Raw genomic sequence first — 135,506 nt, forward strand, 5'->3', positions numbered from 1 at the left:
ATTGCCTTTCAGTGCAATCCAAGGCGCAGGACTCCTTGGAAAGGAGGCTGGGCTCGGTTGTCTCCCCACTTCAGAGGTCTAGAGCAGAGCACTGAGACGTCTGTCAGACGGAAGGGAAGCGCTGTTGTGCCCATGGTGAAGATGTTGCTTGGCCGCACTGTGGAAGCAACGCCCAGAGAGAAACAGGCACCGTGGGCCTCCAGGCAGGGGCTGCGGGATCACAGCCAGAATGCCCCTGCGTCTCCGCTGAGAAGCGACCTCCCAGTTGGAGGCTCCATGCCGCCCTCCAGAGGAGCAAAGACGTGTGGAGTGTGTCTGGCCTTTCCTTGGGAGTGTGGTGCCCTTCCCTCTTCCCCAGGCACAGGAGCAACTGCCCCTGAGCAAAGACCTCTCCAAGGGCTTTTCCCTCAGGCTGAAGCTGATTTCGCAGGAAGCGGGCCTAGAGAGCTTCCTTCGTGGATGCAGAGGCAGCAGAGCGGCCTGCGTGTGCAAAGCTGCATTTGGCAGAGAGGAGCTCGCTTTGGCACTGGGAGGCTCTGAGACCTGCTCCAAGCACCGGGATTGCTGGGTTGGGGCCTGCATCTCGCTGCCACTTGCTGAGCTTCCAAAGACTTTCCTAGCTCACAGCCTCGCTAGCCATGAAGGAGCAGGCTGAGGGAGTGTGTCAGACATGACTCAGCACTTTCCTGGGCTTGCCTGTGGTTTCGCCTTTCCACTCCAACTGGGCCCCGGGACTCCTTGCAGAGGAGGAGGAGCCCGGTTGTCTCCAAACTTCCTAGGGCTAGAGTAGAGCAGGGAGAACTCTGTCAGCTGGAAGGGAAGAGCAGAAGGGTAGATGGGGCAGAGGTTGCCTGGCCGCTCTGGTGAAGCAACGCCCAGGGAGAAACAGGCACCATGGGCCTCCAGGCAGGGGATGCGAGATCCCAGCCAGCGTGCTTCTGCGTCTCAGCCGAGAAGCTTCCTGAGAGTTTGAGGTTGCCTGCAGCTCTCCAGTGGAGCAAAGACATGTGGGGTGTGTTTGGCCTTTCCCTGGGCGGGTGGTGCCCTTGCGGCAGCCCCAGGCCCAGGAGCAACGGCCCCAGAGGAAAGACCGTTCCCACTGAGATTCGCTGAGGCTGAGAAGCAGATTTCGCAGGAAGCGGCAGGAGAGAGCTTCCTTCGCCAATGCAGAGGCAGCCTAGCGGCCTGCATCTGCAAAGCTGGATTTGGCAGAGAGGCGTTCGCTTTGCCCCTGGGAGACGCTGAGTTTGGCTCCAAGCACCGAGATTTCCGGGTGCGCGGCCTGCATCTCTCTTGCACTCTCCGAGCTTGAGAAGGCTTTCCTAGCTCCCAGCGTTGCTTCCCTGAAAGGAGCAGGCTGAGGAAGTGTGTCCGTCATGACTCAGCCCCTTCCTAGGCTTCCCCGTGCTATTGCCTTTCAGTGCAATCCAAGGCGCAGGACTCCCTGGAAAGGAGGCTGGGCTCGGTTGTCTCCCCACTTCAGAGGTCTAGAGCAGAGCACTGAGACGTCTGTCAGACGGAAGGGAAGCGCTGTTGTGCCCATGGTGAAGATGTTGCTTGGCCGCACTGTGGAAGCAACGCCCAGAGAGAAACAGGCACCGTGGGCCTCCAGGCAGGGGCTGCGGGATCACAGCCAGAATGCCCCTGCGTCTCCGCTGAGAAGCGACCTCCCAGTTGGAGGCTCCAAGCCGCCCTCCAGAGGAGCAAAGACGTGTGGAGTGTGTCTGGCCTTTCCTTGGGAGTGTGGTGCCCTTCCCTCTTCCCCAGGCACAGGAGCAACTGCCCCTGAGCAAAGACCTCTCCAAGGGCTTTTCCCTCAGGCTGAAGCAGATTTCGCAGAAAGCGGGCCTACAGAGCTTCCTTCGTGGATGCAGAGGCAGCAGAGCGGCCTGCGTGTGCAAAGCTGCATTTGGCAGAGAGGAGCTCGCTTTGGCACTGGGAGGCTGTGAGACCTGCTCCAAGCACCGGGATTGCTGGGTTGGGGCCTGCATCTCGCTGCCACTTGCTGAGCTTCCAAAGACTTTCCTAGCTCACAGCCTCGCTAGCCATGAAGGAGCAGGCTGAGGGAGTGTGTCAGACATGACTCAGCACTTTCCTGGGCTTGCCTGTGGTTTCGCCTTTCCACTCCAACTGGGCCCCGGGACTCCTTGCAGAGGAGGAGGAGCCCGGTTGTCTCCAAACTTCCTAGGGCTAGAGTAGAGCAGGGAGAACTCTGTCAGCTGGAAGGGAAGAGCAGAAGGGTAGATGGGGCAGAGGTTGCCTGGCCGCTCTGGTGAAGCAACGCCCAGGGAGAAACAGGCACCATGGGCCTCCAGGCAGGGGATGCGAGATCCCAGCCAGCGTGCTTCTGCGTCTCAGCCGAGAAGCTTCCTGAGAGTTTGAGGTTGCCTGCAGCTCTCCAGACGAGCAAAGACATGTGGGGTGTGTTTGGCCTTTCCCTGGGAGGGTGGTGCCCTTGCGGCAGCCCCAGGCCCAGGAGCAACGGCCCCAGAGGAAAGTCCGTTCCCACTGAGATTCGCTGAGTCTGAGAAGCAGATTTCGCAGGAAGCGGGAGGAGAGAGCCTCCTTCGCCAATGCAGAGGCAGCCTAGCGGCCTGCGTCTGCAAAGCTGGATTTGGCAGAGAGGCGTTCGCTTTGCCCCTGGGAGACGCTGAGATTGGCTCCAAGCACCGAGATTTCCGGGTGCGCGGCCTGCATATCTCTTGCACTCTCCGAGCTTGAGAAGGCTTTCCTAGCTCCCAGCGTTGCTTCCCTGAAAGGAGCAGGCTGAGGAAGTGTGTCCGACATGACTCAGCCCCTTCCTAGGCTTCCCCGTGCTATTGCCTTTCAGTGCAATCCAAGGCGCAGGACTCCTTGGAAAGGAGGCTGGGCTCGGTTGTCTCCCCACTTCAGAGGTCTAGAGCAGAGCACTGAGACGTCTGTCAGACGGAAGGGAAGCGCTGTTGTGCCCATGGTGAAGATGTTGCTTGGCCGCACTGTGGAAGCAACGCCCAGAGAGAAACAGGCACCGTGGGCCTCCAGGCAGGGGCTGCGGGATCACAGCCAGAATGCCCCTGCGTCTCCGCTGAGAAGCGACCTCCCAGTTGGAGGCTCCATGCCGCCCTCCAGAGGAGCAAAGACGTGTGGAGTGTGTCTGGCCTTTCCTTGGGAGTGTGGTGCCCTTCCCTCTTCCCCAGGCACAGGAGCAACTGCCCCTGAGCAAAGACCTCTCCAAGGGCTTTTCCCTCAGGCTGAAGTTGATTTCGCAGGAAGCGGGCCTAGAGAGCTTCCTTCGTGGATGCAGAGGCAGCAGAGCGGCCTGCGTGTGCAAAGCTGCATTTGGCAGAGAGGAGCTCGCTTTGGCACTGGGAGGCTGTGAGACCTGCTCCAAGCACCGGGATTGCTGGGTTGGGGCCTGCATCTCGCTGCCACTTGCTGAGCTTCCAAAGACTTTCCTAGCTCACAGCCTCGCTAGCCATGAAGGAGCAGGCTGAGGGAGTGTGTCAGACATGACTCAGCACTTTCCTGGGCTTGCCTGTGGTTTCGCATTTCCACTCCAACTGGGCCCCGGGACTCCTTGCAGAGGAGGAGGAGCCCGGTTGTCTCCAAACTTCCTAGGGCTAGAGTAGAGCAGGGAGAACTCTGTCAGCTGGAAGGGAAGAGCAGAAGGGTAGATGGGGCAGAGGTTGCCTGGCCGCTCTGGTGAAGCAACGCCCAGGGAGAAACAGGCACCATGGGCCTCCAGGCAGGGGATGCGAGATCCCAGCCAGCGTGCTTCTGCGTCTCAGCCGAGAAGCTTCCTGAGAGTTTGAGGTTGCCTGCAGCTCTCCAGTGGAGCAAAGACATGTGGGGTGTGTTTGGCCTTTCCCTGGGCGGGTGGTGCCCTTGCGGCAGCCCCAGGCCCAGGAGCAACGGCCCCAGAGGAAAGACCGTTCCCACTGAGATTCGCTGAGGCTGAGAAGCAGATTTCGCAGGAAGCGGCAGGAGAGAGCTTCCTTCGCCAATGCAGAGGCAGCCTAGCGGCCTGCATCTGCAAAGCTGGATTTGGCAGAGAGGCGTTCGCTTTGCCCCTGGGAGACGCTGAGTTTGGCTCCAAGCACCGAGATTTCCGGGTGCGCGGCCTGCATCTCTCTTGCACTCTCCGAGCTTGAGAAGGCTTTCCTAGCTCCCAGCGTTGCTTCCCTGAAAGGAGCAGGCTGAGGAAGTGTGTCCGTCATGACTCAGCCCCTTCCTAGGCTTCCCCGTGCTATTGCCTTTCAGTGCAATCCAAGGCGCAGGACTCCCTGGAAAGGAGGCTGGGCTCGGTTGTCTCCCCACTTCAGAGGTCTAGAGCAGAGCACTGAGACGTCTGTCAGACGGAAGGGAAGCGCTGTTGTGCCCATGGTGAAGATGTTGCTTGGCCGCACTGTGGAAGCAACGCCCAGAGAGAAACAGGCACCGTGGGCCTCCAGGCAGGGGCTGCGGGATCACAGCCAGAATGCCCCTGCGTCTCCGCTGAGAAGCGACCTCCCAGTTGGAGGCTCCAAGCCGCCCTCCAGAGGAGCAAAGACGTGTGGAGTGTGTCTGGCCTTTCCTTGGGAGTGTGGTGCCCTTCCCTCTTCCCCAGGCACAGGAGCAACTGCCCCTGAGCAAAGACCTCTCCAAGGGCTTTTCCCTCAGGCTGAAGGAGATTTCGCAGAAAGCGGGCCTACAGAGCTTCCTTCGTGGATGCAGAGGCAGCAGAGCGGCCTGCGTGTGCAAAGCTGCATTTGGCAGAGAGGAGCTCGCTTTGGCACTGGGAGGCTGTGAGACCTGCTCCAAGCACCGGGATTGCTGGGTTGGGGCCTGCATCTCGCTGCCACTTGCTGAGCTTCCAAAGACTTTCCTAGCTCACAGCCTCGCTAGCCATGAAGGAGCAGGCTGAGGGAGTGTGTCAGACAAGACTCAGCACTTTCCTGGGCTTGCCTGTGGTTTCGCCTTTCCACTCCAACTGGGCCCCGGGACTCCTTGCAGAGGAGGAGGAGCCCGGTTGTCTCCAAACTTCCTAGGGCTAGAGTAGAGCAGGGAGAACTCTGTCAGCTGGAAGGGAAGAGCAGAAGGGTAGATGGGGCAGAGGTTGCCTGGCCAATCTGGTGAAGCAACGCCCAGGGAGAAACAGGCACCATGGGCCTCCAGGCAGGGGATGCGAGATCCCAGCCAGCGTGCTTCTGCGTCTCAGCCGAGAAGCTTCCTGAGAGTTTGAGGTTGCCTGCAGTTCTCCAGAGGAGCAAAGACATGTGGGGTGTGTTTGGCCTTTCCCTGGGAGGGTGGTGCCCTTGCGGCAGCCCCAGGCCCAGGAGCAACGGCCCCAGAGGAAAGACCGTTCCCACTGAGATTCGCTGAGGCTGAGAAGCAGATTTCGCAGGAAGCGGGAGGAGAGAGCTTCCTTCGCCAATGCAGAGGCAGCCTAGCGGCCTGCGTCTGCAAAGCTGGATTTGGCAGAGAGGCGTTCGCTTTGCCCCTGGGAGACGCTGAGATTGGCTCCAAGCACTGAGATTTCCGGGTGCGCGGCCTGCATCTCTCTTGCACTCTCCGAGCTTGAGAAGGCTTTCCTAGCTCCCAGCGTTGCTTCCTGAAAGGAGCAGGCTGAGGAAGTGTGTCCGTCATGACTCAGCCCCTTCCTAGGCTTCCCCGTGCTATTGCCTTTCAGTGCAATACAAGGCGCAGGACTCCTTGGAAAGGAGGCTGGGCTCCGTTGTCTCCCCACTTCAGAGGTCTAGAGCAGAGCACTGAGACGTCTGTCAGACGGAAGGGAAGCGCTGTTGTGCCCATGGTGAAGATGTTGCTTGGCCGCACTGTGGAAGCAACGCCCAGAGAGAAACAGGCACCGTGGGCCTCCAGGCAGGGGCTGCGGGATCACAGCCAGAATGCCCCTGCGTCTCCGCTGAGAAGCGACCTCCCAGTTGGAGGCTCCATGCCGCCCTCCAGAGGAGCAAAGACGTGTGGAGTGTGTCTGGCCTTTCCTTGGGAGTGTGGTGCCCTTCCCTCTTCCCCAGGCACAGGAGCAACTGTCCCTGAGCAAAGACCTCTCCAAGGGCTTTTCCCTCAGGCTGAAGCAGATTTCGCAGGAAGCGGGCCTAGAGAGCTTCCTTCGTGGATGCAGAGGCAGCAGAGCGGCCTGCGTGTGCAAAGCTGCATTTGGCAGAGAGGAGCTCGCTTTGGCACTGGGAGGCTGTGAGACCTGCTCCAAGCACCGGGATTGCTGGGTTGGGGCCTGCATCTCGCTGCCACTTGCTGAGCTTCCAAAGACTTTCCTAGCTCACAGCCTCGCTAGCCATGAAGGAGCAGGCTGAGGGAGTGTGTCAGACATGACTCAGCACTTTCCTGGGCTTGCCTGTGGTTTCGCCTTTCAACTCCAACTGGGCCCCGGGACTCCTTGCAGAGGAGGAGGAGCCCGGTTGTCTCCAAACTTCCTAGGGCTAGAGTAGAGCAGGGAGAACTCTGTCAGCTGGAAGGGAAGAGCAGAAGGGTAGATGGGGCAGAGGTTGCCTGGCCGCTCTGGTGAAGCAACGCCCAGGGAGAAACAGGCACCATGGGCCTCCAGGCAGGGGATGCGAGATCCCAGCCAGCGTGCTTCTGCGTCTCAGCCGAGAAGCTTCCTGAGAGTTTGAGGTTGCCTGCAGCTCTCCAGACGAGCAAAGACATGTGGGGTGTGTTTGGCCTTTCCCTGGGAGGGTGGTGCCCTTGCGGCAGCCCCAGGCCCAGGAGCAACGGCCCCAGAGGAAAGACCGTTCCCACTGAGATTCGCTGAGGCTGAGAAGCAGATTTCGCAGGAAGCGGGAGGAGAGAGCTTCCTTCGCCAATGCAGAGGCAGCCTAGCGGCCTGCGTCTGCAAAGCTGGATTTGGCAGAGAGGCGTTCGCTTTGCCCCTGGGAGACGCTGAGTTTGGCTCCAAGCACTGAGATTTCCGGGTGCGCGGCCTGCATCTCTCTTGCACTCTCCGAGCTTGAGAAGGCTTTCCTAGCTCCCAGCGTTGCTTCCCTGAAAGGAGCAGGCTGAGGAAATGTGTCCGTCATGACTCAGCCCCTTCCTAGGCTTCCCCGTGCTATTGCCTTTCAGTGCAATCCAAGGCGCAGGACTCCTTGGAAAGGAGGCTGGGCTCGGTTGTCTCCCCACTTCAGAGGTCTAGAGCAGAGCACTGAGACGTCTGTCAGACGGAAGGGAAGCGCTGTTGTGCCCATGGTGAAGATGTTGCTTGGCCGCACTGTGGAAGCAACGCCCAGAGAGAAACAGGCACCGTGGGCCTCCAGGCAGGGGCTGCGGGATCACAGCCAGAATGGCCCTGCGTCTCCGCTGAGAAGCGACCTCCCAGTTGGAGGCTCCATGCCGCCCTCCAGAGGAGCAAAGACGTGTGGAGTGTGTCTGGCCTTTCCTTGGGAGTGTGGTGCCCTTCCCTCTTCCCCAGGCACAGGAGCAACTGCCCCTGAGCAAAGACCTCTCCAAGGGCTTTTCCCTCAGGCTGAAGCAGATTTCGCAGGAAGCGGGCCTAGAGAGCTTCCTTCGTGGATGCAGAGGCAGCAGAGCGGCCTGCGTGTGCAAAGCTGCATTTGGCAGAGAGGAGCTCGCTTTGGCACTGGGAGGCTATGAGACCTGCTCCAAGCACCGGGATTGCTGGGTTGGGGCCTGCATCTCGCTGCCACTTGCTGAGCTTCCAAAGACTTTCCTAGCTCACAGCCTCGCTAGCCATGAAGGAGCAGGCTGAGGGAGTGTGTCAGACATGACTCAGCACTTTCCTGGGCTTGCCTGTGGTTTCGCCTTTCCACTCCAACTGGGCCCCGGGACTCCTTGCAGAGGAGGAGGAGCCCGGTTGTCTCCAAACTTCCTAGGGCTAGAGTAGAGCAGGGAGAACTCTGTCAGCTGGAAGGGAAGAGCAGAAGGGTAGATGGGGCAGAGGTTGCCTGGCCGCTCTGGTGAAGCAACGCCCAGGGAGAAACAGGCACCATGGGCCTCCAGGCAGGGGATGCGAGATCCCAGCCAGCGTGCTTCTGCGTCTCAGCTGGGAAGCTTCCTGAGAGTTTGAGGTTGCCTGCAGCTCTCCAGAGGAGCAAAGACATGTGGGGTGTGTTTGGCCTTTCCCTGGGAGGGTGGTGCCCTTGCGGCAGCCCCAGGCCCAGGAGCAACGGCCCCAGAGGAAAGCCCGTTCCCACTGAGATTCGCTGAGGCTGAGAAGCAGATTTCGCAGGAAGCGGGAGGAGAGAGCTTCCTTCGCCAATGCAGAGGCAGCCTAGCGGCCTGCGTCTGTAAAGCTGGATTTGGCAGAGAGGCGTTCGCTTTGCACCTGGGAGACGCTGAGATTGGCTCCAAGCACCGAGATTTCCGGGTGCGCGGCCTGCATCTCTCTTGCACTCTCCGAGCTTGAGAAGGCTTTCCTAGCTCCCAGCGTTGCTTCCCTGAAAGGAGCAGGCTGAGGAAGTGTGTCCGACATGACTCAGCCCCTTCCTAGGCTTCCCCGTGCTATTGCCTTTCAGTGCAATCCAAGGCGCAGGACTCCTTGGAAAGGAGGCTGGGCTCGGTTGTCTCCCCACTTCAGAGGTCTAGAGCAGAGCACTGAGACGTCTGTCAGACGGAAGGGAAGCGCTGTTGTGCCCATGGTGAAGATGTTGCTTGGCCGCACTGTGGAAGCAACGCCCAGAGAGAAACAGGCACCGTGGGCCTCCAGGCAGGGGCTGCGGGATCACAGCCAGAATGCCCCTGCGTCTCCGCTGAGAAGCGACCTCCCAGTTGGAGGCTCCATGCCGCCCTCCAGAGGAGCAAAGACGTGTGGAGTGTGTCTGGCCTTTCCTTGGGAGTGTGGTGCCCTTCCCTCTTCCCCAGGCACAGGAGCAACTGCCCCTGAGCAAAGACCTCTCCAAGGGCTTTTCCCTCAGGCTGAAGCAGATTTCGCAGGAAGCGGGCCTAGAGAGCTTCCTTCGTGGATGCAGAGGCAGCAGAGCGGCCTGCGTGTGCAAAGCTGCATTTGGCAGAGAGGAGCTCGCTTTGGCACTGGGAGGCTGTGAGACCTGCTCCAAGCACCGGGATTGCTGGGTTGGGGCCTGCATCTCGCTGCCACTTGCTGAGCTTCCAAAGACTTTCTTAGCTCACAGCCTCGCTAGCCATGAAGGAGCAGGCTGAGGGAGTGTGTCAGACATGACTCAGCACTTTCCTGGGCTTGCCTGTGGTTTCGCCTTTCCACTCCAACTGGGCCCCGGGACTCCTTGCAGAGGAGGAGGAGCCCGGTTGTCTCCAAACTTCCTAGGGCTAGAGTAGAGCAGGGAGAACTCTGTCAGCTGGAAGGGAAGAGCAGAAGGGTAGATGGGGCAGAGGTTGCCTGGCCGCTCTGGTGAAGCAACGCCCAGGGAGAAACAGGCACCATGGGCTCCAGGCAGGGGATGCGAGATCCCAGCCAGCGTGCTTCTGCGTCTCAGCCGAGAAGCTTCCTGAGAGTTTGAGGTTGCCTGCAGCTCTCCAGACGAGCAAAGACATGTGGGGTGTGTTTGGCCTTTCCCTGGGAGGGTGGTGCCCTTGCGGCAGCCCCAGGCCCAGGAGCAACGGCCCCAGAGGAAAGTCCGTTCCCACTGAGATTCGCTGAGTCTGAGAAGCAGATTTCGCAGGAAGCGGGAGGAGAGAGCCTCCTTCGCCAATGCAGAGGCAGCCTAGCGGCCTGCGTCTGCAAAGCTGGATTTGGCAGAGAGGCGTTCGCTTTGCCCCTGGGAGACGCTGAGATTGGCTCCAAGCACCGAGATTTCCGGGTGCGCGGCCTGCATATCTCTTGCACTCTCCGAGCTTGAGAAGGCTTTCCTAGCTCCCAGCGTTGCTTCCCTGAAAGGAGCAGGCTGAGGAAGTGTGTCCGACATGACTCAGCCCCTTCCTAGGCTTCCCCGTGCTATTGCCTTTCAGTGCAATCCAAGGCGCAGGACTCCTTGGAAAGGAGGCTGGGCTCGGTTGTCTCCCCACTTCAGAGGTCTAGAGCAGAGCACTGAGACGTCTGTCAGACGGAAGGGAAGCGCTGTTGTGCCCATGGTGAAGATGTTGCTTGGCCGCACTGTGGAAGCAACGCCCAGAGAGAAACAGGCACCGTGGGCCTCCAGGCAGGGGCTGCGGGATCACAGCCAGAATGCCCCTGCGTCTCCGCTGAGAAGCGACCTCCCAGTTGGAGGCTCCATGCCGCCCTCCAGAGGAGCAAAGACGTGTGGAGTGTGTCTGGCCTTTCCTTGGGAGTGTGGTGCCCTTCCCTCTTCCCCAGGCACAGGAGCAACTGCCCCTGAGCAAAGACCTCTCCAAGGGCTTTTCCCTCAGGCTGAAGCTGATTTCGCAGGAAGCGGGCCTAGAGAGCTTCCTTCGTGGATGCAGAGGCAGCAGAGCGGCCTGCGTGTGCAAAGCTGCATTTGGCAGAGAGGAGCTCGCTTTGGCACTGGGAGGCTGTGAGACCTGCTCCAAGCACCGGGATTGCTGGGTTGGGGCCTGCATCTCGCTGCCACTTGCTGAGCTTCCAAAGACTTTCCTAGCTCACAGCCTCGCTAGCCATGAAGGAGCAGGCTGAGGGAGTGTGTCAGACATGACTCAGCACTTTCCTGGGCTTGCCTGTGGTTTCGCATTTCCACTCCAACTGGGCCCCGGGACTCCTTGCAGAGGAGGAGGAGCCCGGTTGTCTCCAAACTTCCTAGGGCTAGAGTAGAGCAGGGAGAACTCTGTCAGCTGGAAGGGAAGAGCAGAAGGGTAGATGGGGCAGAGGTTGCCTGGCCGCTCTGGTGAAGCAACGCCCAGGGAGAAACAGGCACCATGGGCCTCCAGGCAGGGGATGCGAGATCCCAGCCAGCGTGCTTCTGCGTCTCAGCCGAGAAGCTTCCTGAGAGTTTGAGGTTGCCTGCAGCTCTCCAGTGGAGCAAAGACATGTGGGGTGTGTTTGGCCTTTCCCTGGGCGGGTGGTGCCCTTGCGGCAGCCCCAGGCCCAGGAGCAACGGCCCCAGAGGAAAGACCGTTCCCACTGAGATTCGCTGAGGCTGAGAAGCAGATTTCGCAGGAAGCGGCAGGAGAGAGCTTCCTTCGCCAATGCAGAGGCAGCCTAGCGGCCTGCATCTGCAAAGCTGGATTTGGCAGAGAGGCGTTCGCTTTGCCCCTGGGAGACGCTGAGTTTGGCTCCAAGCACCGAGATTTCCGGGTGCGCGGCCTGCATCTCTCTTGCACTCTCCGAGCTTGAGAAGGCTTTCCTAGCTCCCAGCGTTGCTTCCCTGAAAGGAGCAGGCTGAGGAAGTGTGTCCGTCATGACTCAGCCCCTTCCTAGGCTTCCCCGTGCTATTGCCTTTCAGTGCAATCCAAGGCGCAGGACTCCCTGGAAAGGAGGCTGGGCTCGGTTGTCTCCCCACTTCAGAGGTCTAGAGCAGAGCACTGAGACGTCTGTCAGACGGAAGGGAAGCGCTGTTGTGCCCATGGTGAAGATGTTGCTTGGCCGCACTGTGGAAGCAACGCCCAGAGAGAAACAGGCACCGTGGGCCTCCAGGCAGGGGCTGCGGGATCACAGCCAGAATGCCCCTGCGTCTCCGCTGAGAAGCGACCTCCCAGTTGGAGGCTCCAAGCCGCCCTCCAGAGGAGCAAAGACGTGTGGAGTGTGTCTGGCCTTTCCTTGGGAGTGTGGTGCCCTTCCCTCTTCCCCAGGCACAGGAGCAACTGCCCCTGAGCAAAGACCTCTCCAAGGGCTTTTCCCTCAGGCTGAAGGAGATTTCGCAGAAAGCGGGCCTACAGAGCTTCCTTCGTGGATGCAGAGGCAGCAGAGCGGCCTGCGTGTGCAAAGCTGCATTTGGCAGAGAGGAGCTCGCTTTGGCACTGGGAGGCTGTGAGACCTGCTCCAAGCACCGGGATTGCTGGGTTGGGGCCTGCATCTCGCTGCCACTTGCTGAGCTTCCAAAGACTTTCCTAGCTCACAGCCTCGCTAGCCATGAAGGAGCAGGCTGAGGGAGTGTGTCAGACAAGACTCAGCACTTTCCTGGGCTTGCCTGTGGTTTCGCCTTTCCACTCCAACTGGGCCCCGGGACTCCTTGCAGAGGAGGAGGAGCCCGGTTGTCTCCAAACTTCCTAGGGCTAGAGTAGAGCAGGGAGAACTCTGTCAGCTGGAAGGGAAGAGCAGAAGGGTAGATGGGGCAGAGGTTGCCTGGCCGCTCTGGTGAAGCAACGCCCAGGGAGAAACAGGCACCATGGGCCTCCAGGCAGGGGATGCGAGATCCCAGCCAGCGTGCTTCTGCGTCTCAGCCGAGAAGCTTCCTGAGAGTTTGAGGTTGCCTGCAGCTCTCCAGAGGAGCAAAGACATGTGGGGTGTGTTTGGCCTTTCCCTGGGAGGGTGGTGCCCTTGCGGCAGCCCCAGGCCCAGGAGCAACGGCCCCAGAGGAAAGTCCGTTCCCACTGAGATTCGCTGAGTCTGAGAAGCAGATTTCGCAGGAAGCGGGAGGAGAGAGCCTCCTTCGCCAATGCAGAGGCAGCCTAGCGGCCTGCGTCTGCAAAGCTGGATTTGGCAGAGAGGCGTTCGCTTTGCCCCTGGGAGACGCTGAGATTGGCTCCAAGCACCGAGATTTCCGGGTGCGCGGCCTGCATCTCTCTTGCACTCTCCGAGCTTGAGAAGGCTTTCCTAGCTCCCAGCGTTGCTTCCCTGAAAGGAGCAGGCTGAGGAAGTGTGTCCGACATGACTCAGCCCCTTCCTAGGCTTCCCCGTGCTATTGCCTTTCAGTGCAATCCAAGGCGCAGGACTCCTTGGAAAGGAGGCTGGGCTCGGTTGTCTCCCCACTTCAGAGGTCTAGAGCAGAGCACTGAGACGTCTGTCAGACGGAAGGGAAGCGCTGTTGTGCCCATGGTGAAGATGTTGCTTGGCCGCACTGTGGAAGCAACGCCCAGAGAGAAACAGGCACCGTGGGCCTCCAGGCAGGGGCTGCGGGATCACAGCCAGAATGCCCCTGCGTCTCCGCTGAGAAGCGACCTCCCAGTTGGAGGCTCCATGCCGCCCTCCAGAGGAGCAAAGACGTGTGGAGTGTGTCTGGCCTTTCCTTGGGAGTGTGGTGCCCTTCCCTCTTCCCCAGGCACAGGAGCAACTGCCCCTGAGCAAAGACCTCTCCAAGGGCTTTTCCCTCAGGCTGAAGCAGATTTCGCAGGAAGCGGGCCTAGAGAGCTTCCTTCGTGGATGCAGAGGCAGCAGAGCGGCCTGCGTGTGCAAAGCTGCATTTGGCAGAGAGGAGCTCGCTTTGGCACTGGGAGGCTGTGAGACCTGCTCCAAGCACCGGGATTGCTGGGTTGGGGCCTGCATCTCGCTGCCACTTGCTGAGCTTCCAAAGACTTTCCTAGCTCACAGCCTCGCTAGCCATGAAGGAGCAGGCTGAGGGAGTGTGTCAGACATGACTCAGCACTTTCCTGGGCTTGCCTGTGGTTTCGCCTTTCCACTCCAACTGGGCCCCGGGACTCCTTGCAGAGGAGAAGGAGCCCGGTTGTCTCCAAACTTCCTAGGGCTAGAGTAGAGCAGGGAGAACTCTGTCAGCTGGAAGGGAAGAGCAGAAGGGTAGATGGGGCAGAGGTTGCCTGGCCGCTCTGGTGAAGCAACGCCCAGGGAGAAACAGGCACCATGGGCCTCCAGGCAGGGGATGCGAGATCACAGCCAGCGTGCTTCTGCGTCTCAGCCGAGAAGCTTCCTGAGAGTTTGAGGTTGCCTGCAGCTCTCCAGACGAGCAAAGACATGTGGGGTGTGTTTGGCCTGTCCCTGGGAGGGTGGTGCCCTTGCGGCAGTCCCAGGCCCAGGAGCAACGGCCCCAGAGGAAAGACCGTTCCCACTGAGATTCGCTGAGGCTGAGAAGGAGATTTCGCAGGAAGCGGGAGGAGAGAGCCTCCTTCGCCAATGCAGAGGCAGCCTAGCGGCCTGCGTCTGCAAAGCTGGATTTGGCAGAGAGGCGTTCGCTTTGCCCCTGGGAGACGCTGAGATTGGCTCCAAGCACCGAGATTTCCGGGTGCGCGGCCTGCATCTCTCTTGCACTCTCCGAGCTTGAGAAGGCTTTCCTAGCTCCCAGCGTTGCTTCCCTGAAAGGAGCAGGCTGAGGAAGTGTGTCCGACATGACTCAGCCCCTTCCTAGGCTTCCCCGTGCTATTGCCTTTCAGTGCAATCCAAGGCGCAGGAGTCCTTGGAGAGGAGGCTGGGCTCCGTTGTCTCCCCACTTCAGAGGTCTAGAGCAGAGCACTGAGACGTCTGTCAGACGGAAGGGAAGCGCTGTTGTGCCCATGGTGAAGATGTTGCTTGGCCGCACTGTGGAAGCAACGCCCAGAGAGAAACAGGCACCGTGGGCCTCCAGGCAGGGGCTGCGGGATCACAGCCAGAATGCCCCTGCGTCTCCGCTGAGAAGCGACCTCCCAGTTGGAGGCTCCATGCCGCCCTCCAGAGGAGCAAAGACGTGTGGAGTGTGTCTGGCCTTTCCTTGGGAGTGTGGTGCCCTTCCCTCTTCCCCAGGCACAGGAGCAACTGCCCCTGAGCAAAGACCTCTCCAAGGGCTTTTCCCTCAGGCTGAAGCAGATTTCGCAGGAAGCGGGCCTAGAGAGCTTCCTTCGTGGATGCAGAGGCAGCAGAGCGGCCTGCGTGTGCAAAGCTGCATTTGGCAGAGAGGAGCTCGCTTTGACACTGGGAGGCTGTGAGACCTGCTCCAAGCACCGGGATTGCTGGGTTGGGGCCTGCATCTCGCTGCCACTTTCTGAGCTTCCAAAGACTTTCCTAGCTCACAGCCTCGCTAGCCATGAAGGAGCAGGCTGAGGGAGTGTGTCAGACATGACTCAGCACTTTCCTGGGCTTGCCTGTGGTTTCGCCTTTCCACTCCAACTGGGCCCCGGGACTCCTTGCAGAGGAGGAGGAGCCCGGTTGTCTCCAAACTTCCTAGGGCTAGAGTAGAGCAGGGAGAACTCTGTCAGCTGGAAGGGAAGAACAGAAGGGTAGATGGGGCAGAGGTTGCCTGGCCGCTCTGGTGAAGCAACGCCCAGGGAGAAACAGGCACCATGGGCCTCCAGGCAGGGGATGCGAGATCCCAGCCAGCGTGCTTCTGCGTCTCAGCCGAGAAGCTTCCTGAGAGTTTGAGGTTGCCTGCAGCTCTCCAGACGAGCAAAGACATGTGGGGTGTGTTTGGCCTTTCCCTGGGAGGGTGGTGCCCTTGCGGCAGCCCCAGGCCCAGGAGCAACGGCCCCAGAGGAAAGTCCGTTCCCACTGAGATTCGCTGAGTCTGAGAAGCAGATTTCGCAGGAAGCGGGAGGAGAGAGCCTCCTTCGCCAATGCAGAGGCAGCCTAGCGGCCTGCGTCTGCAAAGCTGGATTTGGCAGAGAGGCGTTCGCTTTGCCCCTGGGAGACGCTGAGATTGGCTCCAAGCACCGAGATTTCCGGGTGCGCGGCCTGCATCTCTCTTGCACTCTCCGAGCTTGAGAAGGCTTTCCTAGCTCCCAGCGTTGCTTCCCTGAAAGGAGCAGGCTGAGGAAGTGTGTCCGACATGACTCAGCCCCTTCCTAGGCTTCCCCGTGCTATTGCCTTTCAGTGCAATCCAAGGCGCAGGACTCCTTGGAAAGGAGGCTGGGCTCCGTTGTCTCCCCACTTCAGAGGTCTAGAGCAGAGCACTGAGACGTCTGTCAGACGGAAGGGAAGCGCTGTTGTGCCCATGGTGAAGATGTTGCTTGGCCGCACTGTGGAAGCAACGCCCAGAGAGAAACAGGCACCGTGGGCCTCCAGGCAGGGGCTGCGGGATCACAGCCAGAATGCCCCTGCGTCTCCGCTGAGAAGCGACCTCCCAGTTGGAGGCTCCATGCCGCCCTCCAGAGGAGCAAAGACGTGTGGAGTGTGTCTGGCCTTTCCTTGGGAGTGTGGTGCCCTTCCCTCTTCCCCAGGCACAGGAGCAACTGCCCCTGAGCAAAGACCTCTCCAAGGGCTTTTCCCTCAGGCTGAAGCTGATTTCGCAGGAAGCGGGCCTAGAGAGCTTCCTTCGTGGATGCAGAGGCAGCAGAGCGGCCTGCGTGTGCAAAGCTGCATTTGGCAGAGAGGAGCTCGCTTTGGCACTGGGAGGCTGTGAGACCTGCTCCAAGCACCGGGATTGCTGGGTTGGGGCCTGCATCTCGCTGCCACTTGCTGAGCTTCCAAAGACTTTCCTAGCTCACAGCCTCGCTAGCCATGAAGGAGCAGGCTGAGGGAGTGTGTCAGACATGACTCAGCACTTTCCTGGGCTTGCCTGTGGTTTCGCCTTTCCACTCCAACTGGGCCCCGGGACTCCTTGCAGAGGAGGAGGAGCCCGGTTGTCTCCAAACTTCCTAGGGCTAGAGTAGAGCAGGGAGAACTCTGTCAGCTGGAAGGGAAGAGCAGAAGGGTAGATGGGGCAGAGGTTGCCTGGCCGCTCTGGTGAAGCAACGCCCAGGGAGAAACAGGCACCATGGGCCTCCAGGCAGGGAATCGAGATCCCAGCCAGCGTGCTTCTGCGTCTCAGCCGAGAAGCTTCCTGAGAGTTTGAGGTTGCCTGCAGCTCTCCAGTGGAGCAAAGACATGTGGGGTGTGTTTGGCCTTTCCCTGGGCGGGTGGTGCCCTTGCGGCAGCCCCAGGCCCAGGAGCAACGGCCCCAGAGGAAAGACCGTTCCCACTGAGATTCGCTGAAGCTGAGAAGCAGATTTCGCAGGAAGCGGCAGGAGAGAGCTTCCTTCGCCAATGCAGAGGCAGCCTAGCGGCCTGCATCTGCAAAGCTGGATTTGGCAGAGAGGCGTTCGCTTTGCCCCTGGGAGACGCTGAGTTTGGCTCCAAGCACCGAGATTTCCGGGTGCGCGGCCTGCATCTCTCTTGCACTCTCCGAGCTTGAGAAGGTTTCCTAGCTCCCAGCGTTGCTTCCCTGAAAGGAGCAGGCTGAGGAAGTGTGTCCGTCATGACTCAGCCCCTTCCTAGGCTTCCCCGTGCTATTGCCTTTCAGTGCAATCCAAGGCGCAGGACTCCCTGGAAAGGAGGCTGGGCTCGGTTGTCTCCCCACTTCAGAGGTCTAGAGCAGAGCACTGGGACGTCTGTCAGACGGAAGGGAAGCGCTGTTGTGCCCATGGTGAAGATGTTGCTTGGCCGCACTGTGGAAGCAACGCCCAGACAGAAACAGGCACCGTGGGCCTCCAGGCAGGGGCTGCGGGATCACAGCCAGAATGCCCCTGCGTCTCCGCTGAGAAGCGACCTCCCAGTTGGAGGCTCCAAGCCGCCCTCCAGAGGAGCAAAGACGTGTGGAGTGTGTCTGGCCTTTCCTTGGGAGTGTGGTGCCCTTCCCTCTTCCCCAGGCACAGGAGCAACTGCCCCTGAGCAAAGACCTCTCCAAGGGCTTTTCCCTCAGGCTGAAGCTGATTTCGCAGGAAGCGGGCCTAGAGAGCTTCCTTCGTGGATGCAGAGGCAGCAGAGCGGCCTGCGTGTGCAAAGCTGCATTTGGCAGAGAGGAGCTCGCTTTGGCACTGGGAGGCTGTGAGACCTGCTCCAAGCACCGGGATTGCTGGGTTGGGGCCTGCATCTCGCTGCCACTTGCTGAGCTTCCAAAGACTTTCCTAGCTCACAGCCTCGCTAGCCATGAAGGAGCAGGCTGAGGGAGTGTGTCAGACAAGACTCAGCACTTTCCTGGGCTTGCCTGTGGTTTCGCCTTTCCACTCCAACTGGGCCCCGGGACTCCTTGCAGAGGAGGAGGAGCCCGGTTGTCTCCAAACTTCCTAGGGCTAGAGTAGAGCAGGGAGAACTCTGTCAGCTGGAAGGGAAGAGCAGAAGGTTAGATGGGGCAGAGGTTGCCTGGCCGCACTGGTGAAGCAACGCCCAGGGAGAAACAGGCACCATGGGCCTCCAGGCAGGGGATGCGAGATCCCAGCCAGCGTGCTTCTGGGTCTCAGCCGAGAAGCTTCCTGAGAGTTTGAGGTTGCCTGCAGCTCTCCAGAGGAGCAAAGACATGTGGGGTGTGTTTGGCCTTTCCCTGGGAGGGTGGTGCCCTTGCGGCAGCCCCAGGCCCAGGAGCAACGGCCCCAGAGGAAAGACCGTTCCCACTGAGATTCGCTGAGGCTGAGAAGCAGATTTCGCAGGAAGCGGGAGGAGAGAGCTTCCTTCGCCAATGCAGAGGCAGCCTAGCGGCCTGCGTCTGCAAAGCTGGATTTGGCAGAGAGGCGTTCGCTTTGCCCCTGGGAGACGCTGAGATTGGCTCCAAGCACCGAGATTTCCGGGTGCGCGGCCTGCATCTCTCTTGCACTCTCCGAGCATGAGAAGGCTTTCCTAGCTCCCAGCGTTGCTTCCCTGAAAGGAGCAGGCTGAGGAAGTGTGTCCGACATGACTCAGCCCCTTCCTAGGCTTCCCCGTGCTATTGCCTTTCAGTGCAATCCAAGGCGCAGGACTCCTTGGAAAGGAGGCTGGGCTCGGTTGTCTCCCCACTTCAGAGGTCTAGAGCAGAGCACTGAGACGTCTGTCAGACGGAAGGGAAGCGCTGTTGTGCCCATGGTGAAGATGTTGCTTGGCCGCACTGTGGAAGCAACGCCCAGAGAGAAACAGGCACCGTGGGCCTCCAGGCAGGGGCTGCGGGATCACAGCCAGAATGCCCCTGCGTCTCCGCTGAGAAGCGACCTCCCAGTTGGAGGCTCCATGCCGCCCTCCAGAGGAGCAAAGACGTGTGGAGTGTGTCTGGCCTTTCCTTGGGAGTGTGGTGCCCTTCCCTCTTCCCCAGGCACAGGAGCAACTGCCCCTGAGCAAAGACCTCTCCAAGGGCTTTTCCCTCAGGCTGAAGCAGATTTCGCAGGAAGCGGGCCTAGAGAGCTTCCTTCGTGGATGCAGAGGCAGCAGAGCGGCCTGCGTGTGCAAAGCTGCATTTGGCAGAGAGGAGCTCGCTTTGGCACTGGGAGGCTGTGAGACCTGCTCCAAGCACCGGGATTGCTGGGTTGGGGCCTGCATCTCGCTGCCACTTGCTGAGCTTCCAAAGACTTTCCTAGCTCACAGCCTCGCTAGCCATGAAGGAGCAGGCTGAGGGAGTGTGTCAGACATGACTCAGCACTTTCCTGGGCTTGCCTGTGGTTTCGCCTTTCCACTCCAACTGGGCCCCGGGACTCCTTGCAGAGGAGGAGGAGCCCGGTTGTCTCCAAACTTCCTAGGGCTAGAGTAGAGCAGGGAGAACTCTGTCAGCTGGAAGGGAAGAGCAGAAGGGTAGATGGGGCAGAGGTTGCCTGGCCGCTCTGGTGAAGCAACGCCCAGGGAGAAACAGGCACCATGGGTCTCCAGGCAGGGGATGCGAGATCCCAGCCAGCGTGCTTCTGCGTCTCAGCCGAGAAGCTTCCTGAGAGTTTGAGGTTGCCTGCAGCTCTCCAGACGAGCAAAGACATGTGGGGTGTGTTTGGCCTTTCCCTGGGAGGGTGGTGCCCTTGCGGCAGCCCCAGGCCCAGGAGCAACGGCCCCAGAGGAAAGACCGTTCCCACTGAGATTCGCTGAGGCTGAGAAGCAGATTTCGCAGGAAGCGGGAGGAGAGAGCTTCCTTCGCCAATGCAGAGGCAGCCTAGCGGCCTGCGTCTGCAAAGCTGGATTTGGCAGAGAGGCGTTCGCTTTGCCCCTGGGAGACGCTGAGATTGGCTCCAAGCACCGAGATTTCCGGGTGCGCGGCCTGCATCTCTCTTGCACTCTCCGAGCTTGAGAAGGCTTTCCTAGCTCCCAGCGTTGCTTCCCTGAAAGGAGCAGGCTGAGGAAGTGTGTCCGACATGACTCAGCCCCTTCCTAGGCTTCCCCGTGCTATTGCCTTTCAGTGCAATCCAAGGCGCAGGACTCCTTGGAAAGGAGGCTGGGCTCCGTTGTCTCCCCACTTCAGAGGTCTAGAGCAGAGCACTGAGACGTCTGTCAGACGGAAGGGAAGCGCTGTTGTGCCCATGGTGAAGATGTTGCTTGGCCGCACTGTGGAAGCAACGCCCAGAGAGAAACAGGCACCGTGGGCCTCCAGGCAGGGGCTGCGGGATCATAGCCAGAATGGCCCTGCGTCTCCGCTGAGAAGCGACCTCCCAGTTGGAGGCTCCATGCCGCCCTCCAGAGGAGCAAAGACGTGTGGAGTGTGTCTGGCCTTTCCTTGGGAGTGTGGTGCCCTTCCCTCTTCCCCAGGCACAGGAGCAACTGCCCCTGAGCAAAGACCTCTCCAAGGGCTTTTCCCTCAGGCTGAAGCAGATTTCGCAGGAAGCGGGCCTAGAGAGCTTCCTTCGTGGATGCAGAGGCAGCAGAGCGGCCTGCGTGTGCAAAGCTGCATTTGGCAGAGAGGAGCTCGCTTTGGCACTGGGAGGCTGTGAGACCTGCTCCAAGCACCGGCATTGCTGGGTTGGGGCCTGCATCTCGCTGCCACTTGCTGAGCTTCCAAAGACTTTCCTAGCTCACAGCCTCGCTAGCCATGAAGGAGCAGGCTGAGGGAGTGTGTCAGACATGACTCAGCACTTTCCTGGGCTTGCCTGTGGTTTCGCCTTTCCACTCCAACTGGGCCCCGGGACTCCTTGCAGAGGAGGAGGAGCCCGGTTGTCTCCAAACTTCCTAGGGCTAGAGTAGAGCAGGGAGAACTCTGTCAGCTGGAAGGGAAGAGCAGAAGGGTAGATGGGGCAGAGGTTGCCTGGCCGCTCTGGTGAAGCAACGCCCAGGGAGAAACAGGCACCATGGGCCTCCAGGCAGGGGATGCGAGATCCCAGCCAGCGTGCTTCTGCGTCTCAGCCGAGAAGCTTCCTGAGAGTTTGAGGTTGCCTGCAGCTCTCCAGACGAGCAAAGACATGTGGGGTGTGTTTGGCCTTTCCCTGGGCGGGTGGTGCCCTTGCGGCAGCCCCAGGCCCAGGAGCAACGGCCCCAGAGGAAAGACCGTTCCCACTGAGATTCGCTGAGGCTGAGAAGCAGATTTCGCAGGAAGCGGCAGGAGAGAGCTTCCTTCGCCAATGCAGAGGCAGCCTAGCGGCCTGCATCTGCAAAGCTGGATTTGGCAGAGAGGCGTTCGCTTTGCCCCTGGGAGACGCTGAGATTGGCTCCAAGCACCGAGATTTCCGGGTGCGCGGCCTGCATCTCTCTTGCACTCTCCGAGCTTGAGAAGGCTTTCCTAGCTCCCAGCGTTGCTTCCCTGAAAGGAGCAGGCTGAGGAAGTGTGTCCGACATGACTCAGCCCCTTCCTAGGCTTCCCCGTGCTATTGCCTTTCAGTGCAATCCAAGGCGCAGGAGTCCTTGGAGAGGAGGCTGGGCTCCGTTGTCTCCCCACTTCAGAGGTCTAGAGCAGAGCACTGAGACGTCTGTCAGACGGAAGGGAAGCGCTGTTGTGCCCATGGTGAAGATGTTGCTTGGCCGCACTGTGGAAGCAACGCCCAGAGAGAAACAGGCACCGTGGGCCTCCAGGCAGGGGCTGCGGGATCACAGCCAGAATGCCCCTGCGTCTCCGCTGAGAAGCGACCTCCCAGTTGGAGGCTCCATGCCGCCCTCCAGAGGAGCAAAGACGTGTGGAGTGTGTCTGGCCTTTCCTTGGGAGTGTGGTGCCCTTCCCTCTTCCCCAGGCACAGGAGCAACTGCCCCTGAGCAAAGACCTCTCCAAGGGCTTTTCCCTCAGGCTGAAGCAGATTTCGCAGGAAGCGGGCCTAGAGAGCTTCCTTCGTGGATGCAGAGGCAGCAGAGCGGCCTGCGTGTGCAAAGCTGCATTTGGCAGAGAGGAGCTCGCTTTGGCACTGGGAGGCTGTGAGACCTGCTCCAAGCACCGGGATTGCTGGGTTGGGGCCTGCATCTCGCTGCCACTTTCTGAGCTTCCAAAGAATTTCCTAGCTCACAGCCTCGCTAGCCATGAAGGAGCTGGCTGAGGGAGTGTGTCAGACATGACTCAGCACTTTCCTGGGCTTGCCTGTGGTTTCGCCTTTCCACTCCAACTGGGCCCCGGGACTCCTTGCAGAGGAGGAGGAGCCCGGTTTTCTCCAAACTTCCTAGGGCTAGAGTAGAGCAGGGAGAACTCTGTCAGCTGGAAGGGAAGAGCAGAAGGGAAGATGGGGCAGAGGTTGCCTGGCCGCTCTGGTGAAGCAACGCCCAGGGAGAAACAGGCACCATGGGCCTCCAGGCAGGGGATGCGAGATCCCAGCCAGCGTGCTTCTGCGTCTCAGCCGAGAAGCTTCCTGAGAGTTTGAGGTTGCCTGCAGCTCTCCAGACGAGCAAAGACATGTGGGGTGTGTTTGGCCTTTCCCTGGGAGGGTGGTGCCCTTGCGGCAGTCCCAGGCCCAGGAGCAACGGCCCCAGAGGAAAGACCGTTCCCACTGAGATTCGCTGAGGCTGAGAAGCAGATTTCGCAGGAAGCGGGAGGAGAGAGCCTCCTTCGCCAATGCAGAGGCAGCCTAGCGGCCTGCGTCTGCAAAGCTGGATTTGGCAGAGAGGCGTTCGCTTTGCCCCTGGGAGACGCTGAGATTGGCTCCAAGCACCGAGATTTCCAGGTGCGCGGCCTGCATCTCTCTTGCACTCTCCGAGCTTGAGAAGGCTTTCCTAGCTCCCAGCGTTGCTTCCCTGAAAGGAGCAGGCTGAGGAAGTGTGTCCGACATGACTCAGCCCCTTCCTAGGCTTCCCCGTGCTATTGCCTTTCAGTGCAATCCAAGGCGCAGGAGTCCTTGGAGAGGAGGCTGGGCTCCGTTGTCTCCCCACTTCAGAGGTCTAGAGCAGAGCACTGAGACGTCTGTCAGACGGAAGGGAAGCGCTGTTGTGCCCATGGTGAAGATGTTGCTTGGCCGCACTGTGGAAGCAACGCCCAGAGAGAAACAGGCACCGTGGGCCTCCAGGCAGGGGCTGCGGGATCACAGCCAGAATGCCCCTGCGTCTCCGCTGAGAAGCGACCTCCCAGTTGGAGGCTCCATGCCGCCCTCCAGAGGAGCAAAGACGTGTGGAGTGTGTCTGGCCTTTCCTTGGGAGTGTGGTGCCCTTCCCTCTTCCCCAGGCACAGGAGCAACTGCCCCTGAGCAAAGACCTCTCCAAGGGCTTTTCCCTCAGGCTGAAGCAGATTTCGCAGGAAGCGGGCCTAGAGAGCTTCCTTCGTGGATGCAGAGGCAGCAGAGCGGCCTGCGTGTGCAAAGCTGCATTTGGCAGAGAGGAGCTCGCTTTGGCACTGGGAGGCTGTGAGACCTGCTCCAAGCACCGGGATTGCTGGGTTGGGGCCTGCATCTCGCTGCCACTTTCTGAGCTTCCAAAGAATTTCCTAGCTCACAGCCTCGCTAGCCATGAAGGAGCAGGCTGAGGGAGTGTGTCAGACATGACTCAGCACTTTCCTGGGCTTGCCTGTGGTTTCCCCTTTCCACTCCAACTGGGCCCCGGGACTCCTTGCAGAGGAGGAGGAGCCCGGTTGTCTCCAAACTTCCTAGGGCTAGAGTAGAGCAGGGAGAACTCTGTCAGCTGGAAGGGAAGAGCAGAAGGGAAGATGGGGCAGAGGTTGCCTGGCCGCTCTGGTGAAGCAACGCCCAGGGAGAAACAGGCACCATGGGCCTCCAGGCAGGGGATGCGAGATCCCAGCCAGCGTGCTTCTGCGTCTCAGCCGAGAAGCTTCCTGAGAGTTTGAGGTTGCCTGCAGCTCTCCAGACGAGCAAAGACATGTGGGGTGTGTTTGGCCTTTCCCTGGGAGGGTGGTGCCCTTGCGGCAGTCCCAGGCCCAGGAGCAACGGCCCCAGAGGAAAGACCGTTCCCACTGAGATTCGCTGAGGCTGAGAAGCAGATTTCGCAGGAAGCGGGAGGAGAGAGCCTCCTTCGCCAATGCAGAGGCAGCCTAGCGGCCTGCGTCTGCAAAGCTGGATTTGGCAGAGAGGCGTTCGCTTTGCCCCTGGGAGACGCTGAGATTGGCTCCAAGTACCGAGATTTCCAGGTGCGCGGCCTGCATCTCTCTTGCACTCTCCGAGCTTGAGAAGGCTTTCCTAGCTCCCAGCGTTGCTTCCCTGAAAGGAGCAGGCTGAGGAAGTGTGTCCGACATGACTCAGCCCCTTCCTAGGCTTCCCCGTGCTATTGCCTTTCAGTGCAATCCAAGGCGCAGGAGTCCTTGGAGAGGAGGCTGGGCTCCGTTGTCTCCCCACTTCAGAGGTCTAGAGCAGAGCACTGAGACGTCTGTCAGACGGAAGGGAAGCGCTGTTGTGCCCATGGTGAAGATGTTGCTTGGCCGCACTGTGGAAGCAACGCCCAGAGAGAAACAGGCACCGTGGGCCTCCAGGCAGGGGCTGCGTGATCACATCCAGAATGCCCCTGCGTCTCCGCTGAGAAGCCACCTCCCAGTTGGAGGCTCCATGCCGCCCTCCAGAGGAGCAAAGACGTGTGGAGTGTGTCTGGCCCTTCCTTGGGAGTGTGGTGCCCTTCCCTCTTCCCCAGGCACAGGAGCAACTGCCCCTGAGCAAAGACCTCTCCAAGGGCTTTTCCCTCAGGCTGAAGCAGATTTCGCAGGAAGCGGGCCTAGAGAGCTTCCTTCGTGGATGCAGAGGCAGCAGAGCGGCCTGCGTGTGCAAAGCTGCATTTGGCAGAGAGGAGCTCGCTTTGGCACTGGGAGGCTGTGAGACCTGCTCCAAGCACCGGGATTGCTGGGTTGGGGCCTGCATCTCGCTGCCACTTGCTGAGCTTCCAAAGACTTTCCTAGCTCACAGCCTCGCTAGCCATGAAGGAGCAGGCTGAGGCAGTGCGTCAGACATGACTCAGCACTTTCCTGGGCTTGCCTGTGGTTTCGCCTTTCCACTCCAACTGGGCCCCGGGACTCCTTGCAGAGGAGGAGGAGCCCGGTTGTCTCCAAACTTCCTAGGGCTAGAGTAGAGCAGGGAGAACTCTGTCAGCTGGAAGGGAAGAGCAGAAGGGTAGATGGGGCAGAGGTTGCCTGGCCGCTCTGGTGAAGCAACGCCCAGGGAGAAACAGGCACCATGGGCCTCCAGGCAGGGGATGCGAGATCCCAGCCAGCGTGCTTCTGGGTCTCAGCCGAGAAGCTTCCTGAGAGTTTGAGGTTGCCTGCAGCTCTCCAGACGAGCAAAGACATGTGGGGTGTGTTTGGCCTTTCCCTGGGAGGGTGGTGCCCTTGCGGCAGCCCCAGGCCCAGGAGCAACGGCCCCAGAGGAAAGACCGTTCCCACTGAGATTCGCTGAGGCTGAGAAGCAGATTTCGCAGGAAGCGGGAGGAGAGAGCTTCCTTCGCCAATGCAGAGGCAGCCTAGCGGCCTGCGTCTGCAAAGCTGGATTTGGCAGAGAGGCGTTCGCTTTGCCCCTGGGAGACGCTGAGATTGGCTCCAAGCACCGAGATTTCCAGGTGCGCGGCCTGCATCTCTCTTGCACTCTCCGAGCTTGAGAAGGCTTTCCTAGCTCCCAGCGTTGCTTCCCTGAAAGGAGCAGGCTGAGGAAGTGTGTCCGACATGACTCAGCCCCTTCCTAGTCTTCCCCGTGCTATTGCCTTTCAGTGCAATCCAAGGCGCAGGAGTCCTTGGAAAGGAGGCTGGGCTCGGTTGTCTCCCCACTTCAGAGGTCTAGAGCAGAGCACTGAGACGTCTGTCAGACGGAAGGGAAGCGCTGTTGTGCCCATGGTGAAGATGTTGCTTGGCCGCACTGTGGAAGCAACGCCCAGAGAGAAACAGGCACCGTGGGCCTCCAGGCAGGGGCTGTGGGATCACAGCCAGAATGCCCCTGCGTCTCCGCTGAGAAGCGACTTCCCAGTTGGAGGCTCCATGCCGCCCTCCAGAGGAGCAAAGACGTGTGGAGTGTGTCTGGCCTTTCCTTGGGAGTGTGGTGCCCTTCCCTCTTCCCCAGGCACAGGAGCAACTGCCCCTGAGCAAAGACCTCTCCAAGGGCTTTTCCCTCAGGCTGAAGCAGATTTCGCAGGAAGCGGGCCTAGAGAGCTTCCTTCGTGGATGCAGAGGCAGCAGAGCGGCCTGCGTGTGCAAAGCTGCATTTGGCAGAGAGGAGCTCGCTTTGGCACTGGGAGGCTGTGAGACCTGTTCCAAGCACCGGGATTGCTGGGTTGGGGCCTGCATCTCGCTGCCACTTGCTGAGCTTCCAAAGACTTTCCTAGCTCACAGCCTCGCTGGCCATGAAGGAGCAGGCTGAGGGAGTGTGTCAGACATGACTCAGCACTTTCCTGGGCTTGCCTGTGGTTTCGCCTTTCCACTCCAACTGGGCCCCGGGACTCCTTGCAGAGGAGGAGGAGCCCGGTTGTCTCCAAACTTCCTAGGGCTAGAGTAGAGCAGGGAGAACTCTGTCAGCTGGAAGGGAAGAGCAGAAGGGTAGATGGGGCAGAGGTTGCCTGGCCGCTCTGGTGAAGCAACGCCCAGGGAGAAACAGGCACCATGGCCCTCCAGGCAGGGGATGCGAGATCCCAGCCAGCGTGCTTCTGCGTCTCAGCCGAGAAGCTTCCTGAGAGTTTGAGGTTGCCTGCAGCTCTCCAGACGAGCAAAGACATGTGGGGTGTGTTTGGCCTTTCCCTGGGAGGGTGGTGCCCTTGCGGCAGCCCCAGGCCCAGGAGCAACGGCCCCAGAGGAAAGACCGTTCCCACTGAGATTCGCTGAGGCTGAGAAGCAGATTTCGCAGGAAGCGGGAGGAGAGAGCTTCCTTCGCCAATGCAGAGGCAGCCTAGCGGCCTGCGTCTGCAAAGCTGGATTTGGCAGAGAGGCGTTCGCTTTGCCCCTGGGAGACGCTGAGATTGGCTCCAAGCACCGAGATTTCCGGGTGCGCGGCCTGCATCTCTCTTGCACTCTCCGAGCTTGAGAAGGCTTTCCTAGCTCCCAGCGTTGCTTCCCTGAAAGGAGCAGGCTGAGGAAGTGTGTCCGACATGACTCAGCCCCTTCCTAGGCTTCCCCGTGCTATTGCCTTTCAGTGCAATCCAAGGCGCAGGACTCCTTGGAAAGGAGGCTGGGCTCGGTTGTCTCCCCACTTCAGAGGTCTAGAGCAGAGCACTGAGACGTCTGTCAGACGGAAGGGAAGCGCTGTTGTGCCCATGGTGAAGATGTTGCTTGGCCGCACTGTGGAAGCAACGCCCAGAGAGAAACAGGCACCGTGGGCCTCCAGGCAGGGGCTGCGGGATCACAGCCAGAATGCCCCTGCGTCTCCGCTGAGAAGCGACCTCCCAGTTGGAGGCTCCATGCCGCCCTCCAGAGGAGCAAAGACGTGTGGAGTGTGTCTGGCCTTTCCTTGGGAGTGTGGTGCCCTTCCCTCTTCCCCAGGCACAGGAGCAACTGCCCCTGAGCAAAGACCTCTCCAAGGGCTTTTCCCTCAGGCTGAAGCAGATTTCGCAGGAAGCGGGCCTAGAGAGCTTCCTTCGTGGATGCAGAGGCAGCAGAGCGGCCTGCGTGTGCAAAGCTGCATTTGGCAGAGAGGAGCTCGCTTTGGCACTGGGAGGCTGTGAGACCTGCTCCAAGCACCGGGATTGCTGGGTTGGGGCCTGCATCTCGCTGCCACTTGCTGAGCTTCCAAAGACTTTCCTAGCTCACAGCCTCGCTAGCCATGAAGGAGCAGGCTGAGGGAGTGTGTCAGACATGACTCAGCACTTTCCTGGGCTTCCTGTGGTTTCGCCTTTCCACTCCAACTGGGCCCCGGGACTCCTTGCAGAGGAAGAGGAGCCCGGTTGTCTCCAAACTTCCTAGGGCTAGAGTAGAGCAGGGAGAACTCTGTCAGCTGGAAGGGAAGAGCAGAAGGGTAGATTGGGCAGAGGTTGCCTGGCCGCTCTGGTGAAGCAACGCCCAGGGAGAAACAGGCACCATGGGCCTCCAGGCAGGGGATGCGAGATCCCAGCCAGCGTGCTTCTGCGTCTCAGCCGAGAAGCTTCCTGAGAGTTTGAGGTTGCCTGCAGCTCTCCAGACGAGCAAAGACATGTGGGGTGTGTTTGGCCTTTCCCTGGGAGGGTGGTGCCCTTGCGGCAGTCCCAGGCCCAGGAGCAACGGCCCCAGAGGAAAGACCGTTCCCACTGAGATTCGCTGAGGCTGAGAAGCAGATTTCGCAGGAAGCGGGAGGAGAGAGCTTCCTTCGCCAATGCAGAGGCAGCCTAGCGGCCTGCGTCTGCAAAGCTGGATTTGGCAGAGAGGCGTTCGCTTTGCCCCTGGGAGACGCTGAGATTGGCTCCAAGCACCGAGATTTCCGGGTGCGCGGCCTGCATCTCTCTTGCACTCTCCGAGCTTGAGAAGGCTTTCCTAGCTCCCAGCGTTGCTTCCCTGAAAGGAGCAGGCTGAGGAAGTGTGTCCGACATGACTCAGCCCCTTCCTAGGCTTCCCCGTGCTATTGCCTTTCAGTGCAATCCAAGGCGCAGGAGTCCTTGGAGAGGAGGCTGGGCTCCGTTGTCTCCCCACTTCAGAGGTCTAGAGCAGAGCACTGAGACGTCTGTCAGACGGAAGGGAAGCGCTGTTGTGCCCATGGTGAAGATGTTGCTTGGCCGCACTGTGGAAGCAACGCCCAGAGAGAAACAGGCACCGTGGGCCTCCAGGCAGGGGCTGCGGGATCACAGCCAGAATGCCCCTGCGTCTCCGCTGAGAAGCGACCTCCCAGTTGGAGGCTCCATGCCGCCCTCCAGAGGAGCAAAGACGTGTGGAGTGTGTCTGGCCTTTCCTTGGGAGTGTGGTGCCCTTCCCTCTTCCCCAGGCACAGGAGCAACTGCCCCTGAGCAAAGACCTCTCCAAGGGCTTTTCCCTCAGGCTGAAGCAGATTTCGCAGGAAGCGGGCCTAGAGAGCTTCCTTCGTGGATGCAGAGGCAGCAGAGCGGCCTGCGTCTGCAAAGCTGCATTTGGCAGAGAGGAGCTCGCTTTGGCACTGGGAGGCTGTGAGACCTGCTCCAAGCACCGGATTGCTGGGTTGGGGCCTGCATCTCGCTGCCACTTGCTGAGCTTCCAAAGACTTTCCTAGCTCACAGCCTCGCTAGCCATGAAGGAGCAGGCTGAGGGAGTGTGTCAGACATGACTCAGCACTTTCCTGGGCTTGCCTGTGGTTTCGCCTTTCCACTCCAACTGGGCCCCGGGACTCCTTGCAGAGGAGGAGGAGCCCGGTTTTCTCCAAACTTCCTAGGGCTAGAGTAGAGCAGGGAGAACTCTGTCAGCTGGAAGGGAAGAGCAGAAGGGTAGATGGGGCAGAGGTTGCCTGGCCGCTCTGGTGAAGCAACGCCCAGGGAGAAACAGGCACCATGGGCCTCCAGGCAGGGGATGCGAGATCCCAGCCAGCGTGCTTCTGCGTCTCAGCCGAGAAGCTTCCTGAGAGTTTGAGGTTGCCTGCAGCTCTCCAGACGAGCAAAGACATGTGGGGTGTGTTTGGCCTTTCCCTGGGAGGGTGGTGCCCTTGCGGCAGCCCCAGGCCCAGGAGCAACGGCCCCAGAGGAAAGACCGTTCCCACTGAGATTCGCTGAGGCTGAGAAGCAGATTTCGCAGGAAGCGGGAGGAGAGAGCTTCCTTCGCCAATGCAGAGGCAGCCTAGCGGCCTGCGTCTGCAAAGCTGGATTTGGCAGAGAGGCGTTCGCTTTGCCCCTGGGAGACGCTGAGATTGGCTCCAAGCACCGAGATTTCCGGGTGCGCGGCCTGCATCTCTCTTGCACTCTCCGAGCTTGAGAAGGCTTTCCTAGCTCCCAGCGTTGCTTCCCTGAAAGGAGCAGGCTGAGGAAGTGTGTCCGACATGACTCAGCCCCTTCCTAGGCTTCCCCGTGCTATTGCCTTTCAGTGCAATCCAAGGCGCAGGACTCCTTGGAAAGGAGGCTGGGCTCGGTTGTCTCCCCACTTCAGAGGTCTAGAGAAGAGCACTGAGACGTCTGTCAGACGGAAGGGAAGCGCTGTTGTGCCCATGGTGAAGATGTTGCTTGGCCGCACTGTGGAAGCAACGCCCAGAGAGAAACAGGCACCGTGGGCCTCCAGGCAGGGGCTGCGGGATCACAGCCAGAATGGCCCTGCGTCTCCGCTGAGAAGCGACCTCCCAGTTGGAGGCTCCATGCCGCCCTCCAGAGGAGCAAAGACGTGTGGAGTGTGTCTGGCCTTTCCTTGGGAGTGTGGTGCCCTTCCCTCTTCCCCAGGCACAGGAGCAACTGCCCCTGAGCAAAGACCTCTCCAAGGGCTTTTCCCTCAGGCTGAAGCAGATTTCGCAGGAAGCGGGCCTAGAGAGCTTCCTTCGTGGATGCAGAGGCAGCAGAGCGGCCTGCGTGTGCAAAGCTGCATTTGGCAGAGAGGAGCTCGCTTTGGCACTGGGAGGCTGTGAGACCTGCTCCAAGCACCGGGATTGCTGGGTTGGGGCCTGCATCTCGCTGCCACTTGCTGAGCTTCCAAAGACTTTCCTAGCTCACAGCCTCGCTAGCCATGAAGGAGCAGGCTGAGGGAGTGTGTCAGACATGACTCAGCACTTTCCTGGGCTTGCCTGTGGTTTCGCCTTTCCACTCCAACTGGGCCCCGGGACTCCTTGCAGAGGAGGAGGAGCCCGGTTGTCTCCAAACTTCCTAGGGCTAGAGTAGAGCAGGGAGAACTCTGTCAGCTGGAAGGGAAGAGCAGAAGGGTAGATGGGGCAGAGGTTGCCTGGCCGCTCTGGTGAAGCAACGCCCAGGGAGAAACAGGCACCATGGGCCTCCAGGCAGGGGATGCGAGATCCCAGCCAGCGTGCTTCTGCGTCTCAGCCGAGAAGCTTCCTGAGAGTTTGAGGTTGCCTGCAGCTCTCCAGACGAGCAAAGACATGTGGGGTGTGTTTGGCCTTTCCCTGGGAGGGTGGTGCCCTTGCGGCAGCCCCAGGCCCAGGAGCAACGGCCCCAGAGGAAAGACCGTTCCCACTGAGATTCGCTGAGGCTGAGAAGCAGATTTCGCAGGAAGCGGGAGGAGAGAGCTTCCTTCGCCAATGCAGAGGCAGCCTAGCGGCCTGCGTCTGCAAAGCTGGATTTGGCAGAGAGGCGTTCGCTTTGCCCCTGGGAGACGCTGAGATTGGCTCCAAGCACCGAGATTTCCGGGTGCGCGGCCTGCATCTCTCTTGCACTCTCCGAGCTTGAGAAGGCTTTCCTAGCTCCCAGCGTTGCTTCCCTGAAAGGAGCAGGCTGAGGAAGTGTGTCCGACATGACTCAGCCCCTTCCTAGGCTTCCCCGTGCTATTGCCTTTCAGTGCAATCCAAGGCGCAGGACTCCTTGGAAAGGAGGCTGGGCTCGGTTGTCTCCCCACTTCAGAGGTCTAGAGCAGAGCACTGAGACGTCTGTCAGACGGAAGGGAAGCGCTGTTGTGCCCATGGTGAAGATGTTGCTTGGCCGCACTGTGGAAGCAACGCCCAGAGAGAAACAGGCACCGTGGGCCTCCAGGCAGGGGCTGCGGGATCACAGCCAGAATGGCCCTGCGTCTCCGCTGAGAAGCGACCTCCCAGTTGGAGGCTCCATGCCGCCCTCCAGAGGAGCAAAGACGTGTGGAGTGTGTCTGGCCTTTCCTTGGGAGTGTGGTGCCCTTCCCTCTTCCCCAGGCACAGGAGCAACTGCCCCTGAGCAAAGACCTCTCCAAGGGCTTTTCCCTCAGGCTGAAGCAGATTTCGCAGGAAGCGGGCCTAGAGAGCTTCCTTCGTGGATGCAGAGGCAGCAGAGCGGCCTGCGTGTGCAAAGCTGCATTTGGCAGAGAGGAGCTCGCTTTGGCACTGGGAGGCTGTGAGACCTGCTCCAAGCACCGGGATTGCTGGGTTGGGGCCTGCATCTCGCTGCCACTTGCTGAGCTTCCAAAGACTTTCCTAGCTCACAGCCTCGCTAGCCATGAAGGAGCAGGCTGAGGGAGTGTGTCAGACATGACTCAGCACTTTCCTGGGCTTGCCTGTGGTTTCGCCTTTCCACTCCAACTGGGCCCCGGGACTCCTTGCAGAGGAGGAGGAGCCCGGTTGTCTCCAAACTTCCTAGGGCTAGAGTAGAGCAGGGAGAATTCTGTCAGCTGGAAGGGAAGAGCAGAAGGGTAGATGGGGCAGAGGTTGCCTGGCCGCTCTGGTGAAGCAACGCCCAGGGAGAAACAGGCACCATGGGCCTCCAGGCAGGGGATGCGAGATCCCAGCCAGCGTTCTTCTGGGTCTCAGCCGAGAAGCTTCCTGAGAGTTTGAGGTTGCCTGCAGCTCTCCAGAGGAGCAAAGACATGTGGGGTGTGTTTGGCCTTTCCCTGGGAGGGTGGTGCCCTTGCGGCAGCCCCAGGCCCAGGAGCAACGGCCCCAGAGGAAAGACCGTTCCCACTGAGATTCGCTGAGGCTGAGAAGCAGATTTCGCAGGAAGCGGGAGGAGAGAGCCTCCTTCGCCAATGCAGAGGCAGCCTAGCGGCCTGCGTCTGCAAAGCTGGATTTGGCAGAGAGGCGTTCGCTTTGCCCCTGGGAGACGCTGAGATTGGCTCCAAGCACCGAGATTTCCGGGTGCGCGGCCTGCATCTCTCTTGCACTCTCCGAGCTTGAGAAGGCTTTCCTAGCTCCCAGCGTTGCTTCCCTGAAAGGAGCAGGCTGAGGAAGTGTGTCCGACATGACTCAGCCCCTTCCTAGGCTTCCCCGTGCTATTGCCTTTCAGTGCAATCCAAGGCGCAGGAGTCCTTGGAAAGGAGGCTGGGCTCGGTTGTCTCCCCACTTCAGAGGTCAGGAGCAGAGCACTGAGACGTCTGTCAGACGGAAGGGAAGCGCTGTTGTGCCCATGGTGAAGATGTTGCTTGGCCGCACTGTGGAAGCAACGCCCAGAGAGAAACAGGCACCGTGGGCCTCCAGGCAGGGGCTGCGGGATCACAGCCAGAATGCCCCTGCGTCTCCGCTGAGAAGCGACCTCCCAGTTGGAGGCTCCATGCCGCCCTCCAGAGGAGCAAAGACGTGTGGAGTGTGTCTGGCCTTTCCTTGGGAGTGTGGTGCCCTTCCCTCTTCCCCAGGCACAGGAGCAACTGCCCCTGAGCAAAGACCTCTCCAAGGGCTTTTCCCTCAGGCTGAAGCAGATTTCGCAGGAAGCGGGCCTAGAGAGCTTCCTTCGTGGATGCAGAGGCAGCAGAGCGGCCTGCGTGTGCAAAGCTGCATTTGGCAGAGAGGAGCTCGCTTTGGCACTGGGAGGCTGTGAGACCTGCTCCAAGCACCGGGATTGCTGGGTTGGGGCCTGCATCTCGCTGCCACTTGCTGAGCTTCCAAAGACTTTCCTAGCTCACAGCCTCGCTAGCCATGAAGGAGCAGGCTGAGGGAGTGTGTCAGACATGACTCAGCACTTTCCTGGGCTTGCCTGTGGTTTCGCCTTTCCACTCCAACTGGGCCCCGGGACTCCTTGCAGAGGAGGAGGAGCCTGGTTGTCTCCAAACTTCCTAGGGCTAGAGTAGAGCAAGGAGAACTCTGTCAGCTGGAAGGGAAGAGCAGAAGGGTAGATGGGGCAGAGGTTGCCTGGCCGCTCTGGTGAAGCAACGCCCAGGGAGAAACAGGCACCATGGGCCTCCAGGCAGGGGATGCGAGATCCCAGCCAGCGTGCTTCTGCGTCTCAGCCGAGAAGCTTCCTGAGAGTTTGAGGTTGCCTGCAGCTCTCCAGACGAGCAAAGACATGTGGGGTGTGTTTGGCCTTTCCCTGGGAGGGTGGTGCCCTTGCGGCAGCCCCAGGCCCAGGAGCAACGGCCCCAGAGGAAAGACCGTTCCCACTGAGATTCGCTGAGGCTGAGAAGCAGATTTCGCAAGAAGCGGGAGGAGAGAGCTTCCTTCGCCAATGCAGAGGCAGCCTAGCGGCCTGCGTCTGCAAAGCTGGATTTGGCAGAGAGGCGTTCGCTTTGCCCCTGGGAGACGCTGAGATTGGCTCCAAGCACCGAGATTTCCGGGTGCGCGGCCTGCATCTCTCTTGCACTCTCCGAGCTTGAGAAGGCTTTCCTAGCTCCCAGCGTTGCTTCCCTGAAAGGAGCAGGCTGATCAAGTGTGTCCGACATGACTCAGCCCCTTCCTAGGCTTCCCCGTGCTATTGCCTTTCAGTGCAATCCAAGGCGCAGGACTCCTTGGAAAGGAGGCTGGGCTCGGTTGTCTCCCCACTTCAGAGGTCTAGAGCAGAGCACTGAGAGGTCTGTCAGACGGAAGGGAAGCGCTGTTGTGCCCATGGTGAAGATGTTGCTTGGCCGCACTGTGGAAGCAACGCCCAGAGAGAAACAGGCACCGTGGGCCTCCAGGCAGGGGCTGCGGGATCACAGCCAGAATGCCCCTGCGTCTCCGCTGAGAAGCGACCTCCCAGTTGGAGGCTCCATGCCGCCCTCCAGAGGAGCAAAGACGTGTGGAGTGTGTCTGGCCTTTCCTTGGGAGTGTGGTGCCCTTCCCTCTTCCCCAGGCACAGGAGCAACTGCCCCTGAGCAAAGACCTCTCCAAGGGCTTTTCCCTCAGGCTGAAGCAGATTTCGCAGGAAGCGGGCCTAGAGAGCTTCCTTCGTGGATGCAGAGGCAGCAGAGCGGCCTGCGTGTGCAAAGCTGCATTTGGCAGAGAGGAGCTCGCTTTGGCACTGGGAGGCTGTGAGACCTGCTCCAAGCACCGGGATTGCTGGGTTGGGGCCTGCATCTCGCTGCCACTTGCTGAGCTTCCAAAGACTTTCCTAGCTCACAGCCTCGCTAGCCATGAAGGAGCAGGCTGAGGGAGTGTGTCAGACATGACTCAGCACTTTCCTGGGCTTGCCTGTGGTTTCGCCTTTCCACTCCAACTGGGCCCCAGGACTCCTTGCAGAGGAGGAGGAGCCTGGTTGTCTCCAAACTTCCTAGGGCTAGAGTAGAGCAGGGAGAACTCTGTCAGCTGGAAGGGAAGAGCAGAAGGGTAGATGGGGCAGAGGTTGCCTGGCCGCTCTGGTGAAGCAACGCCCAGGGAGAAACAGGCACCATGGCCCTCCAGGCAGGGGATGCGAGATCCCAGCCAGCGTGCTTCTGCGTCTCAGCCGAGAAGCTTCCTGAGAGTTTGAGGTTGCCTGCAGCTCTCCAGACGAGCAAAGACATGTGGGGTGTGTTTGGCCTTTCCCTGGGAGGGTGGTGCCCTTGCGGCAGCCCCAGGCCCAGGAGCAACGGCCCCAGAGGAAAGACCGTTCCCACTGAGATTCGCTGAGGCTGAGAAGCAGATTTCGCAGGAAGCGGGAGGAGAGAGCTTCCTTCGCCAATGCAGAGGCAGCCGAGCGGCCTGCGTCTGCAAAGCTGGATTTGGCAGAGAGGCGTTCGCTTTGCCCCTGGGAGACGCTGAGATTGGCTCCAAGCACCGAGATTTCCGGGTGCGCGGCCTGCATCTCTCTTGCACTCTCCGAGCTTGAGAAGGCTTTCCTAGCTCCCAGCGTTGCTTCCCTGAAAGGAGCAGGCTGAGGAAGTGTGTCCGACATGACTCAGCCCCTTCCTAGGCTTCCCCGTGCTATTGCCTTTCAGTGCAATCCAAGGCGCAGGACTCCTTGGAAAGGAGGCTGGGCTCGGTTGTCTCCCCACTTCAGAGGTCTAGAGCAGAGCACTGAGACGTCTGTCAGACGGAAGGGAAGCGCTGTTGTGCCCATGGTGAAGATGTTGCTTGGCCGCACTGTGGAAGCAACGCCCAGAGAGAAACAGGCACCGTGGGCCTCCAGGCAGGGGCTGCGGGATCACAGCCAGAATGCCCCTGCGTCTCCGCTGAGAAGCGACCTCCCAGTTGGAGGCTCCATGCCGCCCTCCAGAGGAGCAAAGACGTGTGGAGTGTGTCTGGCCTTTCCTTGGGAGTGTGGTGCCCTTCCCTCTTCCCCAGGCACAGGAGCAACTGCCCCTGAGCCAAGACCTCTCCAAGGGCTTTTCCCTCAGGCTGAAGCAGATTTCGCAGGAAGCGGGCCTAGAGAGCTTCCTTCGTGGATGCAGAGGCAGCAGAGCGGCCTGCGTGTGCAAAGCTGCATTTGGCAGAGAGGAGCTCGCTTTGGCACTGGGAGGCTGTGAGACCTGCTCCAAGCACCGGGATTGCTGGGTTGGGGCCTGCACCTCGCTGCCACTTGCTGAGCTTCCAAAGACTTTCCTAGCTCACAGCCTCGCTAGCCATGAAGGAGCAGGCTGAGGGAGTGTGTCAGACATGACTCAGCACTTTCCTGGGCTTGCCTGTGGTTTCGCCTTTCCACTCCAACTGGGCCCCGGGACTCCTTGCAGAGGAGGAGGAGCCTGGTTGTCTCCAAACTTAGTAGGGCTAGAGTAGAGCAGGGAGAACTCTGTCAGCTGGAAGGGAAGAGCAGAAGGGTAGATGGGGCAGAGGTTGCCTGGCCGCTCTGATGAAGCAACGCCCAGGGAGAAACAGGCACCATGGCCCTCCAGGCAGGGGATGCGAGATCCCAGCCAGCGTGCTTCTGCGTCTCAGCCGAGAAGCTTCCTGAGAGTTTGAGGTTGCCTGCAGCTCTCCAGACGAGCAAAGACATGTGGGGTGTGTTTGGCCTTTCCCTGGGAGGGTGGTGCCCTTGCGGCAGCCCCAGGCCCAGGAGCAACGGCCCCAGAGGAAAGACCGTTCCCACTGAGATTCGCTGAGGCTGAGAAGCAGATTTCGCAGGAAGCGGGAGGAGAGAGCTTCCTTCGCCAATGCAGAGGCAGCCTAGCGGCCTGCGTCTGCAAAGCTGGATTTGGCAGAGAGGCGTTCGCTTTGCCCCTGGGAGACGCTGAGATTGGCTCCAAGCACCGAGATTTCCGGGTGCGCGGCCTGCATCTCTCTTGCACTCTCCGAGCTTGAGAAGGCTTTCCTAGCTCCCAGCGTTGCTTCCCTAAAGGAGCAGGCTGAGGAAGTGTGTCCAACATGACTCAGCCCCTTCCTAGGCTTCCCCGTGCTATTGCCTTTCAGTGCAATCCAAGGCGCAGGAGTCCTTGGAAAGGAGGCTGGGCTCGGTTGTCTCCCCACTTCAGAGGTCTAGAGCAGAGCACTGAGACGTCTGTCAGACGGAAGGGAAGCGCTGTTGTGCCCATGGTGAAGATGTTGCTTGGCCGCACTGTGGAAGCAACGCCCAGAGAGAAACAGGCACCGTGGGCCTCCAGGCAGGGGCTGCGGGATCACAGCCAGAATGCCCCTGCGTCTCCGCTGAGAAGCGACCTCCCAGTTGGAGGCTCCATGCCGCCCTCAAGAGGAGCAAAGACGTGTGGAGTGTGTCTGGCCTTTCCTTGGGAGTGTGGTGCCCTTCCCTCTTCCCCAGGCACAGGAGCAACTGCCCCTGAGCAAAGACCTCTCCAAGGGCTTTTCCCTCAGGCTGAAGCAGATTTCGCAGGAAGCGGGCCTAGAGAGCTTCCTTCGTGGATGCAGAGGCAGCAGAGCGGCCTGCGTGTGCAAAGCTGCATTTGGCAGAGAGGAGCTCGCTTTGGCACTGGGAGGCTGTGAGACCTCCTCCAAGCACCGGGATTGCTGGGTTGGGGCCTGCACCTCGCTGCCACTTGCTGAGCTTCCAAAGACTTTCCTAGCTCACAGCCTCGCTAGCCATGAAGGAGCAGGCTGAGGGAGTGTGTCAGACATGACTCAGCACTTTCCTGGGCTTGCCTGTGGTTTCGCCTTTCCACTCCAACTGGGCCCCGGGACTCCTTGCAGAGGAGGAGGAGCCTGGTTGTCTCCAAACTTCCTAGGGCTAGAGTAGAGCAGGGAGAACTCTGTCAGCTGGAAGGGAAGAGCAGAAGGGTAGATGGGGCAGAGGTTGCCTGGCCGCTCTGGTGAAGCAACGCCCAGGGAGAAACAGGCACCATGGCCCTCCAGGCAGGGGATGCGAGATCCCAGCCAGCGTGCTTCTGCGTCTCAGCCGAGAAGCTTCCTGAGAGTTTGAGGTTGCCTGCAGCTCTCCAGACGAGCAAAGACATGTGGGGTGTGTTTGGCCTTTCCCTGGGAGGGTGGTGCCCTTGCGGCAGCCCCAGGCCCAGGAGCAACGGCCCCAGAGGAAAGACCGTTCCCACTGAGATTCGCTGAGGCTGAGAAGCAGATTTCGCAGGAAGCGGGAGGAGAGAGCTTCCTTCGCCAATGCAGAGGCAGCCTAGCGGCCTGCGTCTGCAAAGCTGGATTTGGCAGAGAGGCGTTCGCTTTGCCCCTGGGAGACGCTGAGATTGGCTCCAAGCACCGAGATTTCCGGGTGCGCGGCCTGCATCTCTCTTGCACTCTCCGAGCTTGAGAAGGCTTTCCTAGCTCCCAGCGTTGCTTCCCTAAAGGAGCAGGCTGAGGAAGTGTGTCCAACCTGACTCAGCCCCTTCCTAGGCTTCCCCGTGCTATTGCCTTTCAGTGCAATCCAAGGCGCAGGAGTCCTTGGAAAGGAGGCTGGGCTCGGTTGTCTCCCCACTTCAGAGGTCTAGAGCAGAGCACTGAGACGTCTGTCAGACGGAAGGGAAGCGCTGTTGTGCCCATGGTGAAGATGTTGCTTGGCCGCACTGTGGAAGCAACGCCCAGAGAGAAACAGGCACCGTGGGCCTCCAGGCAGGGGCTGCGGGATCACATCCAGAATGCCCCTGCGTCTCCGCTGAGAAGCGACCTCCCAGTTGGAGGCTCCATGCCGCCCTCCAGAGGAGCAAAGACGTGTGGAGTGTGTCTGGCCTTTCCTTGGGAGTGTGGTGCCCTTCCCTCTTCCCCAGGCACAGGAGCAACTGCCCCTGAGCAAAGACCTCTCCAAGGGCTTTTCCCTCAGGCTGAAGCAGATTTCGCAGGAAGCGGGCCTAGAGAGCTTCCTTCGTGGATGCAGAGGCAGCAGAGCGGCCTGCGTCTGCAAAGCTGCATTTGGCAGAGAGGAGCTCGCTTTGGCACTGGGAGGCTGTGAGACCTGCTCCAAGCACCGGGATTGCTGGGTTGGGGCCTGCATCTCGCTGCCACTTGCTGAGCTTCCAAAGACTTTCCTAGCTCACAGCCTCGCTAGCCATGAAGGAGCAGGCTGAGGGAGTGTGTCAGACATGACTCAGCACTTTCCTGGGCTTGCCTGTGGTTTCGCCTTTCCACTCCAACTGGGCCCCGGGACTCCTTGCAGAGGAGGAGGAGCCCGGTTGTCTCCAAACTTCCTAGGGCTAGAGTAGAGCAGGGAGAACTCTGTCAGCTGGAAGGGAAGAGCAGAAGGGTAGATGGGGCAGAGGTTGCCTGGCCGCTCTGGTGAAGCAACGCCCAGGGAGAAACAGGCACCATGGGCCTCCAGGCAGGGGATGCGAGATCCCAGCCAGCGTGCTTCTGCGTCTCAGCCGAGAAGCTTCCTGAGAGTTTGAGGTTGCCTGCAGCTCTCCAGACGAGCAAAGACATGTGGGGTGTGTTTGGCCTTTCCCTGGGAGGGTGGTGCCCTTGCGGCAGCCCCAGGCCCAGGAGCAACGGCCCCAGAGGAAAGACCGTTCCCACTGAGATTCGCTGAGGCTGAGAAGCAGATTTCGCAGGAAGCGGGAGGAGAGAGCTTCCTTCGCCAATGCAGAGGCAGCCTAGCGGCCTGCGTCTGCAAAGCTGGATTTGGCAGAGAGGCGTTCGCTTTGCCCCTGGGAGACGCTGAGATTGGCTCCAAGCACCGAGATTTCCGGGTGCGCGGCCTGCATCTCTCTTGCACTCTCCGAGCTTGAGAAGGCTTTCCTAGCTCCCAGCGTTGCTTCCCTAAAGGAGCAGGCTGAGGAAGTGTGTCCAACATGACTCAGCCCCTTCCTAGGCTTCCCCGTGCTATTGCCTTTCAGTGCAATCCAAGGCGCAGGAGTCCTTGGAAAGGAGGCTGGGCTCGGTTGTCTCCCCACTTCAGAGGTCTAGAGCAGAGCACTGAGACATCTGTCAGACGGAAGGGAAGCGCTGTTGTGCCCATGGTGAAGATGTTGCTTGGCCGCACTGTGGAAGCAACGCCCAGAGAGAAACAGGCACCGTGGGCCTCCAGGCAGGGGCTGCGGGATCGCATCCAGAATGCCCCTGCGTCTCCGCTGAGAAGCGACCTCCCAGTTGGAGGCTCCATGCCGCCCTCCAGAGGAGCAAAGACGTGTGGAGTGTGTCTGGCCTTTCCTTGGGAGTGTGGTGCCCTTCCCTCTTCCCCAGGCACAGGAGCAACTGCCCCTGAGCAAAGACCTCTCCAAGGGCTTTTCCCTCAGGCTGAAGCAGATTTCGCAGGAAGCGGGCCTACAGAGCTTCCTTCGTGGATGCAGAGGCAGCAGAGCGGCCTGCGTGTGCAAAGCTGCATTTGGCAGAGAGGAGCTCGCTTTGGCACTGGGAGGCTGTGAGACCTGCTCCAAGCACCGGGATTGCTGGGTTGGGGCCTGCATCTCGCTGCCACTTGCTGAGCTTCCAAAGACTTTCCTAGCTCACAGCCTCGCTAGCCATGAAGGAGCAGGCTGAGGGAGTGTGTCAGACATGACTCAGCACTTTCCTGGGCTTGCCTGTGGTTTCGCCTTTCCACTCCAACTGGGCCCCGGGACTCCTTGCAGAGGAGGAGGAGCCCGGTTGTCTCCAAACTTCCTAGGGCTAGAGTAGAGCAGGGAGAACTCTGTCAGCTGGAAGGGAAGAGCAGAAGGGTAGATGGGGCAGAGGTTGCCTGGCCGCTCTGGTGAAGCAACGCCCAGGGAGAAACAGGCACCATGGGCCTCCAGGCAGGGGATGCGAGATCCCAGCCAGCGTGCTTCTGCGTCTCAGCCGAGAAGCTTCCTGAGAGTTTGAGGTTGCCTGCAGCTCTCCAGACGAGCAAAGACATGTGGGGTGTGTTTGGCCTTTCCCTGGGAGGGTGGTGCCCTTGCGGCAGCCCCAGGCCCAGGAGCAACGGCCCCAGAGGAAAGACCGTTCCCACTGAGATTCGCTGAGGCTGAGAAGCAGATTTCGCAGGAAGCGGGAGGAGAGAGCTTCCTTCGCCAATGCAGAGGCAGCCTAGCGGCCTGCGTCTGCAAAGCTGGATTTGGCAGAGAGGCGTTCGCTTTGCCCCTGGGAGACGCTGAGATTGGCTCCAAGCACCGAGATTTCCGGGTGCGCGGCCTGCATCTCTCTTGCACTCTCCGAGCTTGAGAAGGCTTTCCTAGCTCCCAGCGTTGCTTCCCTAAAGGAGCAGGCTGAGGAAGTGTGTCCAACATGACTCAGCCCCTTCCTAGGCTTCCCCGTGCTATTGCCTTTCAGTGCAATCCAAGGCGCAGGAGTCCTTGGAAAGGAGGCTGGGCTCGGTTGTCTCCCCACTTCAGAGGTCTAGAGCAGAGCACTGAGACGTCTGTCAGACGGAAGGGAAGCGCTGTTGTGCCCATGGTGAAGATGTTGCTTGGCCGCACTGTGGAAGCAACGCCCAGAGAGAAACAGGCACCGTGGGCCTCCAGGCAGGGGCTGCGGGATCACAGCCAGAATGCCCCTGCGTCTCCGCTGAGAAGCGACCTCCCAGTTGGAGGCTCCATGCCGCCCTCCAGAGGAGCAAAGACGTGTGGAGTGTGTCTGGCCTTTCCTTGGGAGTGTGGTGCCCTTCCCTCTTCCCCAGGCACAGGAGCAACTGCCCCTGAGCAAAGACCTCTCCAAGGGCTTTTCCCTCAGGCTGAAGCAGATTTCGCAGGAAGCGGGCCTAGAGAGCTTCCTTCGTGGATGCAGAGGCAGCAGAGCGGCCTGCGTGTGCAAAGCTGCATTTGGCAGAGAGGAGCTCGCTTTGGCACTGGGAGGCTGTGAGACCTGCTCCAAGCACCGGGATTGCTGGGTTGGGGCCTGCATCTCGCTGCCACTTGCTGAGCTTCCAAAGACTTTCCTAGCTCACAGCCTCGCTAGCCATGAAGGAGCAGGCTGAGGGAGTGTGTCAGACATGACTCAGCACTTTCCTGGGCTTGCCTGTGGTTTCGCCTTTCCACTCCAACTGGGCCCCGGGACTCCTTGCAGAGGAGGAGGAGCCCGGTTGTCTCCAAACTTCCTAGGGCTAGAGTAGAGCAGGGAGAACTCTGTCAGCTGGAAGGGAAGAGCAGAAGGGTAGATGGGGCAGAGGTTGCCTGGCCGCTCTGGTGAAGCAACGCCCAGGGAGAAACAGGCACCATGAGCCTCCAGGCAGGGGATGCGAGATCCCAGCCAGCGTGCTTCTGCGTCTCAGCCGAGAAGCTTCCTGAGAGTTTGAGGTTGCCTGCAGCTCTCCAGACGAGCAAAGACATGTGGGGTGTGTTTGGCCTTTCCCTGGGAGGGTGGTGCCCTTGCGGCAGCCCCAGGCCCAGGAGCAACGGCCCCAGAGGAAAGACCGTTCCCACTGAGATTCGCTGAGGCTGAGAAGCAGATTTCGCAGGAAGCGGGAGGAGAGAGCTTCCTTCGCCAATGCAGAGGCCGCCTAGCGGCCTGCGTCTGCAAAGCTGGATTTGGCAGAGAGGCGTTCGCTTTGCCCCTGGGAGACGCTGAGATTGGCTCCAAGCACCGAGATTTCCGGGTGCGCGGCCTGCATCTCTCTTGCACTCTCCGAGCTTGAGAAGGCTTTCCTAGCTCCCAGCGTTGCTTCCCTGAAAGGAGCAGGCTGAGGAAGTGTGTCCGACATGACTCAGCCCCTTCCTAGGCTTCCCCGTGCTATTGCCTTTCAGTGCAATCCAAGGCGCAGGACTCCTTGGAAAGGAGGCTGGGCTCGGTTGTCTCCCCACTTCAGAGGTCTAGAGCAGAGCACTGAGACGTCTGTCAGACGGAAGGGAAGCGCTGTTGTGCCCATGGTGAAGATGTTGCTTGGCCGCACTGTGGAAGCAACGCCCAGAGAGAAACAGGCACCGTGGGCCTCCAGGCAGGGGCTGCGGGATCACAGCCAGAATGCCCCTGCGTCTCCGCTGAGAAGCGATCTCCCAGTTGGAGGCTCCATGCCGCCCTCCAGAGGAGCAAAGACGTGTGGAGTGTGTCTGGCCCTTCCTTGGGAGTGTGGTGCCCTTCCCTCTTCCCCAGGCACAGGAGCAACTGCCCCTGAGCAAAGACCTCTCCAAGGGCTTTTCCCTCAGGCTGAAGCAGATTTCGCAGGAAGCGGGCCTAGAGAGCTTCCTTCGTGGATGCAGAGGCAGCAGAGCGGCCTGCGTGTGCAAAGCTGCATTTGGCAGAGAGGAGCTCGCTTTGGCACTGGGAGGCTGTGAGACCTGCTCCAAGCACCGGGATTGCTGGGTTGGGGCCTGCATCTCGCTGCCACTTGCTGAGCTTCCAAAGACTTTCCTAGCTCACAGCCTCGCTAGCCATGAAGGAGCAGGCTGAGGGAGTGTGTCAGACATGACTCAGCACTTTCCTGGGCTTGCCTGTGGTTTCGCCTTTCCACTCCAACTGGGCCCCGGGACTCCTTGCAGAGGAGGAGGAGCCCGGTTGTCTCCAAACTTCCTAGGGCTAGAGTAGAGCAGGGAGAACTCTGTCAGCTGGAAGGGAAGAGCAGAAGGGTAGATGGGGCAGAGGTTGCCTGGCCGCTCTGGTGAAGCAACGCCCAGGGAGAAACAGGCACCATGGGCCTCCAGGCAGGGGATGCGAGATCCCAGCCAGCGTGCTTCTGCGTCTCAGCCGAGAAGCTTCCTGAGAGTTTGAGGTTGCCTGCAGCTCTCCAGACGAGCAAAGACATGTGGGGTGTGTTTGGCCTTTCCCTGGGAGGGTGGTGCCCTTGCGGCAGTCCCAGGCCCAGGAGCATCGGCCCCAGAGGAAGACCGTTCCCACTGAGATTCGCTGAGGCTGAGAAGCAGATTTCGCAGGAAGCGGGAGGAGAGAGCCTCCTTCGCCAATGCAGAGGAAGCCTAGCGGCCAGCGTCTGCAAAGCTGGATTTGGCAGAGAGGCGTTCGCTTTGCCCCTGGGAGACGCTGAGATTGGCTCCAAGCACCGAGATTTCCGGGTGCGCGGCCTGCATCTCTCTTGCACTCTCCGAGCTTGAGAATTCTTTCCTAGCTCCCAGCGTTGCTTCCCTGAAAGGAGCAGGCTGAGGAAGTGTGTCCGACATGACTCAGCCCCTTCCTAGGCTTCCCCGTGCTATTGCCTTTCAGTGCAATCCAAGGCGCAGGACTCCTTGGAAAGGAGGCTGGGCTCGGTTGTCTCCCCACTTCAGAGGTCTAGAGCAGAGCACTGAGACGTCTGTCAGACGGAAGGGAAGCGCTGTTGTGCCCATGGTGAAGATGTTGCTTGGCCGCACTGTGGAAGCAACGCCCAGAGAGAAACAGGCACCGTGGGCCTCCAGGCAGGGGCTGCGGGATCACAGCCAGAATGCCCCTGCGTCTCCGCTGAGAAGCGACCTCCCAGTTGGAGGCTCCATGCCGCCCTCCAGAGGAGCAAAGACGTGTGGAGTGTGTCTGGCCTTTCCTTGGGAGTGTGGTGCCCTTCCCTCTTCCCCAGGCACAGGAGCAACTGCCCCTGAGCAAAGACCTCTCCAAGGGCTTTTCCCTCAGGCTGAAGCAGATTTCGCAGGAAGCGGGCCTAGAGAGCTTCCTTCGTGGATGCAGAGGCAGCAGAGTGGCCTGCGTGTGCAAAGCTGCATTTGGCAGAGAGGAGCTCGCTTTGGCACTGGGAGGCTGTGAGACCTGCTCCAAGCACCGGGATTGCTGGGTTGGGGCCTGCATCTCGCTGCCACTTGCTGAGCTTCCAAAGACTTTCCTAGCTCACAGCCTCGCTAGCCATGAAGGAGCAGGCTGAGGGAGTGGGTCAGACATGACTCAGCACTTTCCTGGGCTTGCCTGTGGTTTCGCCTTTCCACTCCAACTGGGCCCCGGGACTCCTTGCAGAGGAGGAGGAGCCCGGTTGTCTCCAAACTTCCTAGGGCTAGAGTAGAGCAGGGAGAACTCTGTCAGCTGGAAGGGAAGAGCAGAAGGGTAGATGGGGCAGAGGTTGCCTGGCCGCTCTGGTGAAGCAACGCCCAGGGAGAAACAGGCACCATGGGCCTCCAGGCAGGGGATGCGAGATCCCAGCCAGCGTGCTTCTGCGTCTCAGCCGAGAAGCTTCCTGAGAGTTTGAGGTTGCCTGCAGCTCTCCAGACGAGCAAAGACATGTGGGGTGTGTTTGGCCTTTCCCTGGGAGGGTGGTGCCCTTGCGGCAGCCCCAGGCCCAGGAGCAACGGCCCCAGAGGAAAGACCGTTCCCACTGAGATTCGCTGAGGCTGAGAAGCAGATTTCGCAGGAAGCGGGAGGAGAGAGCTTCCTTCGCCAATGCAGAGGCAGCCTAGCGGCCTGCGTCTGCAAAGCTGGATTTGGCAGAGAGGCGTTCGCTTTGCCCCTGGGAGACGCTGAGATTGGCTCCAAGCACCGAGATTTCCGGGTGCGCGGCCTGCATCTCTCTTGCACTCTCCGAGCTTGAGAAGGCTTTCCTAGCTCCCAGCGTTGCTTCCCTGAAAGGAGCAGGCTGAGGAAGTGTGTCCGACATGACTCAGCCCCTTCCTAGGCTTCCCCGTGCTATTGCCTTTCAGTGCAATCCAAGGCGCAGGACTCCTTGGAGAGGAGGCTGGGCTCGGTTGTCTCCCCACTTCAGAGGTCTAGAGCAGAGCACTGAGACGTCTGTCAGACGGAAGGGAAGCGCTGTTGTGCCCATGGTGAAGATGTTGCTTGGCCGCACTGTGGAAGCAACGCCCAGAGAGAAACAGGCACCGTGGGCCTCCAGGCAGGGGCTGCGGGATCACAGCCAGAATGCCCCTGAGTCTCCGCTGAGAAGCGACCTCCCAGTTGGAGGCTCCATGCCGCCCTCCAGAGGAGCAAAGACGTGTGGAGTGTGTCTGGCCCTTCCTTGGGAGTGTGGTGCCCTTCCCTCTTCCCCAGGCACAGGAGCAACTGCCCCTGAGCAAAGACCTCTCCAAGGGCTTTTCCCTCAGGCTGAAGCAGATTTCGCAGGAAGCGGGCCTAGAGAGCTTCCTTCGTGGATGCAGAGGCAGCAGAGCGGCCTGCGTGTGCAAAGCTGCATTTGGCAGAGAGGAGCTCGCTTTGGCACTGGGAGGCTGTGAGACCTGCTCCAAGCACCGGGATTGCTGGGTTGGGGCCTGCATCTCGCTGCCACTTGCTGAGCTTCCAAAGACTTTCCTAGCTCACAGCGTCGCTAGCCATGAAGGAGCAGGCTGAGGGAGTGTGTCAGACATGACTCAGCACTTTCCTGGGCTTGCCTGTGGTTTCGCCTTTCCACTCCAACTGGGCCCCGGGACTCCTTGCAGAGGAGGAGGAGCCCGGTTGTCTCCAAACTTCCTAGGGCTAGAGTAGAGCAGGGAGAACTCTGTCAGCTGGAAGGGAAGAGCAGAAGGGTAGATGGGGCAGAGGTTGCCTGGCCGCTCTGGTGAAGCAACGCCCAGGGAGAAACAGGCACCATGGCCCTCCAGGCAGGGGATGCGAGATCCCAGCCAGCGTGCTTCTGCGTCTCAGCCGAGAAGCTTCCTGAGAGTTTGAGGTTGCCTGCAGCTCTCCAGACGAGCAAAGACATGTGGGGTGTGTTTGGCCTTTCCCTGGGAGGGTGGTGCCCTTGCGGCAGCCCCAGGCCCAGGAGCAACGGCCCCAGAGGAAAGACCGTTCCCACTGAGATTCGCTGAGGCTGAGAAGCAGATTTCGCAGGAAGCGGGAGGAGAGAGCTTCCTTCGCCAATGCAGAGGCAGCCTAGCGGCCTGCGTCTGCAAAGCTGGATTTGGCAGAGAGGCGTTCGCTTTGCCCCTGGGAGACGCTGAGATTGGCTCCAAGCACCGAGATTTCCGGGTGCGCGGCCTGCATCTCTCTTGCACTCTCCGAGCTTGAGAAGGCTTTCCTAGCTCCCAGCGTTGCTTCCCTGAAAGGAGCAGGCTGAGGAAGTGTGTCCGACATGACTCAGCCCCTTCCTAGGCTTCCCCGTGCTATTGCCTTTCAGTGCAATCCAAGGCGCAGGACTCCTTGGAAAGGAGGCTGGGCTCGGTTGTCTCCCCACTTCAGAGGTCTAGAGCAGAGCACTGAGACGTCTGTCAGACGGAAGGGAAGCGCTGTTGTGCCCATGGTGAAGATGTTGCTTGGCCGCACTGTGGAAGCAACGCCCAGAGAGAAACAGGCACCGTGGGCCTCCAGGCAGGGGCTGCGGGATCACAGCCAGAATGCCCCTGCGTCTCCGCTGAGAAGCGACCTCCCAGTTGGAGGCTCCATGCCGCCCTCCAGAGGAGCAAAGACGTGTGGAGTGTGTCTGGCCTTTCCTTGGGAGTGTGGTGCCCTTCCCTCTTCCCCAGGCACAGGAGCAACTGCCCCTGAGCAAAGACCTCTCCAAGGGCTTTTCCCTCAGGCTGAAACAGATTTCGCAGGAAGCGGGCCTACAGAGCTTCCTTCGTGGATGCAGAGGCAGCAGAGCGGCCTGCGTGTGCAAAGCTGCATTTGGCAGAGAGGAGCTCGCTTTGGCACTGGGAGGCTGTGAGACCTGCTCCAAGCACCGGGATTGCTGGGTTGGGGCCTGCATCTCGCTGCCACTTGCTGAGCTTCCAAAGACTTTCCTAGCTCACAGCCTCGCTAGCCATGAAGGAGCAGGCTGAGGCAGTGTGTCAGACATGACTCAGCACTTTCCTGGGCTTGCCTGTGGTTTCGCCTTTCCACTCCAACTGGGCCCCGGGACTCCTTGCAGAGGAGGAGGAGCCCGGTTGTCTCCAAACTTCCTAGGGCTAGAGTAGAGCAGGGAGAACTCTGTCAGCTGGAAGGGAAGAGCAGAAGGGTAGATGGGGCAGAGGTTGCCTGGCCGCTCTGGTGAAGCAACGCCCAGGGAGAAACAGGCACCATGGGCCTCCAGGCAGGGGATGCGAGATCCCAGCCAGCGTGCTTCTGCGTCTCAGCCGAGAAGCTTCCTGAGAGTTTGAGGTTGCCTGCAGCTCTCCAGACGAGCAAAGACATGTGGGGTGTGTTTGGCCTTTCCCTGGGAGGGTGGTGCCCTTGCGGCAGCCCCAGGCCCAGGAGCAACGGCCCCAGAGGAAAGTCCGTTCCCACTGAGATTCGCTGAGTCTGAGAAGCAGATTTCGCAGGAAGCGGGAGGAGAGAGCCTCCTTCGCCAATGCAGAGGCAGCCTAGCGGCCTGCGTCTGCAAAGCTGGATTTGGCAGAGAGGCGTTCGCTTTGCCCCTGGGAGACGCTGAGATTGGCTCCAAGCACCGAGATTTCCGGGTGCGCGGCCTGCATCTCTCTTGCACTCTCCGAGCTTGAGAAGGCTTTCCTAGCTCCCAGCGTTGCTTCCCTGAAAGGAGCAGGCTGAGGAAGTGTGTCCGACATGACTCAGCCCCTTCCTAGGCTTCCCCGTGCTATTGCCTTTCAGTGCAATCCAAGGCGCAGGAGTCCTTGGAGAGGAGGCTGGGCTCCGTTGTCTCCCCACTTCAGAGGTCTAGAGCAGAGCACTGAGACGTCTGTCAGACGGAAGGGAAGCGCTGTTGTGCCCATGGTGAAGATGTTGCTTGGCCGCACTGTGGAAACAACGCCCAGAGAGAAACAGGCACCGTGGGCCTCCAGGCAGGGGCTGCGGGATCACAGCCAGAATGCCCCTGCGTCTCCGCTGAGAAGCGATCTCCCAGTTGGAGGCTCCATGCCGCCCTCCAGAGGAGCAAAGACGTGTGGAGTGTGTCTGGCCCTTCCTTGGGAGTGTGGTGCCCTTCCCTCTTCCCCAGGCACAGGAGCAACTGCCCCTGAGCAAAGACCTCTCCAAGGGCTTTTCCCTCAGGCTGAAGCAGATTTCGCAGGAAGCGGGCCTAGAGAGCTTCCTTCGTGGATGCAGAGGCAGCAGAGCGGCCTGCGTGTGCAAAGCTGCATTTGGCAGAGAGGAGCTCGCTTTGGCACTGGGAGGCTGTGAGACCTGCTCCAAGCACCGGGATTGCTGGGTTGGGGCCTGCATCTCGCTGCCACTTGCTGAGCTTCCAAAGACTTTCCTAGCTCACAGCCTCGCTAGCCATGAAGGAGCAGGCTGAGGGAGTGTGTCAGACATGACTCAGCACTTTCCTGGGCTTGCCTGTGGTTTCGCCTTTCCACTCCAACTGGGCCCCGGGACTCCTTGCAGAGGAGGAGGAGCCCGGTTGTCTCCAAACTTCCTAGGGCTAGAGTAGAGCAGGGAGAACTCTGTCAGCTGGAAGGGAAGAGCAGAAGGGTAGATGGGGCAGAGGTTGCCTGGCCGCTCTGGTGAAGCAACGCCCAGGGAGAAACAGGCACCATGGGCCTCCAGGCAGGGGATGCGAGATCCCAGCCAGCGTGCTTCTGCGTCTCAGCCGAGAAGCTTCCTGAGAGTTTGAGGTTGCCTGCAGCTCTCCAGACGAGCAAAGACATGTGGGGTGTGTTTGGCCTTTCCCTGGGAGGGTGGTGCCCTTGCGGCAGTCCCAGGCCCAGGAGCATCGGCCCCAGAGGAAGACCGTTCCCACTGAGATTCGCTGAGGCTGAGAAGCAGATTTCGCAGGAAGCGGGAGGAGAGAGCCTCCTTCGCCAATGCAGAGGAAGCCTAGCGGCCAGCGTCTGCAAAGCTGGATTTGGCAGAGAGGCGTTCGCTTTGCCCCTGGGAGACGCTGAGATTGGCTCCAAGCACCGAGATTTCCGGGTGCGCGGCCTGCATCTCTCTTGCACTCTCCGAGCTTGAGAATTCTTTCCTAGCTCCCAGCGTTGCTTCCCTGAAAGGAGCAGGCTGAGGAAGTGTGTCCGACATGACTCAGCCCCTTCCTAGGCTTCCCCGTGCTATTGCCTTTCAGTGCAATCCAAGGCGCAGGACTCCTTGGAAAGGAGGCTGGGCTCGGTTGTCTCCCCACTTCAGAGGTCTAGAGCAGAGCACTGAGACGTCTGTCAGACGGAAGGGAAGCGCTGTTGTGCCCATGGTGAAGATGTTGCTTGGCCGCACTGTGGAAGCAACGCCCAGAGAGAAACAGGCACCGTGGGCCTCCAGGCAGGGGCTGCGGGATCACAGCCAGAATGCCCCTGCGTCTCCGCTGAGAAGCGACCTCCCAGTTGGAGGCTCCATGCCGCCCTCCAGAGGAGCAAAGACGTGTGGAGTGTGTCTGGCCTTTCCTTGGGAGTGTGGTGCCCTTCCCTCTTCCCCAGGCACAGGAGCAACTGCCCCTGAGCAAAGACCTCTCCAAGGGCTTTTCCCTCAGGCTGAAGCAGATTTCGCAGGAAGCGGGCCTAGAGAGCTTCCTTCGTGGATGCAGAGGCAGCAGAGTGGCCTGCGTGTGCAAAGCTGCATTTGGCAGAGAGGAGCTCGCTTTGGCACTGGGAGGCTGTGAGACCTGCTCCAAGCACCGGGATTGCTGGGTTGGGGCCTGCATCTCGCTGCCACTTGCTGAGCTTCCAAAGACTTTCCTAGCTCACAGCCTCGCTAGCCATGAAGGAGCAGGCTGAGGGAGTGGGTCAGACATGACTCAGCACTTTCCTGGGCTTGCCTGTGGTTTCGCCTTTCCACTCCAACTGGGCCCCGGGACTCCTTGCAGAGGAGGAGGAGCCCGGTTGTCTCCAAACTTCCTAGGGCTAGAGTAGAGCAGGGAGAACTCTGTCAGCTGGAAGGGAAGAGCAGAAGGGTAGATGGGGCAGAGGTTGCCTGGCCGCTCTGGTGAAGCAACGCCCAGGGAGAAACAGGCACCATGGGCCTCCAGGCAGGGGATGCGAGATCCCAGCCAGCGTGCTTCTGCGTCTCAGCCGAGAAGCTTCCTGAGAGTTTGAGGTTGCCTGCAGCTCTCCAGACGAGCAAAGACATGTGGGGTGTGTTTGGCCTTTCCCTGGGAGGGTGGTGCCCTTGCGGCAGCCCCAGGCCCAGGAGCAACGGCCCCAGAGGAAAGACCGTTCCCACTGAGATTCGCTGAGGCTGAGAAGCAGATTTCGCAGGAAGCGGGAGGAGAGAGCTTCCTTCGCCAATGCAGAGGCAGCCTAGCGGCCTGCGTCTGCAAAGCTGGATTTGGCAGAGAGGCGTTCGCTTTGCCCCTGGGAGACGCTGAGATTGGCTCCAAGCACCGAGATTTCCGGGTGCGCGGCCTGCATCTCTCTTGCACTCTCCGAGCTTGAGAAGGCTTTCCTAGCTCCCAGCGTTGCTTCCCTGAAAGGAGCAGGCTGAGGAAGTGTGTCCGACATGACTCAGCCCCTTCCTAGGCTTCCCCGTGCTATTGCCTTTCAGTGCAATCCAAGGCGCAGGACTCCTTGGAGAGGAGGCTGGGCTCGGTTGTCTCCCCACTTCAGAGGTCTAGAGCAGAGCACTGAGACGTCTGTCAGACGGAAGGGAAGCGCTGTTGTGCCCATGGTGAAGATGTTGCTTGGCCGCACTGTGGAAGCAACGCCCAGAGAGAAACAGGCACCGTGGGCCTCCAGGCAGGGGCTGCGGGATCACAGCCAGAATGCCCCTGAGTCTCCGCTGAGAAGCGACCTCCAAGTTGGAGGCTCCATGCCGCCCTCCAGAGGAGCAAAGACGTGTGGAGTGTGTCTGGCCCTTCCTTGGGAGTGTGGTGCCCTTCCCTCTTCCCCAGGCACAGGAGCAACTGCCCCTGAGCAAAGACCTCTCCAAGGGCTTTTCCCTCAGGCTGAAGCAGATTTCGCAGGAAGCGGGCCTAGAGAGCTTCCTTCGTGGATGCAGAGGCAGCAGAGCGGCCTGCGTGTGCAAAGCTGCATTTGGCAGAGAGGAGCTCGCTTTGGCACTGGGAGGCTGTGAGACCTGCTCCAAGCACCGGGATTGCTGGGTTGGGGCCTGCATCTCGCTGCCACTTGCTGAGCTTCCAAAGACTTTCCTAGCTCACAGCGTCGCTAGCCATGAAGGAGCAGGCTGAGGGAGTGTGTCAGACATGACTCAGCACTTTCCTGGGCTTGCCTGTGGTTTCGCCTTTCCACTCCAACTGGGCCCCGGGACTCCTTGCAGAGGAGGAGGAGCCCGGTTGTCTCCAAACTTCCTAGGGCTAGAGTAGAGCAGGGAGAACTCTGTCAGCTGGAAGGGAAGAGCAGAAGGGTAGATGGGGCAGAGGTTGCCTGGCCGCTCTGGTGAAGCAACGCCCAGGGAGAAACAGGCACCATGGCCCTCCAGGCAGGGGATGCGAGATCCCAGCCAGCGTGCTTCTGCGTCTCAGCCGAGAAGCTTCCTGAGAGTTTGAGGTTGCCTGCAGCTCTCCAGACGAGCAAAGACATGTGGGGTGTGTTTGGCCTTTCCCTGGGAGGGTGGTGCCCTTGCGGCAGCCCCAGGCCCAGGAGCAACGGCCCCAGAGGAAAGACCGTTCCCACTGAGATTCGCTGAGGCTGAGAAGCAGATTTCGCAGGAAGCGGGAGGAGAGAGCTTCCTTCGCCAATGCAGAGGCAGCCTAGCGGCCTGCGTCTGCAAAGCTGGATTTGGCAGAGAGGCGTTCGCTTTGCCCCTGGGAGACGCTGAGATTGGCTCCAAGCACCGAGATTTCCGGGTGCGCGGCCTGCATCTCTCTTGCACTCTCCGAGCTTGAGAAGGCTTTCCTAGCTCCCAGCGTTGCTTCCCTGAAAGGAGCAGGCTGAGGAAGTGTGTCCGACATGACTCAGCCCCTTCCTAGGCTTCCCCGTGCTATTGCCTTTCAGTGCAATCCAAGGCGCAGGACTCCTTGGAAAGGAGGCTGGGCTCGGTTGTCTCCCCACTTCAGAGGTCTAGAGCAGAGCACTGAGACGTCTGTCAGACGGAAGGGAAGCGCTGTTGTGCCCATGGTGAAGATGTTGCTTGGCCGCACTGTGGAAGCAACGCCCAGAGAGAAACAGGCACCGTGGGCCTCCAGGCAGGGGCTGCGGGATCACAGCCAGAATGCCCCTGCGTCTCCGCTGAGAAGCGACCTCCCAGTTGGAGGCTCCATGCCGCCCTCCAGAGGAGCAAAGACGTGTGGAGTGTGTCTGGCCTTTCCTTGGGAGTGTGGTGCCCTTCCCTCTTCCCCAGGCACAGGAGCAACTGCCCCTGAGCAAAGACCTCTCCAAGGGCTTTTCCCTCAGGCTGAAACAGATTTCGCAGGAAGCGGGCCTACAGAGCTTCCTTCGTGGATGCAGAGGCAGCAGAGCGGCCTGCGTGTGCAAAGCTGCATTTGGCAGAGAGGAGCTCGCTTTGGCACTGGGAGGCTGTGAGACCTGCTCCAAGCACCGGGATTGCTGGGTTGGGGCCTGCATCTCGCTGCCACTTGCTGAGCTTCCAAAGACTTTCCTAGCTCACAGCCTCGCTAGCCATGAAGGAGCAGGCTGAGGCAGTGTGTCAGACATGACTCAGCACTTTCCTGGGCTTGCCTGTGGTTTCGCCTTTCCACTCCAACTGGGCCCCGGGACTCCTTGCAGAGGAGGAGGAGCCCGGTTGTCTCCAAACTTCCTAGGGCTAGAGTAGAGCAGGGAGAACTCTGTCAGCTGGAAGGGAAGAGCAGAAGGGTAGATGGGGCAGAGGTTGCCTGGCCGCTCTGGTGAAGCAACGCCCAGGGAGAAACAGGCACCATGGGCCTCCAGGCAGGGGATGCGAGATCCCAGCCAGCGTGCTTCTGCGTCTCAGCCGAGAAGCTTCCTGAGAGTTTGAGGTTGCCTGCAGCTCTCCAGACGAGCAAAGACATGTGGGGTGTGTTTGGCCTTTCCCTGGGAGGGTGGTGCCCTTGCGGCAGCCCCAGGCCCAGGAGCAACGGCCCCAGAGGAAAGTCCGTTCCCACTGAGATTCGCTGAGTCTGAGAAGCAGATTTCGCAGGAAGCGGGAGGAGAGAGCCTCCTTCGCCAATGCAGAGGCAGCCTAGCGGCCTGCGTCTGCAAAGCTGGATTTGGCAGAGAGGCGTTCGCTTTGCCCCTGGGAGACGCTGAGATTGGCTCCAAGCACCGAGATTTCCGGGTGCGCGGCCTGCATCTCTCTTGCACTCTCCGAGCTTGAGAAGGCTTTCCTAGCTCCCAGCGTTGCTTCCCTGAAAGGAGCAGGCTGAGGAAGTGTGTCCGACATGACTCAGCCCCTTCCTAGGCTTCCCCGTGCTATTGCCTTTCAGTGCAATCCAAGGCGCAGGAGTCCTTGGAGAGGAGGCTGGGCTCCGTTGTCTCCCCACTTCAGAGGTCTAGAGCAGAGCACTGAGACGTCTGTCAGACGGAAGGGAAGCGCTGTTGTGCCCATGGTGAAGATGTTGCTTGGCCGCACTGTGGAAGCAACGCCCAGAGAGAAACAGGCACCGTGGGCCTCCAGGCAGGGGCTGCGGGATCACAGCCAGAATGCCCCTGCGTCTCCGCTGAGAAGCGACCTCCCAGTTGGAGGCTCCATGCCGCCCTCCAGAGGAGCAAAGACGTGTGGAGTGTGTCTGGCCTTTCCTTGGGAGTGTGGTGCCCTTCCCTCTTCCCCAGGCACAGGAGCAACTGCCCCTGAGCAAAGACCTCTCCAAGGGCTTTTCCCTCAGGCTGAAGCAGATTTCGCAGGAAGCGGGCCTACAGAGCTTCCTTCGTGGATGCAGAGGCAGCAGAGCGGCCTGCGTGTGCAAAGCTGCATTTGGCAGAGAGGAGCTCGCTTTGGCACTGGGAGGCTGTGAGACCTGCTCCAAGCACCGGGATTGCTGGGTTGGGGCCTGCATCTCGCTGCCACTTGCTGAGATTCCAAAGACTTTCCTTAGCTCACAGCCTCGCTAGCCATGAAGGAGCAGGCTGAGGGAGTGTGTCAGACATGACTCAGCACTTTCCTGGGCTTGCCTGTGGTTTCGCCTTTCCACTCCAACTGGGCCCCGGGACTCCTTGCAGAGGAGGAGGAGCCCGGTTGTCTCCAAACTTCCTAGGGCTAGAGTAGAGCAGGGAGAACTCTGTCAGCTGGAAGGGAAGAGCAGAAGGGTAGATGGGGCAGAGGTTGCCTGGCCGCTCTGGTGAAGCAACGCCCAGGGAGAAACAGGCACCATGGGCCTCCAGGCAGGGGATGCGAGATCCCAGCCAGCGTGCTTCTGCATCTCAGCCGAGAAGCTTCCTGAGAGTTTGAGGTTGCCTGCAGCTCTCCAGACGAGCAAAGACATGTGGGGTGTGTTTGGCCTTTCCCTGGGAGGGTGGTGCCCTTGCGGCAGCCCCAGGCCCAGGAGCAACGGCCCCAGAGGAAAGTCCGTTCCCACTGAGATTCGCTGAGTCTGAGAAGCAGATTTCGCAGGAAGCGGGAGGAGAGAGCCTCCTTCGCCAATGCAGAGGCAGCCTAGCGGCCTGCGTCTGCAAAGCTGGATTTGGCAGAGAGGCGTTCGCTTTGCCCCTGGGAGACGCTGAGATTGGCTCCAAGCACCGAGATTTCCGGGTGCGCGGCCTGCATCTCTCTTGCACTCTCCGAGCTTGAGAAGGCTTTCCTAGCTCCCAGCGTTGCTTCGCTGAAAGGAGCAGGCTGAGGAAGTGTGTCCGACATGACTCAGCCCCTTCCTAGGCTTCCCCGTGCTATTGCCTTTCAGTGCAATCCAAGGCGCAGGAGTCCTTGGAGAGGAGGCTGGGCTCGGTTGTCTCCCCACTTCAGAGGTCTAGAGCAGAGCACTGAGACGTCTGTCAGACGGAAGGGAAGCGCTGTTGTGCCCATGGTGAAGATGTTGCTTGGCCGCACTGTGGAAGCAACGCCCAGAGAGAAACAGGCACCGTGGGCCTCCAGGCAGGGGCTGCGGGATCACAGCCAGAATGACCCTGCGTCTCCGCTGAGAAGCGACCTCCCAGTTGGAGGCTCCATGCCGCCCTCCAGAGGAGCAAAGACGTGTGGAGTGTGTCTGGCCTTTCCTTGGGAGTGTGGTGCCCTTCCCTCTTCCCCAGGCACAGGAGCAACTGCCCCTGAGCAAAGACCTCTCCAAGGGCTTTTCCCTCAGGCTGAAGCAGATTTCGCAGGAAGCGGGCCTACAGAGCTTCCTTCGTGGATGCAGAGGCAGCAGAGCGGCCTGCGTGTGCAAAGCTGCATTTGGCAGAGAGGAGCTCGCTTTGGCACTGGGAGGCTGTGAGACCTGCTCCAAGCACCGGGATTGCTGGGTTGGGGCCTGCATCTCGCTGCCACTTGCTGAGCTTCCAAAGACTTTCCTAGCTCACAGCCTCGCTAGCCATGAAGGAGCAGGCTGAGGGAGTGTGTCAGACATGACTCAGCACTTTCCTGGGCTTGCCTGTGGTTTCGCCTTTCCACTCCAACTGGGCCCCGGGACTCCTTGCAGAGGAGGAGGAGCCCGGTTGTCTCCAAACTTCCTAGGGCTAGAGTAGAGCAGGGAGAACTCTGTCAGCTGGAAGGGAAGAGCAGAAGGGTAGATGGGGCAGAGGTTGCCTGGCCGCTCTGGTGAAGCAACGCCCAGGGAGAAACAGGCACCATGGGCCTCCAGGCAGGGGATGCGAGATCCCAGCCAGCGTGCTTCTGCGTCTCAGCCGAGAAGCTTCCTGAGAGTTTGAGGTTGCCTGCAGCTCTCCAGACGAGCAAAGACATGTGGGGTGTGTTTGGCCTTTCCCTGGGAGGGTGGTGCCCTTGCGGCAGCCCCAGGCCCAGGAGCAACGGCCCCAGAGGAAAGACCGTTCCCACTGAGATTCGCTGAGGCTGAGAAGCAGATTTCGCAGGAAGCGGGAGGAGAGAGCTTCCTTCGCCAATGCAGAGGCAGCCTAGCGGCCTGCGTCTGCAAAGCTGGATTTGGCAGAGAGGCGTTCGCTTTGCCCCTGGGAGACGCTGAGATTGGCTCCAAGCACCGAGATTTCCGGGTGCGCGGCCTGCATCTCTCTTGCACTCTCCGAGCTTGAGAAGGCTTTCCTAGCTCCCAGCGTTGCTTCCCTGAAAGGAGCAGGCTGAGGAAGTGTGTCCGACATGACTCAGCCCCTTCCTAGGCTTCCCCGTGCTATTGCCTTTCAGTGCAATCCAAGGCGCAGGACTCCTTGGAAAGGAGGCTGGGCTCCGTTGTCTCCCCACTTCAGAGGTCTAGAGCAGAGCACTGAGACGTCTGTCAGACGGAAGGGAAGCGCTGTTGTGCCCATGGTGAAGATGTTGCTTGTCCGCACTGTGGAAGCAACGCCCAGAGAGAAACAGGCACCGTGGGCCTCCAGGCAGGGGCTGCGGGATCACAGCCAGAATGCCCCTGCGTCTCCGCTGAGAAGCGACCTCCCAGTTGGAGGCTCCATGCCGCCCTCCAGAGGAGCAAAGACGTGTGGAGTGTGTCTGGCCTTTCCTTGGGAGTGTGGTGCCCTTCCCTCTTCCCCAGGCACAGGAGCAACTGCCCCTGAGCAAAGACCTCTCCAAGGGCTTTTCCCTCAGGCTGAAGCAGATTTCGCAGGAAGCGGGCCTAGAGAGCTTCCTTCGTGGATGCAGAGGCAGCAGAGCGGCCTGCGTGTGCAAAGCTGCATTTGGCAGAGAGGAGCTCGCTTTGGCACTGGGAGGCTGTGAGACCTGCTCCAAGCACCGGGATTGCTGGGTTGGGGCCTGCATCTCGCTGCCACTTGCTGAGCTTCCAAAGACTTTCCTAGCTCACAGCCTCGCTAGCCATGAAGGAGCAGGCTGAGGCAGTGTGTCAGACATGACTCAGCACTTTCCTGGGCTTGCCTGTGGTTTCGCCTTTCCACTCCAAATGGGCCCCGGGACTCCTTGCAGAGGAGGAGGAGCCCGGTTGTCTCCAAACTTCCTAGGGCTAGAGTAGAGCAGGGAGAACTCTGTCAGCTGGAAGGGAAGAGCAGAAGGGTAGATGGGGCAGAGGTTGCCTGGCCGCTCTGGTGAAGCAACGCCCAGGGAGAAACAGGCACCATGGCCCTCCAGGCAGGGGATGCGAGATCCCAGCCAGCGTGCTTCTGCGTCTCAGCCGAGAAGCTTCCTGAGAGTTTGAGGTTGCCTGCAGCTCTCCAGACGAGCAAAGACATGTGGGGTGTGTTTGGCCTTTCCCTGGGAGGGTGGTGCCCTTGTGGCAGCCCCAGGCCCAGGAGCAACGGCCCCAGAGGAAAGACCGTTCCCACTGAGATTCGCTGAGGCTGAGAAGCAGATTTTGCAGGAAGCGGGAGGAGAGAGCTTCCTTCGCCAATGCAGAGGCAGCCTAGCGGCCTGCGTCTGCAAAGCTGGATTTGGCAGAGAGGCGTTCGCTTTGCCCCTGGGAGACGCTGAGATTGGCTCCAAGCACCGAGATTTCCGGGTGCGCGGCCTGCATCTCTCTTGCACTCTCCGAGCTTGAGAAGGCTTTCCTAGCTCCCAGCGTTGCTTCCCTAAAGGAGCAGGCTGAGGAAGTGTGTCCGACATGACTCAGCCCCTTCCTAGGCTTCCCCGTGCTATTGCCTTTCAGTGCAATCCAAGGCGCAGGACTCCTTGGAAAGGAGGCTGGGCTCCGTTGTCTCCCCACTTCAGAGGTCTAGAGCAGAGCACTGAGACGTCTGTCAGACGGAAGGGAAGCGCTGTTGTGCCCATGGTGAAGATGTTGCTTGGCCGCACTGTGGAAGCAACGCCCAGAGAGAAACAGGCACCGTGGGCCTCCAGGCAGGGGCTGCGGGATCACAGCCAGAATGCCCCTGCGTCTCCGCTGAGAAGCGACCTCCCAGTTGGAGGCTCCATGCCGCCCTCCAGAGGAGCAAAGACGTGTGGAGTGTGTCTGGCCTTTCCTTGGGAGTGTGGTGCCCTTCCCTCTTCCCCAGGCACAGGAGCAACTGCCCCTGAGCAAAGACCTCTCCAAGGGCTTTTCCCTCAGGCTGAAGCAGATTTCGCAGGAAGCGGGCCTAGAGAGCTTCCTTCGTGGATGCAGAGGCAGCAGAGCGGCCTGCGTGTGCAAAGCTGCATTTGGCAGAGAGGAGCTCGCTTTGGCACTGGGAGGCTGTGAGACCTGCTCCAAGCACCGGGATTGCTGGGTTGGGGCCTGCATCTCGCTGCCACTTGCTGAGCTTCCAAAGACTTTCCTAGCTCACAGCGTCGCTAGCCATGAAGGAGCAGGCTGAGGGAGTGTGTCAGACATGACTCAGCACTTTCCTGGGCTTGCCTGTGGTTTCGCCTTTCCACTCCAACTGGGCCCCGGGACTCCTTGCAGAGGAGGAGGAGCCCGGTTGTCTCCAAACTTCCTAGGGCTAGAGTAGAGCAGGGAGAACTCTGTCAGCTGGAAGGGAAGAGCAGAAGGGTAGATGGGGCAGAGGTTGCCTGGCCGCTCTGGTGAAGCAACGCCCAGGGAGAAACAGGCACCATGGGCCTCCAGGCAGGGGATGCGAGATCCCAGCCAGCGTGCTTCTGCGTCTCAGCCGAGAAGCTTCCTGAGAGTTTGAGGTTGCCTGCAGCTCTCCAGACGAGCAAAGACATGTGGGGTGTGTTTGGCCTTTCCCTGGGAGGGTGGTGCCCTTGCGGCAGCCCCAGGCCCAGGAGCAACGGCCCCAGAGGAAAGACCGTTCCCACTGAGATTCGCTGAGGCTGAGAAGCAGATTTCGCAGGAAGCGGGAGGAGAGAGCTTCCTTCGCCAATGCAGAGGCAGCCTAGCGGCCTGCGTCTGCAAAGCTGGATTTGGCAGAGAGGCGTTCGCTTTGCCCCTGGGAGACGCTGAGATTGGCTCCAAGCACCGAGATTTCCGGGTGCGCGGCCTGCATCTCTCTTGCACTCTCCGAGCTTGAGAAGGCTTTCCTAGCTCCCAGCGTTGCTTCCCTGAAAGGAGCAGGCTGAGGAAGTGTGTCCGACATGACTCAGCCCCTTCCTAGGCTTCCCCGTGCTATTGCCTTTCAGTGCAATCCAAGGCGCAGGACTCCTTGGAAAGGAGGCTGGGCTCGGTTGTCTCCCCACTTCAGAGGTCTAGAGCAGAGCACTGAGACGTCTGTCAGACGGAAGGGAAGCGCTGTTGTGCCCATGGTGAAGATGTTGCTTGGCCGCACTGTGGAAGCAACGCCCAGAGAGAAACAGGCACCGTGGGCCTCCAGGCAGGGGCTGCGGGATCACAGCCAGAATGCCCCTGCGTCTCCGCTGAGAAGCGACCTCCCAGTTGGAGGCTCCATGCCGCCCTCCAGAGGAGCAAAGACGTGTGGAGTGTGTCTGGCCTTTCCTTGGGAGTGTGGTGCCCTTCCCTCTTCCCCAGGCACAGGAGCAACTGCCCCTGAGCAAAGACCTCTCCAAGGGCTTTTCCCTCAGGCTGAAACAGATTTCGCAGGAAGCGGGCCTACAGAACTTCCTTCGTGGATGCAGAGGCAGCAGAGCGGCCTGCGTGTGCAAAGCTGCATTTGGCAGAGAGGAGCTCGCTTTGGCACTGGGAGGCTGTGAGACCTGCTCCAAGCACCGGGATTGCTGGGTTGGGGCCTGCATCTCACTGCCACTTGCTGAGCTTCCAAAGACTTTCCTAGCTCACAGCCTCGCTAGCCATGAAGGAGCAGGCTGAGGCAGTGTGTCAGACATGACTCAGCACTTTCCTGGGCTTGCCTGTGGTTTCGCCTTTCCACTCCAACTGGGCCCCGGGACTCCTTGCAGAGGAGGAGGAGCCCGGTTGTCTCCAAACTTCCTAGGGCTAGAGTAGAGCAGGGAGAACTCTGTCAGCTGGAAGGGAAGAGCAGAAGGGTAGATGGGGCAGAGGTTGCCTGGCCGCTCTGGTGAAGCAACGCCCAGGGAGAAACAGGCACCATGGGCCTCCAGGCAGGGGATGCGAGATCCCAGCCAGCGTGCTTCTGCGTCTCAGCCGAGAAGCTTCCTGAGAGTTTGAGGTTGCCTGCAGCTCTCCAGACGAGCAAAGACATGTGGGGTGTGTTTGGCCTTTCCCTGGGAGGGTGGTGCCCTTGCGGCAGCCCCAGGCCCAGGAGCAACGGCCCCAGAGGAAAGTCCGTTCCCACTGAGATTCGCTGAGTCTGAGAAGCAGATTTCGCAGGAAGCGGGAGGAGAGAGCCTCCTTCGCCAATGCAGAGGCAGCCTAGCGGCCTGCGTCTGCAAAGCTGGATTTGGCAGAGAGGCGTTCGCTTTGCCCCTGGGAGACGCTGAGATTGGCTCCAAGCACCGAGATTTCCGGGTGCGCGGCCTGCATCTCTCTTGCACTCTCCGAGCTTGAGAAGGCTTTCCTAGCTCCCAGCGTTGCTTCCCTGAAAGGAGCAGGCTGAGGAAGTGTGTCCGACATGACTCAGCCCCTTCCTAGGCTTCCCCGTGCTATTGCCTTTCAGTGCAATCCAAGGCGAAGGAGTCCTTGGAGAGGAGGCTGGGCTCCGTTGTCTCCCCACTTCAGAGGTCTAGAGCAGAGCACTGAGACGTCTGTCAGACGGAAGGGAAGCGCTGTTGTGCCCATGGTGAAGATGTTGCTTGGCCGCACTGTGGAAGCAACGCCCAGAGAGAAACAGGCACCGTGGGCCTCCAGGCAGGGGCTGCGGGATCACAGCCAGAATGCCCCTGCGTCTCCGCTGAGAAGCGACCTCCCAGTTGGAGGCTCCATGCCGCCCTCCAGAGGAGCAAAGACGTGTGGAGTGTGTCTGGCCTTTCCTTGGGAGTGTGGTGCCCTTCCCTCTTCCCCAGGCACAGGAGCAACTGCCCCTGAGCAAAGACCTCTCCAAGGGCTTTTCCCTCAGGCTGAAGCAGATTTCGCAGGAAGCGGGCCTAGAGAGCTTCCTTCGTGGATGCAGAGGCAGCAGAGCGGCCTGCGTGTGCAAAGCTGCATTTGGCAGAGAGGAGCTCGCTTTGGCACTGGGAGGCTGTGAGACCTGCTCCAAGCACCGGGATTGCTGGGTTGGGGCCTGCATCTCGCTGCCACTTGCTGAGCTTCCAAAGACTTTCCTTAGCTCACAGCCTCGCTAGCCATGAAGGAGCAGGCTGAGGGAGTGTGTCAGACATGACTCAGCACTTTCCTGGGCTTGCCTGTGGTTTCGCCTTTCCACTCCAACTGGGCCCCGGGACTCCTTGCAGAGGAGGAGGAGCCCGGTTGTCTCCAAACTTCCTAGGGCTAGAGTAGAGCAGGGAGAACTCTGTCAGCTGGAAGGGAAGAGCAGAAGGGTAGATGGGGCAGAGGTTGCCTGGCCGCTCTGGTGAAGCAACGCCCAGGGAGAAACAGGCACCATGGGCCTCCAGGCAGGGGATGCGAGATCCCAGCCAGCGTGCTTCTGGGTCTCAGCCGAGAAGCTTCCTGAGAGTTTGAGGTTGCCTGCAGCTCTCCAGAGGAGCAAAGACATGTGGGGTGTGTTTGGCCTTTCCCTGGGAGGGTGGTGCCCTTGCGGCAGCCCCAGGCCCAGGAGCAACGGCCCCAGAGGAAAGACCGTTCCCACTGAGATTCGCTGAGGCTGAGAAGCAGATTTCGCAGGAAGCGGGAGGAGAGAGCCTCCTTCGCCAATGCAGAGGCAGCCTAGCGGCCTGCGTCTGCAAAGCTGGATTTGGCAGAGAGGCGTTCGCTTTGCCCCTGGGAGACGCTGAGATTGGCTCCAAGCACCGAGATTTCCGGGTGCGCGGCCTGCATCTCTCTTGCACTCTCCGAGCTTGAGAAGGCTTTCCTAGCTCCCAGCGTTGCTTCCCTGAAAGGAGCAGGCTGAGGAAGTGTGTCCGACATGACTCAGCCCCTTCCTAGGCTTCCCCGTGCTATTGCCTTTCAGTGCAATCCAAGACGCAGGAGTCCTTGGAGAGGAGGCTGGGCTCCGTTGTCTCCCCACTTCAGAGGTCTAGAGCAGAGCACTGAGACGTCTGTCAGACGGAAGGGAAGCGCTGTTGTGCCCATGGTGAAGATGTTGCTTGGCCGCACTGTGGAAGCAACGCCCAGAGAGAAACAGGCACCGTGGGCCTCCAGGCAGGGGCTGCGGGATCACAGCCAGAATGCCCCTGCGTCTCCGCTGAGAAGCGACCTCCCAGTTGGAGGCTCCATGCCGCCCTCCAGAGGAGGAAAGACGTGTGGAGTGTGTCTGGCCTTTCCTTGGGAGTGTGGTGCCCTTCCCTCTTCCCCAGGCACAGGAGCAACTGCCCCTGAGCAAAGACCTCTCCAAGGGCTTTTCCCTCAGGCTGAAGCAGATTTCGCAGGAAGCGGGCCTACAGAGCTTCCTTCGTGGATGCAGAGGCAGCAGAGCGGCCTGCGTGTGCAAAGCTGCATTTGGCAGAGAGGAGCTCGCTTTGGCACTGGGAGGCTGTGAGACCTGCTCCAAGCACCGGGATTGCTGGGTTGGGGCCTGCATCTCGCTGCCACTTGCTGAGCTTCCAAAGACTTTCCTTAGCTCACAGCCTCGCTAGCCATGAAGGAGCAGGCTGAGGGAGTGTGTCAGACATGACTCAGCACTTTCCTGGGCTTGCCTGTGGTTTCGCCTTTCCACTCCAACTGGGCCCCGGGACTCCTTGCAGAGGAGGAGGAGCCCGGTTGTCTCCAAACTTCCTAGGGCTAGAGTAGAGCAGGGAGAACTCTGTCAGCTGGAAGGGAAGAGCAGAAGGGTAGATGGGGCAGAGGTTGCCTGGCCGCTCTGGTGAAGCAACGCCCAGGGAGAAACAGGCACCATGGGCCTCCAGGCAGGGGATGCGAGATCCCAGCCAGCGTGCTTCTGCGTCTCAGCCGAGAAGCTTCCTGAGAGTTTGAGGTTTCCTGCAGCTCTCCAGACGAGCAAAGACATGTGGGGTGTGTTTGGCCTTTCCCTGGGAGGGTGGTGCCCTTGCGGCAGCCCCAGGCCCAGGAGCAACGGCCCCAGAGGAAAGACCGTTCCCACTGAGATTCGCTCAGGCTGAGAAGCAGATTTCGCAGGAAGCGGGAGGAGAGAGCTTCCTTCGCCAATGCAGAGGCAGCCTAGCGGCCTGCGTCTGCAAAGCTGGATTTGGCAAAGAGGCGTTCGCTTTGCCCCTGGGAGACGCTGAGATTGGCTCCAAGCACCGAGATTTCCGGGTGCGCGGCCTGCATCTCTCTTGCACTCTCCGAGCTTGAGAAGGCTTTCCTAGCTCCCAGCGTTGCTTCCCTGAAAGGAGCAGGCTGAGGAAGTGTGTCCGACATGACTCAGCCCCTTCCTAGGCTTCCCCGTGCTATTGCCTTTCAGTGCAATCCAAGGCGCAGGAGTCCTTGGAAAGGAGGCTGGGCTCGGTTGTCTCCCCACTTCAGAGGTCTAGAGCAGAGCACTGAGACGTCTGTCAGACGGAAGGGAAGCGCTGTTGTGCCCATGGTGAAGATGTTGCTTGGCCGCACTGTGGAAGCAACGCCCAGAGAGAAACAGGCACCGTGGGCCTCCAGGCAGGGGCTGCGGGATCACAGCCAGAATGCCCCTGCGTCTCCGCTGAGAAGCGACCTCCCAGTTGGAGGCTCCATGCCGCCCTCCAGAGGAGCAAAGACGTGTGGAGTGTGTCTGGCCTTTCCTTGGGAGTGTGGTGCCCTTCCCTCTTCCCCAGGCACAGGAGCAACTGCCCCTGAGCCAAGACCTCTCCAAGGGCTTTTCCCTCAGGCTGAAGCAGATTTCGCAGGAAGCGGGCCTAGAGAGCTTCCTTCGTGGATGCAGAGGCAGCAGAGCGGCCTGCGTGTGCAAAGCTGCATTTGGCAGAGAGGAGCTCGCTTTGGCACTGGGAGGCTGTGAGACCTGCTCCAAGCACCGGGATTGCTGGGTTGGGGCCTGCATCTCGCTGCCACTTGCTGAGCTTCCACAGACTTTCCTAGCTCACAGCCTCGCTAGCCATGAAGGAGCAGGCTGAGGGAGTGTGTCAGACATGACTCAGCACTTTCCTGGGCTTGCCTGTGGTTTCGCCTTTCCACTCCCACTGGGCCCCGGGACTCCTTGCAGAGGAGGAGGAGCCCGGTTGTCTCCAAACTTCCTAGGGCTAGAGTAGAGCAGGGAGAACTCTGTCAGCTGGAAGGGAAGAGCAGAAGGGTAGATGGGGCAGAGGTTGCCTGGCCGCTCTGGTGAAGCAACGCCCAGGGAGAAACAGGCACCATGGGCCTCCAGGCAGGGGATGCGAGATCCCAGCCAGCGTGCTTCTGGGTCTCAGCCGAGAAGCTTCCTGAGAGTTTGAGGTTGCCTGCAGCTCTCCAGAGGAGCAAAGACATGTGGGGTGTGTTTGGCCTTTCCCTGGGAGGGTGGTGCCCTTGCGGCAGCCCCAGGCCCAGGAGCAACGGCCCCAGAGGAAAGACCGTTCCCACTGAGATTCGCTGAGGCTGAGAAGCAGATTTCGCAGGAAGCGGGAGGAGAGAGCTTCCTTCGCCAATGCAGAGGCAGCCTAGCGGCCTGCGTCTGCAAAGCTGGATTTGGCAGAGAGGCGTTCGCTTTGCCCCTGGGAGACGCTGAGATTGGCTCCAAGCACCGAGATTTCCGGGTGCGCGGCCTGCATCTCTCTTGCACTCTCCGAGCTTGAGAAGGCTTTCCTAGCTCCCAGCGTTGCTTCCCTGAAAGGAGCAGGCTGAGGAAGTGTGTCCGACATGACTCAGCCCCTTCCTAGGCTTCCCCGTGCTATTGCCTTTCAGTGCAATCCAAGGCGCAGGACTCCTTGGAAAGGAGGCTGGGCTCGGTTGTCTCCCCACTTCAGAGGTCTAGAGCAGAGCACTGAGACGTCTGTCAGACGGAAGGGAAGCGCTGTTGTGCCCATGGTGAAGATGTTGCTTGGCCGCACTGTGGAAGCAACGCCCAGAGAGAAACAGGCACCGTGGGCCTCCAGGCAGGGGCTGCGGGATCACAGCCAGAATGCCCCTGCGTCTCCGCTGAGAAGCGACCTCCCAGTTGGAGGCTCCATGCCGCCCTCCAGAGGAGCAAAGATGTGTGGAGTGTGTCTGGCCCTTCCTTGGGAGTGTGGTGCCCTTCCCTCTTCCCCAGGCACAGGAGCAACTGCCCCTGAGCAAAGACCTCTCCAAGGGCTTTTCCCTCAGGCTGAAGCAGATTTCGCAGGAAGCGGGCCTAGAGAGCTTCCTTCGTGGATGCAGAGGCAGCAGAGCGGTCTGCGTGTGCAAAGCTGCATTTGGCAGAGAGGAGCTCGCTTTGGCACTGGGAGGCTGTGAGACCTGCTCCAAGCACCGGGATTGCTGGGTTGGGGCCTGCATCTCGCTGCCACTTGCTGAGCTTCCAAAGACTTTCCTAGCTCACAGCCTCGCTAGCCATGAAGGAGCAGGCTGAGGCAGTGTGTCAGACATGACTCAGCACTTTCCTGGGCTTGCCTGTGGTTTCGCCTTTCCACTCCAACTGGGCCCCGGGACTCCTTGCAGAGGAGGAGGAGCCCGGTTGTCTCCAAACTTCCTAGGGCTAGAGTAGAGCAGGGAGAACTCTGTCAGCTGGAAGGGAAGAGCAGAAGGGTAGATGGGGCAGAGGTTGCCTGGCCGCTCTGGTGAAGCAACGCCCAGGGAGAAACAGGCACCATGGGCCTCCAGGCAGGGGATGCGAGATCCCAGCCAGCGTGCTTCTGCGTCTCAGCCGAGAAGCTTCCTGAGAGTTTGAGGTTGCCTGCAGCTCTCCAGACGAGCAAAGACATGTGGGGTGTGTTTGGCCTTTCCCTGGGAGGGTGGTGCCCTTGCGGCAGCCCCAGGCCCAGGAGCAACGGCCCCAGAGGAAAGACCGTTCCCACTGAGATTCGCTGAGGCTGAGAAGCAGATTTCGCAGGAAGCGGGAGGAGAGAGCTTCCTTCGCCAATGCAGAGGCAGCCTAGCGGCCTGCGTCTGCAAAGCTGGATTTGGCAGAGAGGCGTTCGCTTTGCCCCTGGGAGACGCTGAGATTGGCTCCAAGCACCGAGATTTCCGGGTGCGCGGCCTGCATCTCTCTTGCACTCTCCGAGCTTGAGAAGGCTTTCCTAGCTCCCAGCGTTGCTTCCCTGAAAGGAGCAGGCTGAGGAAGTGTGTCCGACATGACTCAGCCCCTTCCTAGGCTTCCCCGTGCTATTGCCTTTCAGTGCAATCCAAGGCGCAGGACTCCTTGGAGAGGAGGCTGGGCTCGGTTGTCTCCCCACTTCAGAGGTCTAGAGCAGAGCACTGAGACTTCTGTCAGACGGAAGGGAAGCGCTGTTGTGCCCATGGTGAAGATGTTGCTTGGCCGCACTGTGGAAGCAACGCCCAGAGAGAAACAGGCACCGTGGGCCTCCAGGCAGGTGCTGCGGGATCACAGCCAGAATGCCCCTGCGTCTCCGCTGAGAAGCGACCTCCCAGTTGGAGGCTCCATGCCGCCCTCCAGAGGAGCAAAGACGTGTGGAGTGTGTCTGGCCTTTCCTTGGGAGTGTGGTGCCCTTCCCTCTTCCCCAGGCACAGGAGCAACTGCCCCTGAGCAAAGACCTCTCCAAGGGCTTTTCCCTCAGGCTGAAGCAGATTTCGCAGGAAGCGGGCCTAGAGAGCTTCCTTCGTGGATGCAGAGGCAGCAGAGCGGCCTGCGTGTGCAAAGCTGCATTTGGCAGAGAGGAGCTCGCTTTGGCACTGGGAGGCTGTGAGACCTGCTCCAAGCACCGGGATTGCTGGGTTGGGGCCTGCATCTCGCTGCCACTTGCTGAGCTTCCAAAGACTTTCCTAGCTCACAGCCTCGCTAGCCATGAAGGAGCAGGCTGAGGGAGTGTGTCAGACATGACTCAGCACTTTCCTGGGCTTGCCTGTGGTTTCGCCTTTCCACTCCAACTGGGCCCCGGGACTCCTTGCAGAGGAGGAGGAGCCCGGTTGTCTCCAAACTTCCTAGGGCTAGAGTAGAGCAGGGAGAACTCTGTCAGCTGGAAGGGAAGAGCAGAAGTGTAGATGGGGCAGAGGTTGCCTGGCCGCTCTGGTGAAGCAACGCCCAGGGAGAAACAGGCACCATGGGCCTCCAGGCAGGGGATGCGAGATCCCAGCCAGCGTGCTTCTGCGTCTCAGCCGAGAAGCTTCCTGAGAGTTTGAGGTTGCCTGCAGCTCTCCAGACGAGCAAAGACATGTGGGGTGTGTTTGGCCTTTCCCTGGGAGGGTGGTGCCCTTGCGGCAGCCCCAGGCCCAGGAGCAACGGCCCCAGAGGAAAGTCCGTTCCCACTGAGATTCGCTGAGTCTGAGAAGCAGATTTCGCAGGAAGCGGGAGGAGAGAGCCTCCTTCGCCAATGCAGAGGCAGCCTAGCGGCCTGCGTCTGCAAAGCTGGATTTGGCAAAGAGGCGTTCGCTTTGCCCCTGGGAGACGCTGAGATTGGCTCCAAGCACCGAGATTTCCGGGTGCGCGGCCTGCATCTCTCTTGCACTCTCCGAGCTTGAGAAGGCTTTCCTAGCTCCCAGCGTTGCTTCCCTGAAAGGAGCAGGCTGAGGAAGTGTGTCCGACATGACTCAGCCCCTTCCTAGGCTTCCCCGTGCTATTGCCTTTCAGTGCAATCCAAGGCGCAGGAGTCCTTGGAGAGGAGGCTGGGCTCCGTTGTCTCCCCACTTCAGAGGTCTAGAGCAGAGCACTGAGACGTCTGTCAGACGGAAGGGAAGCGCTGTTGTGCCCATGGTGAAGATGTTGCTTGGCCGCACTGTGGAAGCAACGCCCAGAGAGAAACAGGCACCGTGGGCCTCCAGGCAGGGGCTGCGGGATCACATCCAGAATGCCCCGGCGTCTCCGCTGAGAAGCGACCTCCCAGTTGGAGGCTCCATGCCGCCCTCCAGAGGAGCAAAGACGGGTGGAGTGTGTCTGGCCTTTCCTTGGGAGTGTGGTGCCCTTCCCTCTTCCCCAGGCACAGGAGCAACTGCCCCTGAGCAAAGACCTCTCCAAGGGCTTTTCCCTCAGGCTGAAGCAGATTTCGCAGGAAGCGGGCCTAGAGAGCTTCCTTCGTGGATGCAGAGGCAGCAGAGCGGCCTGCGTGTGCAAAGCTGCATTTGGCAGAGAGGAGCTCGCTTTGGCACTGGGAGGCTGTGAGACCTGCTCCAAGCACCGGGATTGCTGGGTTGGGGCCTGCATCTCGCTGCCACTTGCTGAGCTTCCAAAGACTTTCCTAGCTCACAGCCTCGCTAGCCATGAAGGAGCAGGCTGAGGGAGTGTGTCAGACATGACTCAGCACTTTCCTGGGCTTGCCTGTGGTTTCGCCTTTCCACTCCAACTGGGCCCCGGGACTCCTTGCAGAGGAGGAGGAGCCCGGTTGTCTCCAAACTTCCTAGGGCTAGAGTAGAGCAGGGAGAACTCTGTCAGCTGGAAGGGAAGAGCAGAAGGGTAGATGGGGCAGAGGTTGCCTGGCCGCTCTGGTGAAGCAACGCCCAGGGAGAAACAGGCACCATGGGCCTCCAGGCAGGGGATGCGAGATCTCAGCCAGCGTGCTTCTGCGTCTCAGCCGAGAAGCTTCCTGAGAGTTTGAGGTTGCCTGCAGCTCTCCAGACGAGCAAAGACATGTGGGGTGTGTTTGGCCTTTCCCTGGGAGGGTGGTGCCTTTGCGGCAGCCCCAGGCCCAGGAGCAACGGCCCCAGAGGAAAGTCCGTTCCCACTGAGATTCGCTGAGTCTGAGAAGCAGATTTCGCAGGAAGCGGGAGGAGAGAGCCTCCTTCGCCAATGCAGAGGCAGCCTAGCGGCCTGCGTCTGCAAAGCTGGATTTGGCAGAGAGGCGTTCGCTTTGCCCCTGGGAGACGCTGAGATTGGCTCCAAGCACCGAGATTTCCGGGTGCGCGGCCTGCATCTCTCTTGCACTCTCCGAGCTTGAGAAGGCTTTCCTAGCTCCCAGCGTTGCTTCCCTGAAAGGAGCAGGCTGAGGAAGTGTGTCCGACATGACTCAGCCCCTTCCTAGGCTTCCCCGTGCTATTGCCTTTCAGTGCAATCCAAGGCGCAGGAGTCCTTGGAGAGGAGGCTGGGCTCCGTTGTCTCCCCACTTCAGAGGTCTAGAGCAGAGCACTGAGACGTCTGTCAGACGGAAGGGAAGCGCTGTTGTGCCCATGGTGAAGATGTTGCTTGGCCGCACTGTGGAAGCAACGCCCAGAGAGAAACAGGCACCGTGGGCCTCCAGGCAGGGGCTGCGGGATCACATCCAGAATGCCCCGGCGTCTCCGCTGAGAAGCGACCTCCCAGTTGGAGGCTCCATGCCGCCCTCCAGAGGAGCAAAGACGGGTGGAGTGTGTCTGGCCTTTCCTTGGGAGTGTGGTGCCCTTCCCTCTTCCCCAGGCACAGGAGCAACTGCCCCTGAGCAAAGACCTCTCCAAGGGCTTTTCCCTCAGGCTGAAGCAGATTTCGCAGGAAGCGGGCCTACAGAGCTTCCTTCGTGGATGCAGAGGCAGCAGAGCGGCCTGCGTGTGCAAAGCTGCATTTGGCAGAGAGGAGCTCGCTTTGGCACTGGGAGGCTGTGAGACCTGCTCCAAGCACCGGGATTGCTGGGTTGGGGCCTGCATCTCGCTGCCACTTGCTGAGCTTCCAAAGACTTTCCTAGCTCACAGCCTCGCTAGCCATGAAGGAGCAGGCTGAGGGAGTGTGTCAGACATGACTCAGCACTTTCCTGGGCTTGCCTGTGGTTTCGCCTTTCCACTCCAACTGGGCCCCGGGACTCCTTGCAGAGGAGGAGGAGCCCGGTTGTCTCCAAACTTCCTAGGGCTAGAGTAGAGCAGGGAGAACTCTGTCAGCTGGAAGGGAAGAGCAGAAGGGTAGATGGGGCAGAGGTTGCCTGGCCGCTCTGGTGAAGCAACGCCCAGGGAGAAACAGGCACCATGGGCCTCCAGGCAGGGGATGCGAGATCCCAGCCAGCGTGCTTCTGCGTCTCAGCCGAGAAGCTTCCTGAGAGTTTGAGGTTGCCTGCAGCTCTCCAGACGAGCAAAGACATGTGGGGTGTGTTTGGCCTTTCCCTGGGAGGGTGGTGCCCTTGCGGCAGCCCCAGGCCCAGGAGCAACGGCCCCAGAGGAAAGACCGTTCCCACTGAGATTCGCTGAGGCTGAGAAGCAGATTTCGCAGGAAGCGGGAGGAGAGAGCTTCCTTCGCCAATGCAGAGGCAGCCTAGCGGCCTGCGTCTGCAAAGCTGGATTTGGCAGAGAGGCGTTCGCTTTGCCCCTGGGAGACGCTGAGATTGGCTCCAAGCACCGAGATTTCCGGGTGCGCGGCCTGCATCTCTCTTGCACTCTCCGAGCTTGAGAAGGCTTTCCTAGCTCCCAGCGTTGCTTCCCTAAAGGAGCAGGCTGAGGAAGTGTGTCCGACATGACTCAGCCCCTTCCTAGGCTTCCCCGTGCTATTGCCTTTCAGTGCAATCCAAGGCGCAGGAGTCCTTGGATAGGAGGCTGGGCTCGGTTGTCTCCCCACTTCAGAGGTCTAGAGCAGAGCACTGAGACGTCTGTCAGACGGAAGGGAAGCGCTGTTGTGCCCATGGTGAAGATGTTGCTTGGCCGCAGTGTGGAAGCAACGCCCAGAGAGAAACAGGCACCGTGGGCCTCCAGGCAGGGGTTGCGGGATCACAGCCAGAATGCCCCTGCGTCTCCGCTGAGAAGCGACCTCCCAGTTGGAGGCTCCATGCCGCCCTCCAGAGGAGCAAAGACGTGTGGAGTGTGTCTGGCCTTTCCTTGGGAGTGTGGTGCCCTTCCCTCTTCCCCAGGCACAGGAGCAACTGCCCCTGAGCCAAGACCTCTCCAAGGGCTTTTCCCTCAGGCTGAAGCAGATTTCGCAGGAAGCGGGCCTAGAGAGCTTCCTTCGTGGATGCAGAGGCAGCAGAGCGGCCTGCGTGTGCAAAGCTGCATTTGGCAGAGAGGAGCTCGCTTTGGCACTGGGAGGCTGTGAGACCTGCTCCAAGCACCGGGATTGCTGGGTTGGGGCCTGCATCTCGCTGCCACTTGCTGAGCTTCCAAAGACTTTCCTAGCTCACAGCCTCGCTAGCCATGAAGGAGCAGGCTGAGGGAGTGTGTCAGACATGACTCAGCACTTTCCTGGGCTTGCCTGTGGTTTCGCCTTTCCACTCCAACTGGGCCCCGGGACTCCTTGCACAGGAGGAGGAGCCCGGTTGTCTCCAAACTTCCTAGGGCTAGAGTAGAGCAGGGAGAACTCTGTCAGCTGGAAGGGAAGAGCAGAAGGGTAGATGGGGCAGAGGTTGCCTGGCCGCTCTGGTGAAGCAACGCCCAGGGAGAAACAGGCACCATGGGCCTCCAGGCAGGGGATGCGAGATCCCAGCCAGCGTGCTTCTGGGTCTCAGCCGAGAAGCTTCCTGAGAGTTTGAGGTTGCCTGCAGCTCTCCAGAGGAGCAAAGACATGTGGGGTGTGTTTGGCCTTTCCCTGTGAGGGTGGTGCCCTTGCGGCAGCCCCAGGCCCAGGAGCAACGGCCCCAGAGGAAAGACCGTTCCCACTGAGATTCGCTGAGGCTGAGAAGCAGATTTCGCAGGAAGCGGGAGTAGAGAGCTTCCTTCGCCAATGCAGAGGCAGCCTAGCGGCCTGAGTCTGCAAAGCTGGATTTGGCAGAGAGGCATTCGCTTTGCCCCTGGGAGACGCTGAGATTGGCTCCAAGCACCGAGATTTCCGGGTGCGCGGCCTGCATCTCTCTTGCACTCTCCGAGCTTGAGAAGGCTTTCCTAGCTCCTAGCGTTGCTTCCCTGAAAGGAGCAGGCTGAGGAAGTGTGTCCGACATGACTCAGCCCCTTCCTAGGCTTCCCCGTGCTATTGCCTTTCAGTGCAATGGAAGGCGCAGGACTCCTTGGAAAGGAGGCTGGGCTCGGTTGTCTCCCCACTTCAGAGGTCTAGAGCAGAGCACTGAGACGTCTGTCAGACGGAAGGGAAGCGCTGTTGTGCCCATGGTGAAGATGTTGCTTGGCCGCACTGTGGAAGCAATGCCCAGATAGAAACAGGCACCGTGGGCCTCCAGGCAGGGGCTGCGGGATCACAGCCAGAATGCCCCTGCGTCTCCGCTGAGAAGCGACCTCCCAGTTGGAGGCTCCATGCCGCCCTCCAGAGGAGCAAAGACGTGTGGAGTGTGTCTGGCCTTTCCTTGGGAGTGTGGTGCCCTTCCCTCTTCCCCAGGCACAGGAGCAACTGCCCCTGAGCAAAGACCTCTCCAAGGGCTTTTCCCTCAGGCTGAAGCAGATTTCGCAGGAAGCGGGCCTAGAGAGCTTCCTTCGTGGATGCAGAGGCAGCAGAGCGGCCTGCGTGTGCAAAGCTGCATTTGGCAGAGAGGAGCTCGCTTTGGCACTGGGAGGCTGTGAGACCTGCTCCAAGCACCGGGATTGCTGGGTTGGCGCCTGCATCTCGCTGCCACTTGCTGAGCTTCCAAAGACTTTCCTAGCTCACAGCCTCGCTAGCCATGAAGGAGCAGGCTGAGGGAGTGTGTCAGACATGACTCAGCACTTTCCTGGGCTTGCCTGTGGTTTCGCCTTTCCACTCCAACTGGGCCCCGGGACTCCTTGCAGAGGAGGAGGAGCCCGGTTGTCTCCAAACTTCCTAGGGCTAGAGTAGAGCAGGGAGAACTCTGTCAGCTGGAAGGGAAGAGCAGAAGGGTAGATGGGGCAGAGGTTGCCTGGCCGCTCTGGTGAAGCAACGCCCAGGGAGAAACAGGCACCATGGGCCTCCAGGCAGGGGATGCGAGATCCCAGCCAGCGTGCTTCTGCGTCTCAGCCGAGAAGCTTCCTGAGAGTTTGAGGTTGCCTGCAGCTCTCCAGAGGAGCAAAGACATGTGGGGTGTGTTTGGCCTTTCCCTGGGAGGGTGGTGCCCTTGCGGCAGACCCAGGCCCAGGAGCAACGGCCCCAGAGGAAAGACCGTTCCCACTGAGATTCGCTGAGGCTGAGAAGCAGATTTCGCAGGAAGCGGGAGGAGAGAGCTTCCTTCGCCAATGCAGAGGCAGCCTAGCGGCCTGCGTCTGCAAAGCTGGATTTGGCAGAGAGGCGTTCGCTTTGCCCCTGGGAGACGCTGAGATTGGCTCCAAGCACCGAGATTTCCGGGTGCGCGGCCTGCATCTCTCTTGCACTCTCCGAGCTTGAGAAGGCTTTCCTAGCTCCCAGCGTTGCTTCCCTGAAAGGAGCAGGCTGAGGAAGTGTGTCCGACATGACTCAGCCCCTTCCTAGGCTTCCCCGTGCTATTGCCTTTCAGTGCAATCCAAGGCGCAGGACTCCTTGGAAAGGAGGCTGGGCTCCGTTGTCTCCCCACTTCAGAGGTCTAGAGCAGAGCACTGAGACGTCTGTCAGACGGAAGGGAAGCGCTGTTGTGCCCATGGTGAAGATGTTGCTTGGCCGCACTGTGGAAGCAACGCCCAGAGAGAAACAGGCACCGTGGGCCTCCAGGCAGGGGCTTCGGGATCACAGCCAGAATGCCCCTGCGTCTCCGCTGAGAAGCGACCTCCCAGTTGGAGGCTCCATGCCGCCCTCCAGAGGAGCAAAGACGTGTGGAGTGTGTCTGGCCTTTCCTTGGGAGTGTGGTGCCCTTCCCTCTTCCCCAGGCACAGGAGCAACTGCCCCTGAGCAAAGACCTCTCCAAGGGCTTTTCCCTCAGGCTGAAGCAGATTTCGCAGGAAGCGGGCCTAGAGAGCTTCCTTCGTGGATGCAGAGGCGGCAGAGCGGCCTGCGTGTGCAAAGCTGCATTTGGCAGAGAGGAGCTCGCTTTGGCACTGGGAGGCTGTGAGACCTGCTCCAAGCACCGGGATTGCTGGGTTGGGGCCTGCATCTCGCTGCCACTTGCTGAGCTTCCAAAGACTTTCCTAGCTCACAGCCTCGCTAGCCATGAAGGAGCACGCTGAGGGAGTGTGTCAGACATGACTCAGCACTTTCCTGGGCTTGCCTGTGGTTTCGCCTTTCCACTCCAACTGGGCCCCGGGACTCCTTGCAGAGGAGGAGGAGCCCGGTTGTCTCCAAACTTCCTAGGGCTAGAGTAGAGCAGGGAGAACTCTGTCAGCTGGAAGGGAAGAGCAGAAGGGTAGATGGGGCAGAGGTTGCCTGGCCGCTCTGGTGAAGCAACGCCCAGGGAGAAACAGGCACCATGGGCCTCCAGGCAGGGGATGCGAGATCCCAGCCAGCGTCCTTCTGGGTCTCAGCCGAGAAGCTTCCTGAGAGTTTGAGGTTGCCTGCAGCTCTCCAGAGGAGCAAAGACATGTGGGGTGTGTTTGGCCTTTCCCTGGGAGGGTGGTGCCCTTGCGGCAGCCCCAGGCCCAGGAGCAACGGCCCCAGAGGAAAGTCCGTTCCCACTGAGATTCGCTGAGTCTGAGAAGCAAATTTCGCAGGAAGCGGGAGGAGAGAGCTTCCTTCGCCAATGCAGAGGCAGCCTAGCGGCCTGCGTCTGCAAAGCTGGATTTGGCAGAGAGGCGTTTGCTTTGCCCCTGGGAGACGCTGAGATTGGCTCCAAGCACCGAGATTTCCGGGTGCGCGGCCTGCATCTCTCTTGCACTCTCCGAGCTTGAGAAGGCTTTCCTAGCTCCCAGCGTTGCTTCCCTGAAAGGAGCAGGCTGAGGAAGTGTGTCCGACATGACTCAGCCCCTTCCTAGGCTTCCCCGTGCTATTGCCTTTCAGTGCAATCCAAGGCGCAGGAGTCCTTGGAGAGGAGGCTGGGCTCCGTTGTCTCCCCACTTCAGAGGTCTAGAGCAGAGCACTGAGACGTCTGTCAGACGGAAGGGAAGCGCTGTTGTGCCCATGGTGAAGATGTTGTTTGGCCGCCCTGTGGAAGCAACGCCCAGAGAGAAACAGGCACCGTGGGCCTCCAGGGAGGGGCTGCGGGATCACAGCCAGAATGCCCCTGCGTCTCCGCTGAGAAGCGACCTCCCAGTTGGAGGCTCCATGCCGCCCTCCAGAGGAGCAAAGACGTGTGGAGTGTGTCTGGCCTTTCCTTGGGAGTGTGGTGCCCTTCCCTCTTCCCCAGGCACAGGAGCAACTGCCCCTGAGCAAAGACCTCTCCAAGGGCTTTTCCCTCAGGCTGAAGCAGATTTCGCAGGAAGCGGGCCTAGAGAGCTTCCTTCGTGGATGCAGAGGCAGCAGAGCGGCCTGCGTGTGCAAAGCTGCATTTGGCAGAGAGGAGCTCGCTTTGGCACTGGGAGGCTGTGAGACCTGCTCCAAGCACCGGGATTACTGGGTTGGGGCCTGCATCTCGCTGCCACTTACTGAGCTTCCAAAGACTTTCCTAGCTCACAGCCTCGCTAGCCATGAAGGAGCAGGCTGAGGGAGTGTGTCAGACATGACTCAGCACTTTCCTGGGCTTGCCTGTGGTTTCGCCTTTCCACTCCAACTGGGCCCCGGGACTCCTTGCAGAGGAGGAGGAGCCCGGTTGTCTCCAAACTTCCTAGGGCTAGAGTAGAGCAGGGAGAACTCTGTCAGCTGGAAGGGAAGAGCAGAAGGGTAGATGGTGCAGAGGTTGCCTGGCCGCTCTGGTGAAGCAACGCCCAGGGAGAAACAGGCACCATGGGCCTCCAGGCAGGGGATGCGAGATCCCAGCCAGCGTCCTTCTGCGTCTCAGCCGAGAAGCTTCCTGAGAGTGTGAGGTTGCCTGCAGCTCTCCAGACGAGCAAAGACATGTGGGGTGTGTTTGGCCTTTCCCTGGGAGGGTGGTGCCCTTGTGGCAGCCCCAGGCCCAGGAGCAACGGCCCCAGAGGAAAGACCGTTCCCACTGAGATTCGCTGAGGCTGAGAAGCAGATTTCGCAGGAAGCGGGAGGAGAGAGCTTCCTTCGCCAATGCAGAGGCAGCCTAGCGGCCTGCGTCTGCAAAGCTGGATTTGGCAGAGAGGCGTTCGCTTTGCCCCTGGGAGACGCTGAGATTGGCTCCAAGCACCGAGATTTCCGGGTGCGCGGCCTGCATCTCTCTTGCACTCTCCGAGCTTGAGAAGGCTTTCCTAGCTCCCAGCGTTGCTTCCCTGAAAGGAGCAGGCTGAGGAAGTGTGTCCGACATGACTCAGCCCCTTCCTAGGCTTCCCCGTGCTATTGCCTTTCAGTGCAATCGAAGGCGCAGGACTCCTTGGAAAGGAGGCTGGGCTCGGTTGTCTCCCCACTTCAGAGGTCTAGAGCAGAGCACTGAGACGTCTGTCAGACGGAAGGGAAGCGCTGTTGTGCCCATGGTGAAGATGTTGCTTGGCCGCACTGTGGAAGCAACGCCCAGAGAGAAACAGGCACCGTGGGCCTCCAGGCAGGGGCTGCGGGATCACAGCCAGAATGCCCCTGCGTCTCCACTGAGAAGCGACCTCCCAGTTGGAGGCTCCATGCCGCCCTCCAGAGGAGCAAAGACGTGTGGAGTGTGTCTGGCCTTTCCTTGGGAGTGTGGTGCCCTTCCCTCTTCCCCAGGCACAGGAGCAACTGCCCCTGAGCAAAGACCTCTCCAAGGGCTTTTCCCTCAGGCTGAAGCAGATTTCGCAGGAAGCGGGCCTACAGAGCTTCCTTCGTGGATGCAGAGGCAGCAGAGCGGCCTGCGTGTGCAAAGCTGCATTTGGCAGAGAGGAGCTCGCTTTGGCACTGGGAGGCTGTGAGACCTGCTCCAAGCACCGGGATTGCTGGGTTGGGGCCTGCATCTCGCTGCCACTTGCTGAGCTTCCAAAGACTTTCCTAGCTCACAGCCTCGCTAGCCATGAAGGAGCAGGCTGAGGGAGTGTGTCAGACATGACTCAGCACTTTCCTGGGCTTGCCTGTGGTTTCGCCTTTCCACTCCAACTGGGCCCCGGGACTCCTTGCAGAGGAGGAGGAGCCCGGTTGTCTCCAAACTTCCTAGGGCTAGAGTAGAGCAGGGAGAACTCTGTCAGCTGGAAAGGAAGAGCAGAAGGGTAGATGGGGCAGAGGTTGCCTGGCCGCTCTGGTGAAGCAACGCCCAGGGAGAAACAGGCACCATGGGCCTCCAGGCAGGGGATGCGAGATCCCAGCCAGCGTGCTTCTGGGTCTCAGCCGAGAAGCTTCCTGAGAGTTTGAGGTTGCCTGCAGCTCTCCAGAGGAGCAAAGACATGTGGGGTGTGTTTGACCTTTCCCTGGGAGGGTGGTGCCCTTGCGGCAGCCCCAGGCCCAGGAGCAACGGCCCCAGAGGAAAGTCCGTTCCCACTGAGATTCGCTGAGTCTGAGAAGCAGATTTCGCAGGAAGCGGGAGGAGAGAGCCTCCTTCGCCAATGCAGAGGCAGCCTAGCGGCCTGCGTCTGCAAAGCTGGATTTGGCAGAGAGGCGTTCGCTTTGCCCCTGGGAGACGCTGAGATTGGCTCCAAGCACCGAGATTTCCGGGTGCGCGGCCTGCATCTCTCTTGCACTCTCCGAGCTTGAGAAGGCTTTCCTAGCTCCCAGCGTTGCTTCCCTGAAAGGAGCAGGCTGAGGAAGTGTGTCCGACATGACTCAGCCCCTTCCTAGGCTTCCCCGTGCTATTGCCTTTCAGTGCAATCCAAGGCGCAGGAGTCCTTGGAGAGGAGGCTGGGCTCCGTTGTCTCCCCACTTCAGAGGTCTAGAGCAGAGCACTGAGACGTCTGTCAGACGGAAGGGAAGCGCTGTTGTGCCCATGGTGAAGATGTTGCTTGGCCGCACTGTGGAAGCAACGCCCAGAGAGAAACAGGCACCGTGGGCCTCCAGGCAGGGGCTGCGGGATCACAGCCAGAATGCCCCTGCGTCTCCGCTGAGAAGCGACCTCCCAGTTGGAGGCTCCATGCCGCCCTCCAGAGGAGCAAAGACGTGTGGAGTGTGTCTGGCCTTTCCTTGGGAGTGTGGTGCCCTTCCCTCTTCCCCAGGCACAGGAGCAACTGCCCCTGAGCAAAGACCTCTCCAAGGGCTTTTCCCTCAGGCTGAAGCAGATTTCGCAGGAAGCGGGCCTAGAGAGCTTCCTTCGTGGATGCAGAGGCAGCAGAGCGGCCTGCGTGTGCAAAGCTGCATTTGGCAGAGAGGAGCTCGCTTTGGCACTGGGAGGCTGTGAGACCTGCTCCAAGCACCGGGATTGCTGGGTTGGGGCCTGCATCTCGCTGCCACTTACTGAGCTTCCAAAGACTTTCCTAGCTCACAGCCTCGCTAGCCATGAAGGAGCAGGCTGAGGGAGTGTGTCAGACATGACTCAACACTTTCCTGGGCTTGCCTGTGGTTTCGCCTTTCCACTCCAACTGGGCCCCGGGACTCCTTGCAGAGGAGGAGGAGCCCGGTTGTCTCCAAACTTCCTAGGGCTAGAGTAGAGCAGGGAGAACTCTGTCAGCTGGAAGGGAAGAGCAGAAGGGTAGATGGGGCAGAGGTTGCCTGGCCGCTCTGGTGAAGCAACGCCCAGGGAGAAACAGGCACCATGGGCCTCCAGGCAGGGGATGCGAGATCCCAGCCAGCGTGCTTCTGCGTCTCAGCCGAGAAGCTTCCTGAGAGTTTGAGGTTGCCTGCAGCTCTCCAGACGAGCAAAGACATGTGGGGTGTGTTTGGCCTTTCCCTGGGAGGGTGGTGCCCTTGCGGCAGCCCCAGGCCCAGGAGCAACGGCCCCAGAGGAAAGACCGTTCCCACTGAGATTCGCTGAGGCTGAGAAGCAGATTTCGCAGGAAGCGGGAGGAGAGAGCTTCCTTCGCCAATGCAGAGGCAGCCTAGCGGCCTGCGTCTGCAAAGCTGGATTTGGCAGAGAGGCGTTCGCTTTGCCCCTGGGAGACGCTGAGATTGGCTCCAAGCACCGAGATTTCCGGGTGCGCGGCCTGCATCTCTCTTGCACTCTCCGAGCTTGAGAAGGCTTTCCTAGCTCCCAGCGTTGCTTCCCTGAAAGGAGCAGGCTGAGGAAGTGTGTCCGACATGACTCAGCCCCTTCCTAGGCTTCCCCGTGCTATTGCCTTTCAGTGCAATCGAAGGCGCAGGACTCCTTGGAAAGGAGGCTGGGCTCGGTTGTCTCCCCACTTCAGAGGTCTAGAGCAGAGCACTGAGACGTCTGTCAGACGGAAGGGAAGCGCTGTTGTGCCCATGGTGAAGATGTTGCTTGGCCGCACTGTGGAAGCAATGCCCAGATAGAAACAGGCACCGTGGGCCTCCAGGCAGGGGCTGCGGGATCACAGCCAGAATGCCCCTGCGTCTCCGCTGAGAAGCGACCTCCCAGTTGGAGGCTCCATGCCGCCCTCCAGAGGAGCAAAGACGTGTGGAGTGTGTCTGGCCTTTCCTTGGGAGTGTGGTGCCCTTCCCTCTTCCCCAGGCACAGGAGCAACTGCCCCTGAGCAAAGACCTCTCCAAGGGCTTTTCCCTCAGGCTGAAGCAGATTTCGCAGGAAGCGGGCCTAGAGAGCTTCCTTCGTGGATGCAGAGGCAGCAGAGCGGCCTGCGTGTGCAAAGCTGCATTTGGCAGAGAGGAGCTCGCTTTGGCACTGGGAGGCTGTGAGACCTGCTCCAAGCACCGGGATTGCTGGGTTGGGGCCTGCATCTCGCTGCCACTTGCTGAGCTTCCAAAGACTTTCCTAGCTCACAGCCTCGCTAGCCATGAAGGAGCAGGCTGAGGGAGTGTGTCAGACATGACTCAGCACTTTCCTGGGCTTGCCTGTGGTTTCGCCTTTCCACTCCAACTGGGCCCCGGGACTCCTTGCAGAGGAGGAGGAGCCCGGTTGTCTCCAAACTTCCTAGGGCTAGAGTAGAGCAGGGAGAACTCTGTCAGCTGGAAGGGAAGAGCAGAAGGGTAGATGGGGCAGAGGTTGCCTGGCCGCTCTGGTGAAGCAACGCCCAGGGAGAAACAGGCACCATGGGCCTCCAGGCAGGGGATGCGAGATCCCAGCCAGCGTGCTTCTGCGTCTCAGCCGAGAAGCTTCCTGAGAGTTTGAGGTTGCCTGCAGCTCTCCAGACGAGCAAAGACATGTGGGGTGTGTTTGGCCTTTCCCTGTGAGGGTGGTGACCTTGCGGCAGCCCCAGGCCCAGGAGCAACGGCCCCAGAGGAAAGACCGTTCCCACTGAGATTCGCTGAGGCTGAGAAGCAGATTTCGCAGGAAGCGGGAGGAGAGAGCTTCCTTCGCCAATGCAGAGGCAGCCTAGCGGCCTGCGTCTGCAAAGCTGGATTTGGCAGAGAGGCGTTCGCTTTGCCCCTGGGAGACGCTGAGATTGGCTCCAAGCACCGAGATTTCCGGGTGCGCGGCCTGCATCTCTCTTGCACTCTCCGAGCTTGAGAAGGCTTTCCTAGCTCCCAGCGTTGCTTCCCTGAAAGGAGCAGGCTGAGGAAGTGTGTCCGACATGACTCAGCCCCTTCCTAGGCTTCCCCGTGCTATTGCCTTTCAGTGCAATCCAAGGCGCAGGACTCCTTGGAAAGGAGGCTGGGCTCCGTTGTCTCCCCACTTCAGAGGTCTAGAGCAGAGCACTGAGACGTCTGTCAGACGGAAGGGAAGCGCTGTTGTGCCCATGGTGAAGATGTTGCTTGGCCGCACTGTGGAAGCAACGCCCAGAGAGAAACAGGCACCGTGGGCCTCCAGGCAGGGGCTGCGGGATCACAGCCAGAATGCCCCTGCGTCTCCACTGAGAAGCGACCTCCCAGTTGGAGGCTCCATGCCGCCCTCCAGAGGAGCAAAGACGTGTGGATTGTGTCTGGCCTTTCCTTGGGAGTGTGGTGCCCTTCCCTCTTCCCCAGGCACAGGAGCAACTGCCCCTGAGCAAAGACCTCTCCAAGGGCTTTTCCCTCAGGCTGAAGCAGATTTCGCTGGAAGCGGGCCTAGAGAGCTTCCTTCGTGGATGCAGAGGCAGCAGAGCGGCCTGCGTGTGCAAAGCTGCATTTGGCAGAGAGGAGCTCGCTTTGGCACTGGGAGGCTGTGAGACCTGCTCCAAGCACCGGGATTGCTGGGTTGGGGCCTGCATCTCGCTGCCACTTGCTGAGCTTCCAAAGACTTTCCTAGCTCACAGCCTCGCTAGCCATGAAGGAGCAGGCTGAGGGAGTGTGTCAGACATGACTCAGCACTTTCCTGGGCTTGCCTGTGGTTTCGCCTTTCCACTCCAACTGGGCCCCGGGACTCCTTGCAGAGGAGGAGGAGCCCGGTTGTCTCCAAAGTTCCTAGGGCTAGAGTAGAGCAGGGAGAACTCTGTCAGCTGGAAGGGAAGAGCAGAAGGGTAGATGGGGCAGAGGTTGCCTGGCCGCTCTGGTGAAGCAACGCCCAGGGAGAAACAGGCACCATGGGCCTCCAGGCAGGGGATGCGAGATCCCAGCCAGCGTGCTTCTGCGTCTCAGCCGAGAAGCTTCCTGAGAGTTTGAGGTTGCCTGCAGCTCTCCAGAGGAGCAAAGACATGTGGGGTGTGTTTGACCTTTCCCTGGGAGGGTGGTGCCCTTGCGGCAGCCCCAGGCCCAGGAGCAACGGCCCCAGAGGAAAGTCCGTTCCCACTGAGATTCGCTGAGTCTGAGAAGCAGATTTCGCAGGAAGCGGGAGGAGAGAGCCTCCTTCGCCAATGCAGAGGCAGCCTAGCGGCCTGCGTCTGCAAAGCTGGATTTGGCAGAGAGGCGTTCGCTTTGCCCCTGGGAGACGCTGAGATTGGCTCCAAGCACCGAGATTTCCGGGTGCGCGGCCTGCATCTCTCTTGCACTCTCCGAGCTTGAGAAGGCTTTCCTAGCTCCCAGCGTTGCTTCCCTGAAAGGAGCAGGCTGAGGAAGTGTGTCCGACATGACTCAGCCCCTTCCTAGGCTTCCCCGTGCTATTGCCTTTCAGTGCAATCCAAGGCGCAGGAGTCCTTGGAGAGGAGGCTGGGCTCCGTTGTCTCCCCACTTCAGAGGTCTAGAGCAGAGCACCGAGACGTCTGTCAGACGGAAGGGAAGCGCTGTTGTGCCCATGGTGAAGATGTTGCTTGGCCGCACTGTGGAAGCAACGCCCAGAGAGAAACAGGCACCGTGGGCCTCCAGGCAGGGGCTGCGGGATCACATCCAGAATGCCCCTGCGTCTCCGCTGAGAAGCGACCTCCCAGTTGGAGGCTCCATGCCGCCCTCCAGAGGAGCAAAGACGTGTGGAGTGTGTCTGGCCTTTCCTTGGGAGTGTGGTGCCCTTCCCTCTTCCCCAGGCACAGGAGCAACTGCCCCTTAGCAAAGACCTCTCCAAGGGCTTTTCCCTCAGGCTGAAGCAGATTTCGCAGGAAGCGGGCCTAGAGAGCTTCCTTCGTGGATGCAGAGGCAGCAGAGCGGCCTGCGTGTGCAAAGCTGCATTTGGCAGAGAGGAGCTCGCTTTGGCACTGGGAGGCTGTGAGACCTGCTCCAAACACCGGGATTGCTGGGTTGGGGCCTGCATCTCGCTGCCACTTACTGAGCTTCCAAAGACTTTCCTAGCTCACAGCCTCGCTAGCCATGAAGGAGCAGGCTGAGGGAGTGTGTCAGACATGACTCAACACTTTCCTGGGCTTGCCTGTGGTTTCGCCTTTCCACTCCAACTGGGCCCCGGGACTCCTTGCAGAGGAGGAGGAGCCCGGTTGTCTCCAAACTTCCTAGGGCTAGAGTAGAGCAGGGAGAACTCTGTCAGCTGGAAGGGAAGAGCAGAAGGGTAGATGGGGCAGAGGTTGCCTGGCCGCTCTGGTGAAGCAACGCCCAGGGAGAAACAGGCACCATGGCCCTCCAGGCAGGGGATGCGAGATCCCAGCCAGCGTGCTTCTGCGTCTCAGCCGAGAAGCTTCCTGAGAGTTTGAGGTTGCCTGCAGCTCTCCAGACGAGCAAAGACATGTGGGGTGTGTTTGGCCTTTCCCTGGGAGGGTGGTGCCCTTGCGGCAGCCCCAGGCCCAGGAGCAACGGCCCCAGAGGAAAGTCCGTTCCCACTGAGATTCGCTGAGTCTGAGAAGCAGATTTCGCAGGAAGCGGGAGGAGAGAGCCTCCTTCGCCAATTCAGAGGCAGCCTAGCGGCCTGCGTCTGCAAAGCTGGATTTGGTAGAGAGGCGTTCGCTTTGCCCCTGGGAGACGCTGAGATTGGCTCCAAGCACCGAGATTTCCGGGTGCGCGGCCTGCATCTCTCTTGCACTCTCCGAGCTTGAGAAGGCTTTCCTAGCTCCCAGCGTTGCTTCCCTGAAAGGAGCAGGCTGAGGAAGTGTGTCCGACATGACTCAGCCCCTTCCTAGGCTTCCCCGTGCTATTCCTTTCAGTGCAATCCAAGGCGCAGGAGTCCTTGGAGAGGAGGCTGGGCTCCGTTGTCTCCCCACTTCAGAGGTCTAGAGCAGAGCACTGAGACGTCTGTCAGACGGAAGGGAAGCGCTGTTGTGCCCATGGTGAAGATGTTGCTTGGCCGCACTGTGCAAGCAACGCCCAGAGAGAAACAGGCACCGTGGGCCTCCAGACAGGGGCTGCGGGATCACATCCAGAATGCCCCTGCGTCTCCGCTGAGAAGCGACCTCCCAGTTGGAGGCTCCATGCCGCCCTCCAGAGGAGCAAAGACGTGTGGAGTGTGTCTGGCCTTTCCTTGGGAGTGTGGTGCCCTTCCCTCTTCCCCAGGCACAGGAGCAACTGCCCCTGAGCAAAGACCTCTCCAAGGGCTTTTCCCTCAGGCTGAAGCAGATTTCGCAGGAAGCGGGCCTACAGAGCTTCCTTCGTGGATGCAGAGGCAGCAGAGCGGCCTGCGTGTGCAAAGCTGCATTTGGCAGAGAGGAGCTCGCTTTGGCACTGGGAGGCTGTGAGACCTGCTCCAAGCACCGGGATTGCTGAGTTGGGGCCTGCATCTCGCTGCCACTTGCTGAGCTTCCAAAGACTTTCCTAGCTCACAGCCTCGCTAGCCATGAAGGAGCAGGCTGAGGGAGTGTGTCAGACATGACTCAGCACTTTCCTGGGCTTGCCTGTGGTTTCGCCTTTCCACTCCAACTGGGCCCCGGGACTCCTTGCAGAGGAGGAGGAGCCCGGTTGTCTCCAAACTTCCTAGGGCTAGAGTAGAGCAGGGAGAACTCTGTCAGCTGGAAGGGAAGAGCAGAAGGGTCTATGGGGCAGAGGTTGCCTGGCCGCTCTGGTGAAGCAACGCCCAGGGAGAAACAGGCACCATGGGCCTCCAGGCAGGGGATGCGAGATCCCAGCCAGCGTGCTTCTGGGTCTCAGCCGAGAAGCTTCCTGAGAGTTTGAGGTTGCCTGCAGCTCTCCAGAGGAGCAAAGACATGTGGGGTGTGTTTGACCTTTCCCTGGGAGGGTGGTGCCCTTGCGGCAGCCCCAGGCCCAGGAGCAACGGCCCCAGAGGAAAGTCCGTTCCCACTGAGATTCGCTGAGTCTGAGAAGCAGATTTCGCAGGAAGCGGGAGGAGAGAGCCTCCTTCGCCAATGCAGAGGCAGCCTAGCGGCCTGCGTCTGCAAAGCTGGATTTGGCAGAGAGGCGTTCGCTTTGCCCCTGGGAGACGCTGAGATTGGCTCCAAGCACCGAGATTTCCGGGTGCGCGGCCTGCATCTCTCTTGCACTCTCCGAGCTTGAGAAGGCTTTCCTAGCTCCCAGCGTTGCTTCCCTGAAAGGAGCAGGCTGAGGAAGTGTGTCCGACATGACTCAGCCCCTTCCTAGGCTTCCCCGTGCTATTGCCTTTCAGTGCAATCCAAGGTGCAGGAGTCCTTGGAGAGGAGGCTGGGCTCCGTTGTCTCCCCACTTCAGAGGTCTAGAGCAGAGCACCGAGACGTCTGTCAGACGGAAGGGAAGCGCTGTTGTGCCCATGGTGAAGATGTTGCTTGGCCGCACTGTGGAAGCAACGCCCAGAGAGAAACAGGCACCGTGGGCCTCCAGGCAGGGGCTGCGGGATCACAGCCAGAATGCCCCTGCGTCTCCGCTGAGAAGCGACCTCCCAGTTGGAGGCTCCATGCCGCCCTCCAGAGGAGCAAAGACGTGTGGAGTGTGTCTGGCCTTTCCTTGGGAGTGTGGTGCCCTTCCCTCTTCCCCAGGCACAGGAGCAACTGCCCCTGAGCAAAGACCTCTCCAAGGGCTTTTCCCTCAGGCTGAAGCAGATTTCGCAGGAAGCGGGCCTACAGAGCTTCCTTCGTGGATGCAGAGGCAGCAGAGCGGCCTGCGTGTGCAAAGCTGCATTTGGCAGAGAGGAGCTCGCTTTGGCACTGGGAGGCTGTGAGACCTGCTCCAAGCACCGGGATTGCTGGGTTGGGGCCTGCATCTCGCTGCCACTTGCTGAGCTTCCAAAGACTTTCCTAGCTCACAGCCTCGCAAGCCATGAAGGAGCAGGCTGAGGGAGTGTGTCAGACATGACTCAGCACTTTCCTGGGCTTGCCTGTGGTTTCGCCTTTCCACTCCAACTGGGCCCCGGGACTCCTTGCAGAGGAGGAGGAGCCCGGTTGTCTCCAAACTTCCTAGGGCTAGAGTAGAGCAGGGAGAACTCTGTCAGCTGGAAGGGAAGAGCAGAAGGGTAGATGGGGCAGAGGTTGCCTGGCCGCTCTGGTGAAGCAACGCCCAGGGAGAAACAGGCACCATGGGCCTCCAGGCAGGGGATGCGAGATCCCAGCCAGCGTGCTTCTGCGTCTCAGCCGAGAAGCTTCCTGAGAGTTTGAGGTTGCCTGTAGCTCTCCAGAGGAGCAAAGACATGTGGGGTGTGTTTGGCCTTTCCCTGGGAGGGTGGTGCCCTTGCGGCAGCCCCAGGCCCAGGAGCAACGGCCCCAGAGGAAAGACCGTTCCCACTGAGATTCGCTGAGGCTGAGAAGCAGATTTCGCAGGAAGCGGGAGGAGAGAGCTTCCTTCGCCAATGCAGAGGCAGCCTAGCGGCCTGCGTCTGCAAAGCTGGATTTGGCAGAGAGGCGTTCGCTTTGCCCCTGGGAGACGCTGAGATTGGCTCCAAGCACCGAGATTTCCGGGTGCGCGGCCTGCATCTCTCTTGCACTCTCCGAGCTTGAGAAGGCTTTCCTAGCTCCCAGCGTTGCTTCCCTGAAAGGAGCAGGCTGAGGAAGTGTGTCCGACATGACTCAGCCCCTTCCTAGGCTTCCCCGTGCTATTGCCTTTCAGTGCAATCCAAGGCGCAGGAGTCCTTGGAAAGGAGGCTGGGCTCGGTTGTCTCCCCACTTCAGAGGTCTAGAGCAGAGCACTGAGACGTCTGTCAGACGGAAGGGAAGCGCTGTTGTGCCCATGGTGAAGATGTTGCTTGGCCGCACTGTGGAAGCAACGCCCAGAGAGAAACAGGCACCGTGGGCCTCCAGGCAGGGGCTGCGGGATCACAGCCAGAATGCCCCTGCGTCTCCGCTGAGAAGCGACCTCCCAGTTGGAGGCTCCATGCCGCCCTCCAGAGGAGCAAAGACGTGTGGAGTGTGTCTGGCCTTTCCTTGGGAGTGTGGTGCCCTTCCCTCTTCCCCAGGCACAGGAGCAACTGCCCCTGAGCAAAGACCTCTCCAAGGGCTTTTCCCTCAGGCTGAAGCAGATTTCGCAGGAAGCGGGCCTAGAGAGCTTCCTTCGTGGATGCAGAGGCAGCAGAGCGGCCTGCGTGTGCAAAGCTGCATTTGGCAGAGAGGAGCTCGCTTTGGCACTGGGAGGCTGTGAGACCTGCTCCAAGCACCGGGATTGCTGGGTTGGGGCCTGCATCTCACTGCCACTTACTGAGCTTCCAAAGACTTTCCTAGCTCACAGCCTCGCTAGCCATGAAGGAGCAGGCTGAGGGAGTGTGTCAGACATGACTCAACACTTTCCTGGGCTTGCCTGTGGTTTCGCCTTTCCACTCCAACTGGGCCCCGGGACTCCTTGCAGAGGAGGAGGAGCCCGGTTGTCTCCAAACTTCCTAGGGCTAGAGTAGAGCAGGGAGAACTCTGTCAGCTGGAAGGGAAGAGCAGAAGGGTAGATGGGGCAGAGGTTGCCTGGCCGCTCTGGTGAAGCAACGCCCAGGGAGAAACAGGCACCATGGGCCTCCAGGCAGGGGATGCGAGATCCCAGCCAGCGTGCTTCTGCGTCTCAGCCGAGAAGCTTCCTGAGAGTTTGAGGTTGCCTGCAGCTCTCCAGACGAGCAAAGACATGTGGGGTGTGTTTGGCCTTTCCCTGGGAGGGTGGTGCCCTTGCGGCAGCCCCAGGCCCAGGAGCAACGGCCCCAGAGGAAAGACCGTTCGCACTGAGATTCGCTGAGTCTGAGAAGCAGATTTCGCAGGAAGCGGGAGGAGAGAGCCTCCTTCGCCAATGCAGAGGCAGCCTAGCGGCCTGCGTCTGCAAAGCTGGATTTGGCAGAGAGGCGTTCGCTTTGCCCCTGGGAGACGCTGAGATTGGCTCCAAGCACCGAGATTTCCGGGTGCGCGGCCTGCATCTCTCTTGCACTCTCCGAGCTTGAGAAGGCTTTCCTAGCTCCCAGCGTTGCTTCCCTGAAAGGAGCAGGCTGAGGAAGTGTGTCCGACATGACTCAGCCCCTTCCTAGGCTTCCCCGTGCTATTGCCTTTCAGTGCAATCCAAGGCGCAGGACTCCTTGGAAAGGAGGCTGGGCTCCGTTGTCTCCCCACTTCAGAGGTCTAGAGCAGAGCACTGAGACGTCTGTCAGACGGAAGGGAAGCGCTGTTGTGCCCATGGTGAAGATGTTGCTTGGCCGCACTGTGGAAGCAACGCCCAGAGAGAAACAGGCACCGTGGGCCTCCAGGCAGGGGCTGCGGGATCACATCCAGAATGCCCCTGCGTCTCCGCTGAGAAGCGACCTCCCAGTTGGAGGCTCCATGCCGCCCTCCAGAGGAGCAAAGACGTGTGGAGTGTGTCTGGCCTTTCCTTGGGAGTGTGGTGCCCTTCCCTCTTCCCCAGGCACAGGAGCAACTGCCCCTGAGCAAAGACCTCTCCAAGGGCTTTTCCCTCAGGCTGAAGCAGATTTCGCAGGAAGCGGGCCTAGAGAGCTTCCTTCGTGGATGCAGAGGCAGCAGAGCGGCCTGCGTGTGCAAAGCTGCATTTGGCAGAGAGGAGCTCGCTTTGGCACTGGGAGGCTGTGAGACCTGCTCCAAGCACCGGGATTGCTGGGTTGGGGCCTGCATCTCGCTGCCACTTGCTGAGCTTCCAAAGACTTTCCTAGCTCACAGCCTCGCTAGCCATGAAGGAGCAGGCTGAGGGAGTGTGTCAGACATGACTCAGCACTTTCCTGGGCTTGCCTGTGGTTTCACCTTTCCACTCCAACTGGGCCATGGGACTCCTTGCAGAGGAGGAGGAGCCTGGTTGTCTCCAAACTTCCTAGGGCTAGAGTAGAGCAGGGAGAACTCTGTCAGCTGGAAGGGAAGAGCAGAAGGGTAGATGGGGCCGAGGTTGCCTGGCCGCTCTGGTGAAGCAACGCCCAGGGAGAAACAGGCACCATGGGCCTCCAGGCAGGGGATGCGAGATCCCAGCCAGCGTGCTTCTGCGTCTCAGCCGAGAAGCTTCCTGAGAGTTTGAGGTTGCCTGCAGCTCTCCAGACGAGCAAAGACATGTGGGGTGTGTTTGGCCTTTCCCTGGGAGGGTGGTGCCCTTGCGGCAGCCCCAGGCCCAGGAGCAACGGCCCCAGAGGAAAGACCGTTCCCACTGAGATTCGCTGAGGCTGAGAAGCAGATTTCGCAGGAAGCGGGAGGAGAGAGCTTCCTTCGCCAATGCAGAGGCAGCCTAGCGGCCTGCGTCTGCAAAGCTGGATTTGGCAGAGAGGCGTTCGCTTTGCCCCTGGGAGACGCTGAGATTGGCTCCAAGCACCGAGATTTCCGGGTGCGCGGCCTGCATCTCTCTTGCACTCTCCGAGCTTGAGAAGGCTTTCCTAGCTCCCAGCGTTGCTTCCCTGAAAGGAGCAGGCTGAGGAAGTGTGTCCGACATGACTCAGCCCCTTCCTAGGCTTCCCCGTGCTATTGCCTTTCAGTGCAATCCAAGGCGCAGGACTCCTTGGAAAGGAGGCTGGGCTCGGTTGTCTCCCCACTTCAGAGGTCTAGAGCAGAGCACTGAGACGTCTGTCAGACGGAAGGGAAGCGCTGTTGTGCCCATGGTGAAGATGTTGCTTGGCCGCACTGTGGAAGCAACGCCCAGAGAGAAACAGGCACCGTGGGCCTCCAGGCAGGGGCTGCGGGATCACAGCCAGAATGCCCCTGCGTCTCCGCTGAGAAGCGACCTCCCAGTTGGAGGCTCCATGCCGCCCTCCAGAGGAGCAAAGACGTGTGGAGTGTGTCTGGCCTATCCTTGGGAGTGTGGTGCCCTTCCCTCTTCCCCAGGCACAGGAGCAACTGCCCCTGAGCAAAGACCTCTCCAAGGGCTTTTCCCTCAGGCTGAAGCAGATTTCGCAGGAAGCGGGCCTAGAGAGCTTCCTTCGTGGATGCAGAGGCAGCAGAGCGGCGTGCGTGTGCAAAGCTGCATTTGGCAGAGAGGAGCTCGCTTTGGCACTGGGAGGCTGTGAGACCTGCTCCAAGCACCGGGATTGCTGGGTTGGGGCCTGCATCTCGCTGCCACTTGCTGAGCTTCCAAAGACTTTCCTAGCTCACAGCCTCGCTAGCCATGAAGGAGCAGGCTGAGGGAGTGTGTCAGACATGACTCAGCACTTTCCTGGGCTTGCCTGTGGTTTCGCCTTTCCACTCCAACTGGGCCCCGGGACTCCTTGCAGAGGAGGAGGAGCCCGGTTGTCTCCAAACTTCCTAGGGCTAGAGTAGAGCAGGGAGAACTCTGTCAGCTGGAAGGGAAGAGCAGAAGGGTAGATGGGGCAGAGGTTGCCTGGCCGCTCTGGTGAAGCAACGCCCAGGGAGAAACAGGCACCATGGGCCTCCAGGCAGGGGATGCGAGATCCCAGCCAGCGTGCTTCTGCGTCTCAGCCGAGAAGCTTCCTGAGAGTTTGAGGTTGCCTGCAGCTCTCCAGACGAGCAAAGACATGTGGGGTGTGTTTGGCCTTTCCCTGGGAGGGTGGTGCCCTTGCGGCAGCCCCAGGCCCAGGAGCAACGGCCCCAGAGGAAAGACCGTTCGCACTGAGATTCGCTGAGTCTGAGAAGCAGATTTCGCAGGAAGCGGGAGGAGAGAGCCTCCTTCGCCAATGCAGAGGCAGCCTAGCGGCCTGCGTCTGCAAAGCTGGATTTGGCAGAGAGGCGTTCGCTTTGCCCCTGGGAGACGCTGAGATTGGCTCCAAGCACCGAGATTTCCGGGTGCGCGGCCTGCATCTCTCTTGCACTCTCCGAGCTTGAGAAGGCTTTCCTAGCTCCCAGCGTTGCTTCCCTGAAAGGAGCAGGCTGAGGAAGTGTGTCCGACATGACTCAGCCCCTTCCTAGGCTTCCCCGTGCTATTGCCTTTCAGTGCAATCCAAGGCGCAGGACTCCTTGGAAAGGAGGCTGGGCTCGGTTGTCTCCCCACTTCAGAGGTCTAGAGCAGAGCACTGAGACGTCTGTCAGACGGAAGGGAAGCGCTGTTGTGCCCATGGTGAAGATGTTGCTTGGCCGCACTGTGGAAGCAACGCCCAGAGAGAAACAGGCACCGTGGGCCTCCAGGCAGGGGCTGCGGGATCACATCCAGAATGCCCCTGCGTCTCCGCTGAGAAGCGACCTCCCAGTTGGAGGCTCCATGCCGCCCTCCAGAGGAGCAAAGACGTGTGGAGTGTGTCTGGCCTTTCCTTGGGAGTGTGGTGCCCTTCCCTCTTCCCCAGGCACAGGAGCAACTGCCCCTGAGCAAAGACCTCTCCAAGGGCTTTTCCCTCAGGCTGAAGCAGATTTCGCAGGAAGCGGGCCTAGAGAGCTTCCTTCGTGGATGCAGAGGCAGCAGAGCGGCCTGCGTGTGCAAAGCTGCATTTGGCAGAGAGGAGCTCGCTTTGGCACTGGGAGGCTGTGAGACCTGCTCCAAGCACCGGGATTGCTGGGTTGGGGCCTGCATCTCGCTGCCACTTGCTGAGCTTCCAAAGACTTTCCTAGCTCACAGCCTCGCTAGCCATGAAGGAGCAGGCTGAGGGAGTGTGTCAGACATGACTCAGCACTTTCCTGGGCTTGCCTGTGGTTTCACCTTTCCACTCCAACTGGGCCATGGGACTCCTTGCAGAGGAGGAGGAGCCTGGTTGTCTCCAAACTTCCTAGGGCTAGAGTAGAGCAGGGAGAACTCTGTCAGCTGGAAGGGAAGAGCAGAAGGGTAGATGGGGCCGAGGTTGCCTGGCCGCTCTGGTGAAGCAACGCCCAGGGAGAAACAGGCACCATGGGCCTCCAGGCAGGGGATGCGAGATCCCAGCCAGCGTGCTTCTGCGTCTCAGCCGAGAAGCTTCCTGAGAGTTTGAGGTTGCCTGCAGCTCTCCAGACGAGCAAAGACATGTGGGGTGTGTTTGGCCTTTCCCTGGGAGGGTGGTGCCCTTGCGGCAGCCCCAGGCCCAGGAGCAACGGCCCCAGAGGAAAGACCGTTCGCACTGAGATTCGCTGAGTCTGAGAAGCAGATTTCGCAGGAAGCGGGAGGAGAGAGCCTCCTTCGCCAATGCAGAGGCAGCCTAGCGGCCTGCGTCTGCAAAGCTGGATTTGGCAGAGAGGCGTTCGCTTTGCCCCTGGGAGACGCTGAGATTGGCTCCAAGCACCGAGATTTCCGGGTGCGCGGCCTGCATCTCTCTTGCACTCTCCGAGCTTGAGAAGGCTTTCCTAGCTCCCAGCGTTGCTTCCCTGAAAGGAGCAGGCTGAGGAAGTGTGTCCGACATGACTCAGCCCCTTCCTAGGCTTCCCCGTGCTATTGCCTTTCAGTGCAATCCAAGGCGCAGGACTCCTTGGAAAGGAGGCTGGGCTCCGTTGTCTCCCCACTTCAGAGGTCTAGAGCAGAGCACTGAGACGTCTGTCAGACGGAAGGGAAGCGCTGTTGTGCCCATGGTGAAGATGTTGCTTGGCCGCACTGTGGAAGCAACGCCCAGAGAGAAACAGGCACCGTGGGCCTCCAGGCAGGGGCTGCGGGATCACATCCAGAATGCCCCTGCGTCTCCGCTGAGAAGCGACCTCCCAGTTGGAGGCTCCATGCCGCCCTCCAGAGGAGCAAAGACGTGTGGAGTGTGTCTGGCCTTTCCTTGGGAGTGTGGTGCCCTTCCCTCTTCCCCAGGCACAGGAGCAACTGCCCCTGAGCAAAGACCTCTCCAAGGGCTTTTCCCTCAGGCTGAAGCAGATTTCGCAGGAAGCGGGCCTAGAGAGCTTCCTTCGTGGATGCAGAGGCAGCAGAGCGGCCTGCGTGTGCAAAGCTGCATTTGGCAGAGAGGAGCTCGCTTTGGCACTGGGAGGCTGTGAGACCTGCTCCAAGCACCGGGATTGCTGGGTTGGGGCCTGCATCTCGCTGCCACTTGCTGAGCTTCCAAAGACTTTCCTAGCTCACAGCCTCGCTAGCCATGAAGGAGCAGGCTGAGGGAGTGTGTCAGACATGACTCAGCACTTTCCTGGGCTTGCCTGTGGTTTCACCTTTCCACTCCAACTGGGCCATGGGACTCCTTGCAGAGGAGGAGGAGCCTGGTTGTCTCCAAACTTCCTAGGGCTAGAGTAGAGCAGGGAGAACTCTGTCAGCTGGAAGGGAAGAGCAGAAGGGTAGATGGGGCCGAGGTTGCCTGGCCGCTCTGGTGAAGCAACGCCCAGGGAGAAACAGGCACCATGGGCCTCCAGGCAGGGGATGCGAGATCCCAGCCAGCGTGCTTCTGCGTCTCAGCCGAGAAGCTTCCTGAGAGTTTGAGGTTGCCTGCAGCTCTCCAGACGAGCAAAGACATGTGGGGTGTGTTTGGCCTTTCCCTGGGAGGGTGGTGCCCTTGCGGCAGCCCCAGGCCCAGGAGCAACGGCCCCAGAGGAAAGACCGTTCCCACTGAGATTCGCTGAGGCTGAGAAGCAGATTTCGCAGGAAGCGGGAGGAGAGAGCTTCCTTCGCCAATGCAGAGGCAGCCTAGCGGCCTGCGTCTGCAAAGCTGGATTTGGCAGAGAGGCGTTCGCTTTGCCCCTGGGAGACGCTGAGATTGGCTCCAAGCACCGAGATTTCCGGGTGCGCGGCCTGCATCTCTCTTGCACTCTCCGAGCTTGAGAAGGCTTTCCTAGCTCCCAGCGTTGCTTCCCTGAAAGGAGCAGGCTGAGGAAGTGTGTCCGACATGACTCAGCCCCTTCCTAGGCTTCCCCGTGCTATTGCCTTTCAGTGCAATCCAAGGCGCAGGACTCCTTGGAAAGGAGGCTGGGCTCGGTTGTCTCCCCACTTCAGAGGTCTAGAGCAGAGCACTGAGACGTCTGTCAGACGGAAGGGAAGCGCTGTTGTGCCCATGGTGAAGATGTTGCTTGGCCGCACTGTGGAAGCAACGCCCAGAGAGAAACAGGCACCGTGGGCCTCCAGGCAGGGGCTGCGGGATCACAGCCAGAATGCCCCTGCGTCTCCGCTGAGAAGCGACCTCCCAGTTGGAGGCTCCATGCCGCCCTCCAGAGGAGCAAAGACGTGTGGAGTGTGTCTGGCCTTTCCTTGGGAGTGTGGTGCCCTTCCCTCTTCCCCAGGCACAGGAGCAACTGCCCCTGAGCAAAGACCTCTCCAAGGGCTTTTCCCTCAGGCTGAAGCAGATTTCGCAGGAAGCGGGCCTAGAGAGCTTCCTTCGTGGATGCAGAGGCAGCAGAGCGGCCTGCGTGTGCAAAGCTGCATTTGGCAGAGAGGAGCTCGCTTTGGCACTGGGAGGCTGTGAGACCTGCTCCAAGCACCGGGATTGCTGGGTTGGGGCCTGCATCTCGCTGCCACTTGCTGAGCTTCCAAAGACTTTCCTAGCTCACAGCCTCGCTAGCCATGAAGGAGCAGGCTGAGGGAGTGTGTCAGACATGACTCAGCACTTTCCTGGGCTTGCCTGTGGTTTCGCCTTTCCACTCCAACTGGGCCCCGGGACTCCTTGCAGAAGGGAGGAGCCCGGTTGTCTCCAAACTTCCTAGGGCTAGAGTAGAGCAGGGAGAACTCTGTCAGCTGGAAGGGAAGAGCAGAAGGGTAGATGGGGCAGAGGTTGCCTGGCCGCTCTGGTGAAGCAACGCCCAGGGAGAAACAGGCACCATGGGCCTCCAGGCAGGGGATGCGAGATCCCAGCCAGCGTGCTTCTGCGTCTCAGCCGAGAAGCTTCCTGAGAGTTTGAGGTTGCCTGCAGCTCTCCAGAGGAGCAAAGACATGTGGGGTGTGTTTGGCCTTTCCCTGGGAGGGTGGTGCCCTTGCGGCAGCCCCAGGCCCAGGAGCAATGGCCCCAGAGGAAAGACCGTTCCCACTGAGATTCGCTGAGGCTGAGAAGCAGATTTCGCAGGAAGCGGGAGGAGAGAGCTTCCTTCGCCAATGCAGAGGCAGCCTAGCGGCCTGCGTCTGCAAAGCTGGATTTGGCAGAGAGGCGTTCGCTTTGCCCCTGGGAGACGCTGAGATTGGCTCCAAGCACCGAGATTTCCGGGTGCGCGGCCTGCATCTCTCTTGCACTCTCCGAGCTTGAGAAGGCTTTCCTAGCTCCCAGCGTTGCTTCCCTGAAAGGAGCAGGCTGAGGAAGTGTGTCCGACATGACTCAGCCCCTTCCTAGGCTTCCCCGTGCTATTGCCTTTCAGTGCAATCCAAGGCGCAGGAGTCCTTGGAGAGGAGGCTGGGCTCCGTTGTCTCCCCACTTCAGAGGTCTAGAGCAGAGCACTGAGACGTCTGTCAGACGGAAGGGAAGCGCTGTTGTGCCCATGGTGAAGATGTTGCTTGGCCGCACTGTGGAAGCAACGCCCAGAGAGAAACAGGCACCGTGGGCCTCCAGGCAGGGGCTGCGGGATCACAGCCAGAATGCCCCTGCGTCTCCGCTGAGAAGCGACCTCCCAGTTGGAGGCTCCATGCCGCCCTCCAGAGGAGCAAAGACGTGTGGAGTGTGTCTGGCCTTTCCTTGGGAGTGTGGTGCCCTTCCCTCTTCCCCAGGCACAGGAGCAACTGCCCCTGAGCAAAGACCTCTCCAAGGGCTTTTCCCTCAGGCTGAAGCAGATTTCGCAGGAAGCGGGCCTAGAGAGCTTCCTTCGTGGATGCAGAGGCAGCAGAGCGGCCTGCGTGTGCAAAGCTGCATTTGGCAGAGAGGAGCTCGCTTTGGCACTGGGAGGCTGTGAGACCTGCTCCAAGCACCGGGATTGCTGGGTTGGGGCCTGCATCTCGCTGCCACTTGCTGAGCTTCCAAAGACTTTCCTAGCTCACAGCCTCGCTAGCCATGAAGGAGCAGGCTGAGGGAGTGTGTCAGACATGACTCAGCACTTTCCTGGGCTTGCCTGTGGTTTCGCCTTTCCACTCCAACTGGGCCCCGGGACTCCTTGCACAGGAGGAGGAGCCCGGTTGTCTCCAAACTTCCTAGGGCTAGAGTAGAGCAGGGAGAACTCTGTCAGCTGGAAGGGAAGAGCAGAAGGGTAGATGGGGCAGAGGTTGCCTGGCCGCTCTGGTGAAGCAACGCCCAGGGAGAAACAGGCACCATGGGCCTCCAGGCAGGGGATGCGAGATCCCAGCCAGCGTGCTTCTGCGTCTCAGCCGAGAAGCTTCCTGAGAGTTTGAGGTTGCCTGCAGCTCTCCAGAGGAGCAAAGACATGTGGGGTGTGTTTGGCCTTTCCCTGGGAGGGTGGTGCCCTTGCGGCAGCCCCAGGCCCAGGAGCAACGGCCCCAGAGGAAAGACCGTTCCCACTGAGATTCGCTGAGGCTGAGAAGCAGATTTCGCAGGAAGCGGGAGGAGAGAGCTTCCTTCGCCAATGCAGAGGCAGCCTAGCGGCCTGCGTCTGCAAAGCTGGATTTGGCAGAGAGGCGTTCGCTTTGCCCCTGGGAGACGCTGAGATTGGCTCCAAGCACCGAGATTTCCGGGTGCGCGGCCTGCATCTCTCTTGTACTCTCCGAGCTTGAGAAGGCTTTCCTAGCTCCCAGCGTTGCTTCCCTGAAAGGAGCAGGCTGAAGAAGTGTGTCGGACATGACTCAGCCCCTTCCTAGGCTTCCCCGTGCTATTGCCTTTCAGTGCAATCCAAGGCGCAGGACTCCTTGGAAAGGAGGCTGGGCTCCGTTGTCTCCCCACTTCAGAGGTCTAGAGCAGAGCACTGAGACTTCTGTCAGACGGAAGGGAAGCGCTGTTGTGCCCATGGTGAAGATGTTGCTTGGCCGCACTGTGGAAGCAACGCCCAGAGAGAAACAGGCACCGTGGGCCTCCAGGCAGGGGCTGCGGGATCACAGCCAGAATGCCCCTGTGTCTCCGCTGAGAAGCGACCTCCCAGTTGGAGGCTCCATGCCGCCCTCCAGAGGAGCAAAGACGTGTGGAGTGTGTCTGGCCTTTCCTTGGGAGTGTGGTGCCCTTCCCTCTTCCCCAGGCACAGGAGCAACTGCCCCTGAGCAAAGACCTCTCCAAGGGCTTTTCCCTCAGGCTGAAGCAGATTTCGCAGGAAGCGGGCCTAGAGAGCTTCCTTCGTGGATGCAGAGGCAGCAGAGCGGCCTGCGTGTGCAAAGCTGCATTTGGCAGAGAGGAGCTCGCTTTGGCACTGGGAGTCTGTGAGACCTGCTCCAAGCACCGGGATTGCTGAGTTGGGGCCTGCATCTCGCTGCCACTTGCTGAGCTTCCAAAGACTTTCCTAGCTCACAGCCTCGCTAGCCATGAAGGAGCAGGCTGAGGGAGTGTGTCAGACATGACTCAGCACTTTCCTGGGCTTGCCTGTGGTTTCGCCTTTCCACTCCAACTGGGCCCCGGGACTCCTTGCAGAGGAGGAGGAGCCCGGTTGTCTCCAAACTTCCTAGGGCTAGAGTAGAGCAAGGAGAACTCTGTCAGCTGGAAGGGAAGAGCAGAAGGGTAGATGGGGCAGAGGTTGCCTGGCCGCTCTGGTGAAGCAACGCCCAGGGAGCAACAGGCACCATGGGCCTCCAGGCAGGGGATGCGAGATCCCAGCCAGCGTGCTTCTGCGTCTCAGCCGAGAAGCTTCCTGAGAGTTTGAGGTTGCCTGCAGCTCTCCAGAGGAGCAAAGACATGTGGGGTGTGTTTGGCCTTTCCCTGGGAGGGTGGTGCCCTTGCGGCAGCCCCAGGCCCAGGAGCAACGGCCCCAGAGGAAAGACCGTTCCCACTGAGATTCGCTGAGTCTGAGAAGCAGATTTCGCAGGAAGCGGGAGGAGAGAGCCTCCTTCGCCAATGCAGAGGCAGCCTAGCGGCCTGCGTCTGCAAAGCTGGATTTGGCAGAGAGGCGTTCGCTTTGCCCCTGGGAGACGCTGAGATTGGCTCCAAGCACCGAGATTTCCGGGTGCGCGGCCTGCATCTCTCTTGCACTCTCCGAGCTTGAGAAGGCTTTCCTAGCTCCCAGCGTTGCTTCCCTGAAAGGAGCAGGCTGAGGAAGTGTGTCCGACATGACTCAGCCCCTTCCTAGGCTTCCCCGTGCTATTGCCTTTCAGTGCAATCCAAGGCGCAGGACTCCTTGGAGAGGAGGCTGGGCTCCGTTGTCTCCCCACTTCAGAGGTCTAGAGCAGAGCACTGAGACGTCTGTCAGACGGAAGGGAAGCGCTGTTGTGCCCATGGTGAAGATGTTGCTTGGCCGCACTGTGGAAGCAACGCCCAGAGAGAAACAGGCACCGTGGGCCTCCAGGCAGGGGCTGCGGGATCACAGCCAGAATGCCCCTGCGTCTCCGCTGAGAAGCGACCTCCCAGTTGGAGGCTCCATGCCGCCCTCCAGAGGAGCAAAGACGTGTGGAGTGTGTCTGGCCTTTCCTTGGGAGTGTGGTGCCCTTCCCTCTTCCCCAGGCACAGGAGCAACTGCCCCTGAGCAAAGACCTCTCCAAGGGCTTTTCCCTCAGGCTGAAGCAGATTTCGCAGGAAGCGGGCCTAGAGAGCTTCCTTCGTGGATGCAGAGGCAGCAGAGCGGCCTGCGTGTGCAAAGCTGCATTTGGCAGAGAGGAGCTCGCTTTGGCACTGGGAGGCTGTGAGACCTGCTCCAAGCACCGGGATTGCTGGGTTGGGGCCTGCATCTCGCTGCCACTTGCTGAGCTTCCAAAGACTTTCCTAGCTCACAGCCTCGCTAGCCATGAAGGAGCAGGCTGAGGGAGTGTGTCAGACATGACTCAGCACTTTCCTGGGCTTGCCTGTGGTTTCACCTTTCCACTCCAACTGGGCCATGGGACTCCTTGCAGAGGAGGAGGAGCCTGGTTGTCTCCAAACTTCCTAGGGCTAGAGTAGAGCAGGGAGAACTCTGTCAGCTGGAAGGGAAGAGCAGAAGGGTAGATGGGGCCGAGGTTGCCTGGCCGCTCTGGTGAAGCAACGCCCAGGGAGAAACAGGCACCATGGGCCTCCAGGCAGGGGATGCGAGATCCCAGCCAGCGTGCTTCTGCGTCTCAGCCGAGAAGCTTCCTGAGAGTTTGAGGTTGCCTGCAGCTCTCCAGACGAGCAAAGACATGTGGGGTGTGTTTGGCCTTTCCCTGGGAGGGTGGTGCCCTTGCGGCAGCCCCAGGCCCAGGAGCAACGGCCCCAGAGGAAAGACCGTTCCCACTGAGATTCGCTGAGGCTGAGAAGCAGATTTCGCAGGAAGCGGGAGGAGAGAGCTTCCTTCGCCAATGCAGAGGCAGCCTAGCGGCCTGCGTCTGCAAAGCTGGATTTGGCAGAGAGGCGTTCGCTTTGCCCCTGGGAGACGCTGAGATTGGCTCCAAGCACCGAGATTTCCGGGTGCGCGGCCTGCATCTCTCTTGCACTCTCCGAGCTTGAGAAGGCTTTCCTAGCTCCCAGCGTTGCTTCCCTGAAAGGAGCAGGCTGAGGAAGTGTGTCCGACATGACTCAGCCCCTTCCTAGGCTTCCCCGTGCTATTGCCTTTCAGTGCAATCCAAGGCGCAGGACTCCTTGGAAAGGAGGCTGGGCTCGGTTGTCTCCCCACTTCAGAGGTCTAGAGCAGAGCACTGAGACGTCTGTCAGACGGAAGGGAAGCGCTGTTGTGCCCATGGTGAAGATGTTGCTTGGCCGCACTGTGGAAGCAACGCCCAGAGAGAAACAGGCACCGTGGGCCTCCAGGCAGGGGCTGCGGGATCACAGCCAGAATGCCCCTGCGTCTCCGCTGAGAAGCGACCTCCCAGTTGGAGGCTCCATGCCGCCCTCCAGAGGAGCAAAGACGTGTGGAGTGTGTCTGGCCTTTCCTTGGGAGTGTGGTGCCCTTCCCTCTTCCCCAGGCACAGGAGCAACTGCCCCTGAGCAAAGACCTCTCCAAGGGCTTTTCCCTCAGGCTGAAGCAGATTTCGCAGGAAGCGGGCCTAGAGAGCTTCCTTCGTGGATGCAGAGGCAGCAGAGCAGCCTGCGTGTGCAAAGCTGCATTTGGCAGAGAGGAGCTCGCTTTGGCACTGGGAGGCTGTGAGACCTGCTCCAAGCACCGGGATTGCTGGGTTGGGGCCTGCATCTCGCTGCCACTTGCTGAGCTTCCAAAGACTTTCCTAGCTCACAGCCTCGCTAGCCATGAAGGAGCAGGCTGAGGGAGTGTGTCAGACATGACTCAGCACTTTCCTGGGCTTGCCTGTGGTTTCGCCTTTCCACTCCAACTGGGCCCCGGGACTCCTTGCAGAGGAGGAGGAGCCCGGTTTTCTCCAAACTTCCTAGGGCTAGAGTAGAGCAGGGAGAACTCTGTCAGCTGGAAGGGAAGAGCAGAAGGGTAGATGGGGCAGAGGTTGCCTGGCCGCTCTGGTGAAGCAACGCCCAGGGAGAAACAGGCACCATGGGCCTCCAGGCAGGGGATGCGAGATCCCAGCCAGCGTGCTTCTGCGTCTCAGCCGAGAAGCTTCCTGAGAGTTTGAGGTTGCCTGCAGCTCTCCAGACGAGCAAAGACATGTGGGGTGTGTTTGGCCTTTCCCTGGGAGGGTGGTGCCCTTGCGGCAGCCCCAGGCCCAGGAGCAACGGCCCCAGAGGAAAGACCGTTCCCACTGAGATTCGCTGAGTCTGAGAAGCAGATTTCGCAGGAAGCGGGAGGAGAGAGCCTCCTTCGCCAATGCAGAGGCAGCCTAGCGGCCTGCGTCTGCAAAGCTGGATTTGGCAGAGAGGCGTTCGCTTTGCCCCTGGGAGACGCTGAGATTGGCTCCAAGCACCGAGATTTCCGGGTGCGCGGCCTGCATCTCTCTTGCACTCTCCGAGCTTGAGAAGGCTTTCCTAGCTCCCAGCGTTGCTTCCCTGAAAGGAGCAGGCTGAGGAAGTGTGTCCGACATGACTCAGCCCCTTCCTAGGCTTCCCCGTGCTATTGCCTTTCAGTGCAATCCAAGGCGCAGGAGTCCTTGGAGAGGAGGCTGGGCTCCGTTGTCTCCCCACTTCAGAGGTCTAGAGCAGAGCACTGAGACGTCTGTCAGACGGAAGGGAAGCGCTGTTGTGCCCATGGTGAAGATGTTGCTTGGCCGCACTGTGGAAGCAACGCCCAGAGAGAAACAGGCACCGTGGGCCTCCAGGCAGGGGCTGCGGGATCACAGCCAGAATGCCCCTGCGTCTCCGCTGAGAAGCGACCTCCCAGTTGGAGGCTCCATGCCGCCCTCCAGAGGAGCAAAGACGTGTGGAGTGTGTCTGGCCTTTCCTTGGGAGTGTGGTGCCCTTCCCTCTTCCCCAGGCACAGGAGCAACTGCCCCTGAGCAAAGACCTCTCCAAGGGCTTTTCCCTCAGGCTGAAGCAGATTTCGCAGGAAGCGGGCCTACAGAGCTTCCTTCGTGGATGCAGAGGCAGCAGAGCGGCCTGCGTGTGCAAAGCTGCATTTGGCAGAGAGGAGCTCGCTTTGGCACTGGGAGGCTGTGAGACCTGCTCCAAGCACCGGGATTGCTGGGTTGGGGCCTGCATCTCGCTGCCACTTGCTGAGCTTCCAAAGACTTTCCTAGCTCACAGCCTCGCTAGCCATGAAGGAGCAGGCTGAGGGAGTGTGTCAGACATGACTCAGCACTTTCCTGGGCTTGCCTGTGGTTTCGCCTTTCCACTCCAACTGGGCCCCGGGACTCCTTGCACAGGAGGAGGAGCCCGGTTGTCTCCAAACTTCCTAGGGCTAGAGTAGAGCAGGGAGAACTCTGTCAGCTGGAAGGGAAGAGCAGAAGGGTAGATGGGGCAGAGGTTGCCTGGCCGCTCTGGTGAAGCAACGCCCAGGGAGAAACAGGCACCATGGGCCTCCAGGCAGGGGATGCGAGATCCCAGCCAGCGTGCTTCTGCGTCTCAGCCGAGAAGCTTCCTGAGAGTTTGAGGTTGCCTGCAGCTCTCCAGAGGAGCAAAGACATGTGGGGTGTGTTTGGCCTTTCCCTGGGAGGGTGGTGCCCTTGCGGCAGCCCCAGGCCCAGGAGCAACGGCCCCAGAGGAAAGACCGTTCCCACTGAGATTCGCTGAGGCTGAGAAGCAGATTTCGCAGGAAGCGGGAGGAGAGAGCTTCCTTCGCCAATGCAGAGGCAGCCTAGCGGCCTGCGTCTGCAAAGCTGGATTTGGCAGAGAGGCGTTCGCTTTGCCCCTGGGAGACGCTGAGATTGGCTCCAAGCACCGAGATTTCCGGGTGCGCGGCCTGCATCTCTCTTGTACTCTCCGAGCTTGAGAAGGCTTTCCTAGCTCCCAGCGTTGCTTCCCTGAAAGGAGCAGGCTGAAGAAGTGTGTCGGACATGACTCAGCCCCTTCCTAGGCTTCCCCGTGCTATTGCCTTTCAGTGCAATCCAAGGCGCAGGACTCCTTGGAAAGGAGGCTGGGCTCCGTTGTCTCCCCACTTCAGAGGTCTAGAGCAGAGCACTGAGACTTCTGTCAGACGGAAGGGAAGCGCTGTTGTGCCCATGGTGAAGATGTTGCTTGGCCGCACTGTGGAAGCAACGCCCAGAGAGAAACAGGCACCGTGGGCCTCCAGGCAGGGGCTGCGGGATCACAGCCAGAATGCCCCTGTGTCTCCGCTGAGAAGCGACCTCCCAGTTGGAGGCTCCATGCCGCCCTCCAGAGGAGCAAAGACGTGTGGAGTGTGTCTGGCCTTTCCTTGGGAGTGTGGTGCCCTTCCCTCTTCCCCAGGCACAGGAGCAACTGCCCCTGAGCAAAGACCTCTCCAAGGGCTTTTCCCTCAGGCTGAAGCAGATTTCGCAGGAAGCGGGCCTAGAGAGCTTCCTTCGTGGATGCAGAGGCAGCAGAGCGGCCTGCGTGTGCAAAGCTGCATTTGGCAGAGAGGAGCTCGCTTTGGCACTGGGAGTCTGTGAGACCTGCTCCAAGCACCGGGATTGCTGAGTTGGGGCCTGCATCTCGCTGCCACTTGCTGAGCTTCCAAAGACTTTCCTAGCTCACAGCCTCGCTAGCCATGAAGGAGCAGGCTGAGGGAGTGTGTCAGACATGACTCAGCACTTTCCTGGGCTTGCCTGTGGTTTCGCCTTTCCACTCCAACTGGGCCCCGGGACTCCTTGCAGAGGAGGAGGAGCCCGGTTGTCTCCAAACTTCCTAGGGCTAGAGTAGAGCAGGGAGAACTCTGTCAGCTGGAAGGGAAGAGCAGAAGGGTAGATGGGGCAGAGGTTGCCTGGCCGCTCTGGTGAAGCAACGCCCAGGGAGAAACAGGCACCATGGGCCTCCAGGCAGGGGATGCGAGATCCCAGCCAGCGTGCTTCTGCGTCTCAGCCGAGAAGCTTCCTGAGAGTTTGAGGTTGCCTGCAGCTCTCCAGAGGAGCAAAGACATGTGGGGTGTGTTTGGCCTTTCCCTGGGAGGGTGGTGCCCTTGCGGCAGCCCCAGGCCCAGGAGCAACGGCCCCAGAGGAAAGACCGTTCCCACTGAGATTCGCTGAGTCTGAGAAGCAGATTTCGCAGGAAGCGGGAGGAGAGAGCCTCCTTCGCCAATGCAGAGGCAGCCTAGCGGCCTGCGTCTGCAAAGCTGGATTTGGCAGAGAGGCGTTCGCTTTGCCCCTGGGAGACGCTGAGATTGGCTCCAAGCACCGAGATTTCCGGGTGCGCGGCCTGCATCTCTCTTGCACTCTCCGAGCTTGAGAAGGCTTTCCTAGCTCCCAGCGTTGCTTCCCTGAAAGGAGCAGGCTGAGGAAGTGTGTCCGACATGACTCAGCCCCTTCCTAGGCTTCCCCGTGCTATTGCCTTTCAGTGCAATCCAAGGCGCAGGAGTCCTTGGAGAGGAGGCTGGGCTCCGTTGTCTCCCCACTTCAGAGGTCTAGAGCAGAGCACTGAGACGTCTGTCAGACGGAAGGGAAGCGCTGTTGTGCCCATGGTGAAGATGTTGCTTGGCCGCACTGTGGAAGCAACGCCCAGAGAGAAACAGGCACCGTGGGCCTCCAGGCAGGGGCTGCGGGATCACAGCCAGAATGCCCCTGCGTCTCCGCTGAGAAGCGACCTCCCAGTTGGAGGCTCCATGCCGCCCTCCAGAGGAGCAAAGACGTGTGGAGTGTGTCTGGCCTTTCCTTGGGAGTGTGGTGCCCTTCCCTCTTCCCCAGGCACAGGAGCAACTGCCCCTGAGCAAAGACCTCTCCAAGGGCTTTTCCCTCAGGCTGAAGCAGATTTCGCAGGAAGCGGGCCTAGAGAGCTTCCTTCGTGGATGCAGAGGCAGCAGAGCGGCCTGCGTGTGCAAAGCTGCATTTGGCAGAGAGGAGCTCGCTTTGGCACTGGGAGGCTGTGAGACCTGCTCTAAGCACCGGGATTGCTGGGTTGGGGCCTGCATCTCGCTGCCACTTGCTGAGCTTCCAAAGACTTTCCTAGCTCACAGCCTCGCTAGCCATGAAGGAGCAGGCTGAGGGAGTGTGTCAGACATGACTCAGCACTTTCCTGGGCTTGCCTGTGGTTTCACCTTTCCACTCCAACTGGGCCATGGGACTCCTTGCAGAGGAGGAGGAGCCTGGTTGTCTCCAAACTTCCTAGGGCTAGAGTAGAGCAGGGAGAACTCTGTCAGCTGGAAGGGAAGAGCAGAAGGGTAGATGGGGCCGAGGTTGCCTGGCCGCTCTGGTGAAGCAACGCCCAGGGAGAAACAGGCACCATGGGCCTCCAGGCAGGGGATGCGAGATCCCAGCCAGCGTGCTTCTGCGTCTCAGCCGAGAAGCTTCCTGAGAGTTTGAGGTTGCCTGCAGCTCTCCAGACGAGCAAAGACATGTGGGGTGTGTTTGGCCTTTCCCTGGGAGGGTGGTGCCCTTGCGGCAGCCCCAGGCCCAGGAGCAACGGCCCCAGAGGAAAGACCGTTCCCACTGAGATTCGCTGAGGCTGAGAAGCAGATTTCGCAGGAAGCGGGAGGAGAGAGCTTCCTTCGCCAATGCAGAGGCAGCCTAGCGGCCTGCGTCTGCAAAGCTGGATTTGGCAGAGAGGCGTTCGCTTTGCCCCTGGGAGACGCTGAGATTGGCTCCAAGCACCGAGATTTCCGGGTGCGCGGCCTGCATCTCTCTTGCACTCTCCGAGCTTGAGAAGGCTTTCCTAGCTCCCAGCGTTGCTTCCCTGAAAGGAGCAGGCTGAGGAAGTGTGTCCGACATGACTCAGCCCCTTCCTAGGCTTCCCCGTGCTATTGCCTTTCAGTGCAATCCAAGGCGCAGGAGTCCTTGGAAAGGAGGCTGGGCTCGGTTGTCTCCCCACTTCAGAGGTCTAGAGCAGAGCACTGAGACGTCTGTCAGACGGAAGGGAAGCGCTGTTGTGCCCATGGTGAAGATGTTGCTTGGCCGCACTGTGGAAGCAACGCCCAGAGAGAAACAGGCACCGTGGGCCTCTAGGCAGGGGCTGCGGGATCACAGCCAGAATGCCCCTGCGTCTCCGCTGAGAAGCGACCTCCCAGTTGGAGGCTCCATGCCGCCCTCCAGAGGAGCAAAGACGTGTGGAGTGTGTCTGGCCTTTCCTTGGGAGTGTGGTGCCCTTCCCTCTTCCCCAGGCACAGGAGCAACTGCCCCTGAGCAAAGACCTCTCCAAGGGCTTTTCCCTCAGGCTGAAGCAGATTTCGCAGGAAGCGGGCCTAGAGAGCTTCCTTCGTGGATGCAGAGGCAGCAGAGCGGCCTGCGTGTGCAAAGCTGCATTTGGCAGAGAGGAGCTCGCTTTGGCACTGGGAGTCTGTGAGACCTGCTCCAAGCACCGGGATTGCTGGGTTGGGGCCTGCATCTCGCTGCCACTTGCTGAGCTTCCAAAGACTTTCCTAGCTCACAGCCTCGCTAGCCATGAAGGAGCAGGCTGAGGGAGTGTGTCAGACATGACTCAGCACTTTCCTGGGCTTGCCTGTGGTTTCGCCTTTCCACTCCAACTGGGCCCCGGGACTCCTTGCAGAGGAGGAGGAGCCCGGTTGTCTCCAAACTTCCTAGGGCTAGAGTAGAGCAGGGAGAACTCTGTCAGCTGGAAGGGAAGAGCAGAAGGGTAGATGGGGCAGAGGTTGCCTGGCCGCTCTGGTGAAGCAACGCCCAGGGAGAAACAGGCACCATGGGCCTCCAGGCAGGGGATGCGAGATCCCAGCCAGCGTGCTTCTGCGTCTCAGCAGAGAAGCTTCCTGAGAGTTTGAGGTTGCCTGCAGCTCTCCAGACGAGCAAAGACATGTGGGGTGTGTTTGGCCTTTCCCTGGGAGGGTGGTGCCCTTGCGGCAGCCCCAGGCCCAGGAGCAACGGCCCCAGAGGAAAGACCGTTCCCACTGAGATTCGCTGAGGCTGAGAAGCAGATTTCGCAGGAAGCGGGAGGAGAGAGCTTCCTTCGCCAAGGCAGAGGCAGCCTAGCGGCCTGCGTCTGCAAAGCCGGATTTGGCAGAGAGGCGTTCGCTTTGCCCCTGGGAGACGCTGAGATTGGCTCCAAGCACCGAGATTTCCGGGTGCGCGGCCTGCATCTCTCTTGCACTCTCCGAGCTTGAGAAGGCTTTCCTAGCTCCCAGCGTTGCTTCCCTGAAAGGAGCAGGCTGAGGAAGTGTGTCCGACATGACTCAGCCCCTTCCTAGGCTTCCCCGTGCTATTGCCTTTCAGTGCAATCCAAGGCGCAGGACTCCTTGGAGAGGAGGCTGGGCTCGGTTGTCTCCCCACTTCAGAGGTCTAGAGCAGAGCACTGAGACTTCTGTCAGACGGAAGGGAAGCGCTGTTGTGCCCATGGTGAAGATGTTGCTTGGCCGCACTGTGGAAGCAACGCCCAGAGAGAAACAGGCACCGTGGGCCTCCAGGCAGGGGCTGCGGGATCACAGCCAGAATGCCCCTGCGTCTCCGCTGAGAAGCGACCTCCCAGTTGGAGGCTCCATGCCGCCCTCCAGAGGAGCAAAGACGTGTGGAGTGTGTCTGGCCTTTCCTTGGGAGTGTGGTGCCCTTCCCTCTTCCCCAGGCACAGGAGCAACTGCCCCTGAGCAAAGACCTCTCCAAGGGCTTTTCCCTCAGGCTGAAGCAGATTTCGCAGGAAGCGGGCCTAGAGAGCTTCCTTCGTGGATGCAGAGGCAGCAGAGCGGCCTGCGTGTGCAAAGCTGCATTTGGCAGAGAGGAGCTCGCTTTGGCACTGGGAGGCTGTGAGACCTGCTCCAAGCACCGGGATTGCTGGGTTGGGGCCTGCATCTCGCTGCCACTTGCTGAGCTTCCAAAGACTTTCCTAGCTCACAGCCTCGCTAGCCATGAAGGAGCAGGCTGAGGGAGTGTGTCAGACATGACTCAGCACTTTCCTGGGCTTGCCTGTGGTTTCGCCTTTCCACTCCAACTGGGCCCCGGGACTCCTTGCAGAGGAGGAGGAGCCCGGTTGTCTCCAAACTTCCTAGGGCTAGAGTAGAGCAGGGAGAACTCTGTCAGCTGGAAGGGAAGAGCAGAAGGGTAGATGGGGCAGAGGTTGCCTGGCCGCTCTGGTGAAGCAACGCCCAGGGAGAAACAGGCACCATGGGCCTCCAGGCAGGGGATGCGAGATCCCAGCCAGCGTGCTTCTGCGTCTCAGCCGAGAAGCTTCCTGAGAGTTTGAGGTTGCCTGCAGCTCTCCAGACGAGCAAAGACATGTGGGGTGTGTTTGGCCTTTCCCTGGGAGGGTGGTGCCCTTGCGGCAGCCCCAGGCCCAGGAGCAACGGCCCCAGAGGAAAGACCGTTCCCACTGAGATTCGCTGAGGCTGAGAAGCAGATTTCGCAGGAAGCGGGAGGAGAGAGCTTCCTTCGCCAATGCAGAGGCAGCCTAGCGGCCTGCGTCTGCAAAGCTGGATTTGGCAGAGAGGCGTTCGCTTTGCCCCTGGGAGACGCTGAGATTGGCTCCAAGCACCGAGATTTCCGGGTGCGCGGCCTGCATCTCTCTTGCACTCTCCGAGCTTGAGAAGGCTTTCCTAGCTCCCAGCGTTGCTTCCCTAAAGGAGCAGGCTGAGGAAGTGTGTCCGACATGACTCAGCCCCTTCCTAGGCTTCCCCGTGCTATTGCCTTTCAGTGCAATCCAAGGCGCAGGAGTCCTTGGATAGGAGGCTGGGCTCGGTTGTCTCCCCACTTCAGAGGTCTAGAGCAGAGCACTGAGACGTCTGTCAGACGGAAGGGAAGCGCTGTTGTGCCCATGGTGAAGATGTTGCTTGGCCGCACTGTGGAAGCAACTCCCAGAGAGAAACAGGCACCGTGGGCCTCCAGGCAGGGGCTGCGGGATCACATCCAGAATGCCCCTGCATCTCCGCTGAGAAGCGACCTCCCAGTTGGAGGCTCCATGCCGCCCTCCAGAGGAGCAAAGACGTGTGGAGTGTGTCTGGCCTTTCCTTGGGAGTGTGGTGCCCTTCCCTCTTCCCCAGGCACAGGAGCAACTGCCCCTGAGCTAAGACCTCTCCAAGGGCTTTTCCCTCAGGCTGAAGCAGATTTCGCAGGAAGCGGGCCTAGAGAGCTTCCTTCGTGGATGCAGAGGCAGCAGAGCGGCCTGCGTGTGCAAAGCTGCATTTGGCAGAGAGGAGCTCGCTTTGGCACTGGGAGGCTGTGAGACCTGCTCCAAGCACCGGGATTGCTGGGTTGGGGCCTGCATCTCGCTGCCACTTGCTGAGCTTCCAAAGACTTTCCTAGCTCACAGCCTCGCTAGCCATGAAGGAGCAGGCTGAGGGAGTGTGTCAGACATGACTCAGCACTTTCCTGGGCTTGCCTGTGGTTTCGCCTTTCCACTCCAACTGGGCCCCGGGACTCCTTGCACAGGAGGAGGAGCCCGGTTGTCTCCAAACTTCCTAGGGCTAGAGTAGAGCAGGGAGAACTCTGTCAGCTGGAAGGGAAGAGCAGAAGGGTAGATGGGGCAGAGGTTGCCTGGCCGCTCTGGTGAAGCAACGCCCAGGGAGAAACAGGCACCATGGGCCTCCAGGCAGGGGATGCGAGATCCCAGCCAGCGTGCTTCTGGGTCTCAGCCGAGAAGCTTCCTGAGAGTTTGAGGTTGCCTGCAGCTCTCCAGAGGAGCAAAGACATGTGGGGTGTGTTTGGCCTTTCCCTGTGAGGGTGGTGACCTTGCGGCAGCCCCAGGCCCAGGAGCAACGGCCCCAGAGGAAAGACCGTTCCCACTTAGATTCGCTGAGGCTGAGTAGCAGATTTCGCAGGAAGCGGGAGGAGAGAGCTTCCTTCGCCAATGCAGAGGCAGCCTAGCGGCCTGAGTCTGCAAAGCTGGATTTGGCAGAGAGGCATTCGCTTTGCCCCTGGGAGACGCTGAGATTGGCTCCAAGCACCGAGATTTCCGGGTGCGCGGCCTGCATCTCTCTTGCACTCTCCGAGCTTGAGAAGGCTTTCCTAGCTCCCAGCGTTGCTTCCCTGAAAGGAGCAGGCTGAGGAAGTGTGTCCGACATGACTCAGCCCCTTCCTAGGCTTCCCCGTGCTATTGCCTTTCAGTGCAATCCAAGGCGCAGGACTCCTTGGAAAGGAGGCTGGGCTCCGTTGTCTCCCCACTTCAGAGGTCTAGAGCAGAGCACTGAGACGTCTGTCAGACGGAAGGGAAGCGCTGTTGTGCCCATGGTGAAGATGTTGCTTGGCCGCACTGTGGAAGCAACGCCCAGAGAGAAACAGGCACCGTGGGCCTCCAGGCAGGGGCTGCGGGATCACAGCCAGAATGCCCCTGCGTCTCCGCTGAGAAGCGACCTCCCAGTTGGAGGCTCCATGCCGCCCTCCAGAGGAGCAAAGACGTGTGGAGTGTGTCTGGCCTTTCCTTGGGAGTGTGGTGCCCTTCCCTCTTCCCCAGGCAGAGGAGCAACTGCCCCTGAGCAAAGACCTCTCCAAGGGCTTTTCCCTCAGGCTGAAGCAGATTTCGCAGGAAGGGGGCCTAGAGAGCTTCCTTCGTGGATGCAGAGGCGGCAGAGCGGCCTGCGTGTGCAAAGCTGCATTTGGAAGAGAGGAGCTCGCTTTGGCACTGGGAGGCTGTGAGACCTGCTCCAAGCACCGGGATTGCTGGGTTGGGGCCTGCATCTCGCTGCCACTTGCTGAGCTTCCAAAGACTTTCCTAGCTCACAGCCTCGCTAGCCATGAAGGAGCAGGCTGAGGGAGTGTGTCAGACATGACTCAGCACTTTCCTGGGCTTGCCTGTGGTTTCGCCTTTCCACTCCAACTGGGCCCCGGGACTCCTTGCAGAGGAGGAGGAGCCCGGTTGTCTCCAAACTTCCTAGGGCTAGAGTAGAGCAGGGAGAACTCTGTCAGCTGGAAGGGAAGAGCAGAAGGGTAGATGGGGCAGAGGTTGCCTGGCCGCTCTGGTGAAGCAACGCCCAGGGAGAAACAGGCACCATGGGCCTCCAGGCAGGGGATGCGAGATCCCAGCCAGCGTCCTTCTGGGTCTCAGCCGAGAAGCTTCCTGAGAGTTTGAGGTTGCCTGCAGCTCTCCAGAGGAGCAAAGACATGTGGGGTGTGTTTGGCCTTTCCCTGGGAGGGTGGTGCCCTTGCGGCAGCCCCAGGCCCAGGAGCAACGGCCCCAGAGGAAAGTCCGTTCCCACTGAGATTCGCTGAGTCTGAGAAGCAAATTTCGCAGGAAGCGGGAGGAGAGAGCCTCCTTCGCCAATGCAGAGGCAGCCTAGCGGCCTGCGTCTGCAAGCTGGATTTGGCAGAGAGGCGTTTGCTTTGCCCCTGGGAGACGCTGAGATTGGCTCCAAGCACCGAGATTTCCGGGTGCGCGGCCTGCATCTCTCTTGCACTCTCCGAGCTTGAGAAGGCTTTCCTAGCTCCCAGCGTTGCTTCCCTGAAAGGAGCAGGCTGAGGAAGTGTGTCCGACATGACTCAGCCCCTTCCTAGGCTTCCCCGTGCTATTGCCTTTCAGTGCAATCCAAGGCGCAGGAGTCCTTGGAGAGGAGGCTGGGCTCCGTTGTCTCCCCACTTCAGAGGTCTAGAGCAGAGCACTGAGACGTCTGTCAGACGGAAGGGAAGCGCTGTTGTGCCCATGGTGAAGATGTTGCTTGGCCGCACTGTGGAAGCAACGCCCAGAGAGAAACAGGCACCGTGGGCCTCCAGGCAGGGGCTGCGGGATCACAGCCAGAATGCCCCTGCGTCTCCGCTGAGAAGCGACCTCCCAGTTGGAGGCTCCATGCCGCCCTCCAGAGGAGCAAAGACGTGTGGAGTGTGTCTGGCCTTTCCTTGGGAGTGTGGTGCCCTTCCCTCTTCCCCAGGCACAGGAGCAACTGCCCCTGAGCAAAGACCTCTCCAAGGGCTTTTCCCTCAGGCTGAAGCAGATTTCGCAGGAAGCGGGCCTAGAGAGCTTCCTTCGTGGATGCAGAGGCAGCAGAGCGGCCTGCGTGTGCAAAGCTGCATTTGGCAGAGAGGAGCTCGCTTTGGCACTGGGAGGCTGTGAGACCTGCTCCAAGCACCGGGATTACTGGGTTGGGGCCTGCATCTCGCTGCCACTTACTGAGCTTCCAAAGACTTTCCTAGCTCACAGCCTCGCTAGCCATGAAGGAGCAGGCTGAGGGAGTGTGTCAGACATGACTCAGCACTTTCCTGGGCTTGCCTGTGGTTTCGCCTTTCCACTCCAACTGGGCCCCGGGACTCCTTGCAGAGGAGGAGGAGCCCGGTTGTCTCCAAACTTCCTAGGGCTAGAGTAGAGCAGGGAGAACTCTGTCAGCTGGAAGGGAAGAGCAGAAGGGTAGATGGGGCAGAGGTTGCCTGGCCGCTCTGGTGAAGCAACGCCCAGGGAGAAACAGGCACCATGGACCTCCAGGCAGGGGATGCGAGATCCCAGCCAGCGTGCTTCTGCGTCTCAGCCGAGAAGCTTCCTGAGAGTTTGAGGTTGCCTGTAGCTCTCCAGACGAGCAAAGACATGTGGGGTGTGTTTGGCCTTTCCCTGGGAGGGTGGTGCCCTTGCGGCAGCCCCAGGCCCAGGAGCAACGGCCCCAGAGGAAAGACCGTTCCCACTGAGATTCGCTGAGGCTGAGAAGCAGATTTCGCAGGAAGCGGGAGGAGAGAGCTTCCTTCGCCAATGCAGAGGCAGCCTAGCGGCCTGCGTCTGCAAAGCTGGATTTGGCAGAGAGGCGTTCGCTTTGCCCCTGGGAGACGCTGAGATTGGCTCCAAGCACCGAGATTTCCGGGTGCGCGGCCTGCATCTCTCTTGCACTCTCCGAGCTTGAGAAGGCTTTCCTAGCTCCCAGCGTTGCTTCCCTAAAGGAGCAGGCTGAGGAAGTGTGTCCGACATGACTCAGCCCCTTCCTAGGCTTCCCCGTGCTATTGCCTTTCAGTGCAATCCAAGGCGCAGGAGTCCTTGGATACGAGGCTGGGCTCGGTTGTCTCCCCACTTCAGAGGTCTAGAGCAGAGCACTGAGACGTCTGTCAGACGGAAGGGAAGCGCTGTTGTGCCCATGGTGAAGATGTTGCTTGGCCGCACTGTGGAAGCAACTCCCAGAGAGAAACAGGCACCGTGGGCCTCCAGGCAGGGGCTGCGGGATCACATCCAGAATGCCCCTGCATCTCCGCTGAGAAGCGACCTCCCAGTTGGAGGCTCCATGCCGCCCTCCAGAGAAGCAAAGACGTGTGGAGTGTCTGGCCTTTCCTTGGGAGTGTGGTGCCCTTCCCTCTTCCCCAGGCACAGGAGCAACTGCCCCTGAGCCAAGACCTCTCCAAGGGCTTTTCCCTCAGGCTGAAGCAGATTTCGCAGGAAGCGGGCCTAGAGAGCTTCCTTCGTGGATGCAGAGGCAGCAGAGCGGCCTGCGTGTGCAAAGCTGCATTTGGCAGAGAGGAGCTCGCTTTGGCACTGGGAGGCTGTGAGACCTGCTCCAAGCACCGGGATTGCTGGGTTGGGGCCTGCATCTCGCTGCCACTTGCTGAGCTTCCAAAGACTTTCCTAGCTCACAGCCTCGCTAGCCATGAAGGAGCAGGCTGAGGGAGTGTGTCAGACATGACTCAGCACTTTCCTGGGCTTGCCTGTGGTTTCGCCTTTCCACTCCAACTGGGCCCCGGGACTCCTTGCAGAGGAGGAGGAGCCCGGTTGTCTCCAAACTTCCTAGGGCTAGAGTAGAGCAGGGAGAACTCTGTCAGCTGGAAGGGAAGAGCAGAAGGGTAGATGGGGCAGAGGTTGCCTGGCCGCTCTGGTGAAGCAACGCCCAGGGAGAAACAGGCACCATGGGCCTCCAGGCAGGGGATGCGAGATCCTAGCCAGCGTCCTTCTGGGTCTCAGCCGAGAAGCTTCCTGAGAGTTTGAGGTTGCCTGCAGCTCTCCAGAGGAGCAAAGACATGTGGGGTGTGTTTGGCCTTTCCCTGGGAGGGTGGTGCCCTTGCGGCAGCCCCAGGCCCAGGAGCAACGGCCCCAGAGGAAAGTCCGTTCCCATTGAGATTCGCTGAGTCTGAGAAGCAAATTTCGCAGGAAGCGGGAGGAGAGAGCCTCCTTCGCCAATGCAGAGGCAGCCTAGCGGCCTGCGTCTGCAAAGCTGGATTTGGCAGAGAGGCGTTTGCTTTGCCCCTGGGAGACGCTGAGATTGGCTCCAAGCACCGAGATTTCCGGGTGCGCGGCCTGCATCTCTCTTGCACTCTCCGAGCTTGAGAAGGCTTTCCTAGCTCCCAGCGTTGCTTCCCTGAAAGGAGCAGGCTGAGGAAGTGTGTCCGACATGACTCAGCCCCTTCCTAGGCTTCCCCGTGCTATTGCCTTTCAGTGCAATCCAAGGCGCAGGAGTCCTTGGAGAGGAGGCTGGGCTCCGTTGTCTCCCCACTTCAGAGGTCTAGAGCAGAGCACTGAGACGTCTGTCAGACGGAAGGGAAGCGCTGTTGTGCCCATGGTGAAGATGTTGCTTGGCCGCCCTGTGGAAGCAACGCCCAGAGAGAAACAGGCACCGTGGGCCTCCAGGCAGGGGCTGCGGGATCACAGCCAGAATGCCCCTGCGTCTCCGCTGAGAAGCGACCTCCCAGTTGGAGGCTCCATGCCGCCCTCCAGAGGAGCAAAGACGTGTGGAGTGTGTCTGGCCTTTCCTTGGGAGTGTGGTGCCCTTCCCTCTTCCCCAGGCACAGGAGCAACTGCCCCTGAGCAAAGACCTCTCCAAGGGCTTTTCCCTCAGGCTGAAGCAGATTTCGCAGGAAGCGGGCCTAGAGAGCTTCCTTCGTGGATGCAGAGGCAGCAGAGCGGCCTGCGTGTGCAAAGCTGCATTTGGCAGAGAGGAGCTCGCTTTGGCACTGGGAGGCTGTGAGACCTGCTCCAAGCACCGGGATTACTGGGTTGGGGCCTGCATCTCGCTGCCACTTACTGAGCTTCCAAAGACTTTCCTAGCTCACAGCCTCGCTAGCCATGAAGGAGCAGGCTGAGGGAGTGTGTCAGACATGACTCAGCACTTTCCTGGGCTTGCCTGTGGTTTCGCCTTTCCACTCCAACTGGGCCCCGGGACTCCTTGCAGAGGAGGAGGAGCCCGGTTGTCTCCAAACTTCCTAGGGCTAGAGTAGAGCAGGGAGAACTCTGTCAGCTGGAAGGGAAGAGCAGAAGGGTAGATGGGGCAGAGGTTGCCTGGCCGCTCTGGTGAAGCAACGCCCAGGGAGAAACAGGCAACATGGACCTCCAGGCAGGGGATGCGAGATCCCAGCCAGCGTGCTTCTGCGTCTCAGCCGAGAAGCTTCCTGAGAGTTTGAGGTTGCCTGCAGCTCTCCAGACGAGCAAAGACATGTGGGGTGTGTTTGGCCTTTCCCTGGGAGGGTGGTGCCCTTGCGGCAGCCCCAGGCCCAGGAGCAACGGCCCCATAGGAAAGACCGTTCCCACTGAGATTCGCTGAGGCTGAGAAGCAGATTTCGCAGGAAGCGGGAGGAGAGAGCTTCCTTCGCCAATGCAGAGGCAGCCTAGCGGCCTGCGTCTGCAAAGCTGGATTTGGCAGAGAGGCGTTCGCTTTGCCCCTGGGAGACGCTGAGATTGGCTCCAAGCACCGAGATTTCCGGGTGCGCGGCCTGCATCTCTCTTGCACTCTCCGAGCTTGAGAAGGCTTTCCTAGCTCCCAGCGTTGCTTCCCTAAAGGAGCAGGCTGAGGAAGTGTGTCCGACATGACTCAGCCCCTTCCTAGGCTTCCCCGTGCTATTGCCTTTCAGTGCAATCCAAGGCGCAGGAGTCCTTGGAGAGGAGGCTGGGCTCGGTTGTCTCCCCACTTCAGAGGTCTAGAGCAGAGCACTGAGACGTCTGTCAGACGGAAGGGAAGCGCTGTTGTGCCCATGGTGAAGATGTTGCTTGGCCGCACTGTGGAAGCAACTCCCAGAGAGAAACAGGCACCGTGGGCCTCCAGGCAGGGGCTGCGGGATCACATCCAGAATGCCCCTGCATCTCCGCTGAGAAGCGACCTCCCAGTTGGAGGCTCCATGCCGCCCTCCAGAGGAGCAAAGACGTGTGGAGTGTGTCTGGCCTTTCCTTGGGAGTGTGGTGCCCTTCCCTCTTCCCCAGGCACAGGAGCAACTGCCCCTGAGCCAAGACCTCTCCAAGGGCTTTTCCCTCAGGCTGAAGCAGATTTCGCAGGAAGCGGGCCTAGAGAGCTTCCTTCGTGGATGCAGAGGCAGCAGAGCGGCCTGCGTGTGCAAAGCTGCATTTGGCAGAGAGGAGCTCGCTTTGGCACTGGGAGGCTGTGAGACCTGCTCCAAGCACCGGGATTGCTGGGTTGGGGCCTGCATCTCGCTGCCACTTGCTGAGCTTCCAAAGACTTTCCTAGCTCACAGCCTCGCTAGCCATGAAGGAGCAGGCTGAGGGAGTGTGTCAGACATGACTCAGCACTTTCCTGGGCTTGCCTGTGGTTTCGCCTTTCCACTCCAACTGGGCCCCGGGACTCCTTGCAGAGGAGGAGGAGCCCGGTTGTCTCCAAACTTCCTAGGGCTAGAGTAGAGCAGGGAGAACTCTGTCAGCTGGAAGGGAAGAGCAGAAGGGTAGATGGGGCAGAGGTTGCCTGGCCGCTCTGGTGAAGCAACGCCCAGGGAGAAACAGGCACCATGGGCCTCCAGGCAGGGGATGCGAGATCCCAGCCAGCGTGCTTCTGCGTCTCAGCCGAGAAGCTTCCTGAGAGTTTGAGGTTGCCTGCAGCTCTCCAGACGAGCAAAGACATGTGGGGTGTGTTTGGCCTTTCCCTGGGAGGGTGGTGCCCTTGCGGCAGCCCCAGGCCCAGGAGCAACGGCCCCAGAGGAAAGACCGTTCCCACTGAGATTCGCTGAGGCTGAGAAGCAGATTTCGCAGGAAGCGGGAGGAGAGAGCTTCCTTCGCCAATGCAGAGGCAGCCTAGCGGCCTGCGTCTGCAAAGCTGGATTTGGCAGAGAGGCGTTCGCTTTGCCCCTGGGAGACGCTGAGATTGGCTCCAAGCACCGAGATTTCCGGGTGCGCGGCCTGCATCTCTCTTGCACTCTCCGAGCTTGAGAAGGCTTTCCTAGCTCCCAGCGTTGCTTCCCTGAAAGGAGCAGGCTGAGGAAGTGTGTCCGACATGACTCAGCCCCTTCCTAGGCTTCCCCGTGCTATTGCCTTTCAGTGCAATCCAAGGCGCAGGACTCCTTGGAAAGGAGGCTGGGCTCCGTTGTCTCCCCACTTCAGAGGTCTAGAGCAGAGCACCGAGACGTCTGTCAGACGGAAGGGAAGCGCTGTTGTGCCCATGGTGAAGATGTTGCTTGGCCGCACTGTGGAAGCAACGCCCAGAGAGAAACAGGCACCGTGGGCCTCCAGGCAGGGGCTGCGGGATCACAGCCAGAATGCCCCTGCGTCTCCGCTGAGAAGCGACCTCCCAGTTGGAGGCTCCATGCCGCCCTCCAGAGGAGCAAAGACGTGTGGAGTGTGTCTGGCCTTTCCTTGGGAGTGTGGTGCCCTTCCCTCTTCCCCAGGCACAGGAGCAACTGCCCCTGAGCAAAGACCTCTCCAAGGGCTTTTCCCTCAGGCTGAAGCAGATTTCGCAGGAAGCGGGCCTACAGAGCTTCCTTCGTGGATGCAGAGGCAGCAGAGCGGCCTGCGTGTGCAAAGCTGCATTTGGCAGAGAGGAGCTCGCTTTGGCACTGGGAGGCTGTGAGACCTGCTCCAAGCACCGGGATTGCTGGGTTGGGGCCTGCATCTCGCTGCCACTTGCTGAGCTTCCAAAGACTTTCCTAGCTCACAGCCTCGCTAGCCATGAAGGAGCAGGCTGAGGGAGTGTGTCAGACATGACTCAGCACTTTCCTGGGCTTGCCTGTGGTTTCGCCTTTCCACTCCAACTGGGCCCCGGGACTCCTTGCAGAGGAGGAGGAGCCCGGTTGTCTCCAAACTTCCTAGGGCTAGAGTAGAGCAGGGAGAACTCTGTCAGCTGGAAGGGAAGAGCAGAAGGGTAGATGGGGCAGAGGTTGCCTGGCCGCTCTGGTGAAGCAACGCCCAGGGAGAAACAGGCACCATGGGCCTCCAGGCAGGGGATGCGAGATCCCAGCCAGCGTGCTTCTGCGTCTCAGCCGAGAAGCTTCCTGAGAGTTTGAGGTTGCCTGCAGCTCTCCAGAGGAGCAAAGACATGTGGGGTGTGTTTGGCTTTTCCCTGGGAGGGTGGTGCCCTTGCGGCAGCCCCAGGCCCAGGAGCAACGGCCCCAGAGGAAAGTCCGTTCCCACTGAGATTCGCTGAGTCTGAGAAGCAGATTTCGCAGGAAGCGGGAGGAGAGAGCCTCCTTCGCCAATGCAGAGGCAGCCTAGCGGCCTGCGTCTGCAAAGCTGGATTTGGCAGAGAGGCGTTCGCTTTGCCCCTGGGAGACGCTGAGATTGGCTCCAAGCACCGAGATTTCCGGGTGCGCGGCCTGCATCTCTCTTGCACTCTCCGAGCTTGAGAAGGCTTTCCTAGCTCCCAGCGTTGCTTCCCTGAAAGGAGCAGGCTGAGGAAGTGTGTCCGACATGACTCAGCCCCTTCCTAGGCTTCCCCGTGCTATTGCCTTTCAGTGCAATCCAAGGCGCAGGACTCCTTGGAGAGGAGGCTGGGCTCCGTTGTCTCCCCACTTCAGAGGTCTAGAGCAGAGCACCGAGACGTCTGTCAGACGGAAGGGAAGCGCTGTTGTGCCCATGGTGAAGATGTTGCTTGGCCGCACTGTGGAAGCAACGCCCAGAGAGAAACAGGCACCGTGGGCCTCCAGGCAGGGGCTGCGGGATCACAGCCAGAATGCCCCTGCGTCTCCGCTGAGAAGCGACCTCCAAGTTGGAGGCTCCATGCCGCCCTCCAGAGGAGCAAAGACGTGTGGAGTGTGTCTGGCCTTTCCTTGGGAGTGTGGTGCCCTTCCCTCTTCCCCAGGCACAGGAGCAACTGCCCCTGAGCAAAGACCTCTCCAAGGGCTTTTCCCTCAGGCTGAAGCAGATTTCGCAGGAAGCGGGCCTAGAGAGCTTCCTTCGTGGATGCAGAGGCAGCAGAGCGGCCTGCGTGTGCAAAGCTGCATTTGGCAGAGAGGAGCTCGCTTTGGCACTGGGAGGCTGTGAGACCTGCTCCAAGCACCGGGATTGCTGGGTTGGGGCCTGCATCTCGCTGCCACTTGCTGAGCTTCCAAAGACTTTCCTAGCTCACAGCCTCGCTAGCCATGAAGGAGCAGGCTGAGGGAGTGTGTCAGACATGACTCAGCACTTTCCTGGGCTTGCCTGTGGTTTCGCCTTTCCACTCCAACTGGGCCCCGGGACTCCTTGCAGAGGAGGAGGAGCCCGGTTGTCTCCAAACTTCCTAGGGCTAGAGTAGAGCAGGGAGAACTCTGTCAGCTGGAAGGGAAGAGCAGAAGGGTAGATGGGGCAGAGGTTGCCTGGCCGCTCTGGTGAAGCAACGCCCAGGGAGAAACAGGCACCATGGGCCTCCAGGCAGGGGATGCGAGATCCCAGCCAGCGTGCTTCTGCGTCTCAGCCGAGAAGCTTCCTGAGAGTTTGAGGTTGCCTTCAGCTCTCCAGACGAGCAAAGACATGTGGGGTGTGTTTGGCCTTTCCCTGGGAGGGTGGTGCCCTTGCGGCAGCCCCAGGCCCAGGAGCAACGGCCCCAGAGGAAAGACCGTTCCCACTGAGATTCGCTGAGGCTGAGAAGCAGATTTCGCAGGAAGCGGCAGGAGAGAGCTTCCTTCGCCAATGCAGAGGCAGCCTAGCGGCCTGCGTCTGCAAAGCTGGATTTGGCAGAGAGGCGTTCGCTTTGCCCCTGGGAGACGCTGAGATTGGCTCCAAGCACCGAGATTTCCGGGTGCGCGGCCTGCATCTCTCTTGCACTCTCCGAGCTTGAGAAGGCTTTCCTAGCTCCCAGCGTTGCTTCCCTGAAAGGAGCAGGCTGAGGAAGTGTGTCCGACATGACTCAGCCCCTTCCTAGGCTTCCCCGTGCTATTGCCTTTCAGTGCAATCCAAGGCGCAGGACTCCTTGGAAAGGAGGCTGGGCTCCGTTGTCTCCCCACTTCAGAGGTCTAGAGCAGAGCACCGAGACGTCTGTCAGACGGAAGGGAAGCGCTGTTGTGCCCATGGTGAAGATGTTGCTTGGCCGCACTGTGGAAGCAACGCCCAGAGAGAAACAGGCACCGTGGGCCTCCAGGCAGGGGCTGCGGGATCACAGCCAGAATGCCCCTGCGTCTCCGCTGAGAAGCGACCTCCCAGTTGGAGGCTCCATGCCGCCCTCCAGAGGAGCAAAGACGTGTGGAGTGTGTCTGGCCTTTCCTTGGGAGTGTGGTGCCCTTCCCTCTTCCCCAGGCACAGGAGCAACTGCCCCTGAGCAAAGACCTCTCCAAGGGCTTTTCCCTCAGGCTGAAGCAGATTTCGCAGGAAGCGGGCCTAGAGAGCTTCCTTCGTGGATGCAGAGGCAGCAGAGCGGCCTGCGTGTGCAAAGCTGCATTTGGCAGAGAGGAGCTCGCTTTGGCACTGGGAGGCTGTGAGACCTGCTCCAAGCACCGGGATTGCTGGGTTGGGGCCTGCATCTCGCTGCCACTTGCTGAGCTTCCAAAGACTTTCCTAGCTCACAGCCTCGCTAGCCATGAAGGAGCAGGCTGAGGGAGTGTGTCAGACATGACTCAGCACTTTCCTGGGCTTGCCTGTGGTTTCGCCTTTCCACTCCAACTGGGCCCCGGGACTCCTTGCAGAGGAGGAGGAGCCCGGTTGTCTCCAAACTTCCTAGGGCTAGAGTAGAGCAGGGAGAACTCTGTCAGCTGGAAGGGAAGAGCAGAAGGGTAGATGGGGCAGAGGTTGCCTGGCCGCTCTGGTGAAGCAACGCCCAGGGAGAAACAGGCACCATGGGCCTCCAGGCAGGGGATGCGAGATCCCAGCCAGCGTGCTTCTGCGTCTCAGCCGAGAAGCTTCCTGAGAGTTTGAGGTTGCCTGCAGCTCTCCAGAGGAGCAAAGACATGTGGGGTGTGTTTGGCTTTTCCCTGGGAGGGTGGTGCCCTTGCGGCAGCCCCAGGCCCAGGAGCAACGGCCCCAGAGGAAAGTCCGTTCCCACTGAGATTCGCTGAGTCTGAGAAGCAGATTTCGCAGGAAGCGGGAGGAGAGAGCCTCCTTCGCCAATGCAGAGGCAGCCTAGCGGCCTGCGTCTGCAAAGCTGGATTTGGCAGAGAGGCGTTCGCTTTGCCCCTGGGAGACGCTGAGATTGGCTCCAAGCACCGAGATTTCCGGGTGCGCGGCCTGCATCTCTCTTGCACTCTCCGAGCTTGAGAAGGCTTTCCTAGCTCCCAGCGTTGCTTCCCTGAAAGGAGCAGGCTGAGGAAGTGTGTCCGACATGACTCAGCCCCTTCCTAGGCTTCCCCGTGCTATTGCCTTTCAGTGCAATCGAAGGCGCAGGACTCCTTGGAAAGGAGGCTGGGCTCGGTTGTCTCCCCACTTCAGAGGTCTAGAGCAGAGCACTGAGACGTCTGTCAGACGGAAGGGAAGCGCTGTTGTGCCCATGGTGAAGATGTTGCTTGGCCGCACTGTGGAAGCAACGCCCAGAGAGAAACAGGCACCGTGGGCCTCCAGGCAGGGGCTGCGGGATCACAGCCAGAATGCCCCTGCGTCTCCGCTGAGAAGCGACCTCCCAGTTGGAGGCTCCATGCCGCCCTCCAGAGGAGCAAAGACGTGTGGAGTGTGTCTGGCCTTTCCTTGGGAGTGTGGTGCCCTTCCCTCTTCCCCAGGCACAGGAGCAACTGCCCCTGAGCAAAGACCTCTCCCAGGGCTTTTCCCTCAGGCTGAAGCAGATTTCGCAGGAAGCGGGCCTAGAGAGCTTCCTTCGTGGATGCAGAGGCAGCAGAGCGGCCTGCGTGTGCAAAGCTGCATTTGGCAGAGAGGAGCTCGCTTTGGCACTGGGAGGCTGTGAGACCTGCTCCAAGCACCGGGATTGCTGGGTTCGGGTCTGCATCTCGCTGCCACTTTCTGAGCTTCCAAAGACTTTCCTAGCTCACAGCCTCGCTAGCCATGAAGGAGCAGGCTGAGGGAGTGTGTCACACATGACTCAGCACTTTCCTGGGCTTGCCTGTGGTTTCGCCTTTCCACTCCAACTGGGCCCCGGGACTCCTTGCAGAGGAGGAGGAGCCCGGTTGTCTCCAAACTTCCTAGGGCTAGAGTAGAGCAGGGAGAACTCTGTCAGCTGGAAGGGAAGAGCAGAAGGGTAGATGGGGCAGAGGTTGCCTGGCCGCTCTGGTGAAGCAACGCCCAGGGAGAAACAGGCACCATGGGCCTCCAGGCAGGGGATGCGAGATCCCAGCCAGCGTGTTTCTGCGTCTCAGCCGAGAAGCTTCCTGAGAGTTTGAGGTTGCCTGCAGCTCTCCAGACGACCAAAGACATGTGGGGTGTGTTTGGCCTTTCCCTGGGAGGGTGGTGCCCTTGCGGCAGCCCCAGGCCCAGGAGCAACGGCCCCAGAGGAAAGACCGTTCCCACTGAGATTCGCTGAGGCTGAGAAGCAGATTTCGCAGGAAGCGGGAGGAGAGAGCTTCCTTCGCCAATGCAGAGGCAGCCTAGCGGCCTGCGTCTGCAAAGCTGGATTTGGCAGAGAGGCGTTCGCTTTGCCCCTGGGAGACGCTGAGATTGGCTCCAAGCACCGAGATTTCCGGGTGCGCGGCCTGCATCTCTCTTGCACTCTCCGAGCTTGAGAAGGCTTTCCTAGCTCCCAGCGTTGCTTCCCTGAAAGGAGCAGGCTGAGGAAGTGTGTCCGACATGACTCAGCCCCTTCCTAGGCTTCCCCGTGCTATTGCCTTTCAGTGCAATCCAAGGCGCAGGACTCCTTGGAGAGGAGGCTGGGCTCCGTTGTCTCCCCACTTCAGAGGTCTAGAGCAGAGCACTGAGACGTCTGTCAGACGGAAGGGAAGCGCTGTTGTGCCCATGGTGAAGATGTTGCTTGGCCGCACTGTGGAAGCAACGCCCAGAGAGAAACAGGCACCGTGGGCCTCCAGGCAGGGGCTGCGGGATCACAGCCAGAATGCCCCTGCGTCTCCGCTGAGAAGCGACCTCCCAGTTGGAGGCTCCATGCCGCCCTCCAGAGGAGCAAAGACGTGTGGAGTGTGTCTGGCCTTTCCTTGGGAGTGTGGTGCCCTTCCCTCTTCCCCAGGCACAGGAGCAACTGTCCCTGAGCAAAGACCTCTCCAAGGGCTTTTCCCTCAGGCTGAAGCAGATTTCGCAGGAAGCGGGCCTACAGAGCTTCCTTCGTGGATGCAGAGGCAGCAGAGCGGCCTGCGTGTGCAAAGCTGCATTTGGCAGAGAGGAGCTCGCTTTGGCACTGGGAGGCTGTGAGACCTGCTCCAAGCACCGGGATTGCTGGGTTGGGGCCTGCATCTCGCTGCCACTTGCTGAGCTTCCAAAGACTTTCCTAGCTCACAGCCTCGCTAGCCATGAAGGAGCAGGCTGAGGGAGTGTGTCAGACATGACTCAGCACTTTCCTGGGCTTGCCTGTGGTTTCGCCTTTCCACTCCAACTGGGCCCCGGGACTCCTTGCACAGGAGGAGGAGCCCGGTTGTCTCCAAATTTCCTAGGGCTAGAGTAGAGCAGGGAGAACTCTGTCAGCTGGAAGGGAAGAGCAGAAGGGTAGATGGGGCAGAGGTTGCCTGGCCGCTCTGGTGCAGCAACGCCCAGGGAGAAACAGGCAACATGGGCCTCCAGGCAGGGGATGCGAGATCCCAGCCAGCGTGCTTCTGCGTCTCAGCCGAGAAGCTTCCTGAGAGTTTGAGGTTGCCTGCAGCTCTCCAGACGAGCAAAGACATGTGGGGTGTGTTTGGCCTTTCCCTGGGAGGGTGGTGCCCTTGCGGCAGCCCCAGGCCCAGGAGCAACGGCCCCAGAGGAAAGACCGTTCCCACTGAGATTCGCTGAGGCTGAGAAGCAGATTTCGCAGAAAGCGGGAGGAGAGAGCCTCCTTCGCCAATGCAGAGGCAGCCTAGCGGCCTGCGTCTGCAAAGCTGGATTTGGCAGAGAGGCGTTCGCTTTGCCCCTGGGAGACGCTGAGATTGGCTCCAAGCACCGAGATTTCCGGGTGCGCGGCCTGCATCTCTCTTGCACTCTCCGAGCTTGAGAAGGCTTTCCTAGCTCCCAGCGTTGCTTCCCTGAAAGGAGCAGGCTGAGGAAGTGTGTCCGACATGACTCAGCCCCTTCCTAGGCTTCCCCGTGCTATTGCCCTTCAGTGCAATCCAAGGCTCAGGACTCCTTGGAAAGGAGGCTGGGCTCCGTTGTCTCCCCACTTCAGAGGTCTAGAGCAGAGCACTGAGACGTCTGTCAGACGGAAGGGAAGCGCTGTTGTGCCCATGGTGAAGATGTTGCTTGGCCGCACTGTGGAAGCAACGCCCAGAGAGAAACAGGCACCGTGGGCCTCCAGGCAGGGGCTGCGGGATCACAGCCAGAATGCCCCTGCCTCTCCGCTGAGAAGCGACCTCCCAGTTGGAGGCTCCATGCCGCCCTCCAGAGGAGCAAAGACGTGTGGAGTGTGTCTGGCCTTTCCTTGGGAGTGTGGTGCCCTTCCCTCTTCCCCAGGCACAGGAGCAACTGCCCCTGAGCAAAGACCTCTCCAAGGGCTTTTCCCTCAGGCTGAAGCAGATTTCGCAGGAAGCGGGCCTACAGAGCTTCCTTCGTGGATGCAGAGGCAGCAGAGCGGCCTGCGTGTGCAAAGCTGCATTTGGCAGAGAGGAGCTCGCTTTGGCACTGGGAGGCTGTGAGACCTGCTCCAAGCACCGGGATTGCTGGGTTGGGGCCTGCATCTCGCTGCCACTTGCTGAGCTTCCACAGACTTTCCTAGCTCACAGCCTCGCTAGCCATGAAGGAGCAGGCTGAGGGAGTGTGTCAGACATGACTCAGCACTTTCCTGGGCTTGCCTGTGGTTTCTCCTTTCCACTCCAACTGGGCCCCGGGACTCCTTGCAGAGGAGGAGGAGCCCGGTTGTCTCCAAACTTCCTAGGGCTAGAGTAGAGCAGGGAGAACTCTGTCAGCTGGAAGGGAAGAGCAGAAGGGTAGATGGGGCAGAGGTTGCCTGGCCGCTCTGGTGAAGCAACGCCCAGGGAGAAACAGGCACCATGGGCCTCCAGGCAGGGGATGCGAGATCCCAGCCAGCGTGCTTCTGGGTCTCAGCCGAGAAGCTTCCTGAGAGTTTGAGGTTGCCTGCAGCTCTCCAGAGGAGCAAAGACATGTGGGGTGTGTTTGGCCTTTCCCTGGGAGGGTGGTGCCCTTGCGGCAGCCCCAGGCCCAGGAGCAACGGCCCCAGAGGAAAGACCGTTCCCACTGAGATTCGCTGAGGCTGAGAAGCAGATTTCGCAGGAAGCGGGAGGAGAGAGCTTCCTTCGCCAATGCAGAGGCAGCCTAGCGGCCTGCGTCTGCAAAGCTGGATTTGGCAGAGAGGCGTTCGCTTTGCCCCTGGGAGACGCTGAGATTGGCTCCAAGCACCGAGATTTCCGGGTGCGCGGCCTGCATCTCTCTTGCACTCTCCGAGCGTGAGAAGGCTTTCCTAGCTCCCAGCGTTGCTTCCCTGAAAGGAGCAGGCTGAGGAAGTGTGTCCGACATGACTCAGCCCCTTCCTAGGCTTCCCCGTGCTATTGCCTTTCAGTGCAATCCAAGGCGCAGGAGTCCTTGGAAAGGAGGCTGGGCTCCGTTGTCTCCCCACTTCAGAGGTCTAGAGCAGAGCACTGAGACGTCTGTCAGACGGAAGGGAAGCGCTGTTGTGCCCATGGTGAAGATGTTGCTTGGCCGCACTGTGGAAGCAACGCCCAGAGAGAAACAGGCACCGTGGGCCTCCAGGCAGGGGCTGCGGGATCACAGCCAGAATGCCCCTGCGTCTCCGCTGAGAAGCGACCTCCCAGTTGGAGGCTCCATGCCGCCCTCCAGAGGAGCAAAGACGTGTGGAGTGTGTCTGGCCTTTCCTTGGGAGTGTGGTGCCCTTCCCTCTTCCCCAGGCACAGGAGCAACTGCCCCTGAGCAAAGACCTCTCCAAGGGCTTTTCCCTCAGGCTGAAGCAGATTTCGCAGGAAGCGGGCCTACAGAGCTTCCTTCGTGGATGCAGAGGCAGCAGAGCGGCCTGCGTGTGCAAAGCTGCATTTGGCAGAGAGGAGCTCGCTTTGGCACTGGGAGGCTGTGAGACCTGCTCCAAGCACCGGGATTGCTGGGTTGGGGCCTGCATCTCGCTGCCACTTGCTGAGCTTCCAAAGACTTTCCTAGCTCACAGCCTCGCTAGCCATGAAGGAGCAGGCTGAGGGAGTGTGTCAGACATGACTCAGCACTTTCCTGGGCTTGCCTGTGGTTTCGCCTTTCCACTCCAACTGGGCCCCGGGACTCCTTGCAGAGGAGGAGGAGCCCGGTTGTCTCCAAACTTCCTAGGGCTAGAGTAGAGCAGGGAGAACTCTGTCAGCTGGAAGGGAAGAGCAGAAGGGTAGATGGGGCAGAGGTTGCCTGGCCGCTCTGGTGAAGCAACGCCCAGGGAGAAACAGGCACCATGGGCCTCCAGGCAGGGGATGCGAGATCCCAGCCAGCGTGCTTCTGGGTCTCAGCCGAGAAGCTTCCTGAGAGTTTGAGGTTGCCTGCAGCTCTCCAGAGGAGCAAAGACATGTGGGGTGTGTTTGGCCTTTCCCTGGGAGGGTGGTGCCCTTGCGGCAGCCCCAGGCCCAGGAGCAACGGCCCCAGAGGAAAGACCGTTCCCACTGAGATTCGCTGAAGCTGAGAAGCAGATTTCGCAGGAAGCGGGAGGAGAGAGCTTCCTTCGCCAATGCAGAGGCAGCCTAGCGGCCTGCGTCTGCAAAGCTGGATTTGGCAGAGAGGCGTTCGCTTTGTCCCTGGGAGACGCTGAGATTGGCTCCAAGCACCGAGATTTCCGGGTGCGCGGCCTGCATCTCTCTTGCACTCTCCGAGCTTGAGAAGGCTTTCCTAGCTCCCAGCGTTGCTTCCCTGAAAGGAGCAGGCTGAGGAAGTGTGTCCGACATGACTCAGCCCCTTCCTAGGCTTCCCCGTGCTATTGCCTTTCAGTGCAATCCAAGGCGCAGGACTCCTTCTAAAGGAGGCTGGGCTCGGTTGTCTCCCCACTTCAGAGGTCTAGAGCAGAGCACTGAGACGTCTGTCAGACGGAAGGGAAGCGCTGTTGTGCCCATGGTGAAGATGTTGCTTGGCCGCACTGTGGAAGCAACGCCCAGAGAGAAACAGGCACCGTGGGCCTCCAGGCAGGGGCTGCGGGATCACAGCCAGAATGCCCCTGCGTCTCCGCTGAGAAGCGACCTCCCAGTTGGAGGCTCCATGCCGCCCTCCAGAGGAGGAAAGACGTGTGGAGTGTGTCTGGCCTTTCCTTGGGAGTGTGGTGCCCTTCCCTCTTCCCCAGGCACAGGAGCAACTGCCCCTGAGCAAAGACCTCCCCAAGGGCTTTTCCCTCAGGCTGAAGCTGATTTCGCAGGAAGCGGGCCTACAGAGCTTCCTTCGTGGATGCAGAGGCAGCAGAGCGGCCTGCGTGTGCAAAGCTGCATTTGGCAGAGAGGAGCTCGCTTTGGCACTGGGAGGCTGTGAGACCTGCTCCAAGCACCGGGATTGCTGGGTTGGGGCCTGCGTCTCGCTGCCACTTGCTGAGCTTCCAAAGACTTTCCTAGCTCACAGCCTCGCTAGCCATGAAGGAGCAGGCTGAGGGAGTGTGTCAGACATGACTCAGCACTTTCCTGGGCTTGCCTGTGGTTTCGCCTTTCCACTCCAACTGGGCCCCGGGACTCCTTGCAGAGGAGGAGGAGCCCGGTTTTCTCCAAACTTCCTAGGGCTAGAGTAGAGCAGGGAGAACTCTGTCAGCTGGAAGGGAAGAGCAGAAGGGTAGATGGGGCAGAGGTTGCCTGGCCGCTCTGGTGAAGCAATGCCCAGGGAGAAACAGGCACCATGGGCCTCCAGGCAGGGGATGCGAGATCCCAGCCAGCGTGCTTCTGCGTCTCAGCCGAGAAGCTTCCTGAGAGTTTGAGGTTGCCTGCAGCTCTCCAGTGGAGCAAAGACATGTGGGGTGTGTTTGGCCTTTCCCTGGGCGGGTGGTGCCCTTGCGGCAGCCCCAGGCCCAGGAGCAACGGCCCCAGAGGAAAGACCGTTCCTACTGAGATTCGCTGAGGCTCAGAAGCAGATTTCGCAGGAAGCGGCAGGAGAGAGCTTCCTTCGCCAATGCAGAGGCAGCCTAGCGGCCTGCGTCTGCAAAGCTGGATTTGGCAGAGAGGCGTTCGCTTTGCCCCTGGGAGACGCTGAGATTGGCTCCAAGCACCGAGATTTCCGGGTGCGCGGCCTGCATCTCTCTTGCACTCTCCGAGCGTGAGAAGGCTTTGCTAGCTCCCAGCGTTGCTTCCCTGAAAGGAGCAGGCTGAGGAAGTGTGTCCGACATGACTCAGCCCCTTCCTAGGCTTCCCCGTGCTATTGCCTTTCAGTGCAATCCAAGGCGCAGGAGTCCTTGGAGAGGAGGCTGGGCTCCGTTGTCTCCCCACTTCAGAGGTCTAGAGCAGAGCACTGAGACGTCTGTCAGACGGAAGGGAAGCGCTGTTGTGCCCATGGTGAAGATGTTGCTTGGCCGCACTGTGGAAGCAACGCCCAGAGAGAAACAGGCACCGTGGGCCTCCAGGCAGGGGCTGCGGGATCACAGCCAGAATGCCCCTGTGTCTCCGCTGAGAAGCGACCTCCCAGTTGGAGGCTCCATGCCGCCCTCCAGAGGAGCAAAGACGTGTGGAGTGTGTCTGGCCTTTCCTTGGGAGTGTGGTGCCCTTCCCTCTTCCCCAGGCACAGGAGCAACTGCCCCTGAGCAAAGACCTCTGCAAGGGCTTTTCCCTCAGGCTGAAGCAGATTTCGCAGGAAGCGGGCCTAGAGAGCTTCCTTCGTGGATGCAGAGGCAGCAGAGCGGCCTGCGTGTGCAAAGCTGCATTTGGCAGAGAGGAGCTCGCTTTGGCACTGGGAGGCTGTGAGACCTGCTCCAAGCACCGGGATTGCTGGGTTGGGGCCTGCATCTCGCTGCCACTTGCTGAGCTTCCAAAGACTTTCCTAGCTCACAGCCTCGCTAGCCATGAAGGAGCAGGCTGAGGGAGTGTGTCAGACATGACTCAGCACTTTCCTGGGCTTGCCTGTGGTTTCGCCTTTCCACTCCAACTGGGCCCCGGGACTCCTTGCAGAGGAGGAGGAGCCCGGTTGTCTCCAAACTTCCTAGGGCTAGAGTAGAGCAGGGAGAACTCTGTCAGCTGGAAGGGAAGAGCAGAAGGGTAGATGGGGCAGAGGTTGCCTGGCCGCTCTGGTGAAGCAACGCCCAGGGAGAAACAGGCACCATGGGCCTCCAGGCAGGGGATGCGAGATCCCAGCCAGCGTGCTTCTGCGTCTCAGCCGAGAAGCTTCCTGAGAGTTTGAGGTTGCCTGCAGCTCTCCAGAGGAGCAAAGACATGTGGGGTGTGTTTGGCCTTTCCCTGGGAGGGTGGTGCCCTTGCGGCAGCCCCAGGCCCAGGAGCAACGGCCCCAGAGGAAAGGCCGTTCCCACTGAGATTCGCTGAGGCTGAGAAGCAGATTTCGCAGGAAGCGGGAGGAGAGAGCCTCCTTCGCCAAAGCAGAGGCAGCCTAGCGGCCTGCGTCTGCAAAGCTGGATTTGGCAGAGAGGCGTTCGCTTTGCCCCTGGGAGACGCTGAGATTGGCTCCAAGCACCGAGATTTCCGGGTGCGCGGCCTGCATCTCTCTTGCACTCTCCGAGCTTGAGAAGGCTTTCCTAGCTCCCAGCGTTGCTTCCCTGAAAGGAGCAGGCTGAGGAAGTGTGTCCGACATGACTCAGCCCCTTCCTAGGCTTCCCCGTGCTATTGCCTTTCAGTGCAATCCAAGGCGCAGGACTCCTTGGAAAGGAGGCTGGGCTCGGTTGTCTCCCCACTTCAGAGGTCTAGAGCAGAGCACTGAGACGTCTGTCAGACGGAAGGGAAGCGCTGTTGTGCCCATGGTGAAGATGTTGCTTGGCCGCACTGTGGAAGCAACGCCCAGAGAGAAACAGGCACCGTGGGCCTCCAGGCAGGGGCTGCGGGATCACAGCCAGAATGCCCCTGCGTCTCCGCTGAGAAGCGACCTCCCAGTTGGAGGCTCCATGCCGCCCTCCAGAGGAGGAAAGACGTGTGGAGTGTGTCTGGCCTTTCCTTGGGAGTGTGGTGCCCTTCCCTCTTCCCCAGGCACAGGAGCAACTGCCCCTGAGCAAAGACCTCTCCAAGGGCTTTTCCCTCAGGCTGAAGCTGATTTCGCAGGAAGCGGGCCTACAGAGCTTCCTTCGTGGATGCAGAGGCAGCAGAGCGGCCTGCGTGTGCAAAGCTGCATTTGGCAGAGAGGAGCTCGCTTTGGCACTGGGAGGCTGTGAGACCTGCTCCAAGCACCGGGATTGCTGGGTTGGGGCCTGCGTCTCGCTGCCACTTGCTGAGCTTCCAAAGACTTTCCTAGCTCACAGCCTCGCTAGCCATGAAGGAGCAGGCTGAGGGAGTGTGTCAGACATGACTCAGCACTTTCCTGGGCTTGCCTGTGGTTTCGCCTTTCCACTCCAACTGGGCCCCGGGACTCCTTGCAGAGGAGGAGGAGCCCGGTTTTCTCCAAACTTCCTAGGGCTAGAGTAGAGCAGGGAGAACTCTGTCAGCTGGAAGGGAAGAGCAGAAGGGTAGATGGGGCAGAGGTTGCCTGGCCGCTCTGGTGAAGCAATGCCCAGGGAGAAACAGGCACCATGGGCCTCCAGGCAGGGGATGCGAGATCCCAGCCAGCGTGCTTCTGCGTCTCAGCCGAGAAGCTTCCTGAGAGTTTGAGGTTGCCTGCAGCTCTCCAGTGGAGCAAAGACATGTGGGGTGTGTTTGGCCTTTCCCTGGGCGGGTGGTGCCCTTGCGGCAGCCCCAGGCCCAGGAGCAACGGCCCCAGAGGAAAGACCGTTCCTACTGAGATTCGCTGAGGCTCAGAAGCAGATTTCGCAGGAAGCGGCAGGAGAGAGCTTCCTTCGCCAATGCAGAGGCAGCCTAGCGGCCTGCGTCTGCAAAGCTGGATTTGGCAGAGAGGCGTTCGCTTTGCCCCTGGGAGACGCTGAGATTGGCTCCAAGCACCGAGATTTCCGGGTGCGCGGCCTGCATCTCTCTTGCACTCTCCGAGCTTGAGAAGGCTTTCCTAGCTCCCAGCGTTGCTTCCCTGAAAGGAGCAGGCTGAGGAAGTGTGTCCGACATGACTCAGCCCCTTCCTAGGCTTCCCCGTGCTATTGCCTTTCAGTGCAATCCAAGGCGCAGGACTCCTTGGAAAGGAGGCTGGGCTCGGTTGTCTCCCCACTTCAGAGGTCTAGAGCAGAGCACTGAGACGTCTGTCAGACGGAAGGGAAGCGCTGTTGTGCCCATGGTGAAGATGTTGCTTGGCCGCACTGTGGAAGCAACGCCCAGAGAGAAACAGGCACCGTGGGCCTCCAGGCAGGGGCTGCGGGATCACAGCCAGAATGCCCCTGCGTCTCCGCTGAGAAGCGACCTCCCAGTTGGAGGCTCCATGCCGCCCTCCAGAGGAGGAAAGACGTGTGGAGTGTGTCTGGCCTTTCCTTGGGAGTGTGGTGCCCTTCCCTCTTCCCCAGGCACAGGAGCAACTGCCCCTGAGCAAAGACCTCTCCAAGGGCTTTTCCCTCAGGCTGAAGCTGATTTCGCAGGAAGCGGGCCTACAGAGCTTCCTTCGTGGATGCAGAGGCAGCAGAGCGGCCTGCGTGTGCAAAGCTGCATTTGGCAGAGAGGAGCTCGCTTTGGCACTGGGAGGCTGTGAGACCTGCTCCAAGCACCGGGATTGCTGGGTTGGGGCCTGCGTCTCGCTGCCACTTGCTGAGCTTCCAAAGACTTTCCTAGCTCACAGCCTCGCTAGCCATGAAGGAGCAGGCTGAGGGAGTGTGTCAGACATGACTCAGCACTTTCCTGGGCTTGCCTGTGGTTTCGCCTTTCCACTCCAACTGGGCCCCGGGACTCCTTGCAGAGGAGGAGGAGCCCGGTTTTCTCCAAACTTCCTAGGGCTAGAGTAGAGCAGGGAGAACTCTGTCAGCTGGAAGGGAAGAGCAGAAGGGTAGATGGGGCAGAGGTTGCCTGGCCGCTCTGGTGAAGCAACGCCCAGGGAGAAACAGGCACCATGGGCCTCCAGGCAGGGGATGCGAGATCCCAGCCAGCGTGCTTCTGCGTCTCAGCCGAGAAGCTTCCTGAGAGTTTGAGGTTGCCTGCAGCTCTCCAGTGGAGCAAAGACATGTGGGGTGTGTTTGGCCTTTCCCTGGGAGGGTGGTGCCCTTGCGGCAGCCCCAGGCCCAGGAGCAACGGCCCCAGAGGAAAGACCGTTCCCACTGAGATTCGCTGAGGCTCAGAAGCAGATTTCGCAGGAAGCGGCAGGAGAGAGCTTCCTTCGCCAATGCAGAGGCAGCCTAGCGGCCTGCGTCTGCAAAGCTGGATTTGGCAGAGAGGCGTTCGCTTTGCCCCTGGGAGACGCTGAGATTGGCTCCAAGCACCGAGATTTCCGGGTGCGCGGCCTGCATCTCTCTTGCACTCTCCGAGCGTGAGAAGGCTTTCCTAGCTCCCAGCGTTGCTTCCCTGAAAGGAGCAGGCTGAGGAAGTGTGTCCGACATGACTCAGCCCCTTCCTAGGCTTCCCCGTGCTATTGCCTTTCAGTGCAATCCAAGGCGCAGGAGTCCTTGGAAAGGAGGCTGGGCTCCGTTGTCTCCCCACTTCAGAGGTCTAGAGCAGAGCACTGAGACGTCTGTCAGACGGAAGGGAAGCGCTGTTGTGCCCATGGTGAAGATGTTGCTTGGCCGCACTGTGGAAGCAACGCCCAGAGAGAAACAGGCACCGTGGGCCTCCAGGCAGGGGCTGCGGGATCACAGCCAGAATGCCCCTGCGTCTCCGCTGAGAAGCGACCTCCCAGTTGGAGGCTCCATGCCGCCCTCCAGAGGAGCAAAGACGTGTGGAGTGTGTCTGGCCTTTCCTTGGGAGTGTGGTGCCCTTCCCTCTTCCCCAGGCACAGGAGCAACTGCTTCTGAGCAAAGACCTCTCCAAGGGCTTTTCCCTCAGGCTGAAGCAGATTTCGCAGGAAGCGGGCCTACAGAGCTTCCTTCGTGGATGCAGAGGCAGCAGAGCGGCCTGCGTGTGCAAAGCTGCATTTGGCAGAGAGGAGCTCGCTTTGGCACTGGGAGGCTGTGAGACCTGCTCCAAGCACCGGGATTGCTGGGTTGGGGCCTGCATCTCGCTGCCACTTGCTGAGCTTCCAAAGACTTTCCTAGCTCACAGCCTCGCTAGCCATGAAGGAGCAGGCTGAGGGAGTGTGTCAGACATGACTCAGCACTTTCCTGGGCTTGCCTGTGGTTTCGCCTTTCCACTCCAACTGGGCCCCGGGACTCCTTGCAGAGGAGGAGGAGCCCGGTTGTCTCCAAACTTCCTAGGGCTAGAGTAGAGCAGGGAGAACTCTGTCAGCTGGAAGGGAAGAGCAGAAGGGTAGATGGGGCAGAGGTTGCCTGGCCGCTCTGGTGAAGCAACGCCCAGGGAGAAACAGGCACCATGGGCCTCCAGGCAGGGGATGCGAGATCCCAGCCAGCGTGCTTCTGCGTCTCAGCCGAGAAGCTTCCTGAGAGTTTGAGGTTGCCTGCAGCTCTCCAGACGAGCAAAGACATGTGGGGTGTGTTTGGCCTTTCCCTGGGAGGGTGGTGCCCTTGCGGCAGCCCCAGGCCCAGGAGCAACGGCCCCAGAGGAAAGACCGTTCCCACTGAGATTCGCTGAAGCTGAGAAGCAGATTTCGCAGGAAGCGGGAGGAGAGAGCTTCCTTCGCCAATGCAGAGGCAGCCTAGCGGCCTGCGTCTGCAAAGCTGGATTTGGCAGAGAGGCGTTCGCTTTGTCCCTGGGAGACGCTGAGATTGGCTCCAAGCACCGAGATTTCCGGGTGCGCGGCCTGCATCTCTCTTGCACTCTCCGAGCTTGAGAAGGCTTTCCTAGCTCCCAGCGTTGCTTCCCTGAAAGGAGCAGGCTGAGGAAGTGTGTCCGACATGACTCAGCCCCTTCCTAGGCTTCCCCGTGCTATTGCCTTTCAGTGCAATCCAAGGCGCAGGACTCCTTGGAAAGGAGGCTGGGCTCCGTTGTCTCCCCACTTCAGAGGTCTAGAGCAGAGCACTGAGACGTCTGTCAGACGGAAGGGAAGCGTTGTTGTGCCCATGGTGAAGATGTTGCTTGGCCGCACTGTGGAAGCAACGCCCAGAGAGAAACAGGCACCGTGGGCCTCCAGGCAGGGGCTGCGGGATCACAGCCAGAATGCCCCTGCGTCTCCGCTGAGAAGCGACCTCCCAGTTGGAGGCTCCATGCCGCCCTCCAGAGGAGCAAAGACGTGTGGAGTGTGTCTGGCCTTTCCTTGGGAGTGTGGTGCCCTTCCCTCTTCCCCAGGCACAGGAGCAACTGCCCCTTAGCCAAGACCTCTCCAAGGGCTTTTCCCTCAGGCTGAAGCAGATTTCGCAGGAAGCGGGCCTAGAGAGCTTCCTTCGTGGATGCAGAGGCAGCAGAGCGGCCTGCGTGTGCAAAGCTGCATTTGGCAGAGAGGAGCTCGCTTTGGCACTGGGAGGCTGTGAGACCTGCTCCAAGCACCGGGATTGCTGGGTTGGGGCCTGCATCTCGCTGCCACTTGCTGAGCTTCCAAAGACTTTCCTAGCTCACAGCCTCGCTAGCCATGAAGGAGCAGGCTGAGGGAGTGTGTCAGACATGACTCAGCACTTTCCTGGGCTTGCCTGTGGTTTCGCCTTTCCACTCCAACTGGGCCCCGGGACTCCTTGCAGAGGAGGAGGAGCCCGGTTGTCTCCAAACTTCCTAGGGCTAGAGTAGAGCAGGGAGAACTCTGTCAGCTGGAAGGGAAGAGCAGAAGGGTAGATGGGGCAGAGGTTGCCTGGCCGCTCTGGTGAAGCAACGCCCAGGGAGAAACAGGCACCATGGGCCTCCAGGCAGGGGATGCGAGATCCCAGCCAGCGTGCTTCTGCGTCTCAGCCGAGAAGCTTCCTGAGAGTTTGAGGTTGCCTGCAGCTCTCCAGAGGAGCAAAGACATGTGGGGTGTGTTTGGCCTTTCCCTGGGAGGGTGGTGCCCTTGCGGCAGCCCCAGGCCCAGGAGCAACGGCCCCAGAGGAAAGACCGTTCCCACTGAGATTCGCTGAGGCTGAGAAGCAGATTTCGCAGGAAGCGGGAGGAGAGAGCCTCCTTTGCCAAAGCAGAGGCAGCCTAGCGGCCTGCGTCTGCAAAGCTGGATTTGGCAGAGAGGCGTTCGCTTTGCCCCTGGGAGACGCTGAGATTGGCTCCAAGCACCGAGATTTCCGGGTGCGCGGCCTGCATCTCTCTTGCACTCTCCGAGCTTGAGAAGGCTTTCCTAGCTCCCAGCGTTGCTTCCCTGAAAGGAGCAGGCTGAGGAAGTGTGTCCGACATGACTCAGCCCCTTCCTAGGCTTCCCCGTGCTATTGCCTTTCAGTGCAATCGAAGGCGCAGGACTCCTTGGAAAGGAGGCTGGGCTCGGTTGTCTCCCCACTTCAGAGGTCTAGAGCAGAGCACTGAGACGTCTGTCAGACGGAAGGGAAGCGCTGTTGTGCCCATGGTGAAGATGTTGCTTGGCCGCACTGTGGAAGCAACGCCCAGAGAGAAACAGGCACCGTGGGCCTCCAGGCAGGGGCTGCGGGATCACAGCCAGAATGCCCCTGCGTCTCCGCTGAGAAGCGACCTCCCAGTTGGAGGCTCCATGCCGCCCTCCAGAGGAGGAAAGACGTGTGGAGTGTGTCTGGCCTTTCCTTGGGAGTGTGGTGCCCTTCCCTCTTCCCCAGGCACAGGAGCAACTGCCCCTGAGCAAAGACCTCTCCAAGGGCTTTTCCCTCAGGCTGAAGCTGATTTCGCAGGAAGCGGGCCTACAGAGCTTCCTTCGTGGATGCAGAGGCAGCAGAGCGGCCTGCGTGTGCAAAGCTGCATTTGGCAGAGAGGAGCTCGCTTTGGCACTGGGAGGCTGTGAGACCTGCTCCAAGCACCGGGATTGCTGGGTTGGGGCCTGCGTCTCGCTGCCACTTGCTGAGCTTCCAAAGACTTTCCTAGCTCACAGCCTCGCTAGCCATGAAGGAGCAGGCTGAGGGAGTGTGTCAGACATGACTCAGCACTTTCCTGGGCTTGCCTGTGGTTTCGCCTTTCCACTCCAACTGGGCCCCGGGACTCCTTGCAGAGGAGGAGGAGCCCGGTTTTCTCCAAACTTCCTAGGGCTAGAGTAGAGCAGGGAGAACTCTGTCAGCTGGAAGGGAAGAGCAGAAGGGTAGATGGGGCAGAGGTTGCCTGGCCGCTCTGGTGAAGCAATGCCCAGGGAGAAACAGGCACCATGGGCCTCCAGGCAGGGGATGCGAGATCCCAGCCAGCGTGCTTCTGCGTCTCAGCCGAGAAGCTTCCTGAGAGTTTGAGGTTGCCTGCAGCTCTCCAGTGGAGCAAAGACATGTGGGGTGTGTTTGGCCTTTCCCTGGGCGGGTGGTGCCCTTGCGGCAGCCCCAGGCCCAGGAGCAACGGCCCCAGAGGAAAGACCGTTCCCACTGAGATTCGCTGAGGCTCAGAAGCAGATTTCGCAGGAAGCGGCAGGAGAGAGCTTCCTTCGCCAATGCAGAGGCAGCCTAGCGGCCTGCGTCTGTAAAGCTGGATTTGGCAGAGAGGCGTTCGCTTTGCCCCTGGGAGACGCTGAGATTGGCTCCAAGCACCGAGATTTCCGGGTGCGCGGCCTGCATCTCTCTTGCACTCTCCGAGCGTGAGAAGGCTTTGCTAGCTCCAAGCGTTGCTTCCCTGAAAGGAGCAGGCTGAGGAAGTGTGTCCGACATGACTCAGCCCCTTCCTAGGCTTCCCCGTGCTATTGCCTTTCAGTGCAATCCAAGGCGCAGGAGTCCTTGGAGAGGAGGCTGGGCTCCGTTGTCTCCCCACTTCAGAGGTCTAGAGCAGAGCACTGAGACGTCTGTCAGACGGAAGGGAAGCGCTGTTGTGCCCATGGTGAAGATGTTGCTTGGCCGCACTGTGGAAGCAACGCCCAGAGAGAAACAGGCACCGTGGGCCTCCAGGCAGGGGCTGCGGGATCACAGCCAGAATGCCCCTGTGTCTCCGCTGAGAAGCGACCTC

This window comes from Moschus berezovskii, chromosome 18, assembly GCF_049115385.1.
Source record: "Moschus berezovskii isolate FMDL1 chromosome 18, NW_MosBer_1.0, whole genome shotgun sequence".
NCBI lineage: Eukaryota > Metazoa > Chordata > Mammalia > Artiodactyla > Moschidae > Moschus > Moschus berezovskii.